The 121896-nt window shown below is 45.3% G+C and overlaps 1 protein-coding gene across 1 annotated transcript; it reads right to left on the bottom strand.

The window, feature by feature from the left end:
• Window positions 1-2481: 2481 nt before the first annotated feature.
• On the bottom strand, window positions 2482-117708 carry LOC121290148 (sperm flagellar protein 1-like). Its single transcript, XM_041210419.1, has 8 exons — window positions 117579-117708; window positions 114087-114198; window positions 67719-67878; window positions 45141-45180; window positions 29472-29559; window positions 20710-20821; window positions 18103-19271; window positions 2482-2539 (listed from the first exon to the last, which is right to left on the bottom strand). Exons 1-7 carry the CDS (start codon window positions 117685-117687, stop codon window positions 19170-19172), a joined length of 723 nt encoding a protein of 240 aa, XP_041066353.1. The 5' UTR covers window positions 117688-117708; the 3' UTR covers window positions 2482-2539; window positions 18103-19169.
• Window positions 117709-121896: the final 4188 nt, after the last annotated feature.

Below are 121896 nucleotides of genomic sequence, written 5' to 3'. Positions count from 1 at the left end.
GAATTCAGCAAAGGAGGACCAAGGGATTGATTAAGAAGGGGAAAATAGAGCACGAAAGTAAGCTTGCAGGGAACATAAAAACTGACTGTAAAAATTTCTATAGGTATGTGAAGAGAAAAAGATTGGTGAAGACAAATGTAGGTCCCTTACAGTCAGAAACAGGGGAATTTATAATGGGGAACAAAGAAATGGCTGACCAACTAAATACATACTTTGGTTCTGTCTTCACAAAGGAGGACACAAATAACATACCAGAAAAGTTGGGGAACATAGGGTTTAATGAGAGGGAGGAACTGAAAGAATCAGTATTAGTAGGGAAATGGTTTTGGAGAAATTGATGGATTGAAGGCCGATAAATCCCCAGGGCCTGATAATCTACATCCCAAAGTACTGAAGGAAGTGGCCCTAGAAATAGTGGATCTTGTTCCGAGATTCTATGGACTCTGGAACAGTTCCTACATATTGGAGGGTAGCTAATGTAACCCCACTATTTAAAAGGGGAGGTAGAGAGAAAACAGGGAATTATAGATCAGTCAGCCTGACGTCGGTAGTGGGGAAAGTTCTAGAGTCTATTATAAAAGATTTAATAGCTGAGCATTTGGAAAGCAGTAGCAGAATTGGACAGAGTCAGCATGGATTTACGAAAGGGAAGTCATGCTTGACAATTCCACTGGAATTTTTCGAGAATGTAACTGGTAGAGTTGATGAGGGGGAGCCAGTGTATGTGGGTTGTTTGGACTTTCAGAAGGCTTTTGACAAAGTCCCACAGAAGAGATTAGCGTGTAAAATTAAAGAGCATGGGATTGGGGTAGTGTATTGAGATGGATAGAAAACTGGTTGGCAGACAGGAAACAAAGAGTAGGAATAAATGGGTCTTTTTCAGAATGGCAGGCAGTGACTAGTGGGGAACTGCAGGGATTGGTGCTGGAACCCTAGCTATTCACAATATATATTGATGATTTAGATGAGGGAACAAAATGTAATATCTCCAAATTTGCAGATGACACAAAGCTGGGTGAGAGTGTGAGCTGTGAGGAGGATGCAGAGATGCTTCAGTGTGATTTGGACAAGCTGAGTGAGTGGGCAAATGCACGGCTGATGCAGTATAACGTGGATAAATATGAGATTATCCACTTTGGTAGCAAAAGGCAGATTATTATCTGAATGGCTATAAATTGAGAAAAGGGAATGTACAATGATACCTTGGTGTCCTTGTACACCAGTCGCTGAAGGTAAGCATGCAGGTGCAGCAGGTGGTAATGAAAGCAAGTATGTTGGCCTTCATAGCGAGAGGATTCGAGCAGGGATGTCTTGCTGCAATTATACAGGCCATAGTGAGATCACACCTGGAATAGTGTGCGCAGTTTTTGTCTCCTTATCTGAGGAAGGATGTTCTTGCTATAGAGGGAGTGCAGCGAAGGTTTACCAGACTGATTCCTGGGATGGTGGGACTGACATATGAGGAGAGATTGAGCCAATTAGGATTATATTCGCTGGAGTTCAGAAAAATGAGGGGGGATCTCATAGAAACCTATAAAATTCTAACAGGACTAGATAGGGTAGATGCAGGAAGGATGTTCCCGATGGTGGGGCTGTCCAGAACCAGGGGTCACATTCTGAAGATATGGGGTCGACCATTGAGGACTGAGATGAGAAATTTTTTCACCCAGAGAGTGGTGAGCCTGTGGAATTCACTACCACAGAAAGTAGTTAAGGCCAAAGCACTGTATGTTTTCAAGAAGGAGTTAGATATAGCTCTTTGGGCGAAAGGGATCAAAGAATATGGGGAGAAAGCGGGAGCAGGCTACTGAGTTAGATGATCAACCATGATCATAATGAATGGCGGAGCAGGCTCGAAGGGCAAAATGGCCTATTCCTACTCCTATTTTCTATGTTTCTATGTCACATGACAGAAACAGGTTTATGATAAGAAATACTTGGGGGTAACTTATTAGTCTGCAAGGCCAAACCAATGGGTCAGCCTTGGAAATGAAGACTAGAGGAAAACCATCTCTTGTCCAGCACAATGGAGGATCCTGCATAAAAAAAGGCACCTTAGGCACAGAATTGGAGCTTATTCATTTCACCTGCAACATTTGATTTCTTCACATAGGAGCAGAAGTAGTTCATTCGGCCCCTCAAGCCTGATCCGCCATTCAATAAGATCATGGCTGATCTGTTTGTGTTTCAAATTCCACATTCCCATCTACCCCCAATAACCTTTGATTCTCTTGCTTAACAAGAATCTATCTACCTTTGTCTTAAAAAAAAATTCAATGACCCCGCTTCCACCACCTTCTAAGGCAGAGAGTTCCAAAGTCCCATGACTGTCTGAGAGAAAACATTTCTCCTCATCCCTGTCCTATAAGATCGACTCCTAATTTTAAAACAGCATACCCTAGCACTGGACTTACCCACAAGAGGAGACATTCTTTCCACATCCACTTCATTGAGGCTGTTCAGGATCTTATATACTTCAATCAGGTCACCCGTAATGCTGGTTAGGCCACAGCTAGAGTTTTGTGTGCAGTTCTGGAATCTGAATAATAGGAAGAATGTGATTACACTAGAGAGTGCGCAGAGGAGATTTACTAGGGTGTTGCCTGGGCTGGAGAGTTTTAGTTATGAGGAGACATTGGATAGAGTGGGGTTATTTTCGCTGGAGCAGAGGAGATTGAGGGGGGACATGATTGAGGTCTATTAAATTATGAGATGCATTGATAGGGTAGACAGGAAGGAACTTTTCCCCTGGTGGAGGGATCAATAACCAGGGTGCATAGATTTAAGGTAAGGGGCAGGAGGTTTAAAGGGGATGTGAGGTAGAATTTTTTCACCCAGAGGGTGGTGGGAATCTGGAACTCACTGCCTGAAAGGGTGGTAGAGGCAGAAACCCTCATAACATCTAAGAAGTATTTGGATATGCACTTGCGATGCCATGACATACAAGGCTATGGGCCTAGTGCCGGAAAATGGGATTAGAATAGTTAGGTACTTGTTTGACTGGTACAGAAGGGCCTTTTTCTGTGCAGTAGATATCTATGACTCTATGACTCTCCTAAACTCCAGTGAAAACAAGCTCAGTCTGTCTAATCTATCCCACCAGGACAACCCATTCATTCCTGGAATCAATTGAGGAAACATCCTCTGAACCGCCTCCAACACATTTACATCCTTCCTTAAATAAGGAGACCAAAAGTGCATATGGTATTCAAGGTGTGTGGACTCACCAATGTCCTGTATAACTGAAGCATAACATCAGATGGAATCAAATGCTTAATGACCTGTCTTATGCAATTACTTGCTTTGGTGTGGCAACTTTAGTCATTAAGAATCTTCAATAAATTTTACTGGTCAGTGGAAGAGGAAATGAAATTAGTCATGAACTCCTTGTCTTCCCGCCAACAACTAATATGAAGATATGAATTAGGAGCAGGAGTAAACCATTTGGCCCCTCACGCCTGGACCGCCATTCATTAAGATCATGGTTGATCTGATTATGGCCTAAACTCCACTTTCCGCTTACCACCGATAGCCTTTGACATGCTTGTTAGTCAAGAATATATCTAGCTTTACCTTAAAAATATTCAATGGCCCCACCTCCACCGCTGTCTGGGGAAGAGGTTTCCAAAGATTCACGGGAAAAAATTTCTTCCCATCTCCGTCTTAAATGGAAGACCCCTTATTTTTAAATGGTGCCCCTAGTTCTGGTCTCCTCCCTCCTAATACTCTCTCCTGCACAGTTCTGGGGGATGGCAAAATCTCTGCCTCTGGCGCATTAAGCTATTTAGCTGCTTATTGTTGGTGTCTATGGCTTAATACAATGGGGAATGCCAATTCAGCCGCCCAATATACTCCTCTCCTCACTTTCATTTCCAATGAAATCTATCAGGGGAGATGTATGAGTATGAGATGGGTGATTTGTTATCTTCCATTTTAAATGGCTGTTCAAAGTTAAAATTAGCCCCATTGAGTGTCAGTGAGGAGTCTTAAAATTGGGTTTATTTCCAAAAAGTGAACTGGCTGAAAGATCTCTAAAATGAAATAGAAAAGACTGTATTGGATAATATATCACTGGCACGCTTGACTGTCTGCACAACTCATTTGAATGGCTGTAACCTGAAATGTTTGGGCATTTATTTACAGATCCGTTTTATACAAGTTCATTCCCTCTCCCGAGGCAAGAGAATAGATTATCTGGTCGCTTATCACAACGCAGTGTTTGGGATCTTGTTGTGCACAAATTGTCTGTTACGTTTTCTACATCACAGCAGTGACTATACTTCAAAAGTACTTCCTTTGTTGCAGAGCACTTTGGAACAACCTGAAGTTGTGAACAGTCATTTCTCTGTGCACTCTTTAGTGGGTTAACTGAAGATCATTCCAGCTGGCATTAGGTGGGAACCACAAGATCAACAACCTCACACCACACTTTCTTGCAAAACCAGTTGGTTTACTCAACCCCTACAGGGAAGGTAGCCTGCCACCCCAACCAGGTCTAAACCATTTCTCAGTGGCCTGCTCCCAAAACGATACCCTATCCACCAGTGTTGGGATAATCAGGGGGAGGCAAAGGTGCAGTGATATTGTCGCTGGACTATTAATCTGGGGTAATGCTCAGGGGACCTGGGTTTGAATCCCGCCATGGCAGTTGGTGGAATTTGAGTCCAATAAAAATCTGGAATTAAAAGTCTAATGATAACCATTATTATCATTGCCGATTGTTGTATAAACCCATTCTGGTTTAGGAAAGGAATTCTGGCTCTAGACCCACAGCCATGTGGTTGACTCTTAAATGCCCTCCGAACAAGGGCTATCAGGATGGGCAATAAATGCTGGCCTAGCCAGCAATGCCCACATCCAATGAATAAAAAAAAAATCAATAGCGGGCTCTCTCCTCAATTTTCCGGATGAAACACGAGGGGGACTTCCTGATTTCTGCTTAAGTGATAAACATATCAACCAGGAAGAGACATGGGAAAAAGTGATTATGCTACTGGACTAGTAATGTTGTAATGTAGCCTGGGCTAATGTTGTGAATTCAAATCCCGTCACTGGGGAATTTAAATTCAATTAGTGAATGAAATAACGGATAGGAAGCTAGTCTCAGTAATGGTGATGACCCCATCTGTTTCACCATGTCCTTTCTCAGAAAAGAGAAGGCATTGCACACGCTCAAATGAGTTAGGTGCATGAGTAGGCCATACTTGCATTAAAATGGGAAACTTTCACATCTTTAAATGTCTTGGCTTCGAAAGACCAACTGTCAAGTAACTATGTTCAAATGTTTATGAGGATTAAAGCTCTTGGCAGCTTAATTTTGTTTTTGGCTTTAGTTTTTGGCAAATTAGTTTTGCTAAGTAGATGCAAATTGGAATCCTCAATTAGCCAGTGTTCTTGCTCTTGAAACGTGGTCAGCGTTTCCAACAGATATAGTTACGAAAGATAAGGACTGGATTAGGCGAATTTGGGATTTCCCTCAATTTGCCAACATAAACCTCATCGACCCTTACGTGAAGAATGACCTTCTGGAATTGTTCGGTCAGAAAATGTAGGGGTGAAATTAGCAATGACAAAAAAAAGCAGGCTTTGGCCAATGATTTTTTATACTGCATGATGACTGGCAACCAAAGAATAAAGACTTATGATAAATGTTAAAAAAAGACTCGAGTGATGAGGTGAAATTATTTTACTCAATAAGTAAATTGAAGAAGGATATATTTCCTTTAGAGGGAGTGCAACAAAGGTTCACCAGTCTGATTCCTGGAATGAGGGGATTGTACTATGAGGAGAAATTGAGCAGACTAGAGTTTAGAAGAATGAGATGTGATCTCAGTGAAATATATAAAATTCTTATGAAGTTTGGCTGTTTAGATGCTGAGAGAAATGTTTCCCCTGGCTAGAGGATCCAGAACATGAGGTCACACACAGTTTCAGGATAAGGTGCCGGCCATATAGGACTAAGGTGAAAGGAACCTGCTTCACCCAAATGGTTGCGAACCTTTGGAAATCTTCATTGATTGAGCTGTGGATGCTCAGTCATTTACCACATTAAAATCAGAGACCTAAAAACTTGAGGATATTAAGGGAAATAAGCAATATGGGGATAGTGTGGGAAGGTGGAGACAGCTGAGGTAAAAAAATTCAGGCATGATCTTAATGATTGGAGGAGCAGGTTCAAGGGGGTTAACTGGTCCACTCTCTCCAGTTTGCATTTTTCTCTCTCTCCCTCCCCCAGTTTGTGTTGCTTCAGTTTCTTCACTGCAGGTGATGCCTGCTCGACTACGTTATGCAAGCCCTAACGTGTTTTATGGTAAATGCAATATTCAATTCATAATAGTTAATGTCAGAATGCCTGAAGATAATTAGATAGGAACTAAAGATTTTATTGTTCTTTTCAATGTTTTGAAAGTTGCTGTTCTATGATGTTGGGTTACGCCATTGCTAAAATCCAACATGTTGATTTTTAAAATAATATTGGCTTTATAATTAACAAGTGGCCTTGAGACCCTGGGCTAACGTTGTGAATTCAAATCCCGTCACAACAACTGGGGAATTTAAGTTGCTGTTCTATGACGTTGGGTTACGCCATTGCTAAAATCCAACATGTTGATTTTTAAATTAATATTGGCTTTATAATTAACAAGTGGCCTTGAGACAACAATTAAATTTTTATATGTATTCCTTTTATTCATGAATGGGATATGGGTGTCACTGGCCAAACCAGAATTTATTGCCCATCCCTAATTGCCCTTGGGAAGGTGGTGTTGAGCCACCTTCTTAAATCACTGCAATCTGGGTGGTGAAGATACCCGCAGTGCTGTTAGGGTGGGTGTTCCAAGAGTTTGAGCCAGGAATGATGAAGGAATGGTTCTATGTTTCCAGGTAAGGATGGTGTTTGACCTGGAGGGGAACTTGCAGGTGTCGGTGTTCCCATTGGCTCATTGTCTTGTCTTTCTGAGTTGTAGCAGGTTTGGAACGTACTCTCAAAGGAGTTTTGGCCAATTGCAGCAGTGCATCTTGTAGATGGTACACACTGCTGCCGCTGAGCCTCAGTGGTGGAGGGAGTGAATGTTTAAGGTGGTGGATGGGGCTGCTTTGTACTGGATGGTGTTGAGCTTCTTGACTGGTATTGGAGCTGCACTCATCCAGGCAAGTGGAGAGTATTCCATCACATTAAGCTAAGTTGAAACATTCATGGTGCAGCTGAAAACAACATGCAAGTCGGAAAAGTTGAGCCAACAGGAGAGGATTCACCTGAGCCAATTTACTTAAGTTTCTGAACATAATCATCCGTAATACTGGTGATAAAGGATATTACAGAAAGTATGGACAAGTATTCTGAATGATGAGAGAAAAGCAAGGCATTAAATCACAATGGAAACTATGCACTTTTCGAATCCCTAGTGTTTGTTTTATATAGAATGTACAGCACAGAAACGGACCATTCACCCCAACTGGTCTATGCTGATGTTGATGCTCCATATGAGCCTCCACCCACCGGACTTTATCTTAAATGATTTTTTAGAATAGAGGCAGTTTTGACAGGTTTGGAGAAACACTCGCACTTCTACCGCACAAGTTAAACATCCAAACCCGAAGTTGAAGAGAAACAACTGTTATTTAACTGGGGGCATTACTTGGATTCTCAAAGCACAGTGACACTGGGCCTAATCTTTTGGGCCCCGTCGAGGGTGGAAATGGAGGCAGACCGGGCTCGTAAATACCGGTGTCAATTGGTGTGTCGGTTTCCCAACTCCATTCCTGCCACCAGCCATTTTTTTGGAGGTGGGATCAGGGCTGGCAGGGACATGGGCAGTCGAGTTTGCTCCTGGCAGAGTTCATATGAAAGTGGGGGTTGTAAGCTGGGTGCTTTTCAGCCTGGGTTTTCCCCCTCTCCCAGTCTGCTTTGTGGATAGGTTTTTGCAGAGGAAGGAGGAAGAAGGCAGTGCATGTGTGTGTGTGTGTATATCCAGTTCACTCCCAGTCTCAGTGTTCTTACTCTCAGACACTCGCTCATCCAGGCTCACCCCTCACTTTTCTCTCTCACACACACTGACTCAAACACATACACACACACTGATTCTCCCACACACACTGACTCAAACACACACGGTGACTCTCCCACACAGACTGACTCTCCCACACACACTGACTCTCACATACCCTGATTCTCAGACACACACATTGACTCTCCCACACACACTGACTCAAACACACACACTGACTCTCAGACACATGCACTGACCCAGACACATGCACTGACTCTCAAACACACACACTGACTCTCCCACACACGCTGACTCCATATTAATCTGACTCCCAGTTACACTTCCGTTAAGGCAACAGTAAAAACAAATACATTTACACAGACCCAGGCAAAGCAACACAAAACCCTGGATAGGAGAATTCAAAGTGAGTTTTCTCAGTTTCAGTTCCTGTTTCTCCCTTTTAAATGCAAATTCCATTGTTCCGATATGTCTTTGGGACTTTACCTTTCTCATAATATCAATATTTTCACAGTATTAACTTTATCAGTAACCTTTGAGAAAAATAAACGCACTGTTTGGCTTAGCTTCTTCTGGCTAGGTTTAACATCCTACTATCTCTTTGAAATTCAAACTAGTCTGGTTTATCTAAAAATGCAAATTTTCCTCACACCTCACATTCTAAAGCTTCAGCCATGTTTATGTATTTAGCATTTCAAAACTAGCTTCTTGCTGATGACGCAAAGCCTCCAGACCAGCTGTCTCCAATTCAATTAAATCACACACACAACGCACACATACACACAGAGAAAGGGCTTGGCCTAAATAGCCAAGTGGTTATGGTACTGGGTTTGTAACCCCAAGGTCAAGAGTTCAAATCTCACAATGGGAAACAATGTAACTTCATCTGAAACAGATGGAAACAGGTTTGTACTCGAAAGAGTTACAGTTGAGGCCTATATATATATAAAAAAAAATCAAGAGTTCATTTTCTTAACGATCTCGTGGAGGCAATTGTGGATTCAGTTGGTTCCCTGATACTGAGGAGAGAAGGTGTGTGGTGTTGGTGTTGCTGCTCCTCAGTGTTTCAACTGTTTCTGCTGCTGCCTTTGGGGTTGTTGCTTCTGCTGTGTGCTGCTGCTGCCCCTGCACTTGAGGGTGTTTGCTGCTGCTGCTGGACCTGCACTCAAGGGTGTTTGTTGCTGCTGCTGCTGCTCCTGCACTCGAGGGTGTTTGTTGCTGCTGCTGCTGCTCCTGCACTCGAGGGTGTTTGTTGCTGCTGCTGGACCTGCACTCAAGGGTGTTTGTTGCTGCTGCTGCTGCTCCTGCACTCGAGGGTGTTTGTTGCTGCTGCTGGACCTGCACTCAAGGGTGTTTGTTGCTGCTGCTGCTGGACCTGCACTTGAGGGTGTTTGCTGCTGCTGCTGCTGGACCTGCCCGTGTGGAGCAAAAGGAGAGAGAGGGAGAGAAGAAGAACAGCTTCTGTTGTTACAGGACAGGAAGGCCAGGACTGTGTCTAAAAACAACATCCTAGGTGGGTGTCCAACAATATTGTTTGTGTAAGGTGGGGGCAATAAAGGACTGTGTTTTGTAGGGGGAGGCAAGAAGACTGCCAGAGGGGTTGGGCAAGGAAGAGAGGGAGGGTGAGTGTGTGTGCTGAAACCATCTTTCTGCTGCCCCTCCCTCAACCCAGCCCTTTTCCCTGGTAAGGCCAGCAGTAGCTGGTGAAGACATCGCCTCCCCCTGCCTGAAGAACGTCAGACCCCCACCCACCGTCCATCCACCATCGAGGACACCCACCTGGACATTTACCTCTTTCCCTCCTGTGCCTCCCTGTCTTTTACTCCTCTCCCTCCTCTCCTCTCCTGCCTAAAAGAGGGGAGGTTGTTTCTACCTCTCTCCCCCACCCCCTTTCCTCCCTATATATATATAAAAAATAAAACAAAATGGCCAATCCTTCCCGGGGTGGGCGTGGCTCTGGCCCTAAGGCCAATTCACCATCACCTGTGGCCGGGCCCTCGAGGGCTAATGTGGAGGCGGTTTTGTCACCGGTGGCAGGGCCTCAAAAAAAGAAAACCTATGCGGGGGTGGCTGCTTCTGCAGCTCCAGCTGCTCCTGCTGCCCTGTCACCATTCCACCTCCTCACCAGGGCCCTTGGGGTAAAGAGCTATGCTCACCCTGAAATGACAATAGAGGCCTGCGTAAAGGCTATGGCTGGGGTCGTCGGCCCCTCAGCCATTGTCGCGGCCTCTAAAATGTATGGGAAGGCCATATTCTTCTTGAGGTCCGAGCGGGCGGTGCACCTCGCCCTGCCAAAAGGACTCACTGTGGGCGGGACTTTTCTGGCGGTGGATCCCCTTGAGGCCACCGCCCAGAGAATTATTATTTCGAACGTCCCACCTATTCTATCCAGTGAGCTCCTCCTCCCCCACCTTAATAAACTGGGGGAGGTCAGGTCGGGGGTTGCACCAATCCCGCTCGGCCTCAAAGACTCGGCCCTCCGCCACGTGTACTCCTTCCGGCGCCAGGTATTTGTCCGCTTGGCCCAGGGGGAGTGCCTGGAGGGGGCCTTCACTATCAATTTTGAGGGGACCGCCTATCGGGTCTTCTGGACCGTGGAGGGCGTGCGGTGCCATGCTTGTAAAGAGGCGGGGCACGTGAGGAAGAACTGCCCCGCCTCCAAGGCCACGAGCCCCACCCAAGCGGCCATGGCTAGCACCGCCCCTCCGCCCCCCGCCACCACTCCATCTCCCTCCCTGCAAGGGGAGGCGACGCCGGCGGCCACTGCCATCTCGGCTGCCGGTGAGGCGGGGGGAGAGCCCCCGCGCCGTAAGAAGGCGCGGAGGAAGACCCGCAACCTGGAGGCCCCTGAAACGCCCCAAAACCCCCAAACACCTGCAAGTAACGGCTCGGGGGAAAAAACATCATCCGGCCCCGGCGTCGTGTCCGCGTGTGCTCCCGGGCCCGTGGGTGCTAAGGCGCCGAGTGCTGGGCCCGGCGTCGTCCCTGCGCGTGCTCCCGGGGCCGGCGGGGAAAAGACGCGGGACCCCGAGCCGGGGAATCAAACAACCAAAACCCAGAGGGTGGAGTGTCCGGGAGGGCTGGACAAGGAGGAGGGGGCCTCAGAAATGGAGGTCTCCCTAGCCCCGAGCCTGACCCGGAAGAGACGTCACGCTTCGGAGGAGGAAGTGGGTGATGCCCAAACTGAAGAAGTTGGGTGTGTCCCTTCCCCCGATGAAGAGGTGGTGGTGTCTCCACCAAGTAAAATCTTGCCCTGTCCTCTGGGGGAACACAAAGCCCCTGCACCTACTCCCACCACTGTTACCCCCGTCAACCTGCTGCAGTCCCCTGAACAGGGCCCCTCGGGGGTCACTGAAGGCACCTCCCTTGAGGTGGTGCCCGACTCAGGAACCCTCGATACCCCCGAGGTACCTTCTGGCTCGTCGGGGGACTGTAGCTTTCAAAATTTAAAAAATGTTAACGGGTCATTGGGTGGAGGCGAAAAGGAAGGCCTTCCCGCTCCCTCCCAAACCTTAGCACCGGGCGTCCTAGTTTTAGGTCAGGAGCTTGTCCTGAGCTCCCCAGACGATCCGGTGCCGGGAGGAGAGCGGGCATCAGAACTGCCGCTGCCCTCTGACCCAAAACCTTTAGAGGAGACCAGAGAGGACCCCTCTGGCCTTGATCCTGGGGGTGGGATCGAGGTACAGGTGGGGCCAGCTGGCAGCTCCGAATCAGCCCCCGTACTCAATGCGGGGGAGGGGTCGGAAGCTGGAGGCGACGACCTGGAGGAGGACGGGGTGTCCGTGGTGAGACTGGAGATTATGCTGAGTCGCTCTCAAGCGAGGCGGTGGATCCCCTGGTGCCCTCCACTGACTCCCCCCTCATCCCCCCAAGGGAACTCCGGGACTTTTTGGCGAGTCATCGCGGTCGCCGAGACAGGGTTCAGTTGGCCTTGGACCGGTGGCATTCTTTTCCGCTGGTGTTCTGGTCCACTCGCGAGGCTCTCAAGTCTCCTGAGTTGGATAGGAACGCGCGGCGGAGGGTCCAAACGTTTCTCGCTGGGCTCCTGAAGGAGAGGAAGGACTAAAAAGTCCTCTTCTTTTTAATGACTTAAGGTGAAGGTTTGATGTACCTTTGACAATGAAGACGACTATAGCCAGACTCAACATCCGCGGCAGCAGGGGTGCACAGCGCAGGTTCCAGAACTTCTCGGTCCTCAGGGACGGGAAGTATGCGTTGTGCTTCCTGCAAGAAACCCATACCGTTCCGGGAGACGAAGCCACGTGGCTCCTGGAGTGGCGAGGGGGGGGTCTACATGAGTCACCTAGCCTCCAATTCTGGCGGGGTGGCTATCTTGTTGGCCCCGCATTTTCAGCCGGAGATCTTGGGGGTCAAGGAGCCGGTGCCAGGCCGGTTGCTGCACCTGACTGTGCGTCTGGGGGGGGCGGTGCTTCACTTTGTGAATGGGTACGCTCCCCTGGGCACGCAGCAGCAGGCCTGAAAATTCAGTCCGCTCACTCTCACACACTGACTCTCTCTCTCTCTCTCTCTCACACAAACACACACACACACACACACACACACACACACACTCACTCCGGGCGTGTGCCCGACACATCCCAAGCGTGAAACATTGCGCGCGATGACATCAGGCGAGCATCCCGGCATTATGGCGCACTCGGGTGATATTTCAGTCAGCGGGCGTGCGCAAGAGTCGGCAGCAGCCCGCCGATGGTTAAGAGGCCCTTGAAGGCCATTAATGTATTAATTAAGTGCTATTTTTCACTGCCCGAATCAGCCAAGTGGCCTTTGGATTTTTTACGAAACCTCTCAGACACACACTGACTCTCTCACATAGACGCACACACACACTGTCTCTCTCACACACAGGCACACACACACTGACGCACACACACACTGACACACACACACTGACTCTCTCACACAGACGCACACACACACTGACTCTCTCACACACTCACACTGTCTCTCTCACACACAGGCACACACACACTGACTTTCTCACACACACACACTGACTCTCTCACACACACACTGACTCTCTCACACACAGGCACACACACACTGACTCTCTCTCACACACACTGACTCTCTCACATAGACGCACACACACACTGACTCTCTCACACACTCACACTGTCTCTCTCACACACATGCACACACACACTGACTCTTCTCTGTGTTCTGTGCAGTTTTCAGACCACAGTGATGGTCTGACCACTGATGCTGTTCTCCAGCTCCTGAAGAGCTCAGGTTCTGAAGGCAGACAAAGCATCAGATGCTTCTAAAGTTTCATGGCTGTGTCTGTATGATATGACCCTGATCACGGAGGAAAAGTGAGCTGCCCTCAGCCAGACAGGAGTTGGACATTCTCAGAGGATGTGTAAAGATTTATGTCCTCAATGCATGTCATCATCATACTCCTGTTATCGAACAACTGTTAGGGCCTCCACTGTGTCTCCATGACATGAGCATTCTCACAAAGGGTATTTGCGCTGCCATAAGCCAGACTGGAGTCAAACATTCACAAATGCGATGTGAGGAACTATGGGGTCACCTCACTGCATGTTGTCATCCCCCACAAATTTAACAGCTGAGTGCTAGCCAGTGCGAGGGCATCGTCCACATCATCATCTCCTCCGAGGACCTCCTCAGCCTTATCCCCGTTGGTGTCCTCCTCATTGTGCAGCTCCTCCATCTACTCCTTAGCCATCCCGTTTCCCTGTTGGAGCGACAAGTTGTAAATGGCACACCAGACAACCCTCGGTGGACTGTATTGCAGGGCTCCACCAGACTGGTCCAGGCGCTGGAACCTCATCTTCAGCATCCCAATGGTCTGCTCCACCAAGTTGCGAGCTGCTGCATGAGTCTCATTATACCATCACTCTGCTGCAGTCTGAGGCCGCTGCATGGGTCTCATTAGCCACGACTTCTCGGGTAGCCCTTGTCTCCGAGGAGCCAACCCTGCAGCTACTGTGGACCCTGGAAGACTGCAGGGATCTGTGACCGACTGAGGATGTAGGCATCATGCACACAACTGGAAATTGTGTGCACACCTGTTGGGTGCCTTTCTGGTGGTCGCACACCAGCTGCACATTCAGAAAATGGAAGCCCTTGCAGTTGATGTGGTCCACCATGTGTTGCAATGGAGATCTGAGTGCTACATGAGTGCAGTCAATCGCACCCTGCACCTATGGGAAACCTGGGATCTGGGCGAATCCAATTGCTCTTGCATCCCGTCTGTCCTCGTACCAGGCAAAACGCACAAAGTTGTGTACCCTCGCAAAGATGGCATCCATGACCTCATGGATACATTTGTGGGAGGAGGTTTGAGAGATCCCACCGAGGTCACCTGTGAAGCCCTGAAAAGAGCCACTGGCATAGAAATTGAGCACCACTGTCACTTTCACAGCCACTGGCAGTGGATGTCCCCATGTCACCAAATCCTGCAATAACTGGCAGATGTGAGCAACTAGTTCCCTAGACAATCGCGGTCTTCAGCGACAATGGTTCTCAGTCATCTGCAGGAATGAAAGGCGGTGTCTATAAACCCTGGGTGACGCTAGGCACCGGCCTGCGACAGCTCGCTGTGGCTCTTGAGCAGTGTGTGCGGGAGCCCCAGCTGCCCCTTCATTCTGAGTTGCTGCCCTTGCCTCTGTGTAGCCAGGAGCTCTCTCCTCCATCTTCTTCATGCTCATACAGCTAGTTCACCAGGCTCCATGATGTACTCCTCATGCCGGATGAGAGAGAGACACACGGTTAGCACAAGTGTACTAAGAACCTGCCCTGGTTAAGTGTGACAGCCCCTTAATGCTTCCTGGAGATTGCTGGCCACCACTTGGATGGCCAGAGATTAGTGTGCCACAAGGCTGCCCTGTTAGCTTGAACCATGGGGGAGACTGTTCCAAACTGGGATGCTGACATTGCAAGGGGCTGAGTCCCATGGAGCAGTGATTGCTACATGGCCAGCTTTAGCGATGAGGTTGTACAACATGTGCAGTCCACGAAAGTGCTCATGAACTTGCAGTCTGTGCTGCGGAGGTGGGGGGGAATGCATTGGGAGGGAGTCAAGGGTGGGGGAGCAAGGGGTGGAGCTCTAGTGAACTTGGTTGCACTTCGATGCCTCTGTGTTGCTTGAGTGGGCAAATAAGCTACGAGCCAGGCCCCAATCATATCGATGTGGCTGTGCCTGAACAGTCTCAGTTGCAGAGGAATGGTCACTTTCTACAGGTTTTCCAAATGTATGGCCACTTCCCTTGCCCACCCTGCCCCCCACCACTCCCCACCCCGAATGCTTGTGCACTATATTCAACGGCAGGGCTGCCCACCTCGCCAACATTCAACTTAACGGCAAGGCTGCACTTGCCCCCTGCTCCCCCCCTCAAAAGTCACCTCTGAGGCAGGACGGCATTTAACCCCGACCCCTCTGGTGCCCCTGAAGCCTGTAAAGCAACAGGCGACCCTGGTGAGCTCTGCAGGATGTGGCTGTGCACTCGGCTCCAGTTCACCCAAAGTGCAGGCCGCCAAGTGCACTCTGTGCTGTTGTGAAACATGCCGGTGTGCTTTCCCGCCAATGTGGACGGACAATCCAGCAGGGGTGCAAGAGCCTGGCAGGATGGCCCGATGATGATACGCTGATGTATTACAATGAGGTTCCTGACGACCTATGACGGGAAACATGGCCCGCTGTTGGCGGGCTGAGTGGGCAATCACCACCTGCCTTCCCGTCGTCGTGAAACCGATTGTGCCATGTTGTCCGCTCACGCCACCACCAGCCAACATGGCGGATTCCGCCCACTGACTTGCTCACAGAAACAGATTCACTTCCCACCTGGGCCCACAAAGTTTGGACACTTTACCTCAGGAGGAATTGATCAGGAAGTAGCGGGTGGGCCCTCCTCCCATGCGACAGGCCTTCCTGACCTCCACCTGCTCTGCAGACCATGTTGCTGCTTCTCATTCCGCGGGCCTACTGACCTCCACCCGCTCGACAGATCTTCCTGACCCTCCACGTAATTGCTGAACATGTGTTGCTTTTCCTCGTGGCCTTCTCCACCATCTTGGCCCTGCGCTCCTTTAGGGGCTGGTGCCTGCACAAAAGGTTGAGAGAGAGCATGCGTGCTTTGAAAGCAGAGGAGCCACTCATCTTCACACGCTGCTCCTCCAATCAGAGACTGATCCTCTCCTGAATTTACTGCTGATAGACTTGCCACTGAGCCTATCTCCTGCAAAGGCAGGAGAGAAATGGCACGTTATTGGAGGAGCAGCTTCTTGCTGATCTTTCATTCAACTTGACAATAGTTTGAACAGTGAATCCGCTGGCCAGATACAAAGGCTTTGGGGGCCGGGTTGTGGTCCGCGGGGCAGGCATTGGACAAGCCTATTCCATATAAATACGGCTCGAAAAGATTTGAACTGAGTTCTTAACTGGCTGTACAATTCAAATCTCTGTCTATGTTAGCACTAAATTAACAATCTCACTGAGAGCTCACAGCATGACTGGAGTGGGAGATGGAAAAGTGTCAGTTCATTTCACAGTATTGATGATCAGAAAAACTATAATCTTAAATTATGGCTGAAGGAGTATTTGCGATTTTTTAATAACATCTTTATTTAAAGGATTTAAATCATAATGTGGGTAAATATGGTTTTACATCAAAACTTGTTAAAATCAAGGCAAACAATTCTAAATCAATTATATAATTTTCCATTCCATTCCACAGCATCCCATTCTGTGGAAGAAAATAGTATATTCTGTGAAAGTAAATTGTCAGATACCGAGAAAACTACTTTTAATTATTGCAACTCAAGTTTCAATCTAATTAAATCAATGCTTCTCATGTACATACTCTATACTTTGTAATCCTTTGTGTTTTTACAAGAACCTTTAGCAGCTAAAGATCATACAACATTTCTAGACATTAATACCATTTCATCCCTGAACCACAGATTATAAGGCTGCTCAATTTACTGATACAGTTAATCTTCAAAGAGCTTAAACTCAAAGGGAATGGAAAGTTTGAGTGGGTAGGGGAGGCGAGGGATACGTTTTACTCAAAGTGCTAATCCATTGCTGGCTGAAAAAAAATGTAAATGATAAAAGTTTAAAAATGTAAATTAATTGAGGAGATAAATAATGAACCAGATTGTTCTGAAATTGTAACTCCCCTGACATCAATAGAACTGCATTGTTAGTCACATCACTACAGTGGCTTAGCAGTAAGGAGAACCAACACAGTACATGGCTCTCCCATTTAGGTGAGTTAAATGATATGCTGTTTTGCAAGGGCAAGGATGCTAAGCCATTGATATTGCTGGTGGATCTCTCATGATGGTACTCACAATGAGTCAGAGGATGTGCTGTTTTATCAGGGCAGGTGTTATTATATTATGTAATGTACAGTGTACTGTTTCTCACTAAAGAGCAGTTGTAAATCCTTTTCAGGCTAGCCACTATAAGGTGCGATTACTGTGCTCAGAGGCAACATCTGGTTGGACTCACTTCAAATTAGCATTTGCGTTAATTAGATGCATGATATTTGCCAAATAATTAGATGTCAAAGAAAGTGTGATGGGAGAAAATGCATATGCATGCATTGTTTACTGTTAAATTACAGAAATTTTTTTTTTTTCAAAAAGATGTCTGAGAAATCTAAATGAAAGAGAATTCCACCCCCATCCCACCACCACCATTTAATGATTATATCCTTTAATAATGTTAATTCAGCTCCTGCACAATGTTCAGTTAGTCCAAGAAGCCAATACTATCAATGGCCTCTTCAACAGTCATCATAAACATTTCAAACAAATATGAATGGTTCAAAAAAAATCTTAATCATAATTCTTCATAGCAGCTGATTCTTGAAGGAGTCCTTTTTTAACACAGTAACAAAATCAATTTACTAAAATTAACATTCGACCTACTGGTGGACTGGTGGTATACAAGACACTCAATATTAAAGTGTTAAATAAAGCACCTGTTGTGGCTGTGAATGGGACCACAGCACGCTCGTGAATAAAAGTTGTGAATGCTTTGCGGCTTGCTGAAACAGTTAATTTGATAAAGGAAGCAGAGTGTGTTCTGCTGGTCACCTACCTGCATATGCAAGAGAAAAGGCAATTATTCACTACGATCATGCTCATTGCTAACCCGAGTTAATGAACGCCATCCTGAGCTCACTCCCCTCTCAATGTCTCAAGGAGCTTTGCGTGTCATAAATGTCTTGGAGTGCAGTGTCTCGAGGCAAACGTGGCAGCCATTTTGAATATACTGAGCTCCGACAAAATACTAACAAGATGGATGACGAGTTTCTTTCTCCCCCTTGGTAACATTAGTTGTGGGAGGAATATTAGTTTGGGGGAAGCATGACCTTTTCATCCTTGAAAGGAGGTGACCAAAACTGCTGTCCTCATAGCCGTGACAAAGGAAATAAATTGTGTCGCAGTTTGAAGCCGTGAGGTGATTTCAAAATAATGGTGGCACTAAGGCAAGTGGTACAAACTCAAATTAGCTGAAAACGAATTGAGGACAGGTGCCAGGAAAATCTTCCTTTAAAAAATTTGATCAAGGCTTGGAACAGACACCCAGATAAGGCAGAAGGCAAAAAGACTGAAGTCATTTTAGAAAAAAATCAGAGCGTAAGATGGGGACACTGTGGGCCATTTTTGGAGGTATTACTTCAGGTGATGAAAAAAGGCCTTCCTCTGTGTCTATTTTGTGATCGGAGTCACTATTGCAGCTGACATGAGGGCTGAAAATGCGACACAATTACTAGGTTCCATACAAGAGTGAGGCCATAGCTCATCATCCTAAATGTGCTGAGTTTGACTATGTTGCTGAAAAAGTTACATGAACAGTTTCGTGTACTGGGTTAGACAGTGGAAAATTGCTTGTCACAATCCAGTAGACCAAGCCATAAGATGCATGCAAGTTGATGTCAGGTGAGGAAGGATTGGGGTCCGGTTGTGATGCCCAACAGCCCAAATTAGCTGCTACATCTGAGACCAGGTTCATAATTCCCTTTGACTATCTGCTATACATTTTCAGTCAGGTTGGTAAATGTCAAGAGATTTTTGTGATCATTAATCCTTTTAAACACTGATCCGTAAAAAGCTTTAATATGCTTGTCATGGCTGAAATGAGAGGTGAGAGGAAAGGCACTTTTATCTTTGCTCAGCTTGCTGCACACGCCGTGTGAGGTCATCAATTCGGACGTTTTTCAGGTACAGAAGGTGCTCAAGTCGGCGAACTTTCACCTGGAGTATCTGAAACACAATACCCAGGCTCCATTTAAAACAATGATATTGACATCGTCCCAGATCCCAGGACTTCAGCTGCAACATTAGAAGAGTGACTACACTTTAAAAAAAGTACTTCATTATCTTGTAAAACGCTTTAGGATTTCTTGTGGTCATGAAAGGAGGGAAATAACTGGAAGTAGTCCTTTCTTTCCAGTGATGAAGAAAGACTCAGATGCCAGAACTTAATTCTGCTGGAGAAGACTGAAGAGGAGGCATGATACAGAACAATGAAAGGCATAAACAAGGGTCCACTATCTGATTGACTTTTAATAAAATAAAGCAAAAAAAAGACTTAAGTTTGTAGCCTCAAAGCACTTTACAGCCCACAGAGTAATTTTTTGAAGTGCAGTTATTATTAGAATAAGAAATGTCCTCTGGCAAGCAGATTAGATATAAATAACTGTGAGAATGATTACCAATAAGAAGGAGTAAAGCAGTTCAACAAGGCTGTCCACACCACTTTCTCAGGATAGGGCAATAATATCTGCCTTGGCAGAGTCACCCACATCCCTTGAAGCAATAATAATAAAAACAAAGTTGTATGGATTAAATCTATTCAATGCCAGGTGAATTATGAGGACAAGTTGAATGGATTCGGAATAAAACCAGAAACTGTTGGAAATACTCAGCAGGTCAGGCAGCATCTGTGGAGAGAGAAACTGCGGTAATGTTTCAGGCTGTAGACCTTTCATTCGAACATGAAAACAATCCTGTCAGAAGGTCATCAACCTGAAACGTTAACTCTGTTTCTCTCTCCACAGATGTCACCTGAGTATTTCCAGCATTTTCTGTCGTTATTTCAGATTTCCAGCATCTGTAGTATTTTGATGGAAGATTAAGGGGTGACCTAATAAGATGATTGAAAAGGAATTGATGGGCTAGATGGAGAGAAACAATTTCCTCTGGTGAAGGAATCCAGAACAACCTTAAAATTGGAGCTAGACCATTTTTTAAAAATTCATTCACGGGATGTGGGCTTTGCTGGCTGCCATTCAGAAGTATTGTCAGAAAACACTTCTTTACACAACGGTCAGTAGAAGTTTAGAACTCCCACCTTCAAAATAAACCTGTTGAGGCTGAGGGTGTACTGAAAATTTTAAAACTGAGATTGTTAGGTAAAAGTATTAAGGGTTGCTGAACCTGGATGGTTAGATGGAGTTAAGATACAGAACAACGATTTCAAGAGGAAATTGGATGGGCACTTGAGGGAAATAAACTTGCTGGGCTATGTGAATAGGGCGGGGGAATGGGACTGGCTGGATTGCTTTATGGAGAGCTGGTGTGGACTCAATGAGCCAAATCGTCTCCTTCTATGACGCAATAATGACTCCATTACTCTAACAACCATGATCGAATTAAATGGCAGAAGTAGCTTGAGGGGCTCCTGTTTGTGTGTTCCTACCTGGATAGTTTCCTGAAAAGCCAGCATTGCCTGTTCTTTTTCCTCCATCAAGATCCGTACCTCTGGGCTTAGTTGGCTTTTCTGTGTGCATGCAGGTGATGCCTTCATTGGACTGGGAATTAAGACAAAACTGCAAACATTATTCATGACTGGGCCAAGAACCTGTGTAGAAATTAAAAGAGAAATTCGACTAGCAGATACCTATCCGTTGACCAATTTCTGAGTGGCACAGTGACCGAAGGAAATTTATTTGTTTTGGCTAGGTGAAAAAACTCAACCTTCCCTCTGGTTCCTTTGCCAATTGCAGTAACTTAATTCTATTACCTCTGGCTACTGAACTTCAAGGCAGTGGAGACAGTTTCTCTTTTTCACTTTTATAGCTCCATGCAAGAAGGACAAGTTGAGATCAAAGGAAATAGAAATAATTGTTCTTGTAGATCATTCTACATTATGTTTCTTTTTATTTCATTGATAGTTGGGGCTTAACTGTGCATAAATTGGGTGCCACATTTGCCTACATAACAATACTATTGTATTTCACAACTGATTGGAAGTAGTGAAAGGCATCTCCCATGCATGTTTCTCTTTAATTGAAGAAAATAAACAGGCTGGGATATCCTATGTTTAAATCTGATCCCTTTGCTTTCTTTTTGCTGGGTTAACAAGAAAAATTAAGACAGGATAAGGCGCTGAATCCCAGTTCGGCTGTCCAAACTTGTGTCAAGTAGCTTACAGGCGCTCTGTTCAGACGTGCATTGACTTTCATCCACTTCCGTTGGGACCAGGCAAGCCAGACACAGTGAGCCAGAGGCTTCGTAGTGATTGCTGGCTTCCCCTCTGTCCAGGGTACAATAGATTGCACACATGTGGCCATCAAGTCGCCAGCAGGTGAGCCCGGTGCCTTTGTCAACAGGAAGGGCTTCCACTCCATGAACGTGCAGATAGTGTGTGATCACAGGATGCTGATTCTACAAGTCTGTGCCAGGTACCCAGGCAGCTCCCACGATGTCTACATCCTCAGACACTCCCAGGTGCCAGGGCTCTTCAGCGCTCCAGCCCGGCTTGACGGATGGCTGTTGGGTGACAAGGGCTATCCTCTCAGAAGGCGGCTCATGACGGTGTGAGAAAAATTAAGACAGGATAAGGCGCTGAATCCCAGTTCAGTCAAAGCTTTGTGTGCAATCAGCCTTTTTTCCCATCTCTAATATTTTTATAACTAATAAATAGAGCGTTCAAAGAAAACAAAAAAAACACACAATTTGCTTTAAAATCTTGGATTTGTTCGGGCCAGTGTTCTGGTGAGCAATCATTCATTTTAGTAGATTTTAAGGAATCTCCATTCCAGTACACTCTTTTTCTAGATGTGCTTACTACTAATATCTATGATGTTTCCTTTTAATAATGGATTAAATACATATGAACAATGGTGGATAACAGGAGGCCCAATGGTCGATCCACAAAAATGACAGTAAAATTCCATTATTTTTTAAATTGCTGTATGTAATTGTTTTCCCGACTATGGGCAGAAAATCTCCGTTGTGCGGGGGCGGGCCCCTCACGTCTGCCTGCAAATTGGTGCGCAGTGACGCCAGGTGAGCGTCCTGACATCACCGTGCGCCATCACGATATTTTGCTGGGCGGGCGTGCATTGATGTCCGTCGCCCACTGTTGAAGAGTCATGCGGACTAGAAACGTTAATTGTGTTCCTCCCCGCAGATGCTGCCAGACCTGCTGCGTTTTTCCAGGTATTTTTGTTTTTGTTTTGGATTTCCAGCATCCGCAGTTTTTAGCTTTTATCCAAGTCTATCCAACCTTTCTTCATAACTTAAATGTTTCATCCCAGGCAACATCCTGGTGAATCTCCTCTGCACCCCCTCCAGTGCAATCACATCCTTCCTATAGTGTGACGACCAGAACTGCACACTGTACTCCAGCTGTGGCCTCACCAAGTTTCTATACAACTCCAACATGACCTCCCTACTTTTGTAATCAATGCCTTGATTGATAAAGACAAGTGTCCCATATGTCTTTTTCACCACCCCACTAACATGCCCCTCTGCCTTCAGAGATCTATGGACACACACACCAAGGCTCCTTTGTTCCTCAGAACTTCCTAGTGTCATGCCGTTCACTGAAAAGTTCCTTGTCAAATTATTCCTTCCGAAGTGTATCACCTCATACTTTTCAGGGTTAAATTCCATCTGCCACTTATCTGCCCATTTGACCAACCCGTCTATATCTTCCTGTAGCCCAAGACACTCAACCTCACTGCTAACCACCTGGACAATCTTTGTGTCATCTGGAAACTTACTAATCCTACCCCCCACATTGTCATCTATGTCGTTTATATAAATGACGAATAATAGAGGACCCAGCACAGATCCCTGTGGTACGCCACTGGACACTGGTTTCCAGTCACTAAAGCATCCTTCTGTAATCACCCTCTGTCTCCTACAGCTAAGACAATTCTGAATCCACCTTATCAAATTACCCTGTATCCCATGTGCATTTGCCTTCTTTATAAGTCTCCCATGTGGGACCTTGTCAAAGGCTTTGCTGAAGTCCATGTAAACTACATCAACTGCACTACCCTCATTTACACACCTGGTCACCTCCTCAAAAAATTCAATCAAATTTGTTAAGCATGACCTCCCTCTGTCAAAGCCATGCTGACTATCCCTGATCAAACCTTGCCTCTCCAACTGGAGATAGATACTCTCCCTCAGAACTTTCTCCAATAGTTTCCCTAGCACTGACATAAGACCCACTGGCCTGTAGTTCCCTGGCTTATCTCTACAACCCTTCTAAAATAGTGAAACCACATTAGCTGTTCTCCGGTCCTCTGGCACTTCCCCCATGGGCAGAGAGGAATTAAAAATTTGGGTCAGAGCCCCTGCGATCTCTTCCCTTGCCTCCCTCAGCAGTCTGGGACATAAATCATCTGGACCTGGAGATTTGTCCACTTTTAAGCCTGCCAACATCTCCAATACCTTGTCATTCCCTATATCAATTTGCTCAAGAATCTCGCGGTCACTCTCCCCGAGGTCGATACCTTCATCCTCATTCTCTTGGGTGAAGACGGATGTGAAGTATTCATTCAACACTCTACCGATGCCCTCTGGCTCCACCCATAGATTGTCCCCTTGGTCCCTAATGGGCCCTACTCTTTCCCTGGTTCTCCTCTTCCCAATGATACACATATAGAATATCTTGGGATTTTCCCTACTTTTACCAGCCAGAGCTTTCTCATATCCCCTCTTTGCTCTCTTAAGGTCCACCCTGCACTTTTTGTACTCCACTAATGCCTCCGCTGATTTGCTTCCCTTGTACCTGCTAAAAGCCTCTCTTTTCCTTCTCATCATATCCTGAAAATCCCTGGTCATTCATGGTTCTCTGGACTTATTACTCCTTCCTATCACCTAGAGAGAACATGTTGAGCCTGTACTCTCCCTATTTTCTTTTTGAACGACCCCCACTGCTCCTCCATAGATTTCCCCACAAGTAACTGTTACCAGTCTACCCTGGCCAGATCCTGCCTTAATTTACTAAAATCCACTCTCCCCCATCCAAAACATTTTTTTGCAATTTGTCTATTTCTTTGTCCATAACAAGCTTAAATTGTACCATGTTATGGTCGCTATCACTAAAATGCTCCCCCACCGCCACCTCAGCCACCTGTCTGGCTTCATTCACCAGAATTAGGTCCAGCACTGTGCCGTCCCTTGTTGGACCCTCTACATATTGACCTAAAAAGTTCTCCTGTACATATTTTAAGAAATCCACTCCATCCAAGCCCTTAACACTATGTCTATCTCAATTTATGTTGGGATAGTTGAAATCACCAAAAATAATTACCCTATTATTTTTGTTTTTACACACCTCTGCAAAGTGTGCACATTTTTGCTCCTCAATTTCCCTCTGACTATTTGGGGTTCTATAATAAACACCTAATAATGTGGCTGCCCCTTTTTTATTCCTAAGCTCTACCCACAAAGCTTCATTTGATGCCCCCTCCAAAATATCATCTCTCCTTACGGCAGTAACTGACTCTTTAACTAATAATGCAATGCCTCCTCCCCTTTTACCCACTCCCCTGTTCGCCTGAAGATTCTATATCCCGGAATGTTAAGCTGCCAATCCTGCCCCTCCCTCAACCACGTCTCAGTGCTGGTTACTATATCACAATTCCACATGTCAATCCTCACCCTTAACTCATCCGATTTACTTGTAATACTCCTGGCATTAAAGTAGAGGCCATTTGCCTTCCCTATTACCGGTTGAATTTGTAAGTTAGCTTTTTGGGATTCATGGACAAGGATTCCCAAATCCCTCTGTGCTGCAGCCTTCTGCAGTCTTTCTCCATTTAAATAATATTCAGCTCTATTCTTCCTGCCAAAGTGCTTAACCTCACATTTTCCCATATTACATTCCATCTGCCAAGTTTCTGCCCACTCACTTAACTTGTCTATATCCCTCTGTATATCCCTCTTTGTGTCACCTTCACCACTTGCCTTCCCATCTATTACATAACCTGTCCAACCTTTTCTCATAAGACAACCCGCCCATTCCTGGTACTCGTCTTGCAAACCTTTTCTGAACTGCTTCTAACACATTTACACCTTTCCTTAAATAAGGAGACCAGACCCCTGGCCTCCTGGCTCCAGGCCTATTTTACAGGCCCCTGACCCCCGCTGTTCCCTAGCCTCCCTACTGGCTCCCGGTCTTTGCTGCTCCCAGACTTACTTACTGAGCTCCGGTCCAGTGCTCACATCCATCTCTGACCTTGATTGCTAGTGTGTTAATGATGACAGGGAAGGGGAATCAGCATGGGACTGGGGAGGGTGGAATGGCATGGTGGGGGGGTGGAATGGCATGGGTGGGGGAACGGGGACGGCACAGGAGAGAAGCTCGGAAGAAAATATGAGATGGGGAATGGGACTGGGATCATATAAGAGGGAAAGGAATAGAATAGGTATGGCTTGAGGGGAATGGCATGGGAAGGCTGGGTTGGGGATTTAAATAAGTGTTGTTACAATAAAGATACTAATTTCATCGCAGAGGTTTTGCAGTTCTCTGCTTGTATCATAATAATATAGCCAAGCTTTATTCATAATAGCTCACTTGTCCAAAAAGGAGGGGGGTAGGGGATGAAGGTTACATCCCTCGAAAATCCTACTGCTTCCATGCAGCCATTAAGTTGACGAGACGTAGCCAAAGTTTCATACTTCAGCAGCTGAGTCACAGCTCTGAATTAAGTTACTTTCCTGGAATCCATAGTGAATTTACCAAAATTGTTTATTGTGTAACAAACAATTATCTTTCAGACTGGGACTCTTTTTCAAAACAGTTACGCTATCTGTGGAACTTTTCTGTCATGTGGTAGCAGACACTTGTGCTAGCACAGAACAAAGCATACAAGGTTGTGCTGGTGGATTCCATTTCTCTGAATCACAGGGAGTGCAACCAAACTGCCCAATCCATTCCTTGCACATGCACAGCCAGGGACAGTCACGCAACCCGTGTAGTCAGGCAATGCGCGTCACCAGGCAACGCACACAGTTAGGAACATGCAACCAGGAAACACGCAACCATCAGGCAACCCACAGTCAGGCAATATGTCACCAGGGAATGCATACAGCCAGGCAGTGTGTCAGGCATAAAAAGTACTTGCGTGGTTGTGCACCCCTAATAAAATACATACCTCAGTTCATTTCGAAGAGGTGAAAATAAACCTTGTGAAGTGAAAGGAAAACTAGGGGAGGTTTGCCAAGGGCATAGGCAAACAGTAGGTTTGAGCTGACTTTTGAGGAGGGGAAAGATGTAAAAAGTGGAGATATTTTTGATTACTTTCAGGAATATGGATCCAAAATGACTGATGGTCCAGCAGGTGGAGAGTAAAGGTAAGAAGGGGAGTGATTTTTAAATGTGAACCGAAACAGAACATGTTGGAAATACGCAGATCTGACAGCATCAGTGGAAAGAGAAACAGTTAACGTTTCACGTAGATAATCTGCATCCGCAGTATTTTGCTTTTATTTTAAAGTTGATCGGTTTAGGGATAAAGCAGTGAACATAGGTTAGCTAGAACATGGACAACTGGGCCTTAGTGTTGGTCCAGCTATGAAAGTCGGGCTTTGGATAATTTACACTTTGATGATAGGTAACCAACAAGTCATTGTGGAACTTGAGTCTCAGTTGACGAAAATATAGATAAGAATTTTGAAAACTTGGAAGCAAAGATCTTGGTACATTAAAAAAAGGAACATAAAAGCAGACTGTAAAATCTTCTATAAGTATGTAAAAGAAAAAGATTAGTAAAGACAAATATAGGCCCCTTACAGTTTGAAACAGGAGAATTTTTCATGGAAAATGAGGAAATGGCAGAGCAATTAAAGAACTACTTTAGTTCTGTCTTCACGGAGGAAGACACAAATAACTTCACAGAAATACTAGGGAATCAAAGGTCCAGTTTGAAGGAGAAATTGGAGGAAATTAGTATTACTAAAACAGTAGTGCTGGAGAAATTAATGGAACTGAAAGCCGATAAATCCCCAGGGCTTGATAATCTACCTCCCAGGGTACTAAGGGAGGTGGCCATGGAAATAATGGATGTGTTGGTTGTCATTTTCCAAAATTATGTAGATTCTGGAAAAGTCCCAGCAGATTGGATGGTGGCAAATGTAACCCCGCTATTTAATAAAGGAGGGAAGGAGAAAACAGCACATTACCTCAGCAGTAGGGAAAATGCTAGAATCTATTATAAAGGATATGATATCAGGACACTAAGAAAATATCAACGGGATTAGGCAAAGTCAACATGGATTTATGAAAGGGAAATCATATTTGACCTACTGGAGTTCTTTTTGGATTAACTAGCAGCATAGATAAGGGAGAACCAATGGATGTGGTATATTTGGATTTTCAGAAAGCTTTTGACAAAGTCTCACATAAGAGGTTAGTGCGTAAAATTAAAGCACATGGGATTGGGGGTAATATATTGGCAGGGATTGAGAATTGGTTAGCAGACAAGAAACAGAGAGTAGGAATAAATAGGTCTTTTTCAGAGTGGCAGACGGTGACTAACGGGTACTGCAGGGATCAGTGCTTGGGCCCCAGCTGTTCACAATAAATGTCAATTATTTGAATGAGGCAACAAAATGTAATATTTCCAAGTTTACTGATGACATGAAACTAAGTGTGAAGTTATCCACTTTGGGAGGAAAAACAGAATGGTAGGGTATTATTTAATTTGGTGATAGATTGGGAAATGTTGATGTACAAGGGACTTGGGTGTCCTTGCACACCAATCACTGAAAGCAAGCATGCAGGTGCAGCGAGCAGTTAAGAAGGCAAATGGTGTGTTGGCCTTCATTGCGAAAGGACTTGAGTACAGGGACAAGAATGTCTTACTACAGCTGTACAGAGCCTTGATGAAACCACACCTGGTGTAATGAGTGCAGTTTTGGTCTTCTTACCTAAGAAAGGATATATATAGTTGCCACAAAGGAAGTGCAGTGAAGGTTTATCAGACTGATTCCTGGGATGGCAGGATTGTCGTATGAAGAGAGATTGGGCCGACTAGGCCTGTATTCACTGGAGTTTAGAAGAGCGAGAGGGGATGTCATTGAAATATATAAAATTCTGACAGGGTTTGACAGACTGGATGCAGGAATGATATTTCCTCTTGCTGAGGGGTCTAGAACATAGGGTCACAGTCTCAGGATAGAAGGTAGACCATTTAGGACTAAGGTGAGGAGAAACTTCTTCACTCAGAGGGTGGTAAACCTATGGAATTCTCTGCCACAGGAGGCAGTGGAGGCCATTTCACTGAGTATATTTAAGAAGGAAAAGATAGGTTTCTCAACTCTAAAGGCATCAAGGGGCATGGGAAGAGCGCGGGAGTATGGCGTTGAGATAGAGGATCAGCCATCATCATAATGAATGGCAGAGCAGGCTTGAAGAGCCAAATGACCTACTCCTGCTCCTATTTTCTATGTTTCTATGGTAGCGGCTTGGTTGGATTTGGTGCATTATACTTTTAACATCAGAGTTGATGGAGTCAATATAAAAGGCTTCAATTATCGCACCATTCACTGGTAAGAAATTCTGATCCAGCCATGGCAATGTCAGATGCACAGTTTTACAGCACAGAGGTGGTTGTGAGGTCAATTAGACATGGTGAAGAGATTGAGTTGCCACAGTTTCCAATCATTGCCTCACCTCCATATTTCCTTTCTTGTTAAAGTCCTAGAACTCATCATTACCCTGCAGTTACATTTAATCCTCTCCTTGTTCCAGGCCCTGCAAGTAGGCAAACTCCACAAGCAACATGCTAAAGCCTACAGCCTCACCTACACACAGTACTGGCACATTGCCACCACCCTGCACTACTGGCGACCCTTTCTCCACAGCACAGAATGCATTCCTTATCTTCATTTTCAAATCCTTGTTCTTCTCCTCTAGCTTTATGCTCCATCCTATTCCAGCCCTCTCAAGATAAAGGTAAATATTCCACTACCCTTTTTAAGTATTTTTAGGCATATCCACCAGCTTTCAGTGATTCTGTACATGGACCCCTAAATCTCTCTGCTCACCCTCGGTTCCTAGCTTCCCACTATCTAGAAAATACCCTGGCCCACTCACTTAATCTACCTATATCATTTCACAACTTTCTATTATCACTTATGTTTATTGTTCTATTGAACTTAGTGTCATCAGCTGTACTCCTTTTTATCTATTCACAGAATTATGATTGGCAGTACCTCAACGCTGGATGGTCAGCTTGTAGTTGAATATAGTGATGATCCTCTGTTGTATAGCCCTTTGATCGTGGTGATGCCGGAAGCTGGCCTTGTGTGAGATGAAATAAATATGTCAATATAGTATGAAATCAAAATACTGTAGATGCTGGAAATCTGAAATAAAAACAGAAGGTGCTGAAAAAGCTCAGCCGGTCTGACAGCATCTGTGGAGAGAGGAATAGAGTTAATGTTTTGAGTCCGTATGTCTCTTATTCAGAGCTTGGATTTGGACTCAAAATGTTAACCCTGTTTCTCTCTCCACAGACACTGCCAGACTTGCTGAGTTTTTCCAGCATTTTCTATAAATATGTCAATACATTGGTAGGTTTTTCCAGAATAGTTCTCATTCGAGTAGTCGTGGAGTTACACAGAAACAAAGAGGAACAGGTGGCAAGAGTGAAATTTACAGTCAAGGAGTGAAAGAGAGATAAACTATAGTTAAAGACACACAATAACTAGTCTGAGCTCTGAAGAAGAGTCATACGGACGCGAAATGTTAACTCTGTCTTTCTCTCCACAGATGCTGTCAGAGCTGCTGAGTTGTTCCAGCACTCTTTGTTTTTGTTTCAGGTTTCCAGCATCCGCAGTATTTTGCCTTTATAATTAAAGCCATGCCTGTCGATTTGTATTCTTGCACATCTGGTTACAACTTTTATTTTTCCAATGCTCTCGCCTGAAGGTATGGCAGTTGACGGTGACAGCTTTCTAGCATCTCATCCACCTGATCATTCCAAGGACACGTGACTCGTCATAATGTGACATGGGGACAAATCACTTAAGGGTCTACATTTAAAACAAGTAGTACAGTTTGCTATTCAATTTTGGGTTTAAAGTCCCGGGCTCCCAATGATCATGCCAGTTTCTGGTATTTCTTAGTGATTCTTCAGGTGTGAACCCCAGCAGAGAAAATCAGCGGTCTAATCAATACTGGAGGAAATAACAACTAAATCCGATTCAATAATCATGAGAAGTTGATAAATGTGTGCATTTTCATTGGAGGAATCACCGGTCTAACTCCTGTGTAAAATGGGATTAGTGTGTTTGGAAATTCAAGTGCAGTCTTTAAACGCCAGTTCAGATTAACAATTGCAGCAACCAGTTGAAGGAGTAATAGATAAGTATGAAAGTGCTTGCCTTATTCAGTTCATTGGCAGGTCAATTGATTGGGTGCTTCATGAGTTGTCCCACTTTTCAAGAATGCCTGCCAAAGAAGCAGCTGGACTTACTTCAGTGAATAGAGGCGAAACAGACGGTTGAGTGCCAGTGGGAAAAAGACTCCCAAAAAAAAGTATCTTGTGCCATCTGAAGAGAGGCAATAAAAGGTGTCGAGTGCAACCTCTCTCGCCCACAGGACTGCAAGCTACTTCCCCAAGAAGATCAATGATCTAGATCGAGCAGATGAATATTCTGATCATTCTACATTTTCTCCTATGGGCACCAGCACACTCTTCACTCTCACAAATTAAAAGTTGCACAAATGGCCTGTTACGAGGCACTCTGTGAACCAAGAAGACTCAAAGGACGGAATCATGGCTGATTTGCACTAAGTGTGGTTGCGGGCGTGAGAAAAGTTGTTTTATCTGCTGGCCGCAATGGCAGGTTTTCGTGCCAAGTCATCCCATTCCCGCCGCGTCCCGCCTCATTAATAATGCATGCACTGGAAACACTCCGGATCGTTGGCAGGGTTACCTCTGATTCGTCCACCCATCATCACTTCAGGCCTTCAATAATCCGGGTGCCATAGTTAAAGGGCACCCCTGCACAGACCTAGCACTTTCTAAAGGATTGAAAGCTGCTGGAAAGACATGGTTGCCAAGGGGAGGAAACACGTTGTCCCCAAATTTAGCTTTCTCTCGCCTACTGTGCACAGTGGGAGCCCACTGTGAAGTCCTCTACCCCTGCTCTGGGTGAAGACCAGCAAGCAAGGTCACCAATCCAACATAGGAGGCGGTGGCAGACATGGTCAGCGCCAATACCCTAAAAAAGAGGATGAAAAATCTCCTCCGTTCCACCAGGGTAAGTCACATCACTCTCAACTCACAAAACCATCACACATCCACAAGGATATCACTCACTGCCAATTCAAGGGACATTACCATTCACTCTCACACACACCATCATCTGTGGATCGTGTCCTCATCCCGTCCATGGCACCACTCAACGCCCATGCATTTTTTAAAAATTCATTCATGGGATGTGGGCTTCGCTGGCTGGGCCAGCATTTATTGCTCATCCCTAGTTGCCCTTGAGAAGGTGGTGGTGAGCTGCCTTCATGAACCGCTGCAGTCCATGTGGTGTAGGTACACACACAGTGCTGTTAGGAAGGAAGTTCCAGGATTTTGACCCAGCGACAAGTGAAGGAATGGCGATATATTTTCAAGTCAGGATGGTGAGTGACTTGGAAGGGAACTTCCAGCTGGTGGTGTTCCCATCCATCTGCTGCCCCTTTCCTTCTAGATGGCAGCAATCGTGGATTTGGACGGTGCTGTCAAAGGAGCCTTGGTGAATTCCTGCAGTGCATCTTGTAGATGGTACACACTGCTGCTATTGCGCGTCGGTGGTGGAGAGAATGAATGTTTGTGGAAGTGGTGCCAATCAAGCGGGCTGCTTTGTCCTGGATGGTGTCAAGCTTCTTGAGTGTTGTGGGAGCTGCACTCATCTAGGCAAGTGGAAAGTAATCCATCACAGTCCTGACTTTTGCCTCGTAGACAGGCTTTGGGGAGTCAGGAGGTGAGTTAATCGTCGTAGGATTCCTAGCCTTTGACCTGCTCTTGTAGCCACTGTATTTATATGTCAGATTTGACACCAAAGTTGCAAACAGTCTGCTCAGCCTCAGATAGTTGCCAGAGAGGGGCATGAAGTCAGTAACGAGAGAATGGAGTTTGTGTGGGGGTTGAATTGCTTTCATAAAATATATGGATATGCACTTCAAATGCCTCAACCTACAGGGCTATGTATCAGGCACTGGAAAGTGGGATTTGGCTGGATGGCACTTTTTTGATCAGCATAGATACAATGGACCTCCTTCTGTGCTGTGTATTTCTATGACCCTATGCTCTATTGTTGCCAGAATGTTGTGGACAGGCATCACAGTGTTCCGTGATTCTCTCTGTGTGCTCTCAGCACCTTTCAGGTGGGGCTGGGCCCCATCTCTTCAACGTCTGTGACCAGTGACGCTGTACTCCTGAAGCGGTCAGGTGCTGAAGGTTGACAAAGGATCAGGTGCATTCAAAGTTTCACGGCTGTGTCTCTAAAATATGAACCTGATCACACAGTGCAAGTGAGCAGCCCTCAGCCAGGCAGGAGCCAGACATTCACAGAGGCTAGCTGATGATCTATGGAGTGTCCTCACTGCAAGTCGTCATCATCTTCCTGGAATCTAGCGACTATTAGGGCCTCCGCTGCATCTCCATGACATGAGCCTGATCACTGAGGATATGTGTGCTGCCATCAGCCACACAGGAGTCAAACAATCATAGATGCAAGGTAAGGATATTAGGGCTGTCCTCACTGCATCTCGTCATCATCCTCCACAAATCTTGCAGCTATGAGGGCCTCCCGAGCATGTCTGTCTTGCCTGGCCAGTGCAAAGGCCTCATCGCCAGTATCGTCACCTTGGAGGATCTCATCATCGCCATCCCCTTCGATGTCCTCCTCATCAAGGAGACATGTAGCTCCTCCATTTCCGCCTCAGCCAGGTCCTCCCACCGTTGCAGCGCCTGGTTTTGGAGCGCAGAGCAAACGACAATGACGTGCAACTCGCTCTGGGGGCTCTACTGCATTGCTCCACCAGACTTGTCGAGGCACAGGAATCTCATTTTCAAAATGCCTATTGTTTGCTCCACCAAAGTCCAGATCGCGGTATAAGCCTTGTTATGCCATCGCTCTGCGAAGCTGCTGCACTGGCGTCATTAGCCATGTCCTTTGTGGGTAGCCCTTGTCCCAGAAGAGCCAATCCTGTAGCCTCTCCAAACCCTGGAAGGTGTCAGGGGTCTGAGAACTGCTTAGGATGTGGGAGTTGTTGGACAAAACCTAGGAATCGTGTACAGACCTGTAGGATGTGTTTGTTGTGGTTGCACACCAGCAGAACATTCAGTGAGTTTGACGGTTGATGTAGTTGACTGCTTGTTGTCATGGAGGTCTAAGCATCACGTGAGTGCAGTCAATGACACCCTGAGTCAGTGAAAAACCAGAGATTTGTGCAAATCCTAGTGCTCTTGCTTCCTTACTTTCTTGACCCAGGGCAAAATGCACAAACTTCTGTGCCTTCATGAAGATGGTGTCTGTGACCTCCTGGATATACTTGTGCGTGGAGGCTTGTGAGATCCCGTGTAGGCTACCTGTGGAGCTGTGGAAGGAGCTACTTGCATAAATATTGAGCGCCACGGTCACTTTCATAGCTCTGGAAGTGGATGCCCTCCATGTCCCTGTGGCACCAAATCCTGCAGCAGATGGCATATGTGACCAGTTAGTTCCCTAGGTTCTCAGTCATCTGCAGGAATGTCTGTAGACCCTGGGTCTAGCAAGGCATCTATGAGCGATGGCTCACTATGGATCTTCAGCTGCGTGTGCCCCTTCAGCTTGAGGAGGTGCTCCTCCCTTTGCCGAGCCAGGCGCCTCCCCTGCTCTCTTCTTCTTCTCTTCTCCCTGTAAGCCATGAGGCATATTGCTGAATCACCAGGCTCCATGATCTTGATGTTTTCCTCCTTCAGGATCAAAGAGGGAGATGCGTGGGCAGCATAGGTGACCCAAGAACCTCTCTTGGTTAAGTCTGAAGGTGCCTTCACGAATGCAGGAGAGTGATGGTCACCACTAGGATTGCCAGTTTATTGTGCGCTCAGTAGCTGTCCGAAACCACCCCTCACCTCTGTCCCATTCCACTTGACTGATTGGCAGCAGCTTCAGTCACTAGGCTGCATGCCGTGCTCTCAGCTCAGGTGTAGGCATTCTCCTAACACACAATGCAAGGCTGTGCTGTTAGCTTGAACCGTGATGGATACTGGTCCAAACTTTAATTACGACATTGCAAGGGGATGTAAGTGCCTCTGCCAATGGCAGCGCTATGGCTGCCTTTTGCAAGGGGATTCTACAACTTGCCCAGTCAGCCAATTGCTCTGCGGCCCCCTAAAATGGACATTAATTTGCAGTCTGCGTCTGAGGGGTGAAAGGTTCTGGACCATTTGGTGGCACTTTCATGCTTTTGTGTTGCTTGAGTGGACAGAAAAGCTTCAGAGGCCTGACTCCAAGCATGTCAATGGATCTGCTGCTGAACCATCTCAGCTGCAGCTGCGGAAGAATGCTCACCTTTGACAAGCTTTTCCAGGTGTGTGGCCGCTTTTCTCACCACCGCTCCCCCTCCCACCACCCCCCACACACCCCAGCCCCGGCACGTGCTTGAGTACTTCCTTCAGTCTGTGCTGCCTTGCCCCCCGACACTGCCGGCATGTGCGTGAGTACTTATTTCAGTCTGTGCTGCCTCGCGCCCCCCACCCCCCAACTGTCACCCATCCCCGGCCTAGAGCCCTTGCCCCGGCACCACCAGGAAGAAGCAACTTGTCTGCGCCCCCTGTGAATGCATGCCGCCTCTTTCTTGATGTCCCACGGGCGATGCTTGTGAGCACTGTGCAAGGCTGCGTGCACTCACCTCCAAGTTCCCTTCGAGTTCAGGTCACCTCAGGTGCATGCCTTTGAATGGCAGTCGTGAAGCACGCTGTTCTGAAGTCACGCCAATGTGGGTGGCAAATTTACTGTGGGAGGATGATTCAAGCGAGCAGGGCTCTTAATGAGATGTTAAAGTATTGGAATTAGGTTCCTCACGTGTGGTGGCGGGAAACCTGACCGCCATTGATGGGTGGAGAGAACGATTGCAAACTGGTTCATGACGGTGTGAAACCAATTTTTGGCCTTTGTGCATTATTGTTTCCCCCCCTATCCCCTGCCCATCATGACACCTGGCGCCAATGGGGTCAGAAAATTCAGGCCTAAGTTGGGATCTTAATACTATGTGTATAAACTGTCCCCTTACAGCAATGTGGAAAATTGCCCAGGTATGTCCTGTACACAAATAGCAGGAAAAATCTAGCCCAGCCAATTGCCGCCTCATCAGTCTATTCTCCATCATCAGTAAAGTGAAGAAAGAGGTCATTAACAGTGCTATCAAGTGGCACTTGCTTAGCAATAACCTGATCACTGACGCCCAGTTTGGGTTCCACCAGGGCCACTCAGTTCCTGACCTCATTACAGCCTTGGTTCAAACACGGACAAAAGAGCTGAACTCCCAACGTGAGGTGAGAGTGACTGCCCTTGACATCAAGGCCGCATTTGACTGAGTGTGGCACCAAAGAGCCCTAGCAAAACTGGAATCAATGAGAATAACAGGGAAAACTCTCCGCAGGTTAGAGTCATACCTAGCAGAAAGGAAGATAGTTGTGGTCATTGGAGGTTAGCCATCTCAGCTCCAGGACATCACTGCTGGAGTTCCTCAGGGTAGTGTCCTTGGCCCAACCATCTTCAGCTGCTTCATCAATAACCTTACTTCTGTCATAAGGTCAGAAGTGGGGATGTTCACTGATGATTGCACAATGTTCAGCACCATTCGCAACTACTCAGATACTGAAGCAGTCCATCTCCAAAGCGTGGAAAACATCCAGGCTTGTGCTGACACATGGTAAGTAATATTCATGCCACACAAGTGCCAGGCAATGACCATCTCTAACAAGAGAGAATCTAACCATCATCCCATGACATTCAATGGGCTAAATCCCCCACTATCAACATCCTGGGGGTTACCATTGACCAAAAGCTGAACTAGACTAGCCATATAAATACTGTGGCTACAAGAGCAGGTCAGAGGTGAGGAATCCTGTGACAAGTAACTCACCTCCTGACTCCCCAAAGCCTGTCCACCATCTAAAAGGCACAAATTAGGAGTGTGATAGAATATCTCTCCCCTTGCCTGGATGAGTGCAGCTTCAACAATACTCAAGAAGCTTGACACCATCCAGGACAAAGCAGCCGCTTGATTGGCACCACATCCACAAACATTCACTCCACCACCGACACACAGTGGCAGCAGTGTGTACCATCTAAAGATGCACTGCAGAAACTAACATCTAGGGCAGTAGACATATAGAGCTGGATTTTGCCATTGTCGGGTGGGCTTGGGAGCGGCTGCAAAACCGGCCACCACTCACCATCAGCACCCGCCACAATTTAACGCTGGTGGGATAATTAAGACCCACCCAGTGTGAAACGTGGCTCATCACTGGACGTGAAGGGCCGAAGGGCCTGTTTGCCGCCGGGCCCAATGGTGACCTGGTGGCCGGTATAAAGAAGGCCTAAGCAGCTCCAGAAAGGCTACCAGGGAAGGACGTCTGGCTGCCGTTTTGAAGATGCACTCAAGTACAGCAGCAAACACCAGGCAGGTGGGCAGGTCGGGTATGCATTCAGCCCCCGCTTTTCGGATTAATGCCTCGTGATCTTGCTGGAGGAGGTGGCTGCCAGGAGGGACACCCTTGTCTTGAGAGATGGGAGGAGGAGGCTGCACCTCACCAAGAGGGCACGGGAGGAGGTTGCAGCCCGGTGAGCAGCCATGACGTTGTGCGGCACACATGGGTGCAGTGCCGGAAGCGCTTCAATGACCCACTGCACTTAAGAAGGATGAGTACCATATTGGCATGGGTTAGTGTGCAGAAGCATTAAGGTGTGGCTCTCCCCCATGGACCTCAGGAGTGTTAGAGTCTGAGTTCCAATTGTCAATCAAGTCAGAGTTGGCCAAGGGATTGAGTGAGCCCTGGCTGCTTGGACTGAGTGCCTTGCGGCTTGAGGTTCACAACTCTGATGTGCCCTGTGAGGTGTTCCTCAGCTGGAGTTGGCCAGGCTGCAATGGTGCTGCAGGTAGAGAGTGGATTAATCAATGCTTCTCTGTCCTTTCAGGAGAAGACAAACCATAACCAAGCCGAGAGGGCATGTACAGACGGAGGCCCACCCAACCTGGTGATGTTCTCCCAGTTCGAGCAAGATGTCCTGGAGCTCGAGAGCCAGCACGCTCCCTGTGCAACGAGGCGTGGAGAGGTGGGGGTGCCAGACGAACGTAAGAGCACAGTGCACAGAGGGGAGACTTTTGGATTGTGCAACCATTCTAGTGCAGTCTCCTCATGGATGTGAGCCTCGAACCTGAAAGATGATGGCACCATGATGTAGATCTTCACTGTCTCACTAGGGTGCCTGGCATGCACAGTGACAGTGTGATGACAAACTAATGAAATGTCCTTCTTCTCCTTTTTAGGTTTGCCAGCAGGCATTTGGCATCTGAGACCCCAAAGGGCCACTGACGTTGGAGGACCAGTGGGCATCATTGTCATCTGTGTCACATCCGCTCTCTAAAGCAGGCACCAGCACAGATACCAGCACTTTCATGGGCATTAGATCGGCAGCTCGTATCTCAGTACACATTGGTGTGGGCACCACACTCGCTTGAGGTGTAGGTGGAGGCAGAGAGTGCCCAGGGCGCTGGCAGTCAGAGGACTGCTGGAGACCAGGGCACTGCTCAGTTGGTGGCTGATTGTGAGCCTCTGGAGTTGTCCATTAGGTAGCAGATGCTGGATGTTGAGCGAGATGTGCGAGAGGATCTGGCGGAGATCCATGAGGGTATGCGTGCCATGGTCTCCATGATGGAGAAGTCCATGCAGAGCATGAGCACAGCGTTGACCATCATGGGGGCGAGTACACTGCCTCCTCCGTTGAGAGAGTGGCGACTCTTATTGAGAGGCTGGTCCAGGGACAGAATGAAGGGTTCCTGGGGTTGCGCTCGGATCTGCAAACCCTCAGGTGTTCAGTGTCAGTGTGGGAGATGGATGAGGCAGTATCCCAGTTAGGTGCCTGTCCATCAATGGCAAGCAGGGAGGCCCATAGCAACCTCACGTTGGCGCACAAGCTGCCTGCCGTCTCAGCGGGCTCCTCTCAGGGCGCTCTGGATGATGGCAGTAGCTCCTCCGCCCCTCTGCCAGTGACCATGGCATCTGATGAGGCTGCAGCGACTGGGGGGATGCCTGCCGTGGCACTGGCCACTCCCTCCCAGTTGGGGAGAGCACAGCCTCCACTGGCCAGAAGATGACCACCAAGGTTATCAAGGCTGACAAGGCAGCAGGGTCAGCAGGTTGTCTCCAATGCTGGTGCCGGTGAGGACGGAGCACCTAGCACTTGCAAGCGTAAGTTAAAGGCACCATGAGCACAAAAGGGACAGGTCACAGGTGAGTTTTATGTTCACTGATGTTTAATTAATATATACTGATCTGGGAATTAAGACAAGAGAAGCTTATGCACATAATCTATAATTGTTAAAATGATATAAATTTTGTTTTTGCCATCATAGCCTGAGTATGCTTCACCTTTTTATTTTATTGGTGCAGGGTACGCCAATATGTACACGTGGCTCTGAACTTTATTGCACAGGTGCTGAGTGTTCTTTCTGTTCAAATGAATGTTTCCTATCCAGGATGGAAGAGGCAGCCCTGGCATGCATTTGAAACTGATCTTTGGTAGCCTAGCTGAAAAACCATTGGATCAAGGCTACCCTGGTGCCCCTGCCTCCTTGGAGATTACTGAGGTCTGGCTCCATGCCCTCAGCATTCTCCTCACGGTGCTCCTCTTTGGATTCACCACTGGACTCATCATCTGTGGCCTGTGCAGCTGCGTCAAGATCCCCATCATCCAGTGGGACCCACTTGCCAGTGCCAGATTGTAAGAGAGTGCAATGTGCAACCATGATCAGTGAGACCCGCTCTGGGGCGGGGGGGTACTGTAGTACTCCTCATGAACGGTCCAGGATTCGGAAGTGCATCTTGAGAAGAACTATGGTCCTCTCTACCACCGCCCTTGTGGAGCCATCACTCATATTGTAACTCTTCTCTGCCTCTGTTCTTGGGTGGCGGAGAGGCATCATAAGCCACCTTTTGAGAGGATAGCCCTTGTCACCCAGCAGCCATCCATCCAGTCAAGCTGGAGCACTGAACAGCCTCGGCATCTGGGAGTGCCTGAGGATATACGTGTCATGGGAGCTGCCTGGGTACCTTGCATAGACTTGCAAAATCTGCATCCTATGGTCACAAACTATTTGCATGTTCATGGGGTGGAATCCCTTCCTGTTGACGAAGGCTGGCACCTTGATGGCCACATGTGTGCAGTTGATGGCACTCTGGACACAGGGGAACCCAGCAATTGCTGCAAAGCCTCTGGCTCACTCAGCGTGGCTGGCTTTGTCCGTATGGTAAAGAATAAAAGTCAGTACCCGTCTGAACAGAGCTTCTGTCACCAGTTTGACACAACTATGGACAGCTGATTGGGACACTCCACACAGATCACCCACTGAGACCTGGAAAGAGCCAGAGGCATAGAGGTTGAGGGCCACTGTTACCTTCAGAGCCACTGGCATGGGGTGTCCACCCATAAAGTCAGAGCTGATTTCAGGCCCAATCATCTGGCAAATGGAGATTATGGTCTCCCTTGGGAGGCGGAGCCTCTTTCGGCATTGCACCTCAGACATGTTGAGGTAGGTGCATCATCGCCTGTGAACCCGAGCAGCAGGATAGTGGTATCTTCTGAGGCCCCTTCCACCTTGGACTACCTGCTGGCCCTACACCCCTTGTGCTTGCACCTCTCCTCCCATAGGTTGCACCTCTGCAAGCTGCACTGGGACACCTGGCCTCCTCTCCTTTCTGCCCCTCTCTTCCTCCTCAAAGGAGGTGCCTCCAGTGGAGACCACAAGCGCCATTACCAGGGTAAAGGAAGGCTGTCGGATACCTGGAAGGGTCAACGTAGTCTGAATCCTTCAGGGGTCTGGCAGACAGCAATGAGCCCTGAAACGATGTCTGGAAATGCTAAGAATGAAGCCCCAAACAGAGATGAAGCTGCCAAGTGCCAATAGGCAACCAGCTGCAAACTATCTCCAAATCTGCTCACTGCTCACACTGGCAATGCTGTGAACCTTTTTATCCCGCCCTTGGATGAGGTTTGTGAAAATGTCGGCTGGCCACCTGCCCGTTTTGCCCGTGGGACAAGCAGAAAATCGCACGAGCAACGAAAAATCACAGGCAATTAGATTGTTAATGGCCTTAAGTGGCCATGTTAATTAATGGCAGACGCTGCTACTCCAGCCATGCACGCTTGCTGAGCGAAATATCACGCGAGTGCGTGATGATGTCGGGATGCCGGGCCGAAGTCATCGCGCACTATCTTATTCCCATTCAGGTCGGTGTGGACACGGCCACGGGATGAAAGATTCATCCCATGGGAACACCACCGCATGGAGGTTCCACTCACCATCCTGGCTTGGAAGTATATCACCGTCCCTTCACTGTCACTGTCAAAATCCTGGAACTCCCTCCCTAACAGCACTGTGGGTGTACCTACACCACATGGCCTGCAGCAGTTCAAGAAGGCAGCTCACCACCACCTTCTCAAGGGCAACTAGGAATGGGCAATACATGCTGACCCAGCCAGCGAAGCCCACATTCCGTGAATGAATTTAAAAAAAATGCATGCCCAACTTTAATTAAAAGATAAAAACAGAATTACCTGGAAAAACTCAGCAGGTCTGGAAGCATCAGTGGAGAAGAAAAGAGTTGACGTTTCAAGTCCTCATGACCCTTCAACAGAACTGAGTGAATATTAGGAGAGGGGTGAAATATAAGCTGGTTTAAGGGGGAGGCGGGGGGGGGGGGGGGGGGGGGGGGGGGTAGAGAAGTGGGGGGGTGGTGTGGTTGTAGGGACAAGCAAGCAGTGATAGGAGCAGATAATCAAAAGATGTCACAGACAAAGGAACAAAGAGGTGTTGAAGGTGGTGATATTATCTAAACAAATGTGCTAATTAATAATGGATGGCAGGGCACTCAAGGCACAGCTCTGGTGGGGGTGGGGTGGAAAGACTAGCAGGGCATAAAAGATTTAAAAATAATGGAAATAGGACGGAAAAGAAAAATCTATATAAATGATTGGAAAAAAACAAAAGGAAGGGGGAAGAAACGGAAAAGGGGTGGGGATGGAGGAGGGAGTTCAAGATCTAAAGTTGTTGAATTCAATATTCAGTCCGGAAGGCTGTAAAGTGCCTAGTTGGAAGATGAGGTGCTGTTCTTCCAGTTTGCGTTGAACTTCACTGGAACAATGCAGCAAGCCAAGGTCAGACATGTGGGCAAGAGAGCAGGGTGGAGTGTTAAAATGGCAAGCGACAGGAAGGTTTGGTTCTTTCTTGCAGACAGACCGCAGGTGTTCTGCAAAGCAGTCGCCCAGTTTACGTTTGGTCTCTCCAATGTAGAGGAGACCGCATTGGGAGCAACGAATGCAGTAGACTAAGTTGGGGGAAATGCAAGTGAAATGCTGCTTCACTTGAAAGGAGTGTTTGGGCCCTTGGACGGTGAGGAGAGAGGAAGTGAAGGGGCAGGTGTTGCATCTTTCGCTTGGGCATGGGGAGGTGCCATAAGTAGGGGTTGAGGAGTAGGGGGTGATGGAGGAGTGAACCAGGGTGTCTCGGAGGGAACGATCCCTACGGAATGCTGCCGGGTGGGTGAAGGGAAGATGTGTTTGGTGGTGGCATCATGCTGGAGTTGGCGGAAATAGCAGAGGATGATCCTTTGAATGCGGAGGCTGGTGGGGTGATAAGTGAGGACAAGGGGGACCCTATCATGTTTTTGGGAGGGAGGAGAAGGCTTGAGGGCGGATGCGCGGGAGATGGGCCGGACACGGTTGAGGGCCCTGTCGACGACCGTGGGTGGAAAACCTCGGTTAAGGAAGAAGGAGGACATGTCAGAAGAACTGTTTTTGAAGGTAGCATCATCAGAACAGATGTGACGGAGGCGAAGGAACTGAGAGAATGGGATGGAGTCCTTACAGGAAGCGGGCTGTGAGGAGCTGTGGTCAAGGTAGCTGTTGGAGTCGGTAGGCTTGTAATGGATATTAGTGGACAGTCTATCACCAGAAATTGAGACAGAGAAGTCAAGGAAGGGAAGGGAAGTGTCAGAGATGAACCATGTGAAAATGATGGAGGGGTGGAGATTGGAAGCAAAGTTAATAAATTTTTCCAAGTCCCGATGAGAACATGAAGCAGCAGCGAAGTAATCATCGATGTACCGGAGAAAGAGTTGTGGGAGGGGACTGGAGCAGGACTGGAACAAGGAATGTTCCACATACCCCATAAAGACACAAGCATTGCTGGGGCCCATGCAGGTACCCGTAGCCACACTTTTTATTTGGAGGAAGTGAGAGGAGTTGAAGGAGAAATTGTTCAGTGTGAGAACAAGTTCAGCCAGACGGAGGAGAGTAGTGGTGGATGGGGATTGTTTGGGCCTCTGTTCGAGGAAGAAGCTAAGGGCCCTCAGACCATCCTGGTGGTGGATGGAGGTGTAGAGGGATTGGACGTCCATGGCGAAGAGGAAGTGGTTGGGGCCAGGGAACTGGAAATTGTTGATGTGACGTAAGGTGTCAGACGAATCACGGATGTAGGTGGGAAGGGACTGGACAAGGGGAGAGGGAAGGGAGTCAAGATAACGAGAAATGAGTTCCGTGGGGCAGGAACAAGCTGACACGATCGGTCTACCAGACAGTTCTGTTTGTGGATTTTGGGTAGGAGGTAGAAGCGGGCCATCTCGACCATAGACCGATCGTGTCAGCCTGTACCTGCCCCATGGAACTAATTTCTCGGTATCTTGACTCCCTTCTCTTTATGGGGTATGTGGAACATTCCTTGTTCCAGTCCTATTCCGGCCCCCTTCCACAACTCTTTCTCCGGTACATCGATGATTACTTCAGTGCTGCTTCATGCTCTCGTCGGGACTTGGAAAAATTTATTAATTTTGCTTCCAATCTCCACCCCTCCATCATTTTCACATGGTCCATCTCTGACACTTCCCTTCCCTTCCTTGACTTCTCTGTCTCAATTTCTAGTGATAGACTGTCCACTAATATCCATTACAAGCCTACTGACTCCCACAGCTACCTCGACTACAGCTCCTCACAGCCCGCTTCCTGTAAGGACTCCATCCCATTCTCTCAGTTCCTTCGCCTCCGTCGCATCTGTTCTGATGATGCTACCTTCAGAAACAGTTCTTCTGACATGTCCTCCTTCTTCCTTAACTGAGGTTTTCCACCCACGGTTGTTGACAGGGCCCTCAACCGTGTCCGGCGCACCTCCCGCGCATCCGCCCTCACGCCTTCTCCTTCCTCCCAGAAACATGATAGGGTCCCCCTTGTCCTCACTTACCACCCCACCAGTCTCCGCATTCAAAGGATCATCCTCTGCCATTTCCACCAACTCCAGCATGATGCCACCACCAAACACATCTTCCCTTCACCCCCCTGGCAGCATTCCGTAGGGATCGTTCCCTCTGGGACACCCTGGTCCACTCCTCCATCACCCACTACTCCTCAACCCCTAGCTATTGCACTCCCCATGCCCAAGCATAAGATGCAACACCTGCCCCTTCACTTCCTCTCTCCTCACCGTCCAAGGCCCAAACACTCTTTTCAAGTGAAGCAGCATTTCATTTGCATTTCCCCCAACTTTGTCTATTGCATTTGTTGCTCCCAATGCGGTCTCCTCTACATTGGAGACACCAAACGTAAACTGGGCGACCGTTTTGCAGAACACCTGTGGTCTGTCCGCAAGAAAGACCCAAACCTTCCTGTCGCTTGCCATTTTAACACTCCACCCTGCTCTCTCGTCCACATGTCTGTCCTTGACTTGCTGCATTGTTCCAGTGAAGCCCAACGCAAACTGGAAGAACAGCACCTCATCTTCCGACTAGGCACTTTACAGCCTTCAGGACTGAATATTGAATTCAACAACTTTAGGTCTTGAACTCCCTCCTCCATCCCCACCCCCTTTCCGTTTCTTCCCCCTTCCTTTTATTTTTTCCAATAATTTATATAGATTTTTCTTTTCCCACCTATTTCCATTATTTTTAAATCTTTTATGCCCTGCTGGTCTTTCCACCCCACCCCCACTAGAGCTGTACCTTGAGTGCCCTGCCATCCATTCTTAATTAGCACATTCACCACCTTCAACACCTCTTTGTTCCTTTGTCTGTGACATCTTTTGATTATCTGCTCCTATCACTGCTTGCTTGTCTCTACAACCACACCACCCCCCCGCCACTTCTCTCGCCCCCCCACCCCCCCACCTTAAACCAGCTTATATTTCACCCCTCTCCTAATATTCACTCAGTTCTGTTGAAGGGTCATGAGGACTCGAAACGTCAACTCTTTTCTTCTCCGCCGATGCTGCCAGACCTGCTGGGTTTCTCCAGGTAATTCTGTTTTTGTTTTGGATTTTCAGTATCCACAGTTTTCTGTTTTTAATTAAAAGATTGTGGTTAATAATTTCTCTGAGAGCAGTTTCCATGGAAACTACATACTTCAGACTGACAATAGGTTTTTGTGCAATAATGTCCCTCCCTTCTTTCATTCATTTCCAATTAAAGGAGGATTAAAAATTTCAACACTGCACATACTGGAAAATCAATACAAACATTCACATGAAACTGAGCACCAATTTATTTCGAGTAAAAGCAGTTTTTGCAAATTGACAATTCTCAGAGATTTTAGCTATATATCAATTTTACATTTTAAATAAACTCTTACCTATGTCTTGTTCCATTGCTGTGCTATAATACTCATGGTCCTATGAAAAACAAGACGAAAAGGTTATTGGAAACACTCCTTTCAGCAGTGTTGCAGCAAAATGAGTAAAGATGAGATTGAGATTTGAAACCAGCCATGGCCCCTTGGGCATTCCAGATTTTAACTGCTCCATCACTGGCAGCCGTCCCTTCAGTTGCCGAGGCCCTAAGCATTCTGCCTTTCTACCCCTCTTTTCCTCCTCTAAGATTCTCATTAAAGCCTACCTCTTTGACCAAGCTCATCCACCTTAATATCTCCTCATGTGTCAAATCTTGTTTATCAATGCTTTTGTGAAATGTATTGGGATGTTTGATGATGCTAAAAGTGCTTTATAGTTCTATACAAGAACACAAGAAATAGGAGCAGGAATACACCATATGGCCCACCAAGTGATCAGTCAGTATGGTTGTGGATGTTTTCGGGCATCAATTCCATTTTCTTGCCTGATCTCCATATCATTTACTTACTGTCGATCCCAGCCGTAAATATACTCAACGATAGAGCAACCATACCCTATGTGGGAGATAATTCCAAAGATTCACAATCCTTAGAGTGAAGTAATTTCTTCTCATCTCAGTCCAACCATGCGGCTCAACCATGGATAACAAAAGAAATTAAGGATAGTATTAGATCCAAAGAGGAGTCATATAAAGCTTCTAGAAAAAGTAGCAAACTTGAGAATTGGGAGAGTTTAGAATTCAGCAAAGGAGGACAAGGTATTGATTAAGAGGGGAAAACAATGAAAGTAAACTTGCAAGGGACATAAAAGCAGACTGTAAAAGCTCCTTTAAATATGTAAAAAGAAAAAGACTAGTGAAGACAAATGTAGGCCCCTTAGTCTGAAACGGGAGAATTTATAACAGAAAGCAAGGAAATGGCAGAGCAATTAAACAACTTTTTTAGTTCTGTCTTCACAGAGGAAGACACAAATAGCTTTCCAGAAATACTAGGGAATCAAGGGTCTAGTGAGAAGGAGGAGTTGAAGGAAATTAGTATTACTAAAACAATAGTCTGGAGAAATTAATGAAAACCGATAAATCCCCAAGGCTCAATAATCTACATCCCAGGGTACTAAGGGAGGTGGCCATGGAAATAGTGGTTGTGTTGGTTGTCATCTTCCAAAATTCTGTAGATTCTGGAACAGTCCCAGCAGACTGGAGGGTGGAAAATGTAACCCCACTATTTCAAAAAGGAGGGAAGGAGAAAATAGCGAATTACAGACAGGTTAGCCTAACTTCAGTAGTAGGGAAAATACTAGAGTCTGTTATGAAGGATGTGATAACAGGACACTCAGAAAACATCAACAGGATTAGACAAAGTCAACATGGGTTTATGAAAGGGAAATCATGTTTGACAAATAGCTGGAGTTTTTTGAGCAGGTAACGAGTAGAATAGTTAAGGGAGAACCAGTGGATGTGGTGTATTTGGATATTTTTTATTCATTCAAGGAACATGGGCTTCGCTGGCTGGGCCAGCATTTATTGCCCATCCCTAGTTGCCCTTGAGAAGGTGGTGGTGAGCTGCCTTCTTGAACCACTGCAGTCCATGTAGTGTAGGTACACCCACAGTGCTGTAGGAAGGGAGTTCTAGGATTTTGACCGAGCAACAGTGAAGAAATGGCGATATATTTCCAAGTCAGGATGGTGAATGGCTTGGAGGGGAACTTCCAGGTAGTGGTGTTCCCATCTATATGCTGCCTTTGTCCTTCTAGATGGTAGTGGTCGTGGGTTTGGAAGGTGATGTCGAAGGAGCCTTGGTGAATTCCTGCAGTGCACCTTGTAGATGGTACACACAACTGCCACTGTGTGTTGGTGGTGGAGGGAGTGAATGTTTGTGGATGTGGTGCCACTCAAGCAGGCTGCTTTGTCCTGGATAGTGTCAAGCTTCTTGAGCGTTGTTGGAGCTGTACTTATCCAGGCAAGTTGAGAGAATTCCATCACACTCCTGACTTTTGCCTTGTGGATGGTGGAAAGTCTTTGGGGAGTTACTTGTCACAGGATTCCTAGCCTCTGACCTGCTCTTGTAGCCACAGTATTTATATGGCTAACCCATTTTAGTTTCGGTCAATGGTAACCCCTAGGATGTTGATAGTAGGGGATTCAGTGATGATAATGCCATTGAACATCAAAGGGCGATGCTTGGATTCTCTCTTGTTGGAGATGGTCATTGCCTAGCTTGTGTGGCGCAAATGTTACTTGCCACTTGGCAGCCCAAGGCTGGATATTGTCCAGATCCTGCTGCATTTGTTCATGGACTGCTTCAGTATCTGAGGAGTCGCAAATGGTGCTGAACATTGTGCAATCATCAGCGAACATCTCCACTTCTGAGCTTATGATGGAAGGAAGGTCATTGATGAAGCAGCTGAAGATAGTTGGGCCTAGGACACTACCCTAAAGAATTCCTGCAGTAATGTCCTGAAGCTGAGATGACTGACCTCCAAAAACCACAACCACCTTCCTTTGTGCTAGGTATCACTCCAACCTACGGAGAGCTTTCCCCCTGATTCCCATTGACACCAGTTTTGCTAGGGCTCCTTGATGTCATACTCTGTCAAATGCTGCCTTGATGTCAAGGGCAGTCACTCTTACCTCGCTTTGCGAGTTCACCTCTTTTGTCCATGTTTGAACCAAGGCTGTAATGAGGTCAGGAGCTGAGTGGCCCTGACAGAACCCAAACTGGGTGTCAGTGAGCAGGTTATTGCTAAGCAAGTGCCGGTTGATAGCGCTGTTAATGACTCCTTCCATTACTTTACTGATGATCGAGAGTAGACTGATTAGGCGGTAATTGGATGGATTAGATTTGTCCTGTTTGTTGTGTACAGGACATACCTGGGCAATTTTCCACATAGCCGGGTAGGTGCCAGCATTGTAGCTGTACTGGAATAGCTTGGCCCAGGGCACGGCAAGTTCTGGAGCACAAGTCTTCATTACTTTTGCCAGTACTGTCACGGCCTATAGCCATTGCAGTATCCAGTGCCTTGAGTCATTTCTTGATATCACGTGGAGTGAATCGAATTGGCTGAAGACTGGGATAAAAACAAAAAATTGCGGATGCTGGAAATCCAAAACAAAAATAGAAAGACCTGGAAAAACTCAGCAGGTCTGGCAGCATCGGCGGAGAAGAACAAAGTTGATGTTTCGAGTCCTCATGACCCTTCAACAGAACTAAGTAAAAATAGGAGAGGGGTGAAATATAAGCTGGTTTAAGATCAAACCTGCTGAGTTTTTCCAGGTATTTCTGTTTTTGTTTTGACTGAACACTGGCATCTGTGATGCTGGGGACCTCCGGAGTAGGCCAAGATGGATCATCCACTCGGCACTACTGGCTGAAGATTGTAGCAAATGCTTTTACACTGATGTGCTGGGTTCCTCCACCATTGAGGATGGGGCAATTTGTGGAACCTCCTCCTCCAGTGAGTTGTTTAATTGTCCACCACCGACTGGATGTGGCCGGATTGCAGAGTTTAGATCAATTGGCAAGGATTGAGAATTGGTTAGCGGATAGGAAACAGAGAGTAGGAATAAATGGGTCTTTTTTGGAGTGGCAGGCAGTAACTAGTGGGGTATCGCAGGGATCAGTGATTGGGCCCAAGCTATTCACAATATATATCAATGGTTTGGATGAGGGAACCAAATGTAATATTTCCAAGTTTGCTGACGACACAAAGCTTTGTGGGAATGTGAGCAATGAGGAAGGTATTAAGAGGCTTCAAGGCAATTTAAACAGGTTGTGTGAGTGGGCAAATACAAGCCAGATGCAGTATAATGTCAATAAGTGTAAAGTTATCCGCTTTGGTAGGAAAAACAGGATGAAAGAGTATTTTTTTAAATGGTGATAAATTGGGAAATGTTGATGTACAAAGAGACCTGGGTGTCCTTGTACACCAATCACTGAAAGCAAATATGCAGGTGCGGCAAGCAATTAAGAAGGCAATTGGTATGTTGGCCTTCATGAGAGAGAACTTGAGTGCAGGAGCAAGAATCTCTTACTGTAGTTGTATAGGGCCTTGGTGAGACCTTGCCTGGAGTATTGTGTGCAGTTTTGGTCTTCTTACCCAAGAAAGGATATACTTCTCATAGAATACAGTGCGGCGAAGGTTCACCAGACTGATTCCTGGGATGGTAGGATTATCATATTAGGAAAGATTGGCCGACTAGGCCTTTATTCACTGGAGTTTAGAAGAATGAGAGGAGATCTCATTGAAAAATATAAAATTCTGACAGGGATGGACAGAATGGATGCAGAGACGATATTTCCTCTGGCTGGGAGGTCTAGAACAAGGGATCCCAGTCTCAGGATATGGGGTAGACCACTTAGGACTGAGATGAGGAGAAACCTCTTCACTCAGCAGGTGGTAAACCTATGGAATTCTCTATCACAGAAGGATGTGGAGACCAAGTCACTAAATATATTTAGGAAGGAAAAAAAGAGATTTCTGGACTCTAAAGGCATCAAGGGCTATGGGGAGAGTGCAGGAGTATGAAGTTGAGATAAAGGATCAGCCATGATCATACTGATTGGGTGAGCAGGCTCGAAGGTCCAAATGATGTACTCCTGTTCCTATTTTCTGTTTCTATGCCCTAAATAATTGGCCCCTTGCCTTGAAGCTGTGTCCCCTTGTTTTAGACTCCCCAACCAGTGGAAAGAATCTCTGAGCATCTACCCTGTCAAGCCCTTTCAGGATCTTGTACAGTTCAATGAGGTCGCCACTCATCCTTCAATTATTTAGGAGCTTGCTGCCGCATTCAACATCATCATGGCTGATCATCTATCTCAACGCCATTCTCCTGCACTCTCCCCATATCCCTTGATGCCTTTAGAGTCTAGAAATTTATCCACTTCCCTCTTAAATATATTCTTCTAAACTCTAAAGAATTACTTAGCCTCTCATCATCGGACAACCCTCTCATCCCTGGGACCGATTTCGAGAACCTTTGCTGTACTGCCTCCAATACAAGTATATCCTTTCCTAAATGTGGATACCAAAACAGCACACAATACTCAGATGTGGTTTCACCAAAATCCTGTACAACCACAGCAACACTTATTTATTCTTGTACTCCAGTCCCCTTGCAATAAAGGCCAACATGCCATTCGTCTTCCTCATTGCTTGCTGCACCTGCAGGCTAACTTGGTGCATTCCTTGTACAAGCACACCCAAGTCTGTTTGGACATCAACACTTACAAGTTTCACAGCTTTTGATTTAAGATGTTTTTATTTAAGATGTTTCAAACTCAGCTTTGAGACTATGCTTAGGGATTTTGGCAGAAAAGATGTTAACACCTTCAACTTCAGTTACTTCCTCCATCAATGTGGAGAATGCCCTCACTAAAATAGGAGAGGAAATAATTTCATATCATATAGAGCACAACAAAAGAGACCAGGTGGGCATGTTAATTGTTTGTACAATCCCATGCTGTGACTTCACAGCTCTTTTGTCATTTTCTAAATAGACAAAGTATTTGGATGCTTATTTAGTACTATCCAAATTAGCTTTGGAGATAACATGGAGGTCCATCACATTGCCTATCCTGTGAAAAATGCTTTCAGATCTGTCTCATCAATACCATGAAGTAGGTTGCTGACAAATAATTCATGACAGGTATCGGATTGCGCACTGTATTTTTGTATCCCCTGGTTCATTTTCACTGCAACCTGGCATGGGGCCCTCTGGTGGCATATGAATATATGCACAAACAAATAAACTAGGAGCAGGAGTAGGCCACTTGGCCCTTCAAGCTTGCTCTGCCAGTTAATAAGGCCATGGCTGAACTGACTGTAAGCTCCCACCTACTTCTGATAATCAAGAATCTATCTAGCTCTGTCTTAAAAATATTCAAAGGCTCTGCTTCCACTGCTGTTTCAGGAAGAGAGTTCCAAAGACTCAGTACCCTCTGAGAGAAAAAAATTCTCCTTATCTCTGTCTTAATGAGCGACCCCTTATTTTTAAACCGTGACTCCCTAGTCCTAGATTCTCCCACAAGAAGAAACATCCTCACGATGGAACAGTCCGTCCGTCTTCAGGCTGAGGTGATAGAGCCGGCATTGCAATGCACCGAGGTCAACACTGGCAGGATGGCGGCTGCCATGGAGACCTTGGTCCAGGACATCACTCCTGCACTGCTGCATGGGCTTAACTCCATCGCTGATGCCATAGTTGGTCTCCAACAGTTCGTACGCGAGAGGGGTGCTGGGCAGCTCGATCCCACTCCAGCTACCCCTTCCGCTCATAGAGTCATCTGGGGGAGGAGGATCAGCAGGCTCACATTCCGGGGCCATCCATCCAGTTGATTCTGGGAGTGACCGGCCCATCCGAATCCCATCCTCCTGTGACCTCCGCAGAGCCAGCTTCACAGGCCAAGGAGGGTGCCACTGCCACACAGCAAGACCCTGAAAGAAAGCTGGGACCCTCCAAGTCTCGGCCCTCCAGAGGACGCCCACCAAATTCATCATAGACAGGGCGTCACAGTCAGAAGGCTGCCTCTACCTCTGCTGTGGTTGTCCAGGGAGCACTAAGACGTAGCGGCAGGTTTAGGAAAGTTAGGTAAAAGAAGTTGCACAGCCTGGCCACGGGTGTTGATCACTTGTACGTACTGTTCACTATTGTCAATAAACTTCTAAGAATGTCTCCCTGCCTGTGGCTCCTTGTTCGGATGAGCAGTTTTCTTGTCACTCAGATATGAAATCTTTCTGCACAAAATAAAAGGCAGGTGTCTCAGTTGCTTTCTCCTCCATCTCCTACCATCTATGTAGGCCATCAGACATACAAATAGGTCACTGGGATCCATGATCCTGACGTGTTCCTCCTGCAGCAGGAAAGATAGAGAGGGAGAGACATGGTTATCATGACTTAGCACCTTTCCTGCCCCTATGTGACCGCCCCTTAATGCTTCCTGGAGAGTGCTGGTCACCCCATGGATGGTCAGAGATGAGTGCACTGCACTCCAGCCCTGTCAAACTGTGACATAGTGGACACTGGTCCAAACCAGGATGCTGAGATTGCAAGGGGTTGTGAATGCCTCCAGCAGTGACTGCTATGCGGCCAATGTTGGCGAGGAGATTGTACAACGTGTGCAGATCAACTGTTCCATGGTCCGATAAAGTAGTGGCGGACTCGAAGTCTGTTCCGGGGGCTGGTAAAGTTCAGGTCAGTTTATCCAGGTGTCCCTAATGCGAGGCCACTCCACTCACTTACCATGACCCCCTCCTCCATTGCCTGTGTGTGGGATGCAGCACCAAGGCAACATTTGACCCCTCCTCCACCCTCAGCAGTCGCCTCCGAGGCTGGCCAGCACTTGCCCCCAGACACCATCCACCACCCACCTCTCCACCCCTTGGCAGTCGCCTCTGGGGCCAGGCATCAGTTGCCCTCATCCCCTGGCACCCGTGATGCCTGTAAACAACAGGCGAGCTGTGGAGAATGCTGCTGCTCAGTCACCTCAGTTCCCCCAAAATGAAGGCGCCAAGTGCATGTCGCCTGCGTGCTGTTGTGAAACATGTTGGTGTGCTTTCCCGCTGACGTGGACGGACAATACAGCGGGGTTCCAAGAGCCTGGCGGGATGGCCTTTTAATTATCTGCTAATGTATTACACTTAGCTCCCCGCCGACTGATGGTGGCAAAGCGGCCCGTCGGCGGGGGTGGGGGGGTGGGCTAAGCGGAAGATTGCGACCTGCTTTCACGCTGTCATGAAGCGGGTCCTGCCATATTTTCCGTGCACACCCCCAAAACGCCTGCCACCAGCAGGCTCGGAAAATTCGGCCCTTGATGGGGCACCTTATCAAATGCCTTCTGGAAACCTAAGTACAGTACATCCACCGGTTCCCCTGTAGCACTGGTGGCACATCTTGCCGTTCCCAAATTCGTTCATCTCGAGGCCTTGGAGGTGGAATCTGCATTTCTGGTTTTGTCTTCAGTCGGGGCTGTTGTGTCGGGGCTTTGACAACACGAGTGGGCAGATTCGTACTGGTTACTAAAGCCCAGGATCAAGTCCTGGAATCTTCAACCACAATGGGTGCTGGACCGGCAGGTGGAGGGGATGGAAATTTTATCATTGGGTCCTCAGCAACTTTCACCTCCAATACAGGCTCAGGCTCTACTTCCTCCACATGTGCGTCGGGTTCTGGTTTGGAATGCGTTCTTCTAAGGGTTCTATGTTCCCCGCTGATTTCAGTCCTAACTCGACGGTGAGTATGAATGAAAGTGTGTGAGTGATAATGTGAGTGACAGACAGTGGGAGTTTGTGAGTGAGAGTGTGTGTGAGCATGATTGAAACTGAGGCTGGGATTTTCCAGCCCTGTCACGGGTGGGACCCGCCACTGGGTGAGATCCTTCACAGGCGAGACCCGCCGCGGGCGAGGTGGCGCACTAGCCAGAAGTCCATGACTTGCGCCGGAACCGGAAGATCGCAGCAGCGGGCAGGTGCGGAAAATCCCGCTGTGAGAGTGTTTATGTGTGTGAACGTGAGTGAGTGTGTGTCTGAGGACCCTGGGTGCAAGTGGGATGGATGGCCGGACTGGCCCACACATGCGCAGCAGACCCTTGCAAGCATACACAGGCTGCTTGGAGAGGTTGGGACTGTTCTCCCTGGAGAGAAGAAGGCTAAGAGGAAATTTGATAGTGTTCAAAATCATGAGGGGGCTGGACAGAGTAATAGGGAGAAGCTGTTCCCACTCATAAAAGGATCAAGAATGAGAGGGGGCAGATTTAAGGTGATTTGCAAAAGAAGCAAATGTGACGTGACAAAAAATATTTTCACACGTGTGATTCGGGTTTGGAATGCACTGCCTGGAAGTGCGCTGGTGGCAGGTTCAATCGAGGCATTAGATGATTATTTGAATAGAAACGATGTGCAGAGGTATGAGAAAAAGGTAGGGCAATGATAACAGGTCATTATGCTTACTTGGAGAGCCGATGCAGACACGATGGACTAAATGGCCTCCTTCTGTGCCGTTAAAATTCTGCGATTATGTGATCTTGTCATTGTTGTCGGATAGATCATAAGACCATAAGACATAGGAGCAGAAATTAGGCCGTTCGGTCAATCGAGTCTGCTCCGCCATTCAATCATGGCTGATAAGTTTCTCAACCCCATTCTCCCGCCTTCTACCCTTAATCTTTGATCCCCTTACCAATCAAGAACCTATCTATCTCGGTCTTAAATACACTCAATGACCTGGCCTCCACAGCCTTCTGTGGCAATGAATTCCGTAGATTCACCACTCTCTGGCTAAAGAAGTTTCTCCTCATCTCTGTTCTAAAAGGTCTTCCCTTTACTCTGAGGCTGTGCCCTCGGGTCCTAGTCTCTCCTACTAATGGAAACATCTTCCCCACGTCCACTCTATCCAGGCCTTTCAGTATTCTGTAAGTTTCAATCAGATCCCCCCTCATCCTGCTAAACTCCATCGAGCATAGACCCAGAGTTCTCAAACGTTACTCATATGTTAAGCCTTTCGTTCCTCCTCTGGACCATCTCCAGGGCCAGCACATCCTTCCTGAGATAGGGGGCCCAAAATTGCTCACAATATTCTAAATGTGGTCTGACCAGAGCCTTATGAAGCCTCAGCAGCACATCCCTGCTTTTATATTCTAGTCCTCTCAAAATAAATGCCAACATTGCATTTGCCTTCCTAACTACCAACTCAACCTGCAAGTTAACCTTAAGAGAATACTGGACTAGGACTCCCAAGTCCCTTTGCACTCCAGATTTCTGAATTCTCTCCCCATTTAGAAAATAGTCTTTGTCTCTATTCTTCCTACCAAAGTGCATGACCTCACACTTCCCCACGTTGTATTCCATCTGCCACTTCTTTGCCTATTTTCCTAACCTGTCTAAATCCTTCTGCAGCCTCCCAGCCTCCTCAATACTACCTGTCCCTCCATCTATCTTTGTATCATCTGCAAACTTAGCCAGGATGCCCTCAGTTCCTTCATCTAGATCATTAATGTATAAAGTGAAAAGTTGTGGTCCCAACACTGACCCCTGAGGAACTGCACTAGTCACCGGCCACCATCCTGAGAAGGACCCCCTTACCCCCACTCTCTGCCTCCTGCCAGACAGCCAACCTTCTATCCATGCTAGTACCTTGCCTCTAACACCATGGGCTCTTATCTTACTAAGCAGCCTCCTGTGCGGCACCTTGTCAAAGGCCTTCTGGAAGTCCATTGGCTCTCCTTTGTCTAACCTACTCGTTACCTCATCAAAGAATTCTAACAGATTTGTCAGGCATGACCTCCCCTTGATGAAACCATGCTGACTTTGCCCTGTTTTACCATGCACTTCCAGCCCACAACAAGAATGTCTTCATAAAAAGATAAGCTCTCTGCTTCCAGGTGCCTGTAATTCTGCTGGTGATTATAATCAATTCGATGAATTCTTCAGAGATAGAGGTAGAGATCAAAGGATTCCTACTGTTTGTCTACCTAAAGGTAGATCTTCTGAAAGTGGAACTTGTTTTCCTTTGGAACAATGAGATCAACATTTTGTTGAAACTGTTTGGAATTCTCTTCCCTAATTCATATTAAAGAAACAATTGCTTAGACAGTTCAATGAATTTTAAATGAGTCAAAAAGGATTCCTATCAAATAACAGAACTCTGTTAACAGGAAGATTACAATCAAACTGAAACTTAAAAGGGATGTGCATAATTACATGAGGGTCAACAATGCTGAAGAATATAGAAAGTGTAGTGGAGAAATGTATACAGAAATTAGGAGGGCTAAAAGATGAGCAGTTAAAATAAAGGGAAAAAGAATTTAATTTATAATTAAATAAAAAATAAGAGAATGCTTAAACAGATGAAAAGATGTTTAATTGTGAAATATGAAGACATGATAAACAATTAAATATTTTATTAGTTTTTACAAATGAGGAAAATGCAGTTGAACTAAAGAAGGGTATAGAATATTTATTAGAAGTAATTGTACATAAGGAACTGCTCTGAAAAAAAACTGAAAAGTGGAGAGGTCAATAAACTTTGATGAAGCCGCACTCAAGGTCATACAAACATACGCATTAGGAGCAGGAGTAGGCCACTTAGCCCCTCGAGCCTGCTCCGCCATTCAAGATCATGGCTGATCTGAATGTAACCTCAACTCCACATTCCCCCTGCCCCCAATAACCTTTCACCCCTTGTTTATCAAGAATCTATCTACCTCTGCCTTAAAAATATTCAAAGATTCTGCTTCTACTGCCTTTTGAGGAAGAGAGTTCCAAAGGCTCATGACCCTCTGAGAAAAAAGAATTCTCCTCATCTGTGTCTTAAATGGGCGACCCCTTATTTTGAAATAGTAACCCCTAGTTCCAGATTCTCCTACAGGAGGAAACATCCTTTCCACATCCACCCTGTCAAGACACCTCAGGATCTTATATGTTCCAATCAAGTCACCTCTTACTCTTCTAAACTCCAGTAGATACAAGCCTAGCTTGTCCAACCTTTCCTCAGAAGACAACCCGCCCATTCAAGGTATTAGTCTAGTAAACCTTCTCTGGGCTGCTTCCAATGAATTTACATCCTTCCTTAAATAAGGAGACCAATGCTATACACAATATCCAGATGTGGTCTCACCAATGCCCTGACTAACTGAAGTATAACCTCCCTACTTTTGTATTCCATTCCCCTCACAATAAACAATAACATTCTATTAGCTCTCCTGATTACTTGCTGCACCTGCATACTAACCTTTTGCGATTCATGCACGAGGGTATCTAGATCCCTCTGCATCTCAGAGCTCTGCAACCTCTCACCATTTAGATAAAATGCTTCTTTTTTATTCTTCTTTCCAAACTGGGCAATTTCACATTTTCCCACATTATACTCCATTTGCCAGATCTTTGCCCACTCACTTAACTTGTCTATGTCACTTTGTAGCCTCCTTATGTCCTCTTCACAACTTACTTTCCTACCTACCATTGCGTCATCAGCAAATTTAACAACCATACCTTCGGTTCCTTCATCCAAGTCATTTATATAAATTGTAAAAAGTTGAGGCTTCAGCACTGATCCTTGGTGCACTCCAATCGTTACATCTTGCCAATCAAAAAATGGCCCATTCATGCCTATTCTCTGTTTCCTGTTAACTAGTCAATCTTCTATCCATGCCAATATGTTAACCTCTACACCATGGGCTTTTATTTGCTGCAATAATCTTTAATGTGGCACCTTATTAAATGCCTTCTGGAAATCTAAGCACAATACAAATGTGTGCAAATTCTCAAATGGATGGGGTAAACATTGATCATAGACTTATACAGCTGCATTTTCTCCATCAGGCAGAGGTGGGGTGGAAGAAGTTGTAAAACAGCACATCCGGTCAGCAACATGACAGTTTCCCACATCCAAGCAATTTTGCCAGAGGTGAGGTCAACGAGGCAGAGGCTGCCTATCTGGCAGTGGCGAGTAGCTAATTGAGATCGTTCATGGGCCAACTCGGATAAAGCTAGGATGGGTGGCAAAGAATAATGGAAGCCTAGAAGCTGGCATGAGACTTGGCATTTAAAACTGTCCAAGCCTCCCTACTACCAGCCTCAGCAGCTCAGCTGCCCGGAAGTAAATATTGACCACCATATCTTTAGACATGCATTTACTACCCTGCCTTTTTTTTTTCAATATGGGCTACTGCATACTACTGGTAGTAATCTTGTAATTACCATGTTTGATATTCTATGTCACTGGTTTAATGTGAACAACAGCTACCAAAAGTATCCATCCATCCTTAGTCCTTCTGCAGCAGCTCCACCATGTCATTTACATTGGCACATGTGTGGCAACACAGCATTCAGGACTAATGTCGGTATTTATAGGAGCCACATTAGTGGCAGAAAATTGTATTTAAATAGCGCCTTTACTTGGTGTTTCACAGAGGTGTTATCAGACAAAATTTGAAACTAAGCACAAATGGTGATTTAAGGGCAGATGACCAAAATCTTAGGTAAAGAGGTAAGTTTTCTGGAGCTTCTTAAATGAGGAGAAAGAGATAGAGAGGTTTAAGGAAAGAATTCCAGAGCTGAGGGCCGAGATAGCTGAAAGCACAGCCACCAATGCTGCAGCGATTAAAATCAGGGATGTGCAAGAGGCCAAAATCAGAGCAATGCAGAGATTGCGAAGATTTGTAGGGCTGGAGGAGGTTACAGAGGTAGGGAGAGGTGAGGCCATGCAGGATTGAAAACAGATGAAAATTTTTAAGTTGAAACGATACTGGGCTGGGGGCCAAAATCGGTCAATAGGCATGGGGGTGATGGACGAATGGGAATTGGTGTGAGTTAGGATATGAGTCAGGATATTGGTCAGGAAAGTAAAAGTCCATGGGATTCGGGGTAATGTGGAAAACTGGATAAAAGATTGGCTTTGTAACAGGAAATAAGGGGTAATGGTCGATGGATGCCCTTGCGAATGGAAGGTTGTCTCAAGTGGTGTTCCACAGGGCTCAATGTTGGGATCCTAGCTGTTTGTATTATATATTAAGGATTTGGATGTGAACATGGGGGGCATGATTAGGAAATTGGCAGATGATACAAAGATTGGCTGAGTAGTGGATAGTGTAGAGGATAGCCATAATCTCCAAAACGATTTAGATGAGTTGGTGGAGTGGGCAGTAAAGTGGCAGATGAATTTTAACATAGAGAAGTGTGAGGTCATACATTTAGGGAGGTCAAACAGTTACAGGGATTATACAATAAATGGGAATATATTAAGAGGGGTAGATGAAGTGAGAGATCTTAGCGTACAAGTTCACAGGTCCCTGAAGGCAGCAGTTTAAGTAGAAAAGGTTGTAAAGAAGGCATATGGAATGCTCTCCTTCATTGGCAGAGGTATAGAATATAAAAGTAAGGATATAATGTTGAAATTGTATAAAACACTGGTGAGGCCACAACTGGAGTATTGTGTGCAGTTCTGGTCACCACATTACAGGAAGGACGTAATAGCTCTGGAGAGAGTGCAGAGGAGGTTTACAAGAATGTTGCCAGGGTTAGAAAAGTGTAGCTACGAGGAGAGATTGGATAGGTTGGGGTTATTTTCCTTAGGACAAAGAAGGCTGAGAGGTGACTTGATTGAGGTGTACAAAATTATGAGGGGAATAGATAGAGTGGACAGGATAAAATTGTTTCCCTTGGTGGAGAACTCGAGAACCAGGGGACATAGATTCAAGATAAGTGGCAGAAGTTATAGGGGGGACATGAGGAAGAACATTTTTACGCAGAGGCTAGTGGGTGTCTGGAATTCGCTGCCCAAGTTGGTGGTAGAGGCAGAAACTCTAAACTCTTTTAAAAAGTACCTGGATCTGCACGTTAAGTGCTGTAAGCTGCAGGGCTATGGGCCGGGTGCAGGAAGGTGGGATTAGAAAGGGCACCTGGGTGCCCTCGGGCTGGCATGGACAAGATGGGTCGAATGGCCTCCTTCTGTGCTGTAACTTTTCTATGGTTCTATGAGCAGCAGAGTTTTAGATAAGCTCAAATTTGTGTAGAGTGGGAGATAAGAAATAGGCAGGAGAGTTTTGGAATAGTGAAGTCTAGAGGTAACAAAGACAAGGATGTGGGTTTCAGCAGATGATAAGTTGAGGCAGACCTATGTCGGACAATGCCAGGGAGAGGGATGTTGGGAGTTAAGGAGCGAAGTTTATGACAGGGATTGAAGACAATGGTTTTGGTCCTCCTAATGCTTGGCACGAGGAAATCTCTGCTCATCAGTACTGATATTGCTTAAGCAGGATGATAAATCAGAATTACCTGGAAAAACTCAGCAGGTCTGGCAGCATCGGCGGAGAAGAAAAGAGTTGACGTTTCGAGTCCTCATGACCCTTCCAGAAGAAAAGAGTTGACGTTTATGAGGACTCGAAACGTCAACTCTTTTCTTCTCCGTCGATGCTGCCAGACCTGCTGAGTTTTTCCAGGTAATTCTGTTTTTGTTTTGGATTTCCAGCATCCGCAGTTTTTTTGTTTTTATGATAAATCAGAAACGGTTGAGAGAGGTGGTGGTGAGGTAAAGCTGACTGTTATGAGCACACATATGGAAATACGCTGAGCAACGGCATGTAGATGAGAATTAGGAAGGTGCTAAGGATAGATTAATGGACTCCAGGGGTAATAACATTGGAACGGGAGCAGAAGCTATCACAAGTGATTCTCTGGTTTCAACAGAATAGCTAAGAATGGAACCAAACAGAAGTAGTCCCAACCACAGAGGTGAGGCAGTGAAGGAGGATTACCATAATCATAGTCATACAGGATGTCACTTGTGAATTTGATAAGGACCATTTCACTACTGGGGCAGAAACCTGATTGGAGTGATTCAAACATAATGTTATGGGAAAGATGGGCAAGGATTTGGGAGCAACTGCAGGTTCAAGTACGTTGGGCAGGAAAGGGGGTTCAAAGATAGGAATATGGTTTGGAAGGATTGAGGAGGTCAAGAGTGTTTTTTTTTGTGGGGGAGTTTGGACATGACCTGAGGAGCAGGACCAATAAACAACATCAGCTAACATGGCAGCCAGAAAGGGAAGCTGGGCAATCAGCACTTCAGTAAGAATAGGGCTGAGGTAGCAGGAGGTAGGTCACATGAATAAGATGAGTTTAGAGAGGGCACAAGGAGAGCTAGAGAAAGATGTAAGTTAAGGGCTGAAGCAGGGGAAACTTAGGGAAAGTTTGGTTGGATGATCTGGGGAAGGATTGGAAGTGGCAGATGCACTGAACAAATGATCTCAACCTCTGTCACAAAGAATTTTTTGAATTTGTTAGAGGTGAGTGTAGAGAAGGCAGGTGAGAGCTGTTTCAGAAGATGGCTTGTAGCAGAAAAGAGAAAGCAGGCATTATCTTTGCTTTACAGGATGAGCTTGGAATATGAGCAATTTTGACAGAGGAGAGCAGGATCAGGTACATATGATTACATAGGATATAGAGCATAGAAACAGGCCATTTGGCTGTACCTCTCAAAACTGCTCCCATCTTTCCTCATTTAAATCAGCCATCATAACTATCTATTCTCCTCTTACTCATCTGCTTCCCTTAAATACATCTATAATATCCACTTTAACAACAGCCTGTGGTAGTGAGTTCCACATTCTCACCACTCTTTGAGTAAAGATGTTTCTTCCGAGTTCCATGTTGGAGATTTTTCCAAATCATTCATGGGATGTGGGCTTCGTTGGCAAGGCCAGCATTTATTGCACATTCCTAATTGCTCTTGAGAAGTTGACAGTGAGCTGCCTTTTTGAGCCGCTGCAGTCCATGTGGTTTAAGTACATCCACAGTGCTTATAGACAGGGAGTTCCAGGATTTTGTTCCAGTGACAGTGAAGGAATGGCGATATGTTTCTAAGTCAGGATGATGAGTGGCTTGGAGGAGAAATTCCAGGTGGTGGCATTTCCATGAGTCTGATGCCATTGTCTTTCTAGGTGGTAGGGATGTGGGTTTGGAAGGTGCTGCCTAAGGAGCCTTGGTGAGTTCTTACAGTGCATCTTGTAGATGGTATATACTGCTGCTACTGTGTGTCGGTGATGGAGAGAGTGAATGTTTGTAGATGGGGTGCCAATCAAGTGGGCTGCTTTGTCCTGGATGGTGTCAAGCTTCTTGAGTGTTGTTGCAGCTGCACTCATCCAGGCAAGTGGACAGTATTCCATCAGGCCCAACCATTTTCTGCTGCTTCATCAATGACCTTCCTTCCATCATATGGTCAGAAATAGAGATGTTCACTGATGATTGCACAATGCTTAGCACCATTCGTGACTCCTCAGATACTGAAGCAGTCCATGTCCAAATGCAACAAGACCTGGACAATATCCAGGCTTGGGCTGACAAGTAGCAAGTAACATTTGCACCACAAATGTGCTAAGCAATCACCATCTCCAACAAGAGGGAATCCAACCATCACCCTTTGATATTCAATGACATTACCATCACTGAATCCTTCACTATCAACATCCTGGAAGTTACCACTGATCAGAAACTGAACTAGACTAGCCATATAAATACTGTGGCTACAAGAGTAGGTCAGAGGCTGGGAATCCTGCGGTAACTCACCTCTTAACTCCTCAAAGCCTGTTCATCATCTACAAGGCACAAGTCAGGAGTGTGACGTAATACTCTCCACTTGCCTGGACGAGTGCAGCTCCAACAACTCTCAAGAAGCTTGACATGGTCTAGGACAAAGCAGCCCGCTTGATTATCACCCCATCCACAAACATTTAGTCCCTCCACCACCGTTGCATAGTGGCAACTATGTGTACCATCTTCAAGATGCACTGCAGGAACTCACTAAGCCTCCTTCGATTGTACCTTCCAAACCCACAACCACTACAATCTAAAAGGACAAGGGCAGCAGATAGATGGGAACACCACCACCTGGAAGTTCCCCTCCAAGTCACTCACCATCCTGACTTGGAAATATATCACTGTTCTTTCACTGTCGCTGGGACAAAATCCTAAAGCTCCCTGCCTAACAGGACTGTGGATGTACCTACACCACAGGGGCTGCAGCAGTTCAAGGAGGCAGTTCACTACCACCTTCTTGGTGACCATCTTATATTGATGGCTTCTAGTTATGTTCTTCATCACAAGAGGAAATATTCTCCCTGTATCCACTCTATCAAAACTTTTCATAATCTTAAAGACCTCTATCGGTGACACCTCAGCCTTGCATTTTCAAGAGAAAAAAGCCTCAACCTATCAACCCTTTTTTGTTCTGCATACCCATGCATTTCTGTTATCATCACTGTAAATATTCTCCGCACCCTCTATAGTCCCTCTATATCCTTTTTATAATATTCCGACCAGAACTGCATGCAGGACTCGAAGGGTGGTAAGCAAGATTCAATACAAATTTGCATAACTTTTCTACTCTTCAATTCTATCCCTTTAGAAATCACGGATGGAAGCTTGTTGCAGTGGCGAGTGTCCGACTGGCAGGACCAGAAGTGAGCGGGACTTCCATTCGGAGGTGGAGCTCGGAGGCCATCATGCGGCAGTTAGCCAATTATCTACGCACATTCGAGGGGCATGGCCAATTGTGCAGCAGGGATGGGCAGGGAAGTCGCCGACTCCGACATTATTTTACAGCGGTCGAAGGTCCAGCACTATATATAAACGGCAACCTGAAAGGTATCCACTTCCTGCAAACCAGCTGCATCATTCTGTGTGTTTGAGAGAAGGGTTTTGAACTTGAACCATTGCCACCTGCTCTTCACCTCCCCACTTGAATCCCTGGTCCTGCAAGTCATCACCCTGGACCTGCCCCCTCATCACCTTTGACTTTTTAATCATCATCCTTAATCCTCTGTCACACTTGACCTGCCATCAGTTACCCTTGACTTTCCCAACCCCATCACTGATCAGCCCTCAATCACCCTTGATCTGCACTCTATCATGCTTGAGTTGCCCTTGGCATAGATTGACTGTCCATCCAGCTTCCTCCCTTCTTCTCCCATGATCCCTCTTAGGGTCACCATGATGTGACCTCATTCCCTCGGACAGCCATGACTCGAAATCCCTGGACAGCTGCCACCTGAGCTTAATGCAACAGCTCAGCCTCCTCTCCTCTGATCCAACAAAGTTCCCTATACAAGAAAAGCAGCTCCTACACACTTCAAATGTACCAGGAGGGCGACCTTGCCTGCTGCACTCCACCTTTAATCAGTCGTGAATCTGAAGGCACCTGTTTCTTGTTTGCTGCCAACTTAGTCACAAAGATACGTCTGTTTTAATGAGTATGCAGGGCATGCTAATGCATTAAAAATAGCTTACTGCCGCTTGCCATTGGGAACCATGATCTACCTGTTTCTTGTTTGCTGCCAACTTACTTCCCAACTTTCATTCCAACATCAGGAAGCTAATATTTTGCCTTCTGCAAAATTAAGTGCCCTTGCCTGTCTCGCTTCCCATTCCAGGGAACTTCACTTGATTCTGCCCAAAGCCTTGTACTGAAGTGAGAAGTGAGAAGGGCTGTATCAGAGGGAACAACCAGAGTGAGAGACAGGGGGCAGGATTTTACCGTGGGCGAACGGGGGGGCAGGGCCCACTCGCCAACACATAAAATGATGCCTGTTAACAGCGGGCGGAACTCCCAACATCACCAATTGAGGCCATTGACAGATCAATTAAAGTAATTAGTGGACTTGTCCGTCCGACCTTAAGACCCACGGGTGGGATGAGGTTTCATGTAGGGTTTTAAAAATTTTAATAAGGTTTTTTTGGAAATTGTGAACATGTCCCAACTCACGTGACACTGTCACATGAGGGGACATGTAAGGGGATTTATTTTTTTCTATTTTTAATATTTTTGAAAGTAGAGGCGATCTCTCTGAAGCAGCACTTAGCCTCAGGGAGATGAGTGTGCTCTTTCATGCGCATGTGCGAAAGAGCACACTCTCAGGTTTAGGCATTCCCCACCCCCACCCCCCCACCCCCAACCCCCAGCACAGGGAGCGCATAGTGCTTCCCTGCGGATGTCACGCTGGGTGGGTCTTATCTGGCCTGTCCATGTAAAATGGAGCTGCGCCTCCGATCGGGGGTGCTGATCAGAAGCGCGCCCGTCAACTTCCCCCCCAGTAGGGGGAAAATTCTGCCCAGTATATCTGTGACAGGTAGATTAGTGAGGATGAAGTCAAGTCAATTATTTCCTTAAATTGGTTCCCTCACTGTCTGATGCAGATCAATTCTGATAACTATGTCCTTCAGGTTAGTGGTGATGATGCAATTGAGCGACTCTTTGTGTCAATGTTGAAATGCCCACCCAGAATACCATTTGTGTCCTTGATAAAGAATTCAAGAAATTGCGGATAGCTGAACAACAGAGAAGTCGAAGAAAAACAAACCATGCTTGCCCTATCAAGGTGATAAAACTCAATCACTGTACAATGTCCATTCATACACAAAACTTCATGTCAGCTACTAAAAGTTAAAATGTTACTAAAAAATAACCCATTAATAGCTAGTCAACAAAATGTTACTGGACAAATGTTTTTGGAAACTTAACTTGGAATTTAACTTAACTCTGAACAATACAAGGCAAATTGAGTTAATGTAAACTGAAGCCAGAGCAGGTTTTTCATCTCATCAGCCTTCCTGTGTCCACTCGTGATAAACTACACAGTCCAAGTCCTCTCCATTACATAGTTAAGGAGATCCCTGTTACCCTGTCCTCCCTCTTCCCTGCATCCCAGCAAATTGGGCTTAGGATTTCTGTCAAATCCCTCTATAGTTTACCACTGGATTTCAAATTACTCTCCAGCCATGCACCCAGCCCACAAACTCGATTCATTTGACTTCAGGCTGTTGTTTTATCACTGCCTCTTCCAATCCATCATCCGGAGTTGACCTTCCTGGAGCTCCCTTCCGAAACCACTTTGCCTTGCTACCCCTCTTTTGCTATTCAAAAGTCTCTGAAAATCAGTTTCTTGGACCATGTCTTCAATTGATCCTAAAATTCAAAATGTAATGATGAATTTGCATAAACCTGTAAGAACATAAGAGCATAAGAAATAGGAACAAAAGTAGACCATTTGGCCCCTCGAGCCAGCTCCGCCATTCAATAAAATCATGGCTGATCTGCTTGTGTTTCGAATTCCATATCCCCATTTACTCCCGATAGCCTTTGATTCCCTTGCCTAACAAGAATCTATCTTCCTCTGCCTTAAAAATATTCAATGACCTCGCCTCCACTGCCTTCTGAGGCAAAATTCCAAAGTTGCACAACCCTCGAGAGAAAAATTTCCCCTCATCTCCGTCCTAAAAGGGCGACCCCTAATTTTAAAACAGTGTCCCCTAGTTCTGGACTCACCCACAAGAGGAAACGTCCTTTCCATGTTCACCTTGTCAAGGCCGTTCAGGACTTTTTTCTACTTTATTCTTTCATGGGATATGGTTGTCGCTGGCAAGGCCACCATTTGTTGCCCATCCCTAATTATAAATGACCTTGCTAGGTCATTTCAGAGGGCAGTTAAGAGTCAATCACATTGGGTCATTGCTATGGGTCTTGAGTCACATGTAGGCCAGACCAAGTAAGGATGGCAGATTTCCTTCCCTAAAGCACATTAATGGACCAGATGGGTTTTTATGACAAGCATTGACAGTTTCATGGTCACTGTTACTGGGGCTAGATTTGCGTAACAGATTTATTAACTGAACTCAAATTCCACCAGCTGCCATGGTGAGATTTGAATTCATGCCCCCAAAGCATTAGCCTTGGTCTCTGGATTAATAGTCCAGGATCTTGCATACTTCAATCAAATCACCCCTCACTATTTTAAATTCCAGGAAACAAGCCCAGTCTGTCCAACCTTTCCTCATAAAACATAGTAAGACCATAGTTGGAGTACCTTGTGCAGTCCTGGGCTCCACAATGAAAGAAGGATTTTTAGGCAATGGAGATAGCACAGTGTAGATTCATGAGGATGCTGCTTAGTTTCAGCAAATATAAAATTCTGATCCAGACTTGTAACATTGGGGCTGTTTTCCTTAGAACAGAGGAGATGATGGAATGATTTGATAGTGGTTTAAAATTATGAAGGGATGAACATAGTAGATAACAATAAGGTCTCAGACCTGAAATATTAACTTTGTTTCTGTACATAATAAATGCAGCCTGACTTGTGAATGCTTCCAGCATGACCTGTTTTTATATCAGATTTCCAACTTACACAGTATTTTGCTTTTATCTTTAGATAACAGCGTACCATTATCAGTTGTTGAGTAATCAAAATAGAAAGGTCAAAGAAATAAAATTAAATACTAATTAATAATATAGGTACTATTAATTAAGACTTTTTTTTTTACAGGGGGTTGTAAGGCTAGCAAGCACACTACTGGAGTTAGTGACTGAAAGAGGGACCAAGTAATAGGAATATTGGAACATATGAGTAAGCACTCAAGCCTGTTCTATCAGGTTGTGGCTGATCTGCATCTCAACTCCAAATATGTCAATACAGATACTTTGAAGGAGGTGAGCCAGCTGCAGTTTCAGAACAATTCAACAGAATTCTTGGTAATTTTTCAGGTGCCAGCTGACAAACTACCTGATTTTACTGAGTTCAATTCTGCAACTTGCCACTGTGGAACTTAAACTCAAACTCCGGATTGCCAGTCTAGCAACACATAATATGGTACCAGAAGAGTTCCAACAGCAAGTGAGGTGTTAAGAAATGAGCAAGTTTGTTCAGAAAATGAAGGGAAGTTAGACTGGACTTTATTCTTAAATCAAAGTGTTTGCAATGCTAAGGATTTGCAATAAATAGTGCTAATTAGCTCCTGGGGTAGTAAGCTGCATCTGGGAGAGACAAATGATGAAGGGCTATGGTGAGAAAATGAATAGGTGGAAAGCAAACATAAAGCTGAGCCACACAGCTTTTATTATATCTGTTGTTATAAGTATCTTTCTTATGAATGTAGAGGTAAAACATCATCCAAAGCATGATGAGTAGCTCTTAAACAAAGTAGGAGTGTAGTGCCAACAAAGCCTTTCTAGTCATTCAATATGATGAGCTAGTAGCTACATCTCCACTAAAAAAGAAATCCTTGACAGATTTTTGGAACTTTCTGGCATTTGTCCATACCTGTGGTGATGAAGCCGCCTTATTCTTTCTCTCTTTTAGCTTCTCTCCAATCTTGAGTCGTAACGTGCTCAGCACAAGCTCTACAACTCCAGGAGAACACTGAGCGACCTTGCGAACCACGTCATCGGGGATGTAGAAGTTGAGTCTGTTGAAAACCTTCCTACGTTCAGAATTAAAAGAAACTTAAATTTTCAACCAAGTAATCAACTCCCCAGAGTGCCCAAAAGGGTGGTGGAAGCAGATTCAATGATAACTTTCAAAAAGAATTAGAAAGATCCTTGAAAAGGAAAGCAAATTTCAGAGCTTTGTGGAGCAGGAGAGTGGAACCTATTGGATAGCTTTTTCAAAAAACCGACACAGGCATGACGGGTTGAATGGCCTCCTTTAATGCTGTAACATTCTATGATTCTATTGCAGCCACACACACGTAGACAACTGATCTGCTTGGATGCAGGCGCTTGGGAATTGAAAAGGATAATGTTAGAATTAAAAATTGAGAAATAATAAGGGTAACCATTCTATGGAAAGGAATCATTTATGTTTGGTTTCATTTTGTATTCCACAGTCAAAAATTAGAATTAAAGGAACTAACAACACAAATGTCTGGACAAGAGGGAATTCTGAAGACCAGCTGGTACATGTTTACATTTACATCTGCTTTACCATACTAAACTGGAAACTCAACACTGCTGTTTTGATGGAATCACTCCCAATGTGACACACTGAGTGGAGGAAGGAGTCAGGAAGGGGGATGGAGTAAGGGCTGGGGGGAGTCTGGTGAGTAGGGGGGTTGTCCAGTGGAGGGTAAGGAATTCCAAGGGGGGCCTGGGGGGTGTCCAGGGGATGGGCAGGGGAGGAAGGAGTCTGGAGGGGGTGGTTTGTCCAGGTGAACGTGCAAGGGAAGGCTCTGTTGTGTCCATGACGGCCTCCTGGAGAGCAAGGGAGGGTTGGCGTGGTAGAAGGGAATGGTGGGATTGACCAAGGGCAGAGTGAGGCAGTAGGGTGGGAGGGTGAGGCTGGGACGGTATCGGTAGAAGGGACGATGAGGGTGGTCAATGGGGACTCGGAGGCAGACACGGACCTTGGGGGTGAGAAGGAGGAGGTCGGGGATATTAATGTGGATGGGGGTGGGATTTTCGGGAAGGAAGGGAACATGCACGTTCACCTTGACACCCCGAAAGAAAAGGGTTGTGGCTGTAGGTCACGGTGGGAAGGTGGGAGGCGATGCCAGGGGGGCCGACAGTGATGGGGGAAAGAAAATGAGTGACTGGGTGAGGGGAAAACATGGGAGAGCACAAGAAAAACTGTAGCACTGCCGTGCTGTCTAAATCAAAACTGAAACAAGAGTTGTGCTGGAAGAGAACAGGTGCTGCATGGTAGTGTGATCAGTAGGTGGGCAGAGATGTCGGTCAGCTTAGATGATCAACTGAAAGTGAACCCCAGCAGGCAGCATTGAAAACACTGAGGACATTGAGATGAGTATGATACGTGAAGGATCCGTGATGAGCATGGAAGAGTGCTTGGTTGAGGCTCTGAATGGTACTGACACACACACACACACACACACACACACACGACAGAGGACGAAGTTTGGGGGGGATCACAGGCAGAGGGTACTCAGAGGGAGTGAGCATCCTCTCTGAGATTCCTGAATGGAGGACCCAGGGGTGTCCAGCTGCTGCTGATCCTCCCTTTGGGTGCCCGAGGGCCCCGGCCTGACTCCTTGAGGTGAAGAAGCACCTGGGGGTCATCACGTTGCCACTGCAGGAGCTCAACCATGGCTACCACGATGGACTGCAGGTCTACACACATCTCCGCATTCTACTGGACCAGGATCTCCACGGCATCCGCCCTCCTCCCCATGGAGACTTCCATCAGCACAGATGTGGGCATCACTTCATCAGAGAGCAGGCAGTCACAATCCTCCAACTTGCATGCCACTCTGTTCAGGGCTTCCAACAGCTATGCATGATGTTCCCCTGCCTTCTGCTGACTGTCCAGGATGAGTTGGAAGGCCAAATCCAGAGGCTTGTGATCTGGCTCGGACCTCACAGAAACAGGGAAGTCTTGCTAAAACTATACCAGGTACTCGTTAGATCACACCTAGAATACTGTGAACAGTTTTGGTCCCCTTATCTAAGGAAGGATATACTGGCATTGGAGACAGTCCGGAGAAGGTTCACTCGGTTGATCCCGGAGGTGGAGGGATTTTCTTACGAGGAGAGATTGAGTAGGTTGGGCCTGTACTCATTGGAATTTAGAAGAGTCAGAGGCGACCTTATTGGAACATATAAGATTCTTAAGGGGCTTGACAAGGATATTTGCTGAGAGGTTGTTTCCCTTTGTGGGAGGATCTAGGGCCAGAGGGCATAACCTCAAAGTGGGGGGGGGGGGGGGTGCCCATCTAAAACAGAGATAAGGAGGAATTTCTCCCCAAAGGGTAGTGAATCTGTGGAATTCTTTACCACAGAGGGCTGTAGGGGCTGGGTCGTTAAGTATATTCAAGTCAGAGATAGTTAGATTTTAAGTCAGTAAGGGGATCAAGGGTTATGGGGAAAAGACAGGAAAATGGAGTTGAGGATTATCAGATCAGCCACGATCTCATTGAATGGCAGAGCAGTCGCGATGGGCCAAATGGCCTACTTCTCCTCCTACGTCTTATGGTCTTCCCCAGCAGTCCTCCAAATGCCAGGGAACTAGGCTGAACCTGCTTCCTCCTCCTGCGGACACATGTCTATGTGGTGACTTTCAGATTGTGAACAAGGGCCTGCTCTAGATCTAGGTCCCACTGAGGTGTGTGTCTCTGCTCTAGTGAAGGGTGTGAGTAAGCGCTGCGATGGGTCTTCCAGGCTGCCTATTTCCAGCTCTTTCATGGAGGAGAAGTCCTCTTGGCTGGAAGTGAGGAGTTCTGTCGAAGGGTCATGAGGACTCGAAACGTCAACTCTTTTCTTCTCCGCCGATGCTGCCAGACCTGCTGAGTTTTTCCAGGTAATTCTGTTTTTGTTATGGATGGAGCTGACTGACTGGCTGGCTGATGGTGTCGGTCACTTGGCAGAGCTCCCTGTGAACCAAAGTAGAGATAATTAGTGCATGGCAGCACAGTCAAAAGCAGGAGAGAGACTCCTCACATTTGCATTGAGAAAGGGATGATATGGTGCAGGAACCTCGCAGGTTGTTTGCCGCTGACCTCACCGTCGCTGCAGGCACGGTCCACATCCTCAACAGTCAGCGCGATGACACACTACTCAAAGTGAATGGGGGACTAAATTTGGGCCACTCCACCCTCGGTCTGGGACCTCTCCCCGCTGTTGAGAGCCAGCATCTCCTGCGTGAAAACAGATGGAGAAGATGTGAGCAGGGCACATGGCACTGTGTGGAATGTTTGTGTGGTTTGGCTGGATGAAGATGTGAGCTCCGGAGGATATGAGCCTGATGGAGATGTGAGGGTGTGCGTGAGAGTTAGTAGTGTTGTCCCTTGAGGTGTGAGATCCCTGTGGTTGTGTGATGGGTTTGTGAGTCGAGAGTGATGAGAAGAGTGAGTTACCCTGGCAGAATGGATGAGACCATTCATTCTGTTGTGGCACTGGGTGGCTGTGCTCTTTTGCAGAGTATTGGCGTTGACCACCACTGCCACCAACCCCCATGCTGGGTTAGTGATGTTGCTGCCTATCTTGCAGCCAGAGCAGGGGTCGAGGACATCATGGCAGGCCTCCACTGCATCCAAAAGGTGCTCGAGGAACGGGTCATTAAATCAGGAGGCTGCAGTTTTCTTGCCTTGTAGCAGTCCTGGGGCTGGAAGCACTGAGAGGTGTGCGCGCAGCTGCATTTTAAATATGGCGCCCGGTGTGATGAAGCTGTGAGGTGAAGGTGCGGCAGGCGAATGAGAGCCCGCCCATCATGAACACGCCATGTTTCCCAGGAATGCATAATTAATGAGGTGAGATTGGGATGATACGGCGTGAAATGCCACCATTGCGGCTGGCGCAAAGATCGTCCTTTTTCCCACTGACTATGGCACTTAATGCAAATCTGCCCAGAAAGTCTACCAGAACAATAGCTACATGGAAAAGCGATTTTCCTAATCACAGGATTTTAACGGCACTTTTGCCCATCATTCAGCCCATCATGTCTGCACCGGCTCTCCAAATGAGCATTACGATCTACTGCTATTGCCCTGCCTTTTCCCCATAACCTTGCACATTGTTTCTATTCAAATAATCATCTAATGTCCTCTTGAATGCCTTGATTGAACCTGCCTCCACCACACTTCCAGGCAGTGCATTTCAGGCCCAAGCCTCTCGTTGTGTAAAAAAGTATTTTCTCACATCACATTTGTTTCTTTTGCAAACCACTTTAAATCTGTGCCCTCTCATCCTTGATCCTTTTACGAGCAGGAACAGCTTCTCCCTATCTACTCTGTCCAGCCCCAACATGATTTTGAACATCTCTATCAAGTTTGCTCTTAGCCTTCTCTAATCTCCAAGGAAAACAATCCCAACCTCTCCAATCTATCCTCATAACTGAAGTTTCTCATCCCTGGAACCATTCTTGTAAACTTCTTCTGCACTCTCTCCAGTGTGTTACATTCTTCCTATCCTGTGGCACCCAGAACTGTGCACAATGTTCCAGCTGAGGTCTAATGAGTGTCTTATAATAGATTCAGCATAGACCCTCCTGCTCTTGTACTCTATCTCCCTATTAATTAAGCCCAGGATTCTGTATGCTTGATTAACTGCTCTCTCTGCTCCTGCACCCCTTCAAAATTTCAGCCCTTATTTTACATTGTCTGTCCAAGTTCTTCCTACCAAAATGCATCACTCACTCTTCTCCGCATTGAACTTCATCTGCCATCTATCTGCCCACTCCACCAACTTGTCTATGTCCTCTTGAAGTTCCACACCATCCTCCTCACAATTAACAACACTCCCAAGTTTTGCATCATCCGCAAATTTTGAAATTGTCTCCTGCACACCAAGGCCTAGATCATTAATATATATCAGGAAAAACAAGGGTCCCAATACTGACCTCTGGGGAACTCCGCTACAAACCTTCCTCCAGCCCAAAAAATATCCCATTCTCTCCCAAGTTAAGACCTTATCTCTGTTACAGTTTAAAAATCCAGCACAGAGACAGTGAATTTCCACCGAAAGCAACCTCAGGTGTAAAAATCATCGACTTCTGGAAAGGATGGATTATGTTTTTCAAGAAATTAACTCTGGCAATTACAGTTTTACATGGGCTTCAACTCCTGGAATTTTAAGATCACCATGGAGGAAAATCTATCGCAACCACATATACCAGGAAAAGACTCATAAACGGTGAACTCCTTTTTTTTTACCTTTTAGCATTGAATTTTTAATTTGGTTAAGAAAGCAACTTCCTCCCATAAAGCTCGTAATTCTGAACGCTTGTGTGTGTGTGTGTGCGCGCGCGCGCGCGGGTTTACCTTTTTCAATGTTTTTATATCTTTACCTCGGTGGGTTTTTAACTCAATAAAAATGAAACCCTTTTTGGTTTTAAACTCAAGAAAGCCTGTCAGACTAGTTTCTTTGCAATTAGCATATAAAAGGATAAGCACAGACATTGAGTAAATATCTTCATCCTTCACAAATTCACATTCATTTACAGTCAGACTTGGAGTGGTATAATAGGGGAGTCATTTTTACCCCTCCTCACGTGGCAGTAACAATTCAGTTTTGGCCCTCAGTCAACAAGTCTGGATCTTTGACATTCTTTACTGCTAAACTAATTACTTACCACACAGTAAGTTTGCTATTCACATTTGTCTCCTTTTCTTTCCTGCTCCTAAAAATAGACAGTGGTATAATCCGATAAGTGGCAAGGGAGGGGAGGAAGTGGGGATGGCCACCCTCTGACATGCCACCAGAGCTATTCTTCTAAGTGGCCAGGCAACAAGTGCTGGGATGTTATTTGGCTTTAGATGGCTACCTCCAATCATTTCCTTCGCGATAATCTTCACAAACAGGCTTTTGTCTCATTTAACTGGATAACAATCCAGATACTAAGTTGAGGTCCTGTCACATAGTGATAAAAGTTCAATGGCACTGCTCAAAGAAAAGCAGAAACACTCTTAGTGTACTTGCTAACTTTTCAACCTCAATTAACATCAAGAGTTGATTAACTGACCATTTTATTGCTGTTGTGGGGCACTGCCGTTCACAACACGGCTGCGATATTAATTGACTTTGAAATTAACCACTGCTTTGAACTGCTTCTAAGAAACCATAAGACCATAAGACCATAAGACATAGGAGCAGAAATTAGGCCATTCGGCCCATTGAGTCTGCTCCGCTATTCAATCAAGGCTGATAAGTTTTTCAACCCCTTTCTCCCACCTTCTACCCTTAACTTTTGATCCCCTTACCAATCAAGAATCTACCTATCTCAGTCTTAAATACACTCAATGACCTGGCCTCCACAGCCTTCTGTGGCAATGAATTCCATAGATTCACCACTCTCTGGCTAAAGAAGTTTCTCCTCATCTCTGTTCTAAAAGGTCTTCCCTTTACTCTGAGGCTGTGCCCTCGGGTCCTAGTCTCTCCTACTAATGGAAACATCTTCCTCATGTCCACTCTATCCAGGCCTTTCAGTATTCTGTAAGTTTCAATCAGATCCCCCCTCATCCTGCTAAACTCCATCGAGTATAGACCCAGAGTTCTCAAACGTTCCTCATATGTTAAGCCTTTCATTCCTGGGATCGCTCTCGTGAACCTCCTCTGAATCCTCTCCAGGGCCAGCACATCCTTCCTGAGATATGGGGCCCAAAATTGCTCACAATATTCTAAATGTGGTCTGACCAGAGTCTTATAAAACCTTAGCAGCACATTCCTGCTTTTATATTCTAGTCCTCTCAAAATAAATGCCAACATTGCATTTGCCTTCCTAACTACCAACTCAACCTGCAAGTTAACCTTAAGAGAATACTGGACTAGGACTCCCAAGTCCCTTTGCACTCCAGATTTCTGAATTCTCTCCCCATTTAGAAAATAGTCCATGCCTCTATTCTTCCTACCAAAGTGCATGACCCCATGTAGTATTCCATCTGCCACTTCTTTGCCTATTCTCTTAACCTGTCCAAATCCTTCTGCAGCCTCCCAGCCTCCTAAATACTATCTGTCCCTCCACCTATCTTTGTATCATCTGCAAACTTAGCCAGGATGCCCTCAGTTCCTTCATCTAGATCATTAATGTATAAAGTGAAAAGTTGTGGTCCCAACACTGACCCCTGCGGAACTCCACTAGTCACCGGCCGCCATCCTGAGAAGGACCTCCTTACCCCCACTCTCTGCCTCCTGCCAGACAGCCAATCTTCTATCCATGCTAGTACCTTGCCTCCAACACCATGGGCTCTTACCTTACTGAGCAGCCTCCTGTTCAGCACCCTGTCAAAGGCCTCCTGGAAGTCCAAGTAGATAACATCCATTGGCTCTCCTTTGTCTAACCTACTCGTTACCTCCTCAAAGAATTCTAACAGATTTGTCAGGCATGACCTCCCCTTGATGAAACCATGCTGACTTTGCCTGATTTTATCATGCACTTCCAAGTATTCTGAAATCTCATCCTTAATAATGGACCCTAAAATCTTACCAAAGACCGAGGTCACGCTAATCTGCCTGTAATTTCCTGTCTTTTGCCTCATTCCCTTCTTAAACAAGGGGGTTACATTAGCAATTTTCCAGCCCTCTGGGACCCTCCCTGATTCCAGTGATTCCTGAAAGATCACCACTAACACCTCCACTATCTCTTCAGCTATCTCCTTCAGAACTCTGGGGTGTAATCCATCTGGCCCAGGTGATTTATTCACCTTCAGGCCTTTCAGTTTTCCGAGCACCTTCTCCTTGGTAATGGCCACCATACTCACCTCTGTCCCCCCGACTCTCTTGAACTTTGGGGATGTTACTCGTGTCTTCCACCGTGAAGACTGACGCAAAGTACCTATTCAGTTCCTCCGCCATTTCTTTGTTCTCCACTACTACTTCTCCAGCGTCATTTTCCAGCGGCCCAATCTCCACTTTTGCCTCTCTCTTACCCTTTATATATCTAAAAATACTCTTGCAATCTTCTTTTATATTACTGGCTAGTTTACCCTCATATTTAATCTTCTCTCTCCTTATTTCTTTTTTAGTTGTCCTCTGTTGGTCTTTGTAGGCTTCCCAATCCCCTGGTTTCCCACTCCTCTTCACCGCATTGTATGCTTTCTCTTTAGCTTTTATGCTGTTCCTGACTTCCCTTGTCAGCCATGGTTGCCTCGTCCTCCCTTTAGTATGCTTCTTCTTCCTAGGGATCAATTTTTGCTGTGTCTCCCAAATTACTCCCAGAAACTCCGGCCATTGCTGTTCCACTGTCTTTCCTGCTAGGCTTATCTCCCAGTCAATTCTGGCCAGCTCCTCCCTCATGCCTCTGTAGTTGCCTTTATTCAACTGTAATAACGTTACATCTGATTCCAGCTTTTTCCTCTCAAATTGCAGGGTAAATTATGGTCAGTTCCTCCTAAGGGTTCCTTCACCTTCAGCTCCCTTATCAAATCTGCCTCATTACACATCACTAAATCTAGAATTGCCTGTTCCCTAGTGGGCTTCACCACAAGCTGCTCCAAAAAGCCATCTCGTAGACATTCCACAAATTCCTTTTCTTGGGACCCACTACCAACCTGATTTTCCCAGTCTACCTGCATATTGAAATCCCCCATGATCACTGTAACCTTGCCTTTCTTATACGCTTTTTCTATCTCCTGGTGTATCTTGTGCCCCACATCCTGACTACTGTTCGGAGGCCTGTACATAACTCCCATTATGGTTTTTTTAACCTTTGCGGTTCTTCAACTCTACCCACACAGATTCTACATTATCTGACCCTACGTCATTTCTTGCTATTGATTTAAGTTCATTTCTTACTAATAAAGCAAACCCACCCCCTCTGCCAACCTGCCTATCTTTTCGATAGGATGTCTATCCTTGGATATTTAGCTCCCAGTCCTGATCCCCTTGCAGCCATGTCTCCGTGATGCCCACCACATCATACCTGCCAATTTCAATCTGCGCCACAAGCTCATTTACCTTATTTCTTATACTGCGTGCATTCAGATACAACACCTTTGGTCCTGTATTTCCTGTCCCTTTCTCATTGTCATCATTCTATGTGATGTGCTTGAAGTTAGATTCCTAGCCCTTTCCAAACACTCTGTGCTATTTTGTGTTCTGGGGACTTTAATAGCCTCTCCTGGGTTCTCCTTTCCTTTCAGTTTTTTCATAATTCTCCATGAAGTTGAATCTACCCCCCAACACGCTAACCTGCTGCTTTGTTTCCCATTAGTCATACTTCTTGGAGTTTTACCAGTCCCTCCCCCCCAACTTTCTAGTTTAAAGTCCTGTTGACATGATAAGAATTTTATCACATTTCTAAGAAACATTCTAAAGTACGTCACGGCAATCCATTGATTTATTGCAGAGGTTAACAGTGGTTTCGCATCTACTATACTTGTATTTTTATATTACCCTTCCTGTACATTTCAGAACACTTCATCGGAGGAAAGAGAACCCCAGCAAGGTGATAGGTAGAATTTGAGAAGGATAAAATCGAAGGTTGAAAGGACAGATTTACCTCCCCACCCAACTCCCACCATCAGTACTATATACAATTTTTTCTATTTGAAGAACTCTTAAAAGTGAATGTGATGGTTGCTTGAAAAAGATGAATATTAAAGGCAGAATGAACAGGGAATTTTTCTTTATTCATTCGTAAAATGTGGCTTCGCTGGCTAGGCCAGCATTTAATGCCCTTCCCTAGTTGCCCATGAGAAGGTGATGGTGAGCTGCCTTCTTGAACCGCTGCAGTTCATGTGGTGTAAGTACACCCATAGTGCTGTTAGGAAGGGAGTTCCAGGATTTTGAACGGCGACATATTTCCAAGTCAGGATGGTGAGTGACTTGGAAGGGAGCTTCCAGGTGGTGGAAAGTGGGATTAAAATATATGGTACAAGTTATTAAAAACACCAGTTCAGACTTGATGGGCCAAATGATCATGCCACCTCTGATAAACAGAAGATATGGCAGAGGTGGAATGAGGGAGCGCACTGTTAAAGTCTGAGGTCCCATGGGGCAGAAAGGGGCATTAAACTGACAGGATGCAGTCAGCTTGAATCATCAACAAACCAACATCCAGGTTCAGAGACAGGGAGCTACTTGAGGGGCACAGTGTCTGTGGCTACCACTGCTGGAAGTTCATCATTTGAAAAGAAGGGATGTGAAGGCTGCAAGTCAGCCATGAACCACCAGACAGAATTACAGAATTTTAATGGCACAGAAGGAAGCCATTCGGCCCATCGTGTCTGCACCAGCTCTCCAAATGAGCATTTTGACCTAGTGCCATTGCCCTGCCTTTTCCCCGTACCCCTGCACATTGTTCGTGTTCAACAATCATCTAATGCCCTCTTAAATATCTCGATTGAACCTGCGTCCACCACATTTCCAGGCAGTGCATTCCAGACCCAAACCACTCATTGGGCAGAATTTTCTGCCTGGAGGCCGAGTGGGCCTTGCCCAATCTCCAGCGGGCAGGGAGTCAATCCCCGCCAGAGAAGCGGGCCCTGCCGCCAATTTAAGTGAGCGGGCCAATTAAGGCCCACCCAGCGTGACGTCCGCTGGGAAGCGCTACGCGCTTCCTGTGCAGGCTGGGTGGGGGGGGAATTCCCCAAATGCGAGAGTGCGCTCTTGCGTGCATGCGCACAAAAGAGCGCACATCTCCCTGAGACTAAGTGCTGCCGCAGGGAGATCACTGACAGTTGTATATGCTTTAAAAATAGAAAAATAATAAAATTCTTAACATGTCCCCCTCATGTGACAATGTCACGGGAGATGGGATATGTTAATAAATTTCACTGAAATTTTTTTAGACCATATACGAAACCTCATCCCGCCGGTGGATGAGGTTTCATGTTTTATCAGAAGCCCGCCGGGGCTCCTGGCCTGCCCGCCAGCCTTAAGGTTGGACGGGGCCTTTAATTGGTTTAATTATCCTGTCAATGGCCTCAGTTGGCCATTGACAGGTCGGCAGGCGGACAGCTGATCTTGCTGTGCCCTCGCCTTCCTGAAAATTTAAATGGGGCGGGCCCCGGCCCCTGCTCGCCTATGGCAAAATCCAGCCCACTGTGTGAAAAAGTTTTTTCTCATGTCACATTTGCTTCTTTTGCAAATCACTTTAAGTCTGTGCCCTCTCGTTCTTGATCCTTTTAAGAGCGGGAATAGCTTCTCCCTATCTACTCTGTCCAAACCTCTCATGATTTTGAACATCTCTATCAAATCTCCTCTTGGACTTCTTCTCTCTAAAGAGAACAGTCCCAACCTCTCCAATCTGTTTTCGTAACTGAAGTTTCTCATCCCTGGAACCATTCTTGTAAACAAAATAAGAATTTCAGCAATAGCATGTCACGAATGCCCATTAAAAGGCCAGCTCACCAGAATTTAGTTGCTCCTCTGAAATAAGTTCCCCCTCCAAATTAAGTTCCCTGCCAGCCAGAACTTAGAATGTTCATCTTTATGACTGCACATAAGTGGCGTGCATCTGGTGAGATAGACTTCTTCCATGATTAACAGTGAGGTGGTGCTGAATTGTCCTCTTTGGAGAGTGTCTGTAAATGTCAGCCCACGCTTGAAACTGAGTGGTGGCAGTGCAAGTTGTGTGGAGGATGACTAAGGAAGGGAGGAAAGGTTAGCGAGTAATGTTGAAGCAGTGGCCAGGTAAAGGTGGAAGGGATAGTGCAGGCTTTTAAATATGGCATCTGGACCTACGACCCCATGAGGTAACAACAGGGACGGTGCCTTCAAGCCTGGCCATGCCACAAGAATCGGCGAGCTGCTCACGGATTCATATTTATGAGCTATACAACGTCAGATCGTGCTTGATCAGCCATCCCACCCCTCAGCGGAAATCACTCCCACTTCTGCACCCACCACTAAAATTAAACTCCAGAACAGAAGATTCTGGCCATGCAGAGTGATACTCAAAGAACTGAGATGCCCAGGGGGCCACGGGTTGAAAGCTAAAGCCACAGCATCATTCCAGGTAAGGCAGCTAATCCAAGGAACAGCTGAAGGGAGGTGAGGAGCGCACAGACCCAGAGCAGTAGCATGACTTTCAGGAATTAGTCCAACCCAGTTCTGAAGAATGAGTGAAGACAGTGGCATGGGAAGTTAGCGAAAAAGCAGCCAAAAAGAGATAATTTAGCAGCAAGGCAGTCGAATTCAAAAACAGGATGGAAGCCAGCAGGAACAGATCAGAACTAGAACAACACAGTGAAAACCTCCAGCAGAAGAACAGATAGCTGGGATTGCAGAAGTGAGTAGGCCAATTATTCAAATAGAGGTGGTCAAGCACGCAATGCAATCTCTGTGAGAAGCGATGGTGGAGGTGCAATAAAATCCTAGAAGTCAGCGTGTATGGCCCAGAAGAATGCAGAATTCTGTCCAGGATCCAGAACAGAAGCAGAATAAAGTTGAGAATCCAGTAGGATGTTGAAGTACAGTCCTGAAAACAATGGCAGGTGGGGATGAGCACTGTAGGCTGGAACAGGTTTTCTTAAAACTTTAAGCAAGTGACTGGCAGAGCAACACCATGGCAGCTGGACACAAGAACTACTTGCAAATTTGGGCTCTAGGCGGACATGAAACTATACAAAAAAAAAACTTTACTGAAGTTTTGTTTTAAATTCCTGATAGGCATTGCAGCAATTAGATTGCTTTCAGGGCAGGAATCATCTTGTACTCCAGATTTTTGCATAACACTTGGATCGTTCTCTTCTCTTCTCCTTCTCCTTCTAAGGCTGTCCCTTGGGATCAAGGATGACTTGCTTTCACTCCAGTTTGATGGGTTCTGAGATGGATGACAAGTTCAATGTGCGATCTACAGACTCTGCCACATGTGGGGCAGGTGGTGGATGAAGGATTGGATAGATGACTTGTTTGGAGGTTGGTGCGACTTCACCTCTGCACATTCCCTTTGAAGTCTCTTGATGGGTTCGGTGCCTTGCCAGTTGAGCCTTCTCCATTTTGGTCGGTTACAAGACAGATACTCCCATGAGTCGGTGGGAACGTTTGACCTCTTCAGGGATGCTTTGAAGACATCCCTAAAGCGTTTCTGCTGTCCTTCCGTGAGTCTCATACTGCAAACAAGTTCCAAATAGAACTATATTGTTATGGAAAAGGACTAAGATAGAACAGGAGTAAAAGTTCTAAATTCAGGGAAGTCAAATTTTGCAAAGCTGAGAGGTGAGTTGGCAGGAGTGTACTGTATACAGCTATTAGAAGGAAAAACTGTGTCCAATCAGTGGAAGGCATTCAAAGGCGAGATTCTACAAGCACCGTGTAGACTTGTCCCCATAAAGAAAAAGAGTGGTACTGCCAAATCTAGAGCCCTCTGGTTATTCAGAAGCATACAGGCCAAGATAAAGCCGAAATGGAGAGCTTATGAGGGTTACAAAAGACAATACTGCAGCAATCAAGTTAGGGGTGACATTGAATCAAAATCTTATCTAGAAAATGTTAATCATATCCCAGTAGCTCTTGGTAGATCCTCACAAAAAGAGGATCCTGCTACCAAGGAAGAAATGGAACAGTTGAGAAGCTTGATTGGGCAGTTGAACTGGTTGTGCACTCAGACTAGGCCTGGCATTAGTTTGATGTGTTGAAGCTGAGTACCATAATGAAAAGTGCTACAGATGAGCATGTTCTGAGAGCAAATAAAACACTTTAAAAATTAAATTCTGAGACATGTGTGCTCAAGTTTCCAGCCTTGGGTGATCCAGAAGATGAGCTTGATCATTTTTAATGATGCTTCACATGCCAATCTTGCAGATGGGTACTCTAGGCACAGCAGGGTTTATCATATTCTTGGTGGGAAAGAATGATAAATGTTGCCCACTGGCTTGGGAGGTCAAGAAAATAAAAAGGGTAGTGAAAGGCACCTTAGCTACTGAAACACTGGCCTATGTAGAAGCATTCGATTTGGGGTTTACTTATCCAATATACTGACAGGAATATTATATAAGGGGCAACGGGGGAAAAGTTTGCTCATAGAATATTATGTTGATAACTGGTCTCTTTGGGACAGCGTTCATTCCACGAAAAGTGTCACTAAAATAAGGCTACGAATAGACTTAGCCAACATAAAAGAGATGTTAGAGAGAAGAGGGATCTGTAAGATAAAATTGGTTGACATAAGTCACCAACTATCAGACTGTTTTACGAAAAGAAGTGCCTGCTCTAAGAAATGATTAAATGTGTTGGGAGATGTAATGATGGAAAAAAAAAATTTTGTTTTATAATTGTTTATATATGTGGTAAAAGAAGTTCTGGAATTATAGATGTGGAAATACATGACACTTCCTTCTGTTTGTTTTAAAAAAAAGTTCAAGTTTTTTTAAGTTTTAGAAAAAGAGGGGAACTGTTAATATCACAATCATCTTGTTAAAACCAATTGCTAGTTAAATGGGTGATGGGCATTGATTATCTGATCTAAATAGAATAAAGATACAGCTGGAACACTGTGTGGAAGCTACTTGAAAGTCAGTAGCAGAGTTGTCTTGAAAATAAACCAAAAGACCAGCCCGGATTAATTCTTCCGCCACGACCTCTTATTGTGAGTAACAAGACTAACATCAGTAGTCGGGAAAATGCTAGAGTCTATTACAAAGGATGTGATAACAGGGCACTTAGAAAATATCACAAGGATTAGGCAAAGTCAACATGGATTTATGAAAGGTAAATCATGCTTGCCAAACCTACTGGAGTTTTTTGAGGACATAACTAGCAGGATAGGTAAGTGAGAATCAGTGGATGTGGCGTATTTGGATTTTCAGAAAGCTTTTGATAAAGTTCCACATAAGAGGTTAGTGTGCAAAAATAAAGAACATGAGATTGGGTGTAATATATTGGCATGGATTGAGAATTGGTTAGCAGAAAGGAAACAGATTAAGAGTAAATAGGTCTTTTTCAGTGACTAGTGGGGTACTGTAGGGATTAGTACTTGGGCCCTAGCTATTCACAATATATATCAATGATTTGGATGTTTGCTGATGACACAAAACTTAGTGGGAAGTGAGCGGTGAGGAGGATGTTAAGAGGCTTCAAGGCGATTTAGAGTGAATGGGCAAATACACGGCAGATGCAGTATAACATGGATAAGTGTGAAGTTATTCACTTTGGTAGGAAAAACAGAATGGCAGGAAAAACAGGATGGCAGGGTATTATTTAAATGGTATTAGATTGGGAAATGTTGATGTACAAAGGGACCTGGGTGTCTTTGTACACCAATCACTGAAAGCAAGCATGCAAGTGCAGCTAGCAGTTAAGAGGGTAAATGGTATGTTGGTCTCATTGCGAGAGGACTTGAGTACAGGAACAAGTATGTCTTGGTGAGATTACACCTGGAGTACTCTGTGCAGTTTTGGTTTCCTTACCTAATAAAGGGTATACTTGCCATTGAGGGAATGCAGCGAAGTTTCACCAGACTGATTCCTGGGATGGCAGAATTGTCATATGAGGAGAGATTGGGCTGACTAGGCCTGTATTCACTGGAGTTTAGAAGAATGAGAGGAGGTCTCATTGAAACACATAAAATTCTGTCAGGACTGGACAGACTGGGTGCAGGGATGATGTTTCCTCTGGCTGGGGGTGATGGGGGGGTTCTAGAACAAGGGGTCACAATCTCAGGGTACAGAGTAGGCCATTTAGGACTGAAATGAGGAGAAACCTCTTCCCTCAGAAGGTGGTGAAGGTGGAATTCTCTACCACAGAGGGCTGGGGAGGTCAAGTCACTGAATGTATTTAAGAAGAAAATACATAGCTAGATTTCTAGACTTGAAAGACATCAAGGTGTACAGGGAGAGAGTGGGAATACGGCATTGAGAAACGAGTATAAGCCAGTGATCATATTGAGAGATAATGTGCCCTCCACCCCCTCCCATGACTTTTCATACAACTTTAAATTGAAATGGAATTGTATTGAACTACATAACAGGTCTATATGTTTTCACATTTATTTCGTTACTGATTACATGTGCCAATCTCCACTGCCTAGTACAAAATAAAATTCAACAGTTGGCACTAATAGAGCTCATAATCTATGCCCTCACTTTTAAGACTGTTTGCACAGATGTTAACAGGTTCTCACATTATCACTCACTCCACCTACTTCATAAAATCAAGATGAAGGTCGAACAGGTAAGTTCTTGCTTAATCTTTCGATTATATTTCAGGCAATCAAAATTTCTAAGAAGAATTAGGAAACTCAGATTATTTTAAATCGGCAGTTGCAGGTCAGGAACTACAGTTCCCGGTGGCCTCGGGTCTTCTGAGCATGTGCCAGCCGAGAAGTGACCCCAAGAATGCAGTTCATGCCTGTTCATCCGGCCACAAACCGGCCCAACACGCATGGGCAGAAGAAAACAGAAGTCAAACAGAACGAAAAGCAGGTCAGGTTACCTGTTAATGGAGCGCCATTGCAGAGAAAGAGTCCCAGGGAGCAGGACACTGGGAGAGGGACAGACAGAAGGTCCCAAATCAGGAAGTGGGATATAAAGAAGTCCTAGAAATTCCCAGGCAGGGACAAAGACAGGGATCAGAAAGAGGTCCCAGAAGACAAGTTGAAAGAAAGGAGCAGAGCAATAGGCTCTGAGTTAAAGAGAGAACCTGAGATGAGCAGACTCGAAGTGAAGCAGGCTTGAGAAGTCCTGAAGATATGAGGTGGCAGCCAAAGGTTGGTGACTCCTTACTACAGGCCTTTGGAGAGGTAGTGTTCTGCTTGGTATGGCCAGGGATCTGATTTTTGTGCCTGGAAGGTGAAGTTTGAGTGTACACAGGAATCCAGGGGAAAGGAATCTCAGAAGGCAAGATTAAAACCTTGGCCATTGTTGCAGCCACCTGAGTGCGAGCAACATTTGGAGAGAAGTCCTAGGCAAGTTCTTCATTGGAAACCCCCATGAGGAAGACAAGACTATCATGAGGCTGTTTGGCTCACAATGTGACAAACATCTGGTTGGGTTGCGTAGGATCAGAATCCCCTCCAACTGGACTCTTAAACATAAACCCCAAAGACCTTGCTTCATGGATATAAACACTGCAAAACAAAACAGGCCAAACCTCAACACAGAGCAGGATGTACCATAAGAGTACTGCAAGGGATTAATCTTCAAGATTTGTCAATACCAAAACCAAGTCAATGCTGTGTAAAGATATTGAGACATGTTCATCTCAAAGACACAAAGCAGGTGCCATCAGACAATCCAATTGAAGAAACTGGGAGACCATCACAGCAAATGGCCCTAGGCAACAGCCATCACATAAACAAACATCAGTAACAGCTAAGGAGAAATGGATTTTATCACATGAACATTAACCTGAAATCCAGAGACATCATACTGGGATGGGGTCCATTGTTTTGGTAATGGAAACAACATCGCCATGAATGGATTGTCTGAACCAAGCAAGAACCAGACTAAAGAAATTAAAGGTGTTAAACATCAACCATCCAAACAATGTGCTCCAGAAAACGTACTTTGATACTATAATCAAGATTTGTAATAGAAGGGCCAAGGCCGTGGGGTCTGGCACTGCAGTCACCAAGGAGGATCAGAAATGGTCAACCTGATTCACTGACCCACAGCTTGCATCAGGGTGGCCAACCATTTGGGGAGTTGTATCAGCCAGATCCACAGATTTTGGGGCTGAAAATTAAGGATAGCTTTAAGGGTAGTAACTAATTCCTGAAAGGGAGTTTGAGTTGGCCCATGTAAATTTTGGTGCAGAAAGGTGGCGTTTTGCCTGTGGTTCTACTTTTCAGTGGAGTTTTATGAATGAGTTTGTGGTTTAGAGCTCTTGTATTAGGGGCAGTGGAAGTGTTCTGTCAATAAATAAGTTTCTGATTGAGCCTAACCCCCTGAGTTTGTCCTCTATAAAATCCTAAAGTCAAGAGCCAACAGTAAGGGTAAACAAATACTGATCGAAGCTCTTACCGTTGTGTATGACCACAGTTCACCTGTTAATTCACATGTACCTCATACTAAGTATAAGATAGATATTGTAAATTGTTTTAGCTTTCTGAACTTGTATATATCTGTAAAGTCACTGTGGAGATAAAAAGAATAGTAAGAGTTTGAATAATCTATTTGTGTTTGTCCTGAGATCTTTCTAACTTTTTTTGTCTGGTGTAATATAGTTTATTTTTTCTTGTTAAGTGTGGTAAAAGATCATCAACAGACTCCTGTGAATTTGTTCAGTAACTTACCTCTAAGGTGTCTCAAAAATAAGCTGGTTAGGATCTATCAGGCCAGCTATCACTCTGGGACCTGACTTGTCCAGTATTAACAACAGTTGGGATTGAAACAAAAATCTTATACAAACATTCCTACAAAAGAATCATCTACCCTAGATAAACTGCAAACTGGATTTTGAAGCTAATGTGTTAACATAAAGAGGTTTCATAATTGCATTGACATTAAATCACCCAATTTAAAAATCTTAATTTATTGAAACTATATTCCTTTAAACTGCGCTGTGCATTGCCTAAGTATCTTCAACACAAACTGGGATAAGACAGTAGCCCATTTTGAATAGGATATCACCTTTGGCAGAATCAAGGATCGCATATGAATAAAGTAACTGTCTGCACACTAATATTCGCTCATTACAGCGGCAGCTCTACAACGCTGTTGATGTACCAACACCACATGGACTGCAGCGGTTCAAGGCAGCAGCTCACCACCACCTTCCCAAGAGCAATTAGGCATGGGCAAGGACAATAAATGCTGACATAGCCAGTGCCACCCACATCCCATAAATGAATTTAAAAAATCTTAAAAAGCTTAAGCACCAAATAGTACAAGCGAGGTATTTTTCAGGTTACAAGTTTTACACAATCATGGTTTCAGGAACAAGGTTAATCCATAATTTGTAGTAAAAATAACACATGAAGCTAAATACTGGCAAATTAAAAATGCAAAAGAAACATAACGTTTTAAAGTTCTTGAAGTTTAGATAAATCAATCACTAATTGGGCTTGAGGCCTGAGAGAGCCACTAAGATAAAAACAAAAAGACTGCAAATGCTGGAAATCCAAAACAAAAAAATAAAAAATACCTGGAAAAACTCAGCAGGTCTGGCAGCAGCGGCGGAGAAGAGTACAGTTGACGTTTCAAGTCCTCATGACCCTTCAACAGAACTAAGTAAAAATAAGAGAGGGGTGAAATATAAGCTGGTTTAAGGGGGGTAGTGGGGGAGAGAGAGAAGGGGGGATGGTTGTTGGGACAAGCAAGCAGTGAAAGAAGGAGATAACCAAAAGATGTAAAAAAATAAAAACAAAAAACTGCAGATGCTGGAAATCCAAAACAAAAACAGAATTACCTGGAAAAACTCAGCAGGTCTGGCAGCATCGGCGGAGAAGAAAAGAGTTGACGTTTCGGGTCCTCATGACCCTTCGACAGAACTAGGTGAATCCCAGGAAGGGTTGAAATATAAGCTGTTTTAAGGTGGTGGTGGTCTGGGGGGTGGGGTTGGGTTAATTAACCAAAAGATGTCACAGACAAAAGAACAAAGGTATTGAAATGTGCTAATTAAGAACGAATGGCAGGACAAGCAAGATAGCTCTAGTGGGGGTGGGGTGAAATAAGATTAAAAGGGCATAAAAGGTATAGATAAATGATCGGTGGAATACATTAAAAATAATGGAAATAGGTGGGAAAAGAAAAATCTATATAAATTATTGGAAAAAACAAGGAGGAGGGGAAGAAAGGGAAAGTGGGTGGGGATGGAGGAGGGAGTTTAAGATCTAAAATTGTTGAACTCAATACTCAGTCTGGAAGGCTGTAAAGTGCCTAGTCGGAAGATGAGGTGCTGTTCTTCCGGTTTGCGTTGAGCTTCACTGGAACAATGCAGCAGGCCAAGGACAGACATGTGGGCAAGAGAGCAGGGTGGAGTGTTAAAATGGCAAGCGACAGGGAGGTCTGGGTTATGCTTGCGGACAGACCGAAGGTGTTCCGCAAAGTGGTCACCCAGTCTGCGTTTGGTCTCTCCAATGTAGAGGAAACCGCATTGGGAGCAATGAATGCAGTAGACTAAGTTGAAGGAAATGCAAGTGAAATGCTGCTTCACTTGAAAGGAGTGTATGGGCCCTTGGACAGTGAGGAGAGAGGAAGTGAATGGGCAGGTGTTGCATATCTTGCGTTCGCATGGGGAGGTGCTGTAGGAGGGGGTTGAGGAGTAGGGGGTGATGGAGAAGTGGACCAAGGTGTCACGGAGGGAACGATCCCTATGGAATGCCGCCGGGGGGGTGAAGGGAAGATGTGTTTGGTGGTGGCATCATGCTGGAGTTGGCGGAAATGGCGGAGGATGATTCTTTGAATGCAGAGGCTGGTGGAGTGATAAGTGAGGACAAGAGGGACCGTATCATATTTCTGGGAGAGAGGAGAAGGCGTGAGGATGGATGCGCGGGAGATGGGCTGGACACAGTTGAGGGCCCTGTCAACAACCGTGGGTCGAAAACCTCGGTTAAGGAAGAAGGAGGACATGTCAGAAGAACTGTTTTTGAAGGTAGCATCATCAGAACAGATGCGACGGAGGCAAAGGAACTGAGAGAATGGAATGGAGTCCTTACAGGAAGCGGGCTGTGAGGAGCTGTAGTCGAGGTAGCTGTGGGAGTCGGTAGGCTTGCAATGGATATTGGTGGACAGTCTATCACCAGAGATTGAGACAGAGCGGTCAAGGAAGGGAAGGGAAGTGTCAGAGATGGACCATGTGAAAATGATGGAGGGGTGGAGATTGGAAGCAAAATTAATAAATTTTTCCAAGTCCCGACGAGAACATGAAGCAGCACTGAAGTAATCATCGACGTACCAGAGAAAGAGTTGTGGGAGGGGGCCGGAATAGGACTGGAACAAGTAATGTTCCACATACCCCATGCTTTTTCTAATTCCGGCCAGGGCTCTTGGCCTGCCCGCCAACCTTAAGGTTGGATGGGCAGGTCCTTTAATTGTGTAAATGACCCTGTCAATGGCCTCAATTGGCCACTGGCAGATTCGCGGGTGCGCAGCTGATTTCGCTGCGCCCCCGCCTTTCTGAAAGTTTAAATGGGCCGCGGTTCCCCTGACGTCACCATGCATCATTTTACGCGTCGGCGAGCGGGCCCCGCCCCCGCTCGCCAACGTGTAAAATCCTGCCCTATGTCTCCTTGATGTTCCATGTGGTTCCCTGAGCACTGTCCCTTGTCACACAGACAGGGCACATTCTGGCAAAGGAGGCGGCCAATTAGCCCACCTCTGTAAAGCAATCCAGTCAGTCCCACTTCACTGCTCTTTCCCTATTGTTCTCCAAGTGTCTTTTCCTCAACAGGGTGCCTGCACTTTTAGATAAATAAAATTCCATGACGTTTTCAATTTGAAAATGGAAAATGGAATGTTTCATGGACATTTTTTCTTTCAAGCACATCGCAAACTCTGGTAATTGCAGCTTTATACAAGCACTGGAACCTTACATTGTGCACCTGTTATCCAATTACCTCAATTTTTCGCCATGGGTGCTTGCAAGGTCACCAATCGATTTACCTGTACTTTATTCTGGACATGCAAAGCGAGGCAAACAATTACAAAGAGAGGAAAGTGGACATCAGAAAAACATTAGGAAAGATTGGAATTCTGCCCAATGTCAGAAAGATTCTCCACAGAACCATAGAAAAATTACAGTGCATAAAGAGGCCATTCAGCCCATCGTGTTTTTGCTGGCCAAAAAGAGAAAAAAGAAACTAGCTGCTCATTTTAATCCCACTTTCTAGCACCTGGTCCATAGCCTTGCAGGTTACAGCGCCTCAGATGCAGATCCAGGTGCCTTTTTAAATGAGTTGAGTGTTTCGGCCTCAACCACCAATTTAGGCAGTGAATTCCAGAATCCCACCACCCTCTGGGTGAAAGAGATTTTCCTCATGTCCCATCTAATCCTTCTAAATCTATGCCCCCTGATAATTGACCCTCAGCTAGGAGAAGCAAGTCTTTCCTGTCTGGCCTATCTAGGCCCTTCATAATTTTGTACACCTCAATTAGGTCACCCCTTAGCTTCCTCTGCTGCAAGGAAAACAATCCTAGATTATCCAATCTCTCCTCATAGCTGCAATTTTGAAGTCCTGGCAACATTCTTGTAAATCTTCTTCGCATACTCTCCAGGGCAATTATGTCTTTTGTGTAATGTGATGATCAGAACTATACACAAAATTCCAGCTGTGGCCTAACCAGCATCTTTTACAGCTCCATCATTACATCCCTGCTTTTATATTCAATACCACGTCCAATAAAGGAAAGCATTCCATATATGTTCTTGAACACCTTGTTCATCTGTCCTGTCACCTTCAATGACCTGTGGACATGCACCCCAAGGTCTTTCACTTCTGCAAACCCTCTCAATAACTTCCCGTTTATTGATATTTCTTTGCTATGTTTGCCCTCCTCAAATGCATTACATCACGTTTCCAAACTGAATTCCATTTGCCACTTCTCCACCCACTCAACCAAACCACTGATATCCTGAAGGCGATAGCTATCCTCTCCACTATCAACTAAATGGCCAATTTTTTTGTCATCTGCAAATTTCCCAATCATGTCTCCCACATTGATGTCTAAATCATTAATATACACAACAAACAACAAGGGCCCCAACAATGAGCCCTGTGAAACGCCACTGGAAACCGATTTCCATTTGCAAAAACATCCATCGACCATTCCCCTTCGTTTCCTGTCACTGAGCCAATTTTGGATCCAACCTGTCCCCTTTCCCTGTATCCAATGAGATCTCACTTTCCTGACCAGTCTGCCATATGGGACCTTGTCAAAGGCCTTAGTGAAATCCATGTAGACAACATCCATTGCACTACCCTATTAATCCTCCTTGCTACTTCATCAAAACATTCTATTAAGTAAGATATGATCTTCCCCTAAAAAACCATGTTGACTATCCCTGATCAATCCATGCCTAAGTGACAGTTTATCTTGTATCTCAGAATTGTTTCCAATAATTTGCCCACCACCAAAGTCAGACTGACTGACATAATTTTCTGGCCCATCCCTCGTACTCTTTATAAATACAAAGTACAATGGTCATAGACCTCCAATCCTCTGGGGCCTTGCCTGTGAGTGAGGATAGAAAAATGATCCTCAGAGCATCTGCTCTTTCCTCCCTGGCTTCCTTCAACAGCCTGGGATACAATCCATCTGGCCCTGGTAATTTATCCACCTTCAAGGATGCAAGTCGCTCTAGTACTTACTCTCTCACGATGCTTATCGTATCTAATATTTCATACTCCTCCTCTTTAACTAGAATGTCTTCATTAACCATCTCCTTAGTGAAGACAGAAACACAGAACTCAATGAGAACACTGCCCATATCTTTTGCATCAATCCACAAGTTACCATGTACATCTCTGATAGGCCTTACTTTTTCCTTAGTTATTCTCTTGCTCTTAATGTACTGGTAAAACTTCTTAGGATTTACTTTGATTTTACCTGCCAATATTTTTTCATATCCTCTCTTTGCTTTCCCAACCCCTTCATTATAGGAATGAGTGAAGTGAACCTTCTCTGTACAGTTTCTAATGTAATGATATCCTGTCTTAAGTAAGGAGACCAAAACTGTACACAGTATTCCAGATGTCATTCCACTAAGGCCCCATACAGCTGTAGCAAAACTTCCCTACTTTTACATTCAGTTCCACTTGTAATCTGTACCATAGAGTTCTGCAGCTTCTCTCCATTTAAATTATATTCTGCTTTTCTATTCTTCCTGCCAAAGTGGACATGTTCTCATTTTTCCATATGAAACTAGCTGCCAAATTTTTGTCCACTCACTTAATCTATCTAAATCCCTTTGTATTCTTTATGTTCTCTTGACAATTTACTTTTCCACCTATATTTGTGTCATCAGCAAATTTAGCTACCATACACTAGGTCACAGAATCACATAATCACAAACTGCAGAAGAGGCCCTTCGGCCCATCAAGTCTGCACCGACATGTGAGAAACACCTGACCTGCCTACCTAACCCCATTTACCAGCACTTGGCCCATAGCCTTGAACGTTATGACAAGTGCTCATCCAGGTACTTTTTAAAGGATGTGAAGCAACCTGCCTCCACCACCCTCCCAGGCAGTGCATTCCAGACCGTCACCACTCTCTGGGTAAAAAGGTTTTTCCTCACATCCCCCTAAACCTCCTGCCCCTCACCTTGAACTTATGTCCCCTTGTGATTAACCCTTCAACTAAGGGGAACAGCTGCTCCCTATCCACCCTGTCCATGCCCCTCATAATCTTGTACACCGCGATCAGGTCGCCCTTCAGTCTTCTCTGCTCCTACGAAAACAACCCAAGTCTATCCAACCTTTCTTCATAACTTAAATGTTTCATCCCAGGCAACATCCTGGTGAATCTCCTCTGCACCCCCTCCAGCATAATCACATCCTTCCTATAATGTGGCGACCAGAACTGCACACAGTACTCCAGCTGTGGCCTCACCAAGGTTCTACACAACTCCAACATGACCTCTCTACTTTTATAATCGATGCCTCGATTGATAAAGGCAAGTGCCCCATATGCCTTTTTCACCACCCCACTAACATGCCGCTCCACCTTCAGAGATCTATGGACACACACACCAAGGTCCCTTTGTTCCTCAGAACTTCCTAGTGTCATGCCGTTCATTAAATACTTCCTTCTCAAATTACTCCTTCCAGAGTGTATCACCTCACACTTTTCAGGGTTAAATTCCATCTGCCACTTATCTGCCCATCTGACCATCTCGTCCATATCTTCCTGCAGCCCAAGACACTCAACCTCACTGTTAACCACCTAGCCAATATTTGTGTCATCCGCAAACTTACTAATCCTACCTCTCACATAGTCATCTATGTCATTTATATAAATGACAAGTAATAGGGGACCCAGCAGATATCCCTGTGGTATGGCACTGGACACTGGCTTCCAGTCACTAAAGCAACGTTCTGTCATCACCCTCTGTCTCCAACAACTAAGCCAATTTTGAATCCACCTTATCAAATTACCCTGTATCCCATGTGCATTTGCCTTCTTTCTAAGTCTCCCATGTGGGACCTTGTCAAAGGCTTTGCTGAAATCCATATAAACTACATCAACTGCACAACCCTCATCTACACAATGTGGTCACCTGCTCAAAAAATTCAAATTTGTTAGGCATGACCTCCCTCTGACAAAGCCATGCTGACTATCTCTGATTAAACCTTGCCTTTCCAAGAGGAGATAGATTCTCTCTTTCAGAATTTTCTCCAATAGTTTCCCTATCACTGATGAGAGATTCACTGGCCTGTAGTTCCCTGGCTTATCTTTACAACCCTTCTTAAATAGCGGAACCACATTAGCTGTTCTCCAGTCCTCTGGCACCTTCCCCATGGCCAGAGAGGAATTAAAAATTTGGGTCCCAGCCCCTGCGATCTCCTCCCTTGCCTCCCTCAGCAGTCTGGGACACAAATCATCCGGACCTGGAGATTTGTCCACTTTTAAGGTGCCAACACCTCCAAAGCCTTGTCACTTCCCATTTTAATTTGCTCAAGAACCTCGTAGTCTCTCTCCCCGAGATCGATACCTTCATCCTCATTCTCTTGGGTGAAGACAGATGTTAAGTATTCATTCAACACTCTACCGATGTCCTCTGATTCCACCCATAGATTGCCCCCTTGGTCCCTTATGGGTCCTACTCTTCATCCAAGTCACTAATGTAGATCATAAATTGTTGAGGCTCCTGTGGCACTCCACTAGTTACAGCAAGCCAACCAGAGTACTTAAGGAAGTGGCCCTAGAAATAATGGATGCATTGGTGGTCATCTTCCGAGATTCTATAGACTCTGGAACAGTTCCTAGAGATTGGAGGGTAGTTAAAGTAACCCCCACTGTTTAAAAAAGGAGGTAGAGAGAAAACAGAGAATTATAGACCAGTCAGCCTGACGTTGGTAGCAGGGAAAATTCTAGAGACCATTATAAAAGATTTAACAACTGAGCACTTGGGAAACAGTGGCAGAATCGGACAGACTCAGCATGGATTTACGAAAGGGAAATCATGCTTGACAAGTCTAATGGAATTTTTCGAGAATGAAACTAGTAAAATTGATGAAGGAGAGCCAGTGGATGTGGTTTATTTGAACTTTCAGAAGGCTTTCGACAAAGTTCCACATAAGAGATTAGCATGTAAAATTAAAGCGCATGGGATTGGGGGTAGTGTATTGAGATGGATAGAAAACTGGCTAGCAGACAGGAAACAAAGAGTGGGATTAAATGGGTCTTTTTCCAAATTGCAGGCAGTGACAGGTGGGGTACCACAGAGATTGGAGCTGGGACCCCAGCTATTCACAATATATATTCATGATTTAAATGAGGGAACTAAATGTATTATCTCCAAAGTTGCAGATGACACAAAGCTGTGTGGGAGGGTGAGCTGTGAGGAGGATGCAGAGATGCTTCAGTGGGATTTGGACAAGCTGAGTGAGTGGGCAAATGCACGGCAGATGCAATATAATGTGGATAGATGTTAAGTTATTCACTTTGGTAGCAAAAACCAGAAGGCAGATTATTATCTGAATGGCTCTAAGTTGAGAGAGGGGAATGTGCAACAAGACCTGGGTGTCCTCGTACACCACTCGCTGAAGGTAAGCATGCAGGTGAAGCAGGTGGTAAAGAAGGCAAATGGTACATTGGCCTTCGTAGTGAGAGGATTTGAGTACAGGAGCAGGGATGTTTTGCTGCAATTATACAGGGCCTTGGTGAGACCACACCTGGAATATTGTGTGCAGTTTTGGTCTCCTTATCTGAGGAAGGATGTACTTGTTATAGAGGGAGTGCAGTGAAGGTTTACCCGACTGATTCCTGGGATGGCGGGAATGACGTATGAGGAGAGATTGAGTCAGTTAGGATTATATTTGCTGGAGTTCAGAATAATGAGGGGGGAATCTCAAAGAAACCTATAAAATTCTAACAGGACTAGACAGGGTAGATGCAGGAAGGATGTTCCCGATGGTGGGGCCAGGGGGGCGTCCAGAAACAGGGCCACAGTTCGAGGATTTGGAGTAGACCATTTAGGACTGAGATGAGGATAAATTTCTTCACCCAGAGAGTGGTGAGCCTGTGAAATTCACTACCACAGAAAGTAGTTGAAGTCAAAACATTGTATGTTTTCAAGGAGTTATATATAGCTTTTGGGGCAAAGGGGATCAAGGGATATGGGGAGAAAGTGGGAGCAGGCTATTGAGTTGGATGATCAGCCATGATCATAATGAATGCTGGAGCAGGCTCGAAGGGCCGAATGACCTACTCCTGCTCCTATTTTCTATGTTTCTGTCACCCATTTATACCTAACCTCTGCTTCCTCCTAGCTAGCCAATCCTCTTTCCTGCTCATATGTTACCACCTACACCATGAGCTCTTACGTTGTGAAGTAAACTTTAATATGGTACCTTATTGAATAACTTTTGGAAACCCATCCACCCTTTATGCACCTTGCTTGTTACTTCCTCAAAGAACTCTAATAAATTAGTCAAACATGATTTCCTTTTCACAAAACCATGCTGACTCTGATTATATTATGACTTTTTAAATGTTCTGCTGTTACCCACTTAATAATGGATTCTAGCAATTTACCTATGACAGATGATATGCTAACTGGTCTATAGCTCCCTGCTTTCTGTCTCCCTCCTTTCTTAAATAGAGGTGTCACATTTGAGATTTTCCAATCCACTGGGACCATTCCAGAGTTATGGGAATTTTGGAAACAACTAGTTAATCTACTATCTTTGCAACAATTTATTGAGACCCTAAGATGCAGGACATGAGACCCACGAGACTTGTCTGCCTTTAGTTCCACTAGTTTTCCCAGTAGCTTTTCCCCAGTGATTGTGATTGTTTTAAATTCCTCCCTCCTTATTACCTCTTGATTTTCTACTATTCTTGTGATTTTTTTGTGTGTGTCATCTGCAGTGAAGGCAGACACAAAATACCTGTTCAACACTTTTACCATTTCCTTGTTTCCCATTATTAATTCCCCAGTCTCACCGTCTAAGGGACCAACACTCACTTTAGTTACTCTTTCCCTTTTTAAATACTTGCAGAATTTATATTTCTCCATTACTGAGAGCTCATGAAGAAAATGGAAAGCCTGCTGAGGAGTCTGGAGCATTCTGAAAGGTACGTCTAAGTGTCACCATTTGGTGCTGCATTGTAATGCAGATGTGTTTTTAATGCAATGCTTCATCACAGGGATCTGTCCTGCAGAGGCGAGGTGATCCTTACATAATGCATTGAAAAATATAATAATTGATGTCTTCTGCTGTGATATTTTTGTGCTCTGATTTAACTGGACTGGCAAATCTGGCTGCTTTAAAAAAAAACTCTGGCCTCAATTTTCAGCTTGGCGGGTGGGCGTGATTGGCGGGCCCGGGAGCAGCTGGGAAACAGACCGCTGGCTGTGATCGGCCCCCGACCGCGACTTCATGCTGCATGCCCAATGAACGGCCAGCCAGCGTGAAGCGTGCGCTGAAAGGCTTAGCACTGCCGGGAGGAGGGCGGGCACTGACGTCAACGCAGGCGTGGGAAGGCGCTGACAGAAAGCTCCCTGAGGACAGAGAGCTGCATCATGGAGCTGAAGACCCGAAACCCAGGAAATGAAGTTTTGGAAATCAGAAGAAAAATGACCATGCATCACAATCAGGCACCTGAACATACATATTTCACCTCTCTTCTATTTTACTTAGTTCTGTTGAAGGGTCATTTGGTCTCGAAACGTTAACTGTGTTCCTCTCCGCAGATGCTGCCAGACCTGCTGAGTTTTTCCAGGTATTTTTGTTTTTGTTTTGGATGATAAAAATGCTGTCCACAGATTTCTACTTTTATTTTATTTAATAACGGAAACCTCATCCCGCCCTTGCTGAGGGTGGATGAAAAACATAGAGAGGCCACCTGGCCCACTCACCCGTCCGCCAACCGTAAGGTTGGACAGGCTACATAAAATGACAAGACAATTGCGCTGTTAATAGGTTTAATTTCCCTCTTAATGTCAGCTTCTGACTTTTGCATGCGTCCGCCAGCTGAAATATCACGTGATTTCACACCCAATCAGGTCGGGCGCACGCCCACCCTACCAACATAAAATTCAGCCCTATGTTTCTAAACGTAGAAAAAATAGCCAGTACCTGCTCCCCCTCCATTGACCCACGGACAATCTGCTTTGAAATGGAAGTGGATACCTGTTCTATCAGTGGAGCTGGAAGCTTTTGTTATAGCAGTTGTTCCATTATGAATGTTTGGCTGGGTTACAAAAGCTTCAGCTCAGCAGATGGTCTTATTGATCCAAGGGCTGTAGAAACTTTTAGGAGTTTATAATAATAGATTATGTCTTTGATGTGGTTTCTCGTTTGTTTACAAACCTAATGAGACTCAAAGGATTACAACTTTCTTTCCCCTTGGGTTTTATTGCCCAGTATCAATGATAGTGAGTTTGAATTCAGGTTTTTTTTTAGATTTTTAGAGGATTAATGGTTTTCCAATGGTTTTAAGATAATTCCCATTCCTATTGTATGGCTCCTGAGAACTGTACATAGTGCATAATGGGTGAGTGATTACTGAGGATAGATGGGGGAGTAAGTGGCACTGGAGGATAAATGGGAGCATAGAAGTGGCATGAATTGGGGTGGGAAATGTTTTGTGGCTTAGGAGAATGTGAGGTGGCATGGGGTGGAATGGGGGAATAACAAGGATTATGAGGTGGCATGAAATGTGCATCGGGTGAAATAGGGGAATGTGAGGTGGCGTTGAGGAATGTGAGGTGGCATGGGATGGCATGATGAGGGTGAACATTGAGGTTTAGGGGGCCTATAAACGATGCCGGGTGCTGGTTGCTGTGTTAGAGAACCAAGGTGGGCTTTCTAACTGGCCCGCTGCTGGACCCACACTCCTCATACACACCATTGTGGCTCGCAAAATGCACTGCGAACTTGAACCCTGAATGAAAAGATGACAATCCCTCGTAAAGTCACAAATGGGTCAGGTGTCCATTTTTCGAGCTGCGAAAGTGCCCAGGTCGGGTTTTCCCATCCCACTCTCAATGATGCCCGATGCTGGCAGGACCCAAGAAGCCCGGCCCCTCGAGCCTGCTCAACCATTCAATAAGATTGTGGCTGATCTGATTCAAGGCTCTGGGCCAAGTGCTGGTAAGTGGGGTTAGGTAGGTAGATCAGGTGTTTCTCACATGTTGGTGTAGACTTGATGGGCCTCTTCTGCACTGTGTAATTCTGCGTGATTCTGTGATTGCGGCTGCAACTCCCCTATCCTGTCTGCCTTGTCAATAAATCCTTTTCAATTTATCATTTTAACGACAGATTCATGAGCATGACAATAATATATTCTTGGCAGTTGGCAACATTTATTATTGTTTCATAATATTCATTTTAAAAATACATGCAGAGCTGTACAAACCAGTCTTACATTTCAAAGCTTGGAGGCGAATCACTGCTCCTCCGCAGACAGGTTAAAGGCGGGTGGGATGTGGGGGCACATTAAATCCAGTGGGCGGTCTGACTGCAACTATACCAGTGAAGGAGGTGGCGTTGGGCAGCCCGTTTGCTAGTTGACTAATTGAGGCCATTTACTGGGCAATTAATGGGGCCTTACCCTCACTGCCAGGATTGAACCAACAGCGGGAGAGGCCCACACCAAGCGCTCAAGCTCAACAATTTTCCCTGTGTGGGCTGTGGCAGACTGGGGAGGCTGGGGGGTCGCTCTTCAATGGACACCCTGGGTATTAGCCCTCCCAGGTTACCCTTTCCCCATGGCCTCTCAAACCTCAGCTCCCCATTCCCCCTCTCCCCCACTCACCAGGGCCTGCCAGTTTGGCATCCAGCGAGGTCACCAAACACTTACCCAAACCCTGGATTCAGCACTGCACGTCTCTTCTGAAGTCCTGGAGAACTGCCAGACTCTGAGTGACCAGCAGCTCTCTGAGGTGGGATTTCCTGATCACCCACCCCCAGCATATCGATGGTCGATTGGCTGTTAAATGGCCGCTGGGCAGCTGGTGTTCCCCTCACTGGGCTCCCCACTCCCCCTGACATTTTGGCTGGGTTGGGGGTGGGGGTGGGGAACCCAACGCCTCGAATAATTCAGCCCTTGACATGTAAAGAACTCATTGAGAATCACTTATGGGATAAGAAATCTCTGTCTGTTCTGTCCCTAAATTGTTATGTGCTGCACCACAAATGGTGTACTAACAACATTCCACATCATAGAAAGAAGTCATTCGGACTTGAAACGTTAACTGTTTTCCTCTCTGCAGATGCTGCCAGACCTGCTGAGTTTTTCCAGGTATTTTTATTTTCGTCATAGGAAGAACTTGTTCTACGAGATCTTTTGTGGTAGTGTGCGCATTACACTGGCAGGCGAGTGTGGCTTTGAGCCACTTGGTGAAGGAGCCTATGATGAAATATTTTTTGCCTCAGTGTTTCTGTGCCTGCTTGATAGTTATTTAAAAAAATGCAGCTAGTCTTTACGTCGAGCATTGTTATTTGGCTAATTGGAGGAAGGGGTTAATTATTTCTTCACTCATATTGCCAGCATTTGCAGTATTTTGCTTTTGTACCAATTAATTCTTCTTGGCTAAAGTTGTAAAACAACGAAATAAAGAAATTGGAGGCAACCGTCACAGCAATTCCAGACTTGTTGTATTCAAAATTTAAGAAAAAGATTTGACAAAGCTACTCCCCCTTTACTTTCCTTTTAATATTTAACAACGGTATTGTATTTCCTATGAATTAACAAAGTTGCTACAATCAATTCAAAGTAAATCTTTTTTAAAAACCCCAACACTGTAAAGTTGCAAGTACAATTTACCCCAACAAACAACGACTGCAAGACTAACAAGAGTGAATTTAGCTATTTCCCTTTGAAATTCAAGGGCACTACCATCACCAAATCCTCCACCATCGAAATCCCGAGGGTCATGACTGAGCTAAAACTTAACTGAACCAGCACAGAAATACTGTGGCCAAAAAAGGTCAGAGGATGGGAATTCTGTGGACTAACAAGAGTCACTCCCTGACTCTGCAAAGCCTATCCTTGTGCTACAAGGCACAAGTCTGGAGTGTGATTGTGTGCTCTTCCCTTGCCTTAGTGAATGCAGCTTAAACAATACTCAACATTATTCACTTCATTGGCACCCATCCACCACCTTAAACATTCATTCCCTCCACCACCGCAGTGCATACCATCCACAATATATCCTATCCAGGAAGGGAAGTTGGGGCAGTCAGCAGATGAGGATTATAAAGCCAAGTTATCATGAGGCGCATAAGGCTAATTGGAGAAAGGAACCTATCGCAGGTTTGGGGTGGATAGGAGAAGTGACTTTAGGGTTCAGGCTTGTTAAAAGTGCAATCAACAGAGACAGCTGAACAGATGGGGTGATAGTAGTAGCACCAACAGCAGACTGGAAAGTCAGTGCTGTTTCCAGGAGCACTGAGGCAATCCTATGTCCATCAGGGAATTAACTGCTCAGCATTGGGTCTCCCATTCCTTTAAGAGCAAAGATCCTGCCTCCAAGAGCTTCTGGCCTATCAGATTGACCAGTGGCCACGGCTGGGACTGCACCCAGCCAGGACAGGCAATGATGGAGAAGGCCTCGAATGCAGGTAAATGGGTCGAGCTTGCTGGGGCCAGTCAAGTAAGCCCTGGCAAGGTGTTGGATCACCGCTCAGGGGAGGGGAGGGTGGGAGTGTTTCAGCGGGAGATGCCCTTGCCTTCAGGGAGGTCTTCTGTGGGCTATTGGGTGCCTGATTGGGAGGCTCCTGCCACCCCCGCAGCTTTTACTGGGCAGCGTCTCCATGCGCTGAAGAGTTTCATAGTTTGATTGAATTTTACATTCCGTTTGACAGAGAGATGGGTGGGTCCAAGACTAGAATTTTAAACTTAAATAAGGGCAATAATAAGAGCATGAAAGCAGAGCTAGTTAAAGTGAATTGGCAAATGTATTAAGAGATAGGTCAATAGAGATACAGTGGCAGGCATTAAAAGATATGTTTCAGAATACGCAGAATAGTTACATTCCAATGAGAAGGGAAAATTCCAAGGGAAGGACCCACCATCCGTGCTTAACTAAAAAAAAATATAATTAAGCAAAGACGAGTGGCAGGTCAGAAGATTGGACAGAATGTTAACAGCAACAAAGAATGACAAAAGGATTAATAAGGACGGAAAAATTAGAGTATGAGAGAAAAATAACTAGAAACATAAAGGCGGATTTCTTAAATAAGAAAAGAGTGAACAAAGTGAGCATGGACCCTAAAGAAAGTGAGCCTTGGGAAATTAATAGTGGAAAATAAGGAGATGGCAGATGAATTAAACAGGTATTTTGCTTCGGTCTTCACTATAGAGGGTACAAGTAACATCCCAGAAATAGCTATAAATCAAGAAATGGAAGGGAGGGAGAAACTCAGGAAAATTACAATCACAGGGAAGTGGTATTGAGCAAATTGTTGGGGCTGCGAGCTGACAAAATCCCAGGTCCTGATGGTCTTCATCCTAGGATCTTAAAAGAGGGTTCTATTGGATTGGAAAATAGCAAAAAGGGAGGGAGACAGAAAGTAGAAAACTACAGGCCAGTTAGCTTAACATCGGTCACAGGGAAAACGTTAAAAACTTTTATTAAAGATGATATGGCAGGGCACTTAAAAAAAAAACAAGACAATCAGGCAGAGTCAACATGATTTTGTGAAGGGGAAATCATATTTAACAAATTTATTCGAGTTCTTTGAAGGAGTCATATGTGCTGTGGATAAAGGGGAACCAGTGGATATAAGCACTTAGATTTCCAGAAGGCATTTGATAAGGTGCCACATCAAAGGTTATGGCAGAAAGTAAATGCTCATGGTATAGGGGGTAACATACTGGCACGGATGGAAGATTGGCTAACAGGAAACATAAATGGGTAATTTTCTGGTTGGCAGAATGCCACAGGGATCAGTGCTGAGGCCTCAGCATTTTGCAATTTATATAAATTAGTTGGATAAAGGGACTAAAGGTATGGTTTCTAAATTTGCCGATGACACAAATATAGGTAAGAAAATAAGTTGTGAAGAGGACACAAGGAGGTTACAAAGGGACACAGATAGGTTAAGTGAGTGGACAAAGATCTGGTAAATAGAGTATAATGTGGGGAAATGTGAATTTGTCCATTTTGGCAGGAAGATTAAAAAAGATGCATATTATCTAAATGGTGAGAGATTTCAGAGCTCTGAGATGCAGAGGGATTTGGGTATCCTAGTGCAGGAATCGCATTCAGATACAGCAAATAATTAGGAAAGCTAATAGAACGCTATCATTTATGGCTAGGGGAATTGACTACAAAAGTAGGGAGGTTATGCTTCAGTTGTACAGAGCATTGGTGAGTCCACATCTGGAGTACTGTGTAGAGTACTGGTCTCCTTATTTCAGGAAGGATGTAAATGAGAATCCGACCATTGCCCCTTGATGTTCAATGACTGGGTAGATGTGAGGAGGATGTTTCCTCTGGTGGGAAAATCCAGAACTGTTAAATTAAGGTACAGTGATGAGGAGGAATGTTTTCTCTCAGAATGTTGTGAATCTTTAGGACTCTCTTCCTCAAAAGGTGGTGGAAGCAGAGTCTTTGAATATTTTTAAGGCAGAGCTAGGTAGATTCTTGATAAGCAAGGGGGTGAAAGGTTATCAGGGTAGGCAGAAATGTGGAGCTGAGGTTACAATGAGATCAGCCATGATTTTATTGAATGGTAGAGCAGGCTTGAGGAGATGAGTGGCCTACTCCTACTCCTAATTTGTATGTTCGTATGTTTTCCTACCATTGGTAGAATGCCTCCTTAAAACCTACCTCTTTGGTCAAGCTTTTGGTCATCTCTCCAAATACCTCCTTAGGTGGTTATGTCAAATTATGTTTGATAATAATCATGTAAACCTTTATTACGTTAAAGTTCCTAAATAAAGAGATTGTGGTTTTTGTTGACCGTCTTTTCATTGATTTAAGACAATGGGAGCTGGCACGGTTGAAGTGTTGGCTGTGAATATGAGTAGGACAGGTTATATTGAGCAACTGGCTTAACAAGGGGAAGGAGGACAATAGATTTAGGTGAAAGAAGCAAGGGGAGCTGAGGTGGCGATTAGGATACGAAGAGTCACTCTATACAGATGCAAAGAGAGGAAAGGAAAAGGAAGCACAGATTTCAATTATATAGAACTTCCTCATCTCTATCACAGTGCTTGACTTATAAAATTACTTTGAACTCCAGTAATTATTGCAATGTCGGCCAACGAAGCAGCCAATCCAGCATAAACACACAGCTAGCAATAAATAGTAAGACTGATTTTGGTGATATTAGTTGAGGAAGGAACGTTGGCCAGGCTACTACTGCTCTCCTTCAAAAAACTGCCACAAGGTTCACTGAAACGAGTAGGCAGAATAAAAACAAAAAATTGCGGATGCTGGAAATCCAAAACAAAAACAGAATTACCTGGAAAAACTCAGCAGGTCTGGCAGCATCGGCGGAGAAGAAAAGAGTTGATGTTTCGAGTCCTCATGACCCTTCAACAGAACTGATCTTTCTTTAAAGATGTTTCGAGTCCTCATGACCCTTCAAAAGAATTGATCTTTCTTTAAAGAAAGATCAGTCCTGTTGAAGGGTCATGAGGACTCGAAACATCAACTCTTTTCTTCTCCGCCGATGCTGCCAGACCTGCTGAGTTTTTCCAGGTAATTCTGTTTTTGTCAAGTGGGCAGAATGTTGATCAATAAATCATTCAAAAGTCATGAGATGCACGTTACAAACTGAAATGCACAGAACATTGATAAAACAAAGTTTGGCAGATCGTTAGCCTTATCATGAAGAAATATGTTTCAAAAGAAATACTTTGAAAAAATATTCAACAGCTGCACAAATATAAGCATATATGATATGGATCACTACATCCTTTGTTAAAACATACAAAACAAAGAGCTGAAGCACAAACTTACTCATCTTACCATCCAGTTGTTTCAACAACTCTCATCATTACACAGGACTGACTATCCCTAAGAAACCTCATCAGCAGCCTTGGCTTGTGCACAGCACGCCTCACTAGCAGACATCACTGTGCAAGGACATATAACAACAACTTGCATTTATATAGCACCTTTAAGCCTCCCAACCGCGCCCCCCCCCCAACCCAAGACACTTCAAAGAGCACAAACAAACAAAATTTGGCGCTGAGCCACATTAGAAGATATTAGGACAGGGGGTCAATAACTTAGTCAAAGAGTTATATTTCAAGCAGTTTCTTAAAGGATGAGAGCTAGATAGTAAGTTGGAGATGTTTAGGAAGGTAAATCCACAGCTTAGGGCCAAAGCCGCTGTCACCTCCAATGCCGGAGCAATTAAAATTAGGGGTTTGCGATAGGCCAGAATTGGAGAAGTGCAGCAATCTCAAAGGGTTGTAAGGGCTAGGGGAGGTTACAGGAAGGGATTTGAAAACATGGATGAGAATTTTAAAATTGAGGCATTGCCAGCCTGGTAACTTATGTAGTTTAGGGAGCACAGAATGACGGGTGAACATTACAACTTGCACTTTATCAGCTCTGGCGTGATGGATAAGTGACCGCCAGCCAAACAGCATGTACCTGTTGCGGACTCTTTTTGCTTTTTTAAGCAGCAGACCTGATTCCTGGACCTGAGCACTCTCTTTCATCCATTCAACAGCAGGACCCAAAATTGAGGTGAGTAACTATGACCTGAGCTTGCAATGCAACCTGTGTTAGACACGGCTATCTCCAAATGGTTGATGGTAGTGAGAAATTTTTTTTGATTCAGTTACACGATGTGGGAATTGCTGGCTAGGCCAGCATTTATTGCCCATCCCTAATTGCCCTTGAGAAGGTGGTGGTAAGCTGCCTTCTTGAATCACTGCAGTCTTTGTGGTGTAGGTACACCCACAGCATTGTTAGGGAGGGAGTTCCAGGATTTTGACCCAGTAACAGCGAAGGAACTGCAATATATTTCGAAGTCAGAATGATGAGTGACTTGGAGCGGAACTTCCAGGCAATGGTGTTGCCATCTATCTGCTGCCCTTGCCTTCTAGATGGTAGTGGTCGTGGGTTTGGAAGGTGCTGCCTAAGAACCCTTGGTGAGTTTCTGCAGTGCATCTTGTAGATGGTACACACTGCTGCCACTGTTTGTCCGTGGTGGAGGGAGTGAATGTTTGTGGAAGGGGTACCAGTCAAACTGGCTGCTTTGTCCTGGATGATGTCAAGCTTCTTGAGTGTTGTTGGAGCTGCGCTCATCCTGGCAAGGGGAGAGTATTCCATCACACTCCTAACTTGTGCATTGTAGATGGTGGACAGGCATTGGGGAGTCAGGAGATGAGTTATTCACCACAGGATTCCTAGCCTCTGACCTGCTCTTGTAGCCACAGTATTTATATGGCTAGTCCAGTTCAGTTCCTGGTCAATGGTAGCCCCCAGGATGTTTCTAATGGGGGATTCGGTGATGGTAATGGCATTTAATGTCAAGGGGCAATGGTTAGTTTTTCTCTTGTTGGAGATGGTCATTGCCTGGCACTTGTGTGGCATGCATGTTACTTGCCACCAGTCAGTCCAAGCCTGGATATTCTCCAGGTCTTGTTGCATTTGGATATGGAGTGTTTCTGTATCTGATGAGTCACGAATAGTGCTGAATATTGTGCAATCATTATTGAACGTCTCCATCTCTGACCTTATGATAGAAGGAAGGTAATTGATGAAACAGCTGGAGGTGGTTGGGCCTAGGATAATACCCTGAGGAGCTCCTGCAGTGATGTCCTGGAACTGAGATGATTGACCTCCAACAACCACAACCATCTTCCTTTGTGCTAGGTATGACTTTGTGGAGAGTTTTCCCCAATTCCCATTGACTACAGTTTTGCTGGGGCTCCTTGATGACACACTCCGTCAAATGCTGCCTTGATGTCAAGGGCAGCCATTCTCACCTCACCCCTGGAGCTCAGCTCTTTTGTCCATGTTTGAACCAAAGCTTTATTGAGGTCAGCAGCTGAGTGACCTGGCAGAGCCCAAACTGAGCATCAGTGAGCAGGTGGTTGCAAAGCAAGTGCAGCTTGATGGTACTGTTGATGATCTCTTCCATCACTTTACTGATGAGCGAAAGTAGATTGATGTGGCAGTAATTGTATAGACTGGATTTGTCATGCTTATTGTGTACAGGAAATACCTAGGCAATTTTCCATATTGCCGGGTAGATTTGGGCTATGATTTAGAAAATACATACAGCGAAGCAATTGAAGTATCCTTTCTTCCAGAGACACAGCCTCTCTATTTGGGCTTGAAGAGGAGGGAACAAAAGCAAACAACAGTGTATTAACAAAAACGTCCTGAGCTAAAGGAAAAAAAAGGTACAACATAGGGCAAGGAGACTTTCACGCTACAAAGTTCTCTTTGATTGATGTGTATTTTAAACTATGAGAATTAAGATTCACAGAAGCCGAGCTGAGCAATCACACTACAATTTGTACAACCCTTTCCAGATATAACCATGTTACTATACTCCATGCCAATACAGATACAAACCGGAGAACCTAAAATTACTGGCAAATCTGAGGATCTCACAGCACAACCTGAAGGACCAGTGGACAGTAGGCGATAGAAAATCGTCAACAGCCTCAGAGCTGATCATGGTAGATACTGGCACCTTCTTCATAGATGAAAGGTTCAAGCATAGGAACATAAGTATGCAGTTCAGCCCCTCAAGCCTCTTCTGTCATTCAATAAGATCTTGGCTGTTCTGTGATGTAATTCTGTATACCCACCTTTGCCCCATATTTGGTATCTTTGACTAATAAAAATCTATCAGTATCTTGGTTTAAGATTAACAGTTAGTCTAGCATTAGTTGGTGTTTGCGGGAGAGAGTTCCAAACTGTTACCACTCGTTATGTGTAGAAGTGTTTCCTTGGGCCGGATTTTCAATCTAGGATTGGGAACCAAATGCCTGGATCATTTCCAGATCCTGACACCACACCACAGGATACAATGCTACTTTCACATAAAAAGTGTGCATTTGGCTCAGGGGTGAGTTTTGGTGCCCAATTAGCGGCACCAGGAGCTGCCTGGAGGCGGGATCTAGTAAAGGCTAACCATAGCCATGAATGAGCTCACAGTTTGCTGATGAGCTGGCACAGCTAGGTGCTTAAAGGGACAGTGCTGGTATGGGTAGGTGGCTACAGGCAGCACCAAGTTTCTCAATGCCTTCCTTTAGGCTTTAACTGTGATAGTGGTGGACTGGCAAGAGGTATTGTACCTGGTAGCTGGAAGAAGAAACATGGCCAGAGACACAAACAAGGTGATGACAGAGTTCAGCAACAGTCAAAGAGTGATGAGGGGGTCACTCCTCAAGGGGCACCAGCATCATCCTTCACCTCTTCAGCTCTTCCGTCTGAGTAACCATCCATGCTGCAAAGCCCTGTGACAGAGGCTGCCCCTGCAATGACGGAGGCACTGCAGCCTGTACAGGAGCCCCCATGGTGACAGAGATCACAGGCATCTCAGCCAGATGCAGAGACAAGGAGCAGATCACACCCACCTCATCTTCAGCCACAGGGGAAACACCATGTAGATGTGGACGACAATACAAGGTGCCATGGTATTAGTTGTACTTTATGAGTCACATGGGTCAAGTTCTCTCAATTTGTTTGTGCATTTGCTTTTCCTGTATTAATAATTGCTTATATTCTCAATTAGGCTTGTGTGTTATTGATGCTTGAAGTCAAAAAGAAATGGAATTGAGTGGCGGGAAGGGGGCTGGGTTTGCTGTGATGTTACGGTCTATGATCTGGGAGAATGTTGGCGATGGAGACTCCATTTTCACTGTTCTTGGTTGGTGATGGGAATCCTCAGGTGTCTATGCTCGCTGGATGATTTCTATGCTAGAAGATGAATTAGAGTCATATCTCATAGGACTGAGAGGCGCTCAAATAAAATATTGCTGAATTGTGTGACCCTTATGGCCATGTCAGCCTGCCAATCGCCATGAGGCCTGGGATGGTCTTAGTACTCTTCCTCCAATGCCTGGCTGCCAGGCACCTCTGAAGCATCCCTTTCAACCTCTTCCTCACCTGAGGAAGAGTGGCATTTCAGGTCCTCTTCACCCAGCTCCTGGCCTTTGTATAGTCATGCTGTTCACAATACGAGACACCATGGCTGGCTTGTAGTGGAGGGCACCGCCTAAGCAGTCAGGGCAACGGAAGCGCATCTTTTCTTTCATTCTTTCGTAGGATGTGAGCATCACTGGCTAGGCCGGCATTTGTTGTCCATCCCTAATTGCCCTTGAGCCACCTTCTTGAACCGCTGCAGCCCATGTGGTGTAGTACACCCACATTGCTGTTCGGGAGGGAGTTCCAGGATTCTGACCTAGTGACAGAGCAGGAACGGCGATATAGTCCCAAATCAAGGTGGTGTGTGGCTTGAAGGGGAATTTGCAGGTGGTGGTGTTTCCAGATTGTGAGCTTGAAAGGGATTGTTCAAGAAGATGAAACCATTCTTCAATGGTCTGGTTAATGCGCAGGTTCATGTTAGGCAATAGCTCTGGCTGTGGTGCCTCTCTCTACCTCTAGCCGGGTACCAGGCAGGCATCAGAGCCACCTCCACAGAGGATAGCCCTTATGCCCCTCACCAGCCACATGCTGAGTCTGGATGTTGACTTGAAGAGGTGTGGCACCTGAGACACTCAGATGTTGAAGGGATCCTGACAGCTGCTCAAGAACTGAGCGCAGACCTGCAAGATGCACTTCCTGCTATCACAGACCAGCTGCACATTCAACGAGTGGAATCCTTTTCTGTTCAGGAATCTGGCTGGCTGGTCTGCTGGTGCTCGAGGGTGACCTGAGAGAATCTATCAATGATGGAAAATCTCAATGCCCTCTTTTGTCTGCACTGGTCCATCTGTCTAAAGATGGGAGTAGTCCCCTCCACCACGTCCCCACCCCCGCCCCCCCCCCCCCACCCCCCCCCCCCCCCCCCCCCCCCACCCCTGGAATAAAGCATCCATGACCTGCCTGATGGCGTGATGAGCTGCCAACTGAGATGCCACCCAAATCCACAGTTGACCCCTGGAATGATCAGATGCATAAAAATTAAAGGCATTGGTGACCTTGACAGCTGCTGCTAGAGGACTGCCAAGGCACTCTTGAGGCCTCAGGTCCTTGTGGACCAGAGCATAAATGGCCGATACCATCTTCCTGGATGGGTGCAATCCATATGTCACTGGCTTTCTGTCATTTAAAGGTAACTGACTCTTGGGCGGTACTCCTGATGTTTTGGGTAGCACCTTCTTCCCCTTGCAGCTGCTTGGCATGCTCCTTTGGCCTCCTCCTGACCAGGACAATGCATTAAAAAAAGACTTGCAATTATGTGGCACTTTTCACAGACTTCTCAAAGTGCTTACAGCCAATGAAGTACATTTTGTAGTCACTGTTGTAATGCAGGCAACACAGCAGCCAGTATATATGCAGCAAACTCCCAGAAACAGCAATGTGATAATCACCAGATAATCTGTTTTTGTGATGTCAATCAAAGGATAAACTTTGGCCGGGGCTTAGGGGAGAACTCCCCTGCTCTTCTTCGAAATAGTGCCATGGAATCTTTTACATACACTCGAGCAGGCAGTTCAGTTTAACTCTCATCTCAAAGATGGCACGTCCAACAGTGCAGCACTCCCTCAGTGCTGCACTGGAGCTTTGATTTTTATGGATTAGGATTTGAACTTGGAACCTTTGCAGTCTGAAAGAGAGAGCTGCCAACTGAGCTACAGCATCTGCTGAAGCTCCACCTCGCTAATCCCCCCCAATGTCAGAGTAGCCTGCTCCCATTTCAACTCCCTCATTTGTTTACCTGAGCTTCTCCTGTCAACCTTTGCTCCCCGAGTGATGCCAGCAGCCTCATGTCCCTCTCAAAAGTCCGTTCACGGCTCACAAATGCAATCCTCTCAGCTCCAGCGGCAGCAACTCTGTGCTGCTGACTAAGCAACTAAACATCATTCTCCGCTTTTTAATTAGGCTGATCAGTTCGTTCCCTGGCTTTCCAATGTGTTCATCCTGAATGTGTCCCAGGCACTCACTGCATGTTCCCTGTACCAGCCAATTGAAAATTTTAAACTGCTCCCCTGAAGCCTTTTAATGAGCCCAGCAACAAGCTCAACAACCACTTATTGGAGGTGTGCAGGTTTCCAGCTCCCCCTCCCACGCTCCCTTCAAAAATCGCTTTGCATTCTGGAGGTGTCGGGATCCAGTGACTCCTTCCAAGAACAAGATTTTCAATCCATACCCACAGCCTTGCTTGCACACCAAGATTAATTAAAAATCCAATACCTGATGTTCCGAGAATGTGTTTTCTAAAAAAAGAGATACTTGCTGGATTTTTAAAAAACAGTAAAATGGAATCCTAGTCAAACAATGGAAGACTGCCAGCCAGTCACAATATGCAATTTGCATTCCACCCAAGTGGGATAAAATGGAACAAACATCAACCAACTGAGGAGTGACCCCTTCTCCTGTTGGTATTTACACTATCCTGATAATCTTCAAAAGCTTCTGAGCTGAGACACCAAAATGCAATTATAAAAGCAAAAAACCGCGGATGCTGGAAATTCAAAACAAAAATAAAAATACCTGGAAATACTCAACAGGTCTAAATCAAAATGCAATTACTTATTCTAAAAAACAATGCCTACAGCAGGCATACAGTGATTGAACTCCTCTGGAATACACAACCAGCAGGACTTTAAGAAGTCTACCAAACCAGAGAGATCAGAGGTCAGAATGATGTACTGAAAGGCTGCAAAGAAGCTGTTTCCCTCTCTCTCTCCCCCTAAAATATTGCGCCAAAACTTGTAAAATAACCATCCCAAGAAGAGAAATCTACTGCAAACCAAGGTCTTTTAGGAATAAGATGTGGAAAACTGCTCCATATAACTACACCCAGGAAAACAAGTGAACAAAATGGCCGCAATATGAAATTACCACATAGAGATCAGCCAAAAGATAGTTAACCATTTATTGCTTTGTTTGTTTATCTTCTTCATGACCTGTAAAAAAAAATCTTTACGCCTACCCTCTTATTCCACTCGTGTGTGTATATGCGGTCCAAGGAATTTTTAAAAAATTTAATTCAGGGGATGTGGGCTTTGCTGTCTGGGCCACCATTTATTGTCCATCCTTAGTTGACCTTGGGAAGGTGGTGGTGAGCTGCCTTCTTGAACTGCTGCTGACCTTGTGATGTAGATACACCCACAGTGCTGTTAGGAAGGGAGTTCCAGGATTTTGACCCAGCAATAGTGAAGGATCGGCGACATATTTCAAAATCAAGATGTTGAGTTACTTAGAGAGGAACTTCCAGGTGGTGGTGCTCCCATCTATCTGTTGTTCTTGTCCTTCTATATGGTACTGCTCGTGGGTTTGGAAGGTGTTGTCAAAGAAGCCTTGGTGAATCCCTGCAGTGCATCTTATAGATGGAACACATTGCTGCTACTGTGCATTAGTTCCGGAGCACAAGTCTTCAGCACTATTGCCGGAATATTGTCATGGCTTTCCACTATCCAGTACCTTCAGCCATTTCTTGATTTCACGTGGAGTGAATTGAATTGTCTGAAGACTGGCATCATCCACTCAGCATTTCTGGCTGAACATTGTAATAAATCCTTCAAACTTATCTTTTGCACTGATGTGCTGGGCTCCTCCATCATTGAGGATGGGGATTTTTGTGGAGCCTCCTCCTCCAGTGAGTTGTTTAATTGTCCACCACCGTTCATGACTGGATGTGGCAGGACTGCAGAGGTTAAATTTGATCCATTGATTGTGGGATCACTTAGTTCTGTCTATCACTTGTTGCTTATGCTGTTTGGCGTGCAATTAGTCCTGTGTTATAGCTTCACCAGGTTGCCACCTCATTTTTAGGTATGCCTGGTTCTGTTCCTGGCATGCCCTCCTGCATTCTTCATTGAACCAGGGTTGACCCCCAGGCTTGGTGACAATGGTAGAGTGAGGGATATTCTGGGCCATGAAGTTACAGATCATGTTTGAGTACAATTCTGCTGCTACTGATGGCCCGCAGCACCTCATGGATGCCCAGTTTGAGATACTAGATCTGTTCGAAATCTATCCCATTTAGCATGGCAGTAGTGCCACACAACACAATGGAGGGTATCCTCAATGTGAGGATGGGACTTCATCTCCACAAGGACTGTGCGGTGGTCACTCCTACCGATTTTGTCATGGCCAGATGCATCTGCGGCAGGCAGGTTGGTGAGGATGAGGTCAAGAATGTTTTTCCCTCTTGTTGGTTCTCTCACCACCTGCCGCAGACCCAGTCTAGCAGTTATGTCCTTTAGAACTCAGCCAAATTAGTCAGTAGTGGTACTACCAAGCCACTCTTGGTGGTAGACATTGAAGTCCCCCACCCTGAGTACATTTTGCACCCTTGCCACCTTCAGTGCTTCCTCCAAGTGGTGCTCAACATGGAGTAGCTTTGATTCATCAACTGAGGGAGGGTGGTATGTGATAATCACCAGGAGGTTTCCTTGCCCATGTTTGACCTGATGCCATGTGACTTCATGGGGTCTGGAGTCGATGTTGAGGACTCCCAGGGCAACTCCCTCCTAACCGTATACCATTGTGCCGCTACCTCTGCCAGTAGGATAGGACATACCCAGGGATGGTAATGGTGGTGTCTGGGACATTGTCTATGAGATATGATTCTGTGAGGATGACTATGCCAGGCTGTTGTTTGACAGGTTTGTGAGACAGCTCTCCCAATCTTGGCACTAGCCCCGAGATGTTAGTAAGTGGAGCTTTGCAGGGTCAACAGGGCGGAGTTTGGTGTTGTCGTTTCCTAGGTCATTGCCAGGTGATCCGGTTTCATTCCTTTTTTGAGACTTTGTAGCAGTTTGATACAACTGAGTGGCTGGCTAGGTCATTTCAGGTCTGAAGTCACATGTAGGCCAGACCAGGTAAGGACAGCAGATTTCCTTCCTTAAAGGACATTAGTGAACCAGGTGGGCTTTTATAACAATTGATAATGGTTTCATGGTCATCATTAGACTTTTAATTCCAGATTTTTATTAAATTCAAATTCCACAGCAGCAGAATTCAAACCCAGGTCCCCAGAGCATTACCCTGGATCTCTGGATTACTAGTGCAGTAACAATACCACTACACCATCATCTCTGCTAAAGTGTGACATATGAATGATGGCTGTCATTTACTGTTCTTTTTTAATTTGTGAAGTATTTTTTTTTATTCATTTATGGGGTGTGAGTGTTACTGTCTGGGCCAGCATTTAATGCCCATCCCGAATTGCTCTTGAGAAGGTGGTGTTGAGCTGCCTTCTTGAACCACTGCAGCCCATGTGTTGTAGGTACACCCACAGTGCTGCTAGGGGCAGAGTTCCAAGATTTTGACCCAGCGACAGTGAAGGAACAGCAATATAGTTCTAAGTCAGGGTGGTGAGTGGCTTAGAGGGGAACTTCCAGGTGGTGGTGTTCCCATGTACCTGCCGCCCTTGTTCTTCTAGGTGGTAGTGATCGTGGCTTTGGAAAGTGCTGTCGAATGAGCCTTGGTGAATTCCTGCATTGCAGCTTGTAGATGGTACAGACTGCTGCTACTGTGCATCGGTGGTGGAGGGAGTGAATGTTTGTGGATAGGGTGCTAATCAAGTGAGCTGCTTTGTCCTGGATGGTGTCAAGCTTCTTGAGTGTCGTTGGAGCTGCACTCATCCAGGCATTCTTGACTTGTGCTTTGTAGATGGTGGACAGACTTTGGAGAGTCAAGAGGTGAGTTACTCACCAATAAACATATCTTATTCTTTAAGATCAGAAAACCTGTCTGACTAATTCTTTACAATCCGAAAGCATACATAATGGGACTCCTGCAGTATTGGCAAAGCACATACTCTTTAAATCACAAAAAAACCCTATCACAGTCAGACCTGGAGTGATAGCACGGGGAAGCCATTTTTACCCTTCCTCACATGGCCATTACACAAATTTCAATCCTGAAACATCTGTCTCTAATTTCTGGACTATGTTCCCCAGTAAGACACTGTGCTCAAAGGCTAATGCTTTGGTAACCTTATATCTGGCCTAAGGCAAGCATAATATTCTTGTGAACTCCTGGGATCACTTCATTAAACCATCCAAACACAAGCCCATGCAACTGCTTCAATATGTTATGCCCAACAGTGACTGATGGTTTTGTGCATTCTTTGGTGACAATCTGTTACCTGTTCAGATGAGCCCAGTTGTTCAATTTCTGCTGGGTTGAGTTGGCTGGTGTGTAGTTGTGCATCTCAACCAGTTTTGGGAAATGAAACTTCACCACTTCAGCGATTAAGACTGGAATCAAAGCAAAGAGAATTTCAGAATGCATAGACAAAAACAACCCCTGGAGTGACACTGAACTCACAATACGGGCACAAAACCTGCCCATTCTTCTAAGTTTGCAATATAGAAGGAATGTACTGGATTTTAAATTTTATTTTTACCTTCTGTTCTCCTGAAGACATTTGTTCCTTGCTGGGCTGCAGTTTCATGGATGCAGGCAGCCCTGGGCCAATTAATTACTTCTCATTTGTGAGCTTAAGACTGTGAGTTAATAGCAGACTCTTCAAACATAAGGAGTTACCACAATACTGCAACCTACCCTTCCCTTAGGTCCGCACCCATCGGACACTTTCCAGATGCTGAATTTTCATGAATTCCAATGCCACTCATTCCTGGGCACAGGAAGACAAATCCGGGAAAACATAATGCTGTACAAAGCCAACTTATGATGATGGAAACATGTATGAGGGAAGATGGTGGCATAGTGGTAATGTCACTAGACTAGTATTCCAGTAAACCTAGGCTAATGCTTTGATGACATAGGTTCAAATCCCACCATGGCAGCTGCTGGTGGAATTTAAATTCAATTAATAAATCTGCAATGGTAAGCTAGTTCTCAATTTGCCATCATCACCTGGTTTGGCCTACATGTGATTCCAGACCCACAGCAATGTTGTTGACTCTTAACACTGAAATGGCCTTAGGAGTGGGCAACAAATGCTGGCCTTGTCAGCAAAGCCCACATCTCATAAAAGAATTTTTAAAATGCACTATATGGGACAGCAGCGCTGAACTGAATGGAAGTCAGGAGCTGAAGGAAATCATTTGTCCATCAACATCATGAAATTCCAAGTCTCCATTGGAAATAGTCAGAAAACAGCCCACAAAAAGTTAATTCAGTGGAGCGCAGCTAGATTGAGTCCTTTGGCAGAATTATCCAACTCATTTTATTGTAATTTTGGTATTCTGGTAAGAGGCTGAAGAGTTTTCTTCATCGAAACTCACCACAATTTACACACATCAAAGGAGCTATATTAGCTCCTTACAATAACTTAAAAAAAACCCTTTAAACCTTATTATAAAATACATGATGCAGAATGCGGATCATGTTCGCCATTTAACAGCATAGGCACAATGAGTCAAACAGCCTCCTACACTGCATCAGTCTCTGATCCTATGCCAATCACCCAGCTGAATTTTTAGAACTATTTTAGTGGATGGACTTAGCCCTTAAAAAAGTGATGATGCCTTCCTTGGGGACTATAATTCTTTTAAATCATTGTCTTTCTACTTGGGATCCTCGAGGATGTCAGAATTAATATCATCTGAAAGTTTCTGTCGTTGCTGACGTTCTTGCATGTTATTTCTGCACTAACCTCTTGCTTTGGACAGCTAATGTTGTTTTCAAGTTTGGAAAAGTGGTCCAACAGAATCATACAACACATTAGGAGACCACTTGGCCCATCATGTCTGGGTTGGCTTCTTTGAAAGAGCTAGCCAATTAATTTCACTTCCCCTGCTCTTTCCCAGCAGGTCTGCAAATTTTTAATTTTCAGATATATCTCCAGTGTCATTTTGAAAGTTACTGTTTAGTCTGCTTCCACCACCCTGTCAGGCAGTGAATTCCAGGTCATCTGTTTAAATATAATTCTCCTCATCTCCCCACTGATTCTTTTGCCAATTACCTTAAATCTGTGTCCTTTAGCTGCAACCTCCTTTCCAGTTGAAACAGTTTCCCCTTATTTACTCTATCAAAACCACTTGTAATTGCAATCACATCTTTTCTGTGTAAGAATGCAGAAAAGATTTACCAGAATGGCTCCAGTGGTGGGGAATTCTAGTTACATGGTTTGGTTGGAGAAGCTGGGTTTGTTCTCCTCAGAGCAAAGGAGATTGAGGGGAGATATGATAGTGGTGTACAAAATCATGACAGAATTAGAAAAGGCAAACAAAGAAAAGCTGTTCCCATTAGCTCATGGCACAAGGACTAGGGGATACAGATTTAAGGATTTGTGTAAGAAATGCAGGGAACATGAGGAAGAACTCTTTTACACAGTGAGTGGTAATGACCTGGAACTTGCTGCCCACGAGGGTTGTAGAAACAGAAACAATCAATAATTTCAAAAGGAAACTGGATGGGCACTTGAGGTAAATAAACTTAGAGGACTATTGGGATAGAATGGGGGAATCAAACTGATTAAACTGCTTTACAGAGATTCAGTGGGCTAAACAACCTCCTTGTGCTCTTATGTCTCTCGGACTATTAAATCCCCCTTTAACCTTCTAGGGAGAACAATTCCACTTTATCTAGTTGCTCTCTATAAATTAAGTCCCTCATCATTTGTACTATTCCGGTAAATCTTTTCTGCACTCTTACACAGAAAACTTTGAAACCACTGATTTAGCAATGAAAAGTGAGGTTGCAAAAAAAGCTTTTCCTAATGAAGTTCATTGCATTTACAAAATAATAGAACTGGCTGCAAATAAATTATAACTTTACTTTCTAACGAATGAGGAAATCTGTTTCATTTCAGTAACCATTTACACTTAGTCAATGTAACAAGCTCTTACAGCAAGATATGCTTCAAGTAGCCTACTGTGTCATGTAAGATATATATATTTGAGTGGTGTATGTGTGTAAATATATAAGTGCATGTATATGTGATGAATGTGTATGTATACATAATCATACATATATTTGTATATGTATGAATGTACATATGTGAGTTTGTATCTGTACAAGTATGTGTTGCTGTGCATGCATCTGTGTCCGTTCTGATGAAAGGTCATCAAGCTGAAATGTTAACTGTTTTTTGCTCCATAGATGCTGCTGGACCTGCTGAGCATTTGTAGCATTATTCGTTTTTTTTCTTTCAGATTTTCAGGAATGTGTAACATTTTCCTTTTGTCTATGCCTATATATGAGTTGTGTGTGTGTGTCTGCATATGTGTTTGTCTGTGCCTATATATACGTGTGCACATGTATGTGTGTGGCTGTATAAGTGATTGTGTGTTAAGCACGTATCTGTATATGTGTGTCAGCCATGTGCCTGTATATGTGAGTATGTGAGTTCAGCATGGGTCTGCACCTGTAGATGTGAGTGTTGAGCATGTATCTGTGGCTGCATATGTAATATATATGTGTTGTATGTGTGTCTGCACTTGTACGTGTGTGTGTGTGTGCGTGTACGGCATTTTCTCCTTTTGCTTCAGATTCCCAACATCTGCCTTTGTGGGTTTGTTTTGTGTGTGGTTTGCAGACAGGTTAAAACGGGTGACATTTTAAAATAAATCACACGAGCAAGGCTGATGGTGGGCACTGGTGTGAAGCTGCTGATTTGACGGGCTGGGGAAGCTGTCTCTCCCTCTGCCTCGGCGGGGTCCACATTCACCTCCGTCGCTGAAGTCCCTGGCGATGTTGCGTTTGGATCTGGAGAGGTGGATGGTGTCGACCCAGGAGTACAGATCCTGCAGGCTCTCCTCATCCATCCCTGCCGCCATGCCGGCTCCAAACCATTCACAAAACACTTCTCGTTGCTAAACAAAAATAATAATAATAACTAACAAACAAACAAACTGAACGTCCGACTTTCACCAGCCGCAGAACGGGGTGGGAAGGAGATTTCCCCTTCTTCACCACCTGCGGAGGGACGCCATTTTGTTTTCTTCGTTGCCGTGGAAACCGACCTTCGTTGCCTCACTGCTGGTGAGCGGAATTCTGGGAGTTGTAGTTTAGTTCCGGTCTAGAGCTATCTGTACCTTGTCTGTCCTGCTTTCTACTCTTAATTAGCACATTCCTTCAGATAATATCACCACCTTCAACATCTCTTGTCCTTTTGTATGTGACATCTTTTGGTTATCTCCACCAATTACTGGCTGCTTGTCCCAACAACTGCCCTCCCCCCACCTTAAACCAGCTTATATTTCACCCCTTTCCTATTTTTACTTAGTTCTGTTGAAGGGTCATGAGGACTCAAAACGTCAATTGTACTCTTCTCCGCTGATGCTGCCAGACCTGCTGAGTTTTTCCAGGTATTTCTGTTTCTGTTTTTGTTTTGGATTTCCAGCATCCGCAGTTCTTTGCTTTTATCTCCCCCCGCCACCACCCCCCCACCCCCCGCGAGGCCTGAGCGAGGCTCCATGCGAAACTACAACTCCCGACAAGGCCTTGTGCCCCAATGGGCGGATACAGCTGCCAGCTTGAGGCCATTCTACCCATCCAGTACTGGTTGATGGAATCTCTTGTAATGTTTTAAAATAACTCTACGTTGTCCCAGTGCCACCTACCCGACGAAAATCAAATGTGCCCTCCCCCTCCCCCTCCCCCTCCCCCTCCCCCTTCCCCTTCCCCACCCACTTTTCAAGGGGTATAACTAATTAACAACTTTTTAAATGTATTGTTTCATGGGATGTGAGCATTGCTGACAAGACAAAACATCCCAAGGTGCTTCACAGGAGCATTATAAAACAAAATACAACATTACTGAGCCACATGAAGAATTTAACTTTTATCAACGCAAAGTGAGCTTACAAAATCAAATAATTTTATTACTATTATCCCCTGCTTTATACTTCTATCCTTACAGTGCAAAATGTAGTTTATAGGCTAAAACTGTTTCACTTTATTGCAGGCATCTGGGAGTTGGTGCACACTGATATTCTGAAAATTTTTAACGATTGTCTTTTCTTGGTACCCTGACCCCACCCAATATTTCTACTTAAATAGTTCTTATGAAGGCCATTGGTTGCAAGGACTTACTGATGAATCTGAGTGAGTAAATTACTAAAATTATCAAAGAGCACGTGACCATCGATACATACAGGGGTTTTTAAGTACATTCATAGGATGTGGGCTTCGCTAGTTGGGCCAGCATTTATTGCCCATCCCTAATGATATGATTCTGACTAAAGATCACTGACCTGCACCTTTAGCTCTGCTTTTCCGCGGGGACTGGGGTGTTTTGTTGACCCCTTTAACCACATTTTGATTTAAAGTTTGTAAGGTTCCTTTAAATTTTGTTCTTGGTTTTACAGCTGACCTGAATTAGGGGCTGTGCCTGATTTATCCCAATTTGTTTGATTTGGTTTAATTGGTTTCAATTAAAAGATTTAGCTCTGCTTTTCTCTAAACAAGTGCCTCGTGATCTGCTGAGTACTTCCAGCATTTTCTATTTGTACTAATGATATATCATCTACTGTCATTCAAGGTTCAAATACCTTGAGTTGGTAGCATGGAGGAGAGAACCTCAATTTGTTATGACTAGGACTGGACTCAAATTTTGTTACGCTCCCGGGTGAGGAGGACTGAGCTGCGCCCGCCGCCCCCCCTTCTTTATTCAAAACACCTCTTGGTTGGTCGCAACAAGATTAATTTAAAAAGGATCCTTTTCCCTCTTATCCCAATGCAAATGTATTTATGTTTTAGAAGGAATCAATTTAACCAGGCTTTCTTCAGGCAAAGAAAGAGTAAGTTTATTAGTTACGAAAAAGTCTGAGAACAAAATAATGAAAACGCAACACACATACACACAGATAAGAAATGTTAAAAGTTAAAAAATATATACAAGTCAGTCCTCTGAGTGGTAGTACTTTGCGATACTAGTGGCGGTACTTTGCGACCGTTAAGTTGGGTGATTTCATCTCCGACCATTTTACAAATTCTGATATATAAATCAACGGGAAATGGATTTTTGGGTGACTGCTGAGATGTGACAATCAGTCTATTGTCTCCGCAATTGCAGGAGATTAAAGTTCAGTTTTCTTGCATCTTTCATATCTCCCTTTCAAGAAGGCTTTTGATAAGGTCCCACATATGAGGCTAGTGGGCAAAATTAAATCACATGGGATTCGGGGGTAATATCCTGGCATAGATTGAGAATTGGCTGACAGACCAGAAACAGAGAGTAGGGATAAATTAGTCTTTTTCCGGGTGGCAGGAGGTAACCAGTGGTGTACCACAGGGATCAGTGCTTGGGCCTCAGCTATTCACGATATACATAAATGACTTGAATGAAGGAATCAAATGCAATATTTCCAAGTTTGCTGATGACAAAAAATTGGGCGGGGTTGTGAGGAGGATGCAAGGAGGCTTCAGGGCGATTTAGACAAGTTGTGTGTGTATGTGTGGGCAAACACGTGGCAGATGCAGTATAACGTGGATAAATGTGAAGTTATACACTTCGGAGTGAAGAACAGGAAAACAGAGTATTATTTAAATGTTAATATATTGGGAAATGTGGATGTACAAAGGGATCTGGGTGTCCTTGTACACCAGTCAATGAAAGTAAACAGGCCGGTGCAGCAAGCAATTAGGAAGGCAAATGGTATGTTGGCCTTCACTGCAAGAGGATTTGAGTTCAGGAGTAGGGATGTCTTACTGCAGTTATAAAGGGCCTTGATGAGATCACACCTGGAGTATTGCTTGCAATTTTGGTCTCCCTACCTGAGAAAGGATATACTTGCCACAGAGGGAGTGCAGTGAAGGTTCACTAGGCTGATACCGGGAATGGCAGGATTGTCATATGAGGAGAGATTTGTTCGACTGGGCCTGTATTCACTATAGTTTAAAAGAATGAGAGGGGATCTGATTGAAACATATAAAATTCTAACAGTGTTAGACAGACTGGATGCTGGGAGGATGTTTCCCCTGGTTGGGGAGTCCGAACCAGAGGCCACAGTCTCAGGATATGGGGCAGGCCATTTAGGATTGAGATAAGGAAAAATTTCTTCACTAAGAGGGTAGTCAACCTGTTGAATTCTCTACCACAGAAGGCTGTGGAGGCTGGGTCACTGAGTATAGTCAAGAAAGAAATTGATAAGTTTTTGGATATTAGGGACATCAAGGGGTATGGAGAGAAAGCAGGTGTATGACATTGAGATAGAGGATCAGCTATGTCATATTGAATGGCGGAGCAGGATAGAAGGGCTGAATGGCCTACTCCTGCTTCTAGCTTCTGTTTCTATGGTCCAGTGGCAAAATTTCATACATAAACTGTTTCTCAACAGTAAACTCTCAACCTTTACTGTGAAAATCATGATTCACTTTCAAACTACCCTGGTTTCTCTCCACCTTCCCTTATACTGCTCTTTCTGCCAAGCCACTAGATGAAGGATGGTACGGTGCTGTGCTGATGTGGTTAATCCCAATTAGGTTCACAAGTCTTTGGATTTCAGTGGTAGTGAAAGCTATAATATTGTCTGACACAATAACTTCAGGTAAACCATGAATACTGAAACGCTGGTGCAGTTTTTCTATGTTTGCAGATGAAGTTGTTGATCTCTCTTCAAACACGTCCATCCATTTGGAATGTGTGTCAATTGTCATAAGAAACATAGTACCTAGAAATGGACTTACATTGGCTACATGTAGTCTAACCCAGGATTGACCAGGCCACTCCTATGGATGCAGTGGAGCTGAAATGGACAACTCTTGCTGTTGCTGGCACTGAAGACAATGTTTCACCATTTTTTCTCTATCACTGTCTATACCTGGCCACCATATATAACTTTGTGCGAGCATCATCATTTTCGAAAAACCAGGATGTGCACTATGAAGTTCTTCCAATAATGGTTCTCTTCCTTGCACAAGGATAACTACTGTTGCTCCCCATAATGAGATACCACCTTGACAACTCAGTTTGGATCTATGTACAAACGATTGTTTTAATTCTTCGAGAACCTGTGCATTTGACCATTCTTGTGATATTTGTT

This window comes from Carcharodon carcharias, chromosome 1, assembly GCF_017639515.1.
Source record: "Carcharodon carcharias isolate sCarCar2 chromosome 1, sCarCar2.pri, whole genome shotgun sequence".
In the NCBI taxonomy this organism is placed as follows: domain Eukaryota; kingdom Metazoa; phylum Chordata; class Chondrichthyes; order Lamniformes; family Lamnidae; genus Carcharodon; species Carcharodon carcharias.
The sequence above is the reverse complement of the archived record's forward strand: the minus strand, read 5'-3'. Positions and strand labels throughout refer to the sequence as shown.

Bases quoted from the DNA above. Each gene is read 5' to 3' on its own strand.
- LOC121290148 (XM_041210419.1), bottom strand. From the start codon at position 117,687: ATGGCGGCAGGGATGGATGAGGAGAGCCTGCAGGATCTGTACTCCTGG. The intron at 67,879-114,086 runs GTAACAGATTGT...TTCTGAACGTAG, and splicing joins AACTGGGCTCATCTGAACAG to GAAGGTTTTCAACAGACTCA. The intron at 19,272-20,709 runs GTAGGAACACAC...ATTGTGTTTCAG, and splicing joins CTTTTCAGGAAACTATCCAG to ATACTCCAGGTGAAAGTTCG.